The sequence below is a fragment of the Aplidium turbinatum genome, chromosome 1 (genome assembly GCF_918807975.1).
Source record: "Aplidium turbinatum chromosome 1, kaAplTurb1.1, whole genome shotgun sequence".
Taxonomy (NCBI): Eukaryota; Metazoa; Chordata; class Ascidiacea; order Aplousobranchia; family Polyclinidae; genus Aplidium; species Aplidium turbinatum.
This window is the reverse complement of record NC_137472.1, coordinates 43,863,894-43,973,913: the sequence shown is the minus strand read 5'-3', so window position 1 is coordinate 43,973,913 and position 110,020 is coordinate 43,863,894. Positions and strand designations below refer to the sequence as shown.

Genomic DNA, 110,020 nt, shown 5'->3' with positions numbered 1-110,020 from the left:
AATTTTCAAGTAGGGTACTAAGAAGCAATTTCAGTAAATTAGCAACACATTCTTAGCAATATAGCTACATATTTCACCTATAAACTGATAAACAAGATAATTAAAGTACCGGTACTACCTTAGTAAATAGTTACTGTGTACACAAAAATAAGGAAAATCGACAAACATTATTGTTTGAAATAGGAATCAATCAGCCAGTTTAACGTTATTTCCAGAAGTAGCACAGACATTGCAGCACTGAAACATAACATACCATACAGCATGTAAGATCATGCTTCTGGAGAGACACAACAATAACAAATTAACAATTTACAAAAAGGCATGCAAAGAATGTGATCCCAATAAATTCCACCCAGGGATATCTATAGAAGGGGATACGAAGGCTTTTATTACGTCTGACAATAAAAGGGCTTTTGTTTATTGTAAATAATCTGTGTTTAATTGTAAAATGACAATTGGCACCGATAGTAGTTTAATAAATCTTGTTATGATAACTTGCATTGCGCTGTTAGCATCAGGCCTGGATATTCACAGCATGCTCAATGGTTTCTTGTTAATTCAACTACTCGTGTACTTGCTTTACATCTAGCCTACTGCAAAGGCTTTGTTAAAAAAAACAGCTTACTGGTAACTTTTCAACTGTCTTTATAAACAAGTAATCTTTAAATATGCTCTACGTAACATTTGCTAACTGTCTTCTGTAGCTGACTGTACCAGCTGCACTACAAAACTTTCTACAATTTTAAAAAGAACCACATGTTTAACGCCAGTAGCGCACCCAGAAATTTTTTTAGGGGGGGGCTAATTCAGAAATGTCGGCCGAGTGATTTGCGACAATGGTACCGTAACAGTGACAATAGGGCAATGCCTATCCCTTTGATTACCATTTAAAGGCACTCACGGCTCACAACCCACCGGCTGCCGATACATCAAGATTCGTTCTCTCAATCAGATTAGAAGTTGGCCTAGTGAACCCTATGCTACTAGCACCATCAGCATCCTCATCCCTACATCCACTCTCGCAACCTTCTATAGATCTCGACTTTTTCGTCATGTATGACAAAATAGAATTAGCTTTCCGTTTGCCAACACAAATAAGTGCGAAAACAACAACTAGCACGAAAACAGTTTGAAACAAAACACTAATTTTGTAAACAGTAAATTTAATGTGGACATTTTTCCTACTTAAAAAACATTCAAAATTAGTTCGTATTTTCAATTAAAGTTTCAGACGCTTTCGTCTCTCTGCTCAAATGTCGTATAGGCCTACAGTTTTACACCATTACGGGAGCATCTGAACTTTAGAGAGTTAACCCTATTGTAGCGACACGGGGTTTAATGAGGACGCCCCACTTCAGTAGTGAAATATTTCTCAAACGGAAATATGCTGGAATTTCTTAACTTTTAGTTTTTGTTCTTTTCGAATTTTTTGAACCTACACTGGTCATTTTTTTACCTTCCTGCCCTTCACAATAAAGCATTTCGTCTCAGGTGGCTAGACATTTTCGTGCAATGCTAGGTATATATAATTTAATGTAAAACAATGAAAACTGTTAATACGGTACTACAAAAAGTGCTCAATGCCAAGCAAAGCAGAGCGAATTAAATCAAATATAGTAATAACTATGTTTAATTTAATGTAAATGCAATATAAATGTTACTGCAATTACTTTGAAATGTAAAAACGCCGAAAAATGCCTTATATTTATGAGCAAAAGTAATTTTTTGTTTAGTTTAGCATTACTTTATGCTATAATTCAAAACTTTCAATTTTGAAGCTATTTTTGGGAAAGCAGAATAAAAACCGACTTTCTGACGTCTTTTCATCTCAAACACTTTATTTCAATAAATTTGTTGGGTAAAAATTTAATTTCTATACGCACAATACACATTGCTATTATCTTGTAAAATATTTTGGCTCTGTGATTTTCATAGCTCCCGTTATTAGCGATTAATTAGCCCGGGGGCTAAAATAGCCCGTGACGTGCTTTCCGCGTACGAAAACAGCTCGTATTAAGATAGGGTTGAAAAAAGGTAGGCTACCATCAAAGACCATGCCATGGAGTGTCCTTTTTGCATAAATCAAAAATTCTCTGCTGACTCATTTAAAATTTTACGCAAAGGCAAATCCCAATTTGACACCAAAATTCAAGAAGCACTGTTAACGCTACAACCCAAATTCAAACAAACAATTATTTGCTGGAGGCGCGTCCATTCTGCTTAACATTTACTTGATATATCACGTTCCCTGCGGTGCATATTTTTTTGTAGCTATTTAGCCTACAGTATGTTGTTGCCTTTTCCTAATGTGAATTTACTTTCAAGAAGTTGAAATTTATTGCATTTTTTAATTAACTTATTTTCAGATTCCTGATGAAGGCTTTGTTACGGCCAATCTCTGTACAAATCAAACGTCATATAAAACCGTTCAAGTCTACTGAATATTACGTCATGGAAGTTGCTAGAAAATGTGCCAAAATTGCACCAGCGTTAATAAGACTTGTGTCAGACCTGTTTAAATCTGTTTGGACCTGTTTGGGCCTGTTTAAACATGAATGCATTGGTTCACTAGCTCGAACACCTGTTGAATGACTTCATAATTGTTTTTCATTATTGCGTCACAGTACTGCATACGTGAATTTGAGATATTGATATCTATTCTGGTCATTCGTAAAATGATTGCTTGAAAGTTGGCCGCTCATTTAACTGTTGGCTTAGTGCTTGCTAGCTGGACAAAAGTTCCGTCTTTTATCCAATTAATCTGTATTGTAGTGACAGTTTTTTTAGAGGTGTAGGCGTTACACCTATTTTCGATAGCCTCGGGCTAATTTTACTGGAATACACTGTTTGAATAGACGTTTCGAAAGTGTGTTTATTTTTGGGTCATTGCATGCAGACGAACGGATTTGGGAATCTTACGTTACAATTTTCCCACGAAGAGATTATGGTTTACCGCTGTGACCATAAAAAATAAAAGACGATTCTCTGGCTAGTGTTTGTACGGAAGCACAGGCAGCAAAAAAAAATAAAAGACGAGTTCTTGTTAGCTGGTAGGCCAAGAAGCACTTAGAAGCATAAAAAAATAAAAGACGAAGTTTGTAGTTGGTAGGCTAAGAAGCACTTAGAAGCAAAGAAATAATAAAAGAAGATCTTATTGGTTGGTAGTCTAAAGAAGCAAAGAAAATTAAAGACATTTCTTCTCGGTAGGCAACTGAAGAACTTTAAGCTAAAAAGTAAAGACATTTCTTCTCAGTTTGGTACAGAAGAAAAATAACTTGACATTTATTGGCAAGAAAGAAGATTAAAGGCAATCCATCTGTGCTTGAAGATTCAAGTCGAAGAATCCAAGCAAGTTTTGTGGACTTTAGGACTTCATACTCGTACAGCTACGGTATCGTGCATTTAAATTCTTTTTTGTATTTTTACGGTATTTGCAGTTAAGTTTTTTATAACTTAATTTGTGTGTTTGTGTAACTTAATTTTTTTAATTGTTAAATTTAGCCCTAACATTTAATATGTCTGCACTCGGTGGTGACAGGGACTCGACCGCCGTCGACTCGACTGAGTTTAAGCCTGATGATGTTCTTTGCGGTCGGGCAGGCCATTCTGGGGAGGGACCCATTAACGATGAGGCTAAGTCAGTTCGAGAGGCCCGGCATCTTAGACGGGATATTTTGACTCAAATTGGGAAACTTTCTGTGGCCCTAGGTTCTTTGAGTGATAAGCAGGAACTGTTAATTTTTCGATCTAACTTATCTACTTTAGAAGAGGAATTACGGCATTTCCATGCTCTTTTGAGTAAAATTGTTAACTCTGCAATCTTGGCAGAACTTCGTGATAGGGTAGATCCCGAATTTAACTCGTTGAAAAATAACTTCGAACAAAAAGAAAGTGAGTTGTCAGATAGGTTAGATGCTGACATACATCCTGAGGATAGCGCCTCAAATGTAAGCACTAGGATGTCAAGGAGCTCGTCACGAATAATTGCACAAATTAACCTACAGCTAAGACGAGAGGAGCTCCAGATACAAGCCGAGGCCGAAGCGAGAGCTGCTGAGGCTGCCGCGAGAGCTGCTGAGTTCGCACTCAAAGACGCTCAGTTGAGGGCTGAACAACGTAAAGAGGTAGTTTTAGCTGAATATCGATCAGAGGCGGGCTCCCGGCGTAGCTCTAGGAAGGGCTCTTCTAGGCATTCCAGAAGTGAACATCAATCACAGTTTAATTTACCTAACCTTTTCCAGACGCCTGTTCAATCTGTAAGTGGACCTGTACAATCCACATGTTTTCCAGCTGTTTCAGGAGGTCTCGGGGCCGCGGCTAAGGGTCTTCCGAAGGCTGTAGAGCCAAGGTCTGCAAATTACAACCGAACTCCTCCCCCAGAGCGTACAGGTCACGGGGCCGCCATTAGCAGTAATGCTTTGCCGCCTTCACAGTTTTCTGCGCCGCTAGTTTTTGATCGCCCAGCTACACGTAATTTGGGTGGTTGTGAGAGGCGTATCGCGTCTCCTGATTTTAACGTGTGTGAGGATCGTGATCGGGCTGTGCATGTGACTGAGCCCACTCAGCCCCTTAAGGGATATAGCTTGTCTTCTCCCGCTAAATCGAGTTCTCAACAGCAGGATTGCTTTTTTGAATACCAAAATAGTAGGACGTTCTTCGATAAGGCGGCCTTGATTGGTTACGATGGTAATAATATGCCATTTGTCTTCTTTAAAAATCGTGTTATGGCCTTGATGGCAGCTTCGCCCTTTAAGGGAACTCGTTTGACTTTGTTGCAAGCAGCTTGTGTTAGAACAGCTGCACAAACGATTGCTAATTTGGTTTCTGACACTCCTGGCTTGTCAGAGGAAGACAGGATAGAAATGTCGTTAGCTCGCTTGTCCCAACGTTTTGGGGTTCGTGGAGGTCTTTTCGCAGAACCAGAAATTAGAAAGTATCGCTATGGTAGCAAATTGACTTCTATCTCTTCCAGTGATTTGAAAGAGTTTAAAGATGAATTGTCGCAGTGTTTGCTTTACGCGAAAGCTTATGGTCAGCGTGATAAATTAGAAGGACGTTTTGTTTTGGATTTGGCTAAGCGACTCCCGTTTGACGCTAAGCAGCGTTATCTTGACTTTTTAGGTGATCAGTATGGTAGCACTGAGGAACCTACTTTTCAGAGTTTGTTTGATTTTGTAGTACGGGAGGAAACGCGCAAGTCGACTGATTTTAGCATTATGCTAATGGGCGATTCTGATGAGTCGCAGCATTTTAAAAAGTTTGGCAAAGGAAAATTGCCTTCATGTCCGGTTAGGCAGACGTCGGTAAAACCCCATGATAATGTGATTTCAGGGAGTTCGCAGTACTCGACTGCTGTTGGCGCACCGCGCGGCGGTGTGGCCAGACGTAGTGACATACCGGCATGTTTTTGTTGTTCGTCACGTGGTCAAGTTGAATATCATTTTTTGTCTAATTGTAAAGAATTTTTGCGCTTGACACCTAAAGATCGGAGAGATGTCATTGTGAAAGCTGGCAAATGCTTGAATTGTTTGCGCCAGCATATGGTTAGAGACTGTAATCATGCAAATAACTGTCGTAAGTGTGGACCTACCAACGATAGGAAACACTATTTTCTTCTGCATGATTTTTATGTGACGTCACGTGATTCTCTGGATTCGATCGGTAAAGATGATGCTGGTGCCAGAGTTCCTGTGCGTAATGTTAAGATTGGAAATGTTAAAGCAGCCTTTAACCGCGTTACTGCTGCTCGTGTTTTGACTCCAATGACTGGCAAATCGAAGTTGGTGTATTGTCAGCATGATCCTGGTTCGCAGTTGACCTTTGTTTCGAGTGACTTGGTGTGCGAACTTGGTCTTAAACCGTATGATAAAGCGTCGTTTAAAATGGATACTCTGGCTGGTCAGAAACCTACTTGTGCTGACCTTGTTAAACTCAACATCCAGTCGTTAGAGACTGATGAACTGTTTTGTGATATAACCTCGGTGGTTAACCCAGCTTGGGCTGACGATGTTAAAACTTTACCTCATAAACAAGATTTAAGTGGTTTCCGTCATTTTCATGACGTGAATATGTTTCATTTGAATGATTGTAGTACTGTAGATGTACTGATTGGCAACGACAACGCTTATTTGATGTGTGCAAAAGAAGAGCGTGTTGGTGACAATCGTAGTGAACCGCATGCTTTGCTCACTCCTCTCGGTTGGTTGGCTTGTGGTGGTAAGTCACCCTTAATTGAAAGCGTTGCTAAAGTGTGCAGAGTGCAGACGTCTTCAGAGTCGGATGTCATCTCTGGCTTTCAGCGTAAAATTGAGTCTCGCGATATGGAAATAGCAGACCTGAATAAAGTCATTCAGGATTTGACTTTGCAAAATGAAACCTGTGAATTGTCTCGCAATGATATTTTGGCTAGAGAACTTGTCGAACCGAATATTGAGTTGAAAGATGGTCGATTTGAGATACCTGTTCCGTTGAAGGAAGTTATTGATTTACCTAACAATTTTGTGTTGGCGTCAGATAGTGCTGCTGATTTAAAGAAGAAGGCTTTAAAACAATCTGAATTCCGAGGAACTTGTGTAAATGATGTAATGTCTTCTTGTCCTGAATTGTCTGACTTGTTAAACCCTCTGGCAGATGTCTTGGCTAGATTTCGGCTTGAAAGATTTGGTTTCATGGCTGATGTGACCAAATACTTTTTTCACATTTTGGACTCTTCAATTCGTAAGCCCAATTTTATTGAACTGCTTACGTACACAGGCAGTGCCGTTCGGATCGTGAACGAACGCCCTTTGGTACCTTTGAGTGACGACCCTAGGGATTTTACTGTCATCACCCCTGCCTCACTTTTGACCCCATACTTAGACCCATACTGTGCTGTTGGGCAACCACATGATCGTGACCAATTAAGAAGGGATTATCGGTTCAATTTGTCACTTTCTCAGCAGTTTTGGAGTAAATGGATCGATTTTTACTTGCCAGGTCTTCAGGGCCGGAAAAAATGGCTAAAAATGGCCGAGAATTTGAAGCCTGGTCAACTTGTAGTGGTAGGTTCTCTCCAAGACATTGGTAAACGTGGGAAGTATCAACTTGGGAGGGTGCATGAGGTAGTTCCACAAATTAGGAAAGGGAAGCCTGTGGTTCGTAGAGCCAAAGTTGCCGTCTGCAACTATGATGAGAGTACGGGGAAAGTGAAAGTAGACTACGTGTTGAGGGATATTTCGTGCCTCGCCCCCGTAAAGAACACCTAAGTGTTAGGGTTTGAGCTTGGTTTTGTCTGCGGTGGCCGACCCTTGTCTGAGCCCGGAACAGTCGGTTATTAGCGCAACCATTGTATTTCGCGTCGTTTTGCGTGTACCTAATACCTATGGTACCAATTTCATGTATCGTCGTGTTTATTCTTATTGCTGTTCATTCTTTGCATGCCCTTTGTATTTGCGTATTAACTTAAACGTGAGTGATTCAAAAAATTTGTGTATCGTGTGTTTTATTCATTGGCTCACGATTGTCCTTCAATTCTTTTTTAGTTATGCCATGTTAGACTGTCATAACTAGGGGCCGCTATGTTACGGCCAATCTCTGTACAAATCAAACGTCATATAAAACCGTTCAAGTCTACTGAATATTACGTCATGGAAGTTGCTAGAAAATGTGCCAAAATTGCACCAGCGTTAATAAGACTTGTGTCAGACCTGTTTAAATCTGTTTGGACCTGTTTGGGCCTGTTTAAACATGAATGCATTGGTTCACTAGCTCGAACACCTGTTGAATGACTTCATAATTGTTTTTCATTATTGCGTCACAGTACTGCATACGTGAATTTGAGATATTGATATCTATTCTGGTCATTCGTAAAATGATTGCTTGAAAGTTGGCCGCTCATTTAACTGTTGGCTTAGTGCTTGCTAGCTGGACAAAAGTTCCGTCTTTTATCCAATTAATCTGTATTGTAGTGACAGTTTTTTTAGAGGTGTAGGCGTTACACCTATTTTCGATAGCCTCGGGCTAATTTTACTGGAATACACTGTTTGAATAGACGTTTCGAAAGTGTGTTTATTTTTGGGTCATTGCATGCAGACGAACGGATTTGGGAATCTTACGTTACAATTTTCCCACGAAGAGATTATGGTTTACCGCTGTGACCAGGCTTAAAGTTAAGCCGTAAACGTTCGACTGTTAAAACTATTTGTGAATATGTAAAATATATTGCTATAATGCTCAACCCTGTTGTATTGTTGTGTCTTCTTCATATCTAACCTGTAAGCAAATGGTATAGCTTAAATGGGGAACATAGAAAAACTTCATTGGGTTTGGGGGGGGCTTGAGCCCCCTTAGCCCCATGCTGGGTGCGCTACTGTTTAACGCACTACAAACTACCACCCTGGTAGTGTCATGAAAATAAGGCAATCGCTGCAAGCCTTTATATCCCCTTCTCTAGATATCCCTGATTCCACCGAGCAAGTTATCTAACAGTTAAATAAACATTTCCTCATTCAATTCACCATCATCCTCCCATTCGAGTTCACAGCATACGCAATGTCTGTGGTAAGTTTTTCCCCAATTACCGTACTATTGTATTTCCTACCGCTCTCAAATCCTGCTTTCTACTTCTTTGGCATCCTAGTCTTCCTGGATCAAGTCCAACAAACACAATAATAATAATACTTTGAAAACGGCCAAACAAGGTACAAAAAAACTAAAGGGCTGAACTAAAATTTAAGGAACCAACTGGTTTTCAAAAAGGGCCAATAAGCCAACCCAAAATTGGAGAGCTAACTGGCTTTCAAAAGGCCTAATTTCTGAAATTGGCCCCAAAAAGGCCAACCTGGCAATCCTTCAACTCACTAGAAAAAGGTCATGCTGATGTCAGACTCGGTCAGATCAGAGCCGCGTTACCGCGTATGAAAAGAAAACAGGATGAAAAATCAGAAAGTCAAGAGTTGCCAAAACAATACGTTTTAATTTCCATATTGCTGAAGCTTTACAGAAAAATCTAGGAAATAGTTCTCAGCCTGCTCAAAAAGAGCCAACGGGCCAACAAAAATTTGGGGGCCAAACAGCTTCAAAAAGAGCCAGATTTCTGAAAGTTGACCCCAAACAGGCCAACCTGGCAACCCTGCCATAAAGCAGTCCATGCGGAACGAGAATGTGACGTCATCACAAGCAATCCATACGTCAACTTGAAAACGAAGAAAGTTTTATTTAAACAAAATCCAAAAAAATATATTAAAAATAAAATTGTTTTGCTGTGCCAAGTTTGAAGTCAATGCATACAGCCATAGCTACGCTGTTAGCCTTCAAACATCGTTACGCACCACTGAGTTGCATATCGGCAGACCCCCCCAAACTAAATGCTTTACAACTCTCGTGTTTCTCAATAAATTTCACTCAAATTTTGCAGGTGTTCATCATATAAGATAGTGAAAACGTGTGTAAAATTTAAGAAAAATTGAAGAGGTTGAATTTCTTGACTGTGTGAATTGACACGGAATGGCCCAATGGTAAATTTTCAAGTGGCTGGTGGCAGATTAAGCTTTCGTCAGATTACATTCTAATTTTGCACAATTAGTTTTAGTAGCAGGGGCGGATCCAGAGGGGGGCGATTGGGGCGATCGCCCCCCCTAAAACCCATGAAAGTAGCTTTATTCTTCATTTATATGTATACGATTTGGAAAACAACATATCGAAAGCAATGCTGAATAAGTCTTTTGCCATGTTCAAAGATTAGGTTAGGCTACAAGGTAGGCTATAATAATAACAGAGTATAAGGCTATTATTTCGTCGCAGAGTCTAATTACCGAACGAAATTACTAAAATTTAAAAAGTTTCTAAACTTTTTGCCAGCACTGTAGTGTAGAGCATAGCGATAAATCCCTTAGCTTAGATAAGTTAGTTGACAGAGCAGGTTATTGGCAAGTTTGACGGTCAAACGTGGAACTAAAACCATTGGAATTCTACCTTGAAATTGCATCTAGAAACAGCAAAGCTCAATTTTTTTCGATGAGACTTTAGCATCTTGACACCTAACATCATTGCTACCACAAAATTGCTCAAGTATCGATCCGATAGCATTGACAAAAGTCATTTTCAATGCCTACAACGGCTGGTTACGTCATATATATAGTGTAGAATCAGTGGAATCTGCTCAAGGTTCAGAGATCCAACTGTGGAAGGAGAAGTGGGAAAATAAAACTGTTCCGGCGACTGCTGCAGTCTTACCGATGACTGCGGAAGAAGCTTTACAACAGTGTGATGAAAATGTGTACACAATCGTACGCTCTCTTCTAAAAATGCTATTAACCTTGCCAGTCAACGTAGCATCAGCCGAAAGAAGCTTTTCATCTCTTCGGTCGTTGAAAACCTGGCTGAGGAACAACATCGGCGAGGAAAGACTAAATGGATTGGCCTTACTATACCAGCATCGGGACATTTTAATTGACACAGACTACGTGATAAATCGATTTGCCAACAGTAGAAACCGCAAACTTGACTTTGCGTTGTAGTCAAAATACGACACCTGTTAGTATTACCCGTACCGGCAAAGTAGCTTTTTATTTTCGATTTATTTGTGAAGTCCAGAAATAGTTGTTTCTGTTATTGTTAGTTTCTTTTTTGTCTGGTGCAACGACCGTGCATGACACGTTTTCAGGAGGACTATATCTTTTGGTCGTCATTTAATTATGTTTAGCTGCCATTCTATTGTACAAATTGTAGTGTTTCGCTGGTCCAAAATAAAAATTTACAATCGATACCTAGCCTATAGTGGCGATTCTACGGGGGGTGGAGCATAACCCAGTGTTTTGACCTGGCCCCCACTTTTGTTGCTCATTATGTTGAATGTATGCATAACCTTTCCTCATTGCTCTTTGTAACAATTCAAAACTCGTCAGAGGAATAAAACCTCGAAGTTATACAGTAAGTCTATAACAACCTCGATGTCTGTATCAGTATTGGGAAGACAGAATTACCTGTTATTATCTTTCCGAGGTCAATTTTTAAATTGCCGTGAAACAATCAAGAGTGAAACCTTCAGTCTCAACTGTAAATGCTGCTAGGTTGCTCAGGCTTCAACTTGACATGGCAAGGGCATATCAGCTTTTCATCCCTCCGTTTGTTAAACAACAGCATTGTTGAAGGTTTTTTAAGTTATAGAATTTCAATTTCTCATAATTTGTGTTCGAAATGCTCTCAGAACGCATCAAATTTGATCTAAATTTTCTAGGGGAGACCCCCGTCGTTGTTTGTGCCTGGCTGATCACTTGCCTGAATGTCAATGACATCGCCCCCTCTAAAGTAAATACCTGGATCCGCCCCTGTTTAGTAGTAATTGGCAAGTTTTCCAACCCCAAGCTAATAAAAACTTTATAGAAAGTTTTTTTTCACTCTACCTTAATCCTAATAGCCATCCGCACTTGCTGTTGTTTCTCTGGGCAAGAAACTTTACGATAATTGCCTCTACACAGCGATCGAATTCGAGTAATAGTACTAAATTTAAGTCATAAGTAGAGTAGACAACCGGAAACAGACATTGCCGTCGGCTGCAGCGTGGGTCAGGTGTACGTCGGAAGGCGTAAACCGATGCATAGCGATCAATTCCGCTTTCCCGCAATGCAGGATAAAGATATGAAAAACAAACAAACAAACAAACAAACAAACAAACAAAGCTTTGTCAGTCCTAAGATAAAGATTCAAAACCAACCAAACCATGTGAAACATCAAGAGTATAGGTATCACGTAGAGAAATGTTTGTTTTCTCAATGCTTGCAGGTGTTTTGTCAACAAGTTTTTGCGGATTAAGCCGGGGGATTATAAGGCGGCGTTGAAGTGGCTGCTTCTTTTGTTTTGTTTTCACGATGATTAAGCTATTGTCCGGTGTGTGTTTGGATTTGCAGTAGCTTACTCACTTTTCTACCGCTAAAGTTTTGCTTCAAGTTGATTTTGGTGACTCTACGGTGTAGCTTTCCTATGGATAAAAGTACCGTATTTGATGTATTAATTTTTTACCTTGTAATGCACCAGTAGGCTATGTGTAGCTATAGGCCTACTGAAATAATCTCGATTAATTGAATTATATTTATTACTAGGCTACAGTTTGCGTTTTAGTTTTGAAAGCGCTATACCACATAATGTCATTGTTTCTCACTCTTTGATTAATTGTTCAAGTATTTGCAGAAATAGAATCATTCGACCTATTCTTCCTTGTGGTGCATTTAAATGTCTAATCTTAAAATTTAAATGTGAAAGTAAGCTTATGTCATTGTCATACTCACAAAGTGTCAATATTGTCGTTGTCGACTTCATTTCCTTGAACAGTCGTCTACCAACAGCCGCGCTGGTTTAATACGACAAAAATCGACATATTTCTGTTTAAACAAACGTAATCAAACAAAACATTTTACTAAATTATTTTACAACTCTTGTAGGCTATGTCTTGATATGGCGGTGAAAACTTGATGATGTAATTGAGATGGAATGATAGAAGATTGTTTTCCATCTCATCATCCAAAGTTTCCATCTCGTTCCATCCTTGACATTTTCGATCTTCCATCCCAGAATGTGCCTTTCATTCTATCCCAGCCCATCCACTGTTTGCAGTGAATCTCTATCTGTCCCTAACCCAAGAAAAATCAGGAAAGTGAGTCTTCCCGGTGTTCCATTGTTTCTATCCAGTGATGTAACCACACCCTCGGAAGCTATAGCCTAACTACCATATAACCATTCTCTTTCGACAACAAAGAATTTCAAAACGCTTAAGAATGAGATATAGTCTAGTCCATGTGTGCAGTGGCGTAGCCAAGGGGGGGGGGGGTGGGGGTTCGCCTACAAAATTGTTGAAAATGCTGTCAGACTGTTGTTGTTGAAAATGCCCTCAAAACGCACCAAATTCAAAGTAATTTTTCAAAATTTTTTGAGGGAGCTCCCCCAGACCCCCACCGCTGGGTCGTCAAACTCCCCTTTTCAAAATTCCTGGCTACGCTACTGCATGTGTGTATTTGTGACTATTTTTCAAGGACCTCTTAAAACCGTATTTGTTAACTTAAACAGTTAGGCTACTGGTACTTTTTTTTAGTTTGAAATGGGTTTTCACACTCTCAGGGTGTAATAATTTGGTGGTATCGTTGTGTGTATTAAAATTACAATACTGTAGTGCGTTTTGTGATTGTAGTTTTAATTCCAATAAAAATGCGTCCAAACACCACTGTCATTCTGGTGGAATAATTCTACGCGATCTGCCTAATATAACAAAGAAGCTTCAAGATCAATCGGCGCTGGTTCGACTCTCGGATTGTGTGATTGAGTGTAGCAACAAATTAACGTATAAGGACCGCTCTCCATTCAGCGGGGTGTGCGACGTTTTTTTCGTAAAGAGTTGTTCGTAAAACAATTGTTCGTAAACAATTGTTCGTAAAACTAATTCTTCTATTTGCATGTCAGTTTTTGAATTTTAGAACGTCTAGTTTTTTTTATCATAAATAGCATTGCTTTTACTTCACTAAATTTTTTTTCAATACCGTTGATTGCATTTTTGAAGTTTTCCAGATTAATAAAAAAAAATAGTAATAAAAGGTTTCTGCAGACTCTTAACCTCAGTTCTGGCTTCTCGGTGTTTTGGGAATTGCTAATCATAAATAATTGTAGAATCCATGTAGAGGGATTCAACCAAACGTATAATAATCAATAAAAAATCAACCAGGTTTGGTAACTACAAAAATTTATTGGTAGAGCTTTCGCCGCCGTAAAGGCGGCTTAATCAGTACTCTTATTCAAATAGAACCTTATTTCTATTTGAATAGGAGTACTGATGAAGCCGCCTTTACGGCGGCGAAAGCTCTACCAATAAATTTTTGTAGTTACCAAACCTGGTTGATTTTTTATTAATAAAAAAAACTTGCCTTCTGGCTGTTTTCTACCACCAGGTGGCTATTTCAAACAGCTACAATTAGGTTTTAACATTTCAATGTTTTTTTAGTAGTGTTTTATTTTATTCCCAAAGTGATGATGGCTACTATGATAATGATGGCTATCCCTCGTCTTCGAGGATGATGTAAGTCGTCTTCAAGGTTACCAGTGGAGTACGTACGAATAAAATTGTATGTGAAGGTTTATAGCAGGCTTTTTTTACATTTTTTTTGTTAAGTCGGAATTTAAAAATCCTTTAAATCTACTCGGAGAGCTTCTTAGAGAGATGGCAGATTCACTTGCCAGGGATCCATTAGGTACCGCTGAATGGAGAGCAGTCCTTACTCCTTAGAATGCGTTGCTCAAGCGCACACCCCCAGAGTCAAACCAGCGGCGCTTGAAGCTTCTTTGTTCTCGAAGTTACATGCTAACCAACTGAGCTATCAGGGCAGACCTAGGTACTGTATATAACAGATGTTTCCAATACATTGCCACATGCCCAGTGTTGGGCGCGATAACTCATTTTTCAGTTAAGCGATAACGATAATCGATAAACGAAAAATGCCTAAAGCGATAACGATAAACAATAAATCAAAAAAAAGTTAAGCAATAACGATAAAATTATCGCCGATAATGTCCGATAACAATAATTTTTTTTCTTGATTAGCGCTGCCCCATGCCATGCAGCACGAACTGTTTACATAAACATGACAAATAATCGAACATAATATAGGCTACTGTAAAGGGACAAAACTTTTTATAAGTTATGCATGAATAGAATCGCAACAGCGGCAGTGGGTATCGAATCTTCAACCTCTTGATCCAGAATAAAACCACTGAGGTAACCGTCGTGCTTATAATTATACCTTTAGACACCAGTTGGATGCTTTTATCAATTGAGTTACACTGCTGCTTACGTGCAGTAGGCAAAATAATTAAATCAAATGAAAATACCATAAAAAATTCCAAACTTTGTATTTTGCTTTCTGCTTCAAGGGCTGTTTACAGCAAAGTCAGCAATAATTGAAAAAATTCCAAAAAACGCAAAATCAAACGAAATTTAGCCTATATAGGAACAACAATATCGGAGTTTTCAATGTTAAAATTAGCCATTTAATGCCAAAAACTCTCTGATAAACTTCCTGAGCTTCCGATCCTCGGATTCCACTGAGTGAGTTTGCAGCGCTTCCCCAGTTCTCTGGCTAAATTTTAAATGATTTTTCATTCAAATTCACTAGGCTATTATTTGTTACGTTTTTTGTCTCTGTGGCCTCTCCTTATAAACCGATTTCTTATTATGTTGATTAGTTATTTGTTAACTTTGATTTGCAAAATTATTATTCCGCATTCATAATATTGTTGCCCCACGAAAACTTATGGCGTTTATTATGTGACCGGCTTTTTTATGACTTGTTCATTTGGTGAACATTTTGGTGCTCTCTCACTTTGGGCAGATGCCCCCCTCCCTACTTTTTTCGCTCTGGCGAGAGCACTGAACTATAGGCCTAGGCTACTCTATTGTTCTTGCATCTTTTCTCGACGGTCATACATAGTTTATCTACTTCATGCTTACTGCATGGCTAATTTTCTTTAACTTTAAACAGGAACAACTTTTAACTTGCTACGCCCCTAATCTAAGCCTATGCAATAAAATCCCACTCTCCAGAGTCTTGATCTTGAAAAGTGCGGTAAAATGCACGATGCTGCAATCAGAGTTGCGCTTACATTTTAATTGTAAAATTCACTCACGATTGCCGATTGCAGCAAAACAACAAGAGAATTGTTGCATGCATTTCATTGCATTGCAATTTGCAACTCTAAAAATTATTGTGTTGTCAAGGCCGTCGCTGCAGGGGGGCGTGCCCCCTCCCCTGACAACGACCTGTGCACACACATTTCAGGCACTGAAAAAGAACTGGTTTCAATTTTAATTTCATTAACTAGATGGCTAGTACAAATATTACTTTTCATGGTTTTTCCACTTGTGTGTTGATTCGAAATAAAATTTATCGGCGATAATCAAATATTGCCTTTGGCGATAACGATAAACGATAACTGAAAAAATAATTGAGCGATAACGATAAGCGATAAAAATTTATCGCCGGTAAATTATCGCAGATAATGCCCATCACTGCACATGCCTTAAATATATCTTCACATATCATGGTAACAAAAATATAATATTAGCTTATTTCCATATTGCTGATCTTTTCCTTGAGGTGCTTGATTAATTAGCCTATTGATTATGTTTGCAGGCTGTATATTTTTGTTATTTTAGATAAAGCAAAAGAAAATTGAATGAGTTCATGCGTGAATATGCTTCAAGAGTTGTCATTTCTGCAAAAACCACATTATCATAGAAAACTCAGAAAACATCTCTTATTTAGTCATTTTACTACTTGACTTTCTGATCTTGTGAAACTGGGTAATTTTTTTCATTTGGGCATAGTTGACAGAACACTGTTTGTTTTTTTACAAAAAATATATCATATTTATAAGTTATCAGAATGGTCAGTTACCACTTATCTATTGGATTAGACTGGTAGTTTTTGGCTGCATTTCTTAGTAGTTAGAACGGGTGCCTCTAAATACCCATTGTCAGTGTTGTATATTTTTTAAGCAAAAATGTTATGATATTAATTCGTTTAAATTGCTTTAGCATAAAAAGAAATTAATGATACCACAACTTGCAACTGCTAAAATTTTCCTGCAACTTGAGAGAAACACTAGCCCAGGGCAACAAAAGTTGGCTGTTTTTACTTTGTAGGCCAAAAGCTCATGATATTATAAAATTATAATTATGTAATTTACAATTTTGTAAATTTAATCAATAGTACTAAGTAAATGTGGTCAGAACTTTTAATATAATTGAGGTGAGTGAACAAGTTAATATATAAAAAAGGTAGGCTAGACATTGCATATTTTTCCCCTAAGCTACTTTTTTGTTTCATTGTCTCGGTTTACTATTTCAGTAATCTTATGTTCATTCTTACAAAGTTATTACTACATTGAACCATTATCACAGGTTTGATACGGTACCTAGATTTCTGTTTGTTAAAAGTTTTGTTATCTGTGAAATACTTCATTTACTGGGTGCCATTAAATGGAGATCAGTCTTTAAAATGCATTGCTCAAATACACTCCCCCAGAACTAAGCCAGCGCTGCTTTATCTTGCATTATTTTCATGCCAAGTCAGACTCTCATCCAATTGAGCTAAGAGATTGAACAAATCTAAAAACAAAAGTCACAGAAATGTTTTACTAATTAAACTATTTATATCAACTGAAGTTACAGGTAGCCTATGCATTTGTGTTTTTCAGGTTTTGTTTAAAGTTTATTAATAGATACGGTACTACAGATAGCATATTATATTAGTATTTATCAAATTTTATAAACAATCTCATAAAATGGCTGCTGGGGCTATTGCGGTTCCCACAGTTGTGCCTTTGAGGTTACCGGTGGCTGGAACAACTAAGAATTATATTGATTCAAATACTTTGATTGAAATACATTCAGGTAAGCATAGCCGGTCTTGAAAACTTGTAACACTTTGTCATTTACTAGGCTGTGCCAAGCTTCAGCAATTACTGTTCATATAGCCTGTATTTTTTTACACAATAGCTTAAGTTATTGTGGTTTAGCCTAATGTTAAGTATATTTTTCAGTTAATTCATTTTAATTATTGATCATATTTGCTGCAGTTGTGAAGTAGTGATATGGAATAAAGCATATCTGTATTTGTGCTCAGTGACTACGGTTTACAAATGTGATGAAAAGACAGAACTTGTATGTTTTTGTGCTTTTGACTGAATGTTCTACTTTCTGCCAATTTTAAACCTAAAACTACTAATAGGTTTTGTTGTCAATCATTTAAACCAGGGGTCACCAAACTACGGCCCGCGGGCCAGAACCGACCCGCAAACTGATTTCATCCGGCCCTCCACGTGCTGCGGAAATTACAGCTGCACTACAATTCTGTACATGTGCTTCCCTTGGATTAGACTGTCTTTGGCTTTGCCTTTTTGTGTAATAGAGACTTCTTTGTTAAAAGTGTTTGTTCTTAAGTTCGTTGTTGTAAGTTCGTGTATGTTGAATTTGTACATTTTTCCACCAGGCAGCCTACATGTTAGTGTTCTGTTTTTATCATTAGGCCACCACAAATGGGGACAGCCTAGGCCAAATTTGAAAACATGTAATGTTTTTTCAAAAGCACGATGCCCTGTAGTGTATCACAGCAGGGGATAACTTTTCTAGCAACCTTTCGATTTTCATCACAACTTTGCTATTCCACCGCTGACTTTGTTATTTATTGTGCTTAATTCAAGTCAATGGAGATTCTAAATAGTTGTATATCTTTTCGCAATTTGCGTCCGGCCCGCAGCTGTTAATCTCGCAGTAATCTGGCCCTCAGAGAAAAAAGTTTGGTGACCCCTGATTTAAACAAATGTTCACCATTTAACAGAGTGAGAAATAGAAGTAGCCATGTCTATTAATAGATACAATCAATCCTATACAAGTGTATACAATATTTTACCGTAAGTGATTTTACTGGTTTATCCAAATTTTTTGACTTTTATGATGATTGAAAATAGTTTGAAGTTTGCAATCCTGCATATTTTGTGATCATCATGTATGTAAATGATCGCATTTGTCTATATTTTTGATTTGATTTTAATATAAGTATATACCGGTACTTCATTGCTTTTTTCACTGAAAGTGTTAGCATTTTTCTTTGTAATCTTAATTGAATAATTTATAATGTTGTTAATTTCTTATTTAAAAATGTAAAAGATGTAAGCAAAGTTTACTACTCTTTTAATTAGTGATTTATTGTCTAAAATAAGATTTATATTTATAGGCTAAATGAGCTGCCTTTTATAAAATACCAATAACGGTCATTAACATCACATTTTTTTTAATATGCTGTTTTGAAGCCACAAATCTGACTTTTAAATTGCTGAATAACGAGTAACGACCCTCCTTCAAAGTTCAAAACGTGGTTTTGTTGCTCTTCCAAGATCTGTCATTTTGTTTTCACTGACAACCACTAATAAATTGCAAGTATTTTGTGCTAAATCACATGTTGCCTGTGTTAGCAAAATTATGCTCTTTACTTTAATAAACAATCAAACATGTTTATGACAGATTCTTCAAATACGAAAATTTACTACACTGTGGATAACACTAGGCCTGATCCGGATAAAAAGCTTGGAGAAAACACAACTTTACTTTACAAACAGCCATTTATGCTTCGTCATGGGAAAAGACATATAAAAGCATTAGCTCGAAGCAGGTTAATTTGAAATCTTATTTTATTTTGATAATAATATCTCTGTGTTGCAAATGTATTAGAAGCTGATTATATAAATATTTGTGAAGTGCCTACTTCTCTTCTTTACCATCCAGTTTCTCTCACAATTTGAGTGCAATATACCAATAATCGACGGTGAAAATAAAATTAAACGATTGATAAGCAGACAAAAGACATTTTTTATATTGTTACGTTTCATCTTGGCAGGTTGCTCTTACAAAATCAGGTGATCTGACCATAACGATTCAGGTGGAAATGCTTGAATGTTTTGACATTAGGTTTGCAAATTGACTTGCAAGTTTTTTTTTTAAGAATTGGTGTTGGCAATAGCCTAGAAGACAACTTAATCTAGCAGTTGTTTGTAGTCTTTATAACAGAAATATCTCGGTAAGGGCAGAAATAGTTTCAGAAACTGCCAAAAAAACGCGAAATGGCCCATTTCGGTGAGTCCGATCCCTATTCGGTAATTTTTTCGATTTTTTTTTTAAATTATCGAGTACCGTAGCCTAATTATCATTGCCGTTTTAGGGTTAGGGGATAGGGTTAGAGGTTAGGAACTCACTGAATCGGACTCACCGAATCGGACTCACCGAATAGTGGGTCTGCTACTATTCGGTGAGTCCGATTCGGTGAGAGCCTTTTTCGATGAGAACCCTATTCGGTGGTTTTTTTGAATTTTTTTTTGAAAATTATCAGGTACCGTAGCCTAATTAAAACCCCTAACCCCAAAACCCCTAACCTCAAAAACCCAAACCCCCAAAAAAACCAAACCCCCCAAATTCCTAACCCCTATCCCCTAACCCTATAACGGCAATGATAATTAGGCTACGGCGCGCAATAATTTAAAAAAAACTCACCGAATAGGGCTCTCACCGAAAAAGGCTCTCACCGAAAAAGGCTCTCACCGAATAGGGAACTCACCGAATCGGACTCACTGAATCAGGCCATTCCGTTCTCTGGAGCAGTGTCGAACCGACATTTTTGATCTTCTCGCACAGGCTTTCACCACTCGGCTACGCAGTGATGATTATTTCCTTGATATTGTAACAAGTTGACTATGTATTTTTGTGAACTTTTCACTGCCTGTTTAGAAGCTTTATTTTATGTAAAAATCCAGGGATGGGAGAGAGAGCAATGTTGTGACAAAAGTATTCAACGTTGATTACGCGGAACCTAACACTTCAGCAGATTCCGAAAATGACGGTATTGATGATTCCCATAACTTCCAACAAGAACTGAGCAAACATAGCACAGTGAGTGCAACGTTGTTTATTGAAAAGTTTTAAGGCAATCATTGTCATCTTATTGAAAGATAAAGCTTTGGTAAAGAGTTTGCTTTTTTGAACCATAGACAAGCAAAATAAACTAACTTTAGCGGATTTAACATACCATAATGTATTATTGAAAGCGATACTAAACCAATGAATTTATTTTTATGTAAACAATGTAAGATGTTGCATGACATTTACCGTATACTGTATTATGATAGATTGAATCAACCAAAAGAACGGCATCAGCTTTAAGTGGGTTCAAATTTAGATCCACAGAAGCATGGGGAGAGGTATCTCCAAGAGGTTGGTTCCAGTCAGTCTAGTTTATTTTATTGTGAAGGATATTATTGCTGCGTTGTGAAGTTTAATTTCAAAACTTTTGCATATCACCAGATATTTCTTGCTTTTGATCGGTGCTTCATTTGGAAATTTCGCGTGTAAAAATCTTTTAAACCAGCAACTAATAGATTTTTTGCATTTTATTTATGCTTAAACACTTAAACAGGTTGCAAATTATCATTTACCGGTAGTTTTTCACCAACCTTCTGGCTTTAGACCTTCACATCAGTACCGACTCATTCACGCGTCCTAAAAGCGAAATAAGTCAGCAAAATCATCTTTCGTTGATGGATGTTGTCAGGTTAGTTTTCCCATGGAGACAACGTTTACTGTATTTTGTGTTGTTCAGACGATGTAATTAATGGTCATGATGACAAACGTCAATTGCAGTAGAGCTTGTTTGGCTTTGAAAACATTGTCTTATACTGTGCGTCGGAATTTATTGCACAACCATCCCATTTGCGCCTACCCCACCAACGCGTCGCTTGGTTGTCCGGGGAGTGGTAGAACTGTCAAGACCCCATACACAATGTAATATAAATCAAACAATCCTACTACCGGTAGCCTACCTAATGCGACTTTTTTTGTTATAAAGATGCGTCTACTGCGACGCTCCTAGATCGAAGAATGTGGATTGCAAATTCTGTCCCGACTGTGGAAAGCCTGTCCCTGTTGATCCCAACATGTCCTTTGCTGACCAGGGCTCTGTAAGTTGTTCACAAGGTAAACACTGAAAGAACATAACCATAGAATCGACAAGGAAGAAAACGGCAAATTAAAATTTCTTTTTCGACGATTCCATGGTCATATTCTAGTGTTCACCTACTCACAGTATTCAATATCTTATAATTAACGGCACTGTCCATCATAGTTTTTTGTTAAAACTTGAGACCAATCTTATACATCGATATTAGGAATGAATAAAATTTGTGTTCATGAACAAAATTTGTTTTTTTCAGATGGGAATGTGCACAAAATGTCGGTCCTACGTTCCGCTCCATCAATCCAAGTGCATTGTTTGTGAGGAACCATTGATTAGCTCTCGACCGCCACCGGTGGCTAGCATAAGAATGCAGGTAATGTTTTAGCCATTGGTATTGGCTTACTGAACGTTTCCTCATAAAATGAACAGGGAGTTGATGTATATTTTATTTCTTAAAAAGCAGTGCAGAAATTTTTGGTTTTCAAAAAGTAATGCAAGGAAGCTAATCTTTGTGTTCACCTAAATGAGCATCCACCGCCGGCTGTGGAATCGGCTGTGATCGAAATTTAAACTGCGACTTTCACAACATCTGACAAGAACAAACACTTATATTTTCTGCAAAAGATTTAGAACATGATAATGGAGAACAAGAAATACTATTTTGAGAAGAAATTTTAAACAAAAATGTTATTCATCGTTTTGCATCAAGCCGGAGTCAGAGACAGCCTTTTTTTTCAACGACTCCGATTCCGAACATGCCAAAATCCCTCCGACACCACAGCCCTGGTTCTGAGAATCGAACCGAATTTTTGAGTGTCGTACAAGCGCTTTTACCACTCGGCGACACAGCCGCAGTAGGTGATCACGATTTACCTAAGTTGACTTGCTAATATCTGACTGTCAGATAAACTGCTATTCATCATTTGACATATATTGTTTTATTGCCAACCCTCTTAGGATTCCATCGTATGTGGATCTTGCGGGACGAGCAATCCATCTTATTTGACTCACTGCTCTTCGTGCGAACATCGCTTTCCCATTCCTGTTCACTCTGGAACGAACGCTCCTCCTCTTCCAAAATTGAACGGCGAACTCACCCGATGCCCATCGTGCTCTAGAGTCAATAATCCTGATGCCCGCTTCTGTGATTGGTGTGGTGAAAAGGTAAGTGATTCATTGATATGCTTTTGATGAAAGTCTCTTTCCAGTTCATTTTTGTAATTGATGCACATTAGGCCTATTACTCATATTTTACACAGCGACTTCTTGAGATGGCTCTCTTCAATATGTCCCAGGTTGTTATGTACCTGGCGTCTGATTGGTCAATGCCTTATTGACGTATGGTTTTCAGCCTATTCCGGAACAAGGTCCATTGACCTGCTCGTTGTGCAAACACAATAATCCTCCGCACTCCAAGTTTTGCTCTCAGTGCGGCTCCAAGTTTGTTGCTCCCGATCGCATGGATCCCAGGAATTTAGATCTTGGTGACCAAACCAGTTCATTCCAGTTCAAGGACTTGCCTATGTGGAAAACTGTTCCGCTTCCTGTGCTACCGAAGTCGTCGCAAGAGTAAGTATAAATAGTACGTGACAAGGCAAAGTAACATGTGCATTTTACGTCTGAATGTAATTTTTCTTGGTAAAACATTGATGAAGGATAAATAGGAACATTGTCCACTGCCACTTTTTTCATCATACAGTGAAACTAATGTCACTTTTTGCTGTTTGTTGCATCTTTTGAAATCTTCTATTGTGGTTGTAGTGATAGATTTCAAACATGTTTCATTTTAGCTCCAGAGTGGTTCGCGCTGCGAAGCCAATAAGCAGCGATGTCCAGACACAGACTGTTGGGATGTTCTATCCCGGAGGCAAGAAGGTCTATCAAGAGCAGGAGATGATGCAGCAGATGAGAAATCAAGAAATGAGACAAAGGGACAAAAACCCACCTCTTACCGCTGTTAGTCCAGGAAAAGGTTTGTAGTGCTTAAGCTTATGAAGAAGAAGGCCAGAGGCCTTTTATTTTTAGCAGTAAGTGCTGAAACTGCGTACTTCAATTTTTTTCTAATAGGTGATGTCTTGCCTGAGTCGTTTATAGTTCTTCCATTTAATCTTTTCCATATTTAGGTTACTGGAGAAAACAACTTGATCACATTTGCGGCCACTTGCGAGCTTACACGAACAACAACGTTGAATTTCGATCTGTTGTTGCCGATCCCAAGTTAGGCAAGGTTTGTACTTCGATAGTTTCTGACATTCTGTTTCTATTTTACGACGAAAGTTCAGATAAAGTCTTGTTCTCGGTTGAATATTTGAGTTTTTTCATTTTTTTTAAGTGTGCACAGTGTCACTCACAAAGAGATCTCAAAATGAATGTAGAAATTCAACTTGTTCAAAGGTTTTTTTTAAAGAATTATCTCTTTTTTCAGATATTATCCACAGCTATCGATGAAAGAGAAGAAGAAATCACCCTCAGTATGACGTTTGCACTCAAAGGGCACACAGAGTTCGGCGACGGCGGAATGCAGGGACTCCAGAGAGGTTGGTTGTATATTTTTTGTAGCTTGTTTGCTTATCAGTAGTGAAAACAATTCTTGACCTAACCACTTGGATTTTTGACGTTAAAATTCAATTGTTTTGATCATAATCAATTTTTTGTGACATTTCATTACATTGTAACGGGATTCGGGATCTAATTCACATCAAGGTGCCGAAGAAAACTGAAACACTTTTTACGCAGCGTGCGTGCTCTATTATTATTTATTTCCATTTTCAGCGTTTTTAAATCTAAGCCTTCTGGAGAGAACCGTTTTCCTTTCACAAGTTTTTTCTTTTATTTTCAGCTGTTTCACTGACAGCTTAGTGAAATATTTAACAGTCCAATAGGAGACGAAACACGATTATTTGGTGGAAGATTCAACGATGTGTCACACAGTATTGTGACTCCAAAAAAATGACAATAAATAATAAGCTCAATGTAGATTTTAATTTAACTATAGCCTATAGTTTGATAAACTTTTATCGCAAATCGTGAGGATTTCAGTAGAAAAATATATAGACTTTAAGAGTTTAAGTCTTTCGGTTGATCTGCTTATTAGGCATTTACCGAAGGAAACGTTTTTTTCTGACCGGTATTTCCGTATCTTAATTTTTTTGGTTTGTTCTTTTTTATCTTTGTTTAATTTTCAGATTTGTATCGTTCGAAAAAGAAGGTTGCATTTGGTAGCGCGTTTGACCAGGAGGGAGATGAGAATGCGAAAATCGGAAAGAAAAAAAAGAAAGGCAAGAAGAAGTCGCTGCTTGCTCGAGAGGAAAAGATGAATGTGAGCGAACGATGTTCAAATCATTTCAGAAACATACCAACAACCCATACAGCAAAATCCGTCTTTTTTATATTTATCGTTTGCAGACGTTGAATCAATGTAAAAATGACGAATTTTGCTGTAATGAAGCTATTAAGTTTGAAATTGCTTTGTTGAGTTAATGATCTTTTTATATATAAAAAGCATCCTTTGCCATATTACAGCCTGAAGATCGTTTGCTGGTCAAAGAATTAGGTCCTCGTGGTGAAGGAAGACCAGGAGAGGTGAGGCAGTTGCTGAAGGAAGGAGCCGATCCGAACTGCCTCAATCCAGAACGTCGATCCGTCCTCTGCGTTGCTGTGATGAACGATAATCTTGATTGTGTCCGAGAGTTGGTGAAAGGAAAAGCGGATGTCAACAGGAGATCTGGTCCTTACCATAACACTCCTCTGCATCAGGCTGTCAAATTAGGTCCAGACGGCAAAGACATGGTCAAACTTTTACTTCGGTAAGTAAAAAAAAAAACTTGCAGTGAAATATTTTGACTTATGAACCTGCTAAGATTAAGGTTTCAATTTTTTTTTTAGTTTGGGCTTAATATTTCTACAATCAATGAACACCAGATCAATTTCGTTGCCATGTGAAAAATTTTTGCTTGGCGTTTTATCACTTTAACGTCATTTTCTTAGCAAACTGTTAGACCAAGCGACTCTTGTCTCAAGAAATGTGCAGCACCAACCGAAATGTATTGTTGATATTTACGTAATTCCTTGCTTTTTCATCAGTTATGGCGCAAAGACAGACATAAAAAATGAGCAAGGTCTGACTCCATATGATCAAGCAGTGAGATCTGACTACAACACAATCTTGGCGATATTCAATGAACCGAACGAAACGAAAAAAGATCCACCGAAAGCGAGAGTGATTAAAGTAACAACAAAAAAGAAGTTTAAAAAGAAGAAAGATAGCAGTTCTGAAAGCAGCGATGACAGCGAAAGTGACGATTTTTAATTGTTTTAGTATAGAAGTTGACTCAAATTAATATGCAGCAGCAGTTTTTCATTCTTTCGATATGCAAAAACGATCATTTTGCACACGAAATTTTGTTTTGCGTGATGAGCTATGCACAAGGCAGGTTTATGAAAATAAACTGCTGGTATTTATTGTCGCCTTTTTATCTTGAAAAATAAACTAAATGTTCAAAACCGATCCTGATGCATACGCCATTGTTGAACCTGTATCTATCCTTAGTCGATTGCATGGTAGTTTACCTAGAGTAGTCCGTATTTGCAGTACTATTTATGTAACTTATCACGACTGACTTCAGGGAGCTAGGTCAGGTTATTATCAAGTTATTATCAAAAACAGTTGTTTTCTGAAAGTTGATTTACCAATCAAAAGCCCTGTGTAATGAATCGTAATGATGGCATCTCTTTTCCTACTGTTTGTAAAAAACTACTGTAAGTGCTTGTCTGATGTACTTAAATTGGTTTCATGCTGATTGAACACTGTGTAGTGTTGCGTATACAATTTGATTGTTTATGACTCCTACCGTTCATTTTCTCCCCGCTCTGCCGTGATTTAAGTTTCTTGTTGAATGATGACATTTGCACTTTTTTTCTAGTTTCAAAACTTGCGCGCGATAATTTTTGCTTAGAAGTTGAATTTCATTTTGCATGTTTGGTTGGTTTACAGCAACATGGTCCAGTGTTTTACCATGCTAGACAGGTAGTCATTACCTGACCTAGCCCCCTGAAGAAGTTAGTCGTGTCTGGTTGACGAAACATCGGAATAAAATCAGATTATCACCTTATACAATAATTATACATCTTGTGATAGTTCAGCTTAGTTTGCACCAGAAGAACGCATCATGTTTTTTAACTAAATACCTGGTGAACAGCCCCATTCAATTTAGCATCATTTTTAGCATCACGGCTCAGTTGACTTTATTCTATTGCAAAACTTTATGATTATTTTTAAATTGTGTCGAGGTATCACAGATATTGCGGTATTTTATTTTTATCTTTGGTCATGTCAATATTAGTACATTTGTTAGCATTGATGAATACATGATACAAATCTGTCACTTCAGTTTACATTAGAACTTCCTTTTAGTCACTAGTGAATGCAATAAAACGTTTGTAGAAGTGATGTATTTGTAATAAAACATAAATTAATCCATGAACAATAGTCTTCTATGTTGTCGGATCTCTTGCAGTAACAAACAGATCGTTGATTGATTTTCAAAACAAAACTGACCGTTTTAATAATATTCAATTGACTGGTACGTGATACGTATTTGGTGCCGTATCTGAGGATCTTCGCCACTGCTCTGCACTCGATCAAATGTAATTATTTCCTGGTTTTAAGTTGCACACAAACCTTCCACCTGATCAATATGACAATTCAATCACATTTTGCTTTCCGATTGAGAGCTTCCATTTCTACACAGACAGATATAAGGCACAAGCTTTTTTAAATTAGGTTTCGAATTGCGACACCATGTCATAAACGGTGGTCAGAAGCCAGTCGCTGCCGCAGGGTACGTGATAAATCTCCATTTTGTACATGCGCCTTGAACAGCAAACACGCTTTGCACTAGGTCAGATAGTATTTTCACATCCTGAAAATTTAGGTCTATATCTTCTGTTTCGACCAAAAAGGCCAGATACATAATCCACAATTTGTTATTTATCAATCGTGCTGCAAATTTGGAAACTTTTACAGACCTCCTGAAAATATTTCGGGGACCCCCAGTTGAGAACCGCTGATCCATGAGGATCGTTCACTCAACATGCATTTCCGTCTTTGCAAAACACTGCACGAAGTTGTTTGGCAATGTCATAATTTGCATATAATACTGGAGCAACATCTGCATGGTAGTTGACAGGCCCAAAAAATGACACTTCTAAGAAAACGCACTAGCTTACTTCTAAAGCATATGCGGTGGTTTCTTCAAGTTTCGGGTTCCTTAGAAAGGTCACGGGCCCCTAAAATCATCCTGGGCTCTTGTCGAAATGTACACCATCGTTACTGCTGAATTTTTGTCTGGAGAGTTTCTATGATCGCGTTTAGGTCATTGTTCAGTCCATTTCAACCTGATCGCTGTAAATCGAGTAGGGCTACAGTGCGATTCATCATGGATACGGTAGTTCATGCTTTCCTGTTTATTGTTTTTATTTTGGATGAAACAAGGGCAAGAAAATATTTGTTAATCATTTACCTACTAAAAACTCTTGTCTCGAACGATATTCGACAAGTTGATTTGTTCTCAAGATTTGAGTGCCTTGCCGACTTTGAGTTGGCAATCATTGCCAGAGGAAACGACGCGGTACAATTGCACCTCAAAGAGGCCATTTTCATAAGTAGACAAAATCCAAAGATCAACGACCGAGCCGAAAAGGAAGAACTACGTCACCCAATCTATTAATCAACTGATTCAACAAAATTTCACAGCAATAACGCCTAACAACACCGAAACTCAACAGACAATTGCCTCAAGCCAAACAAAAGAGCCGCATTAAACAACGACTCACTGACTCAACACCATTCGTCATTGGGAACAGTGTTTCGAAAGCAAGTGCAAATCGCTATTACAACTCGCAGCATCAGGCTAAAACAGGTCGTTAATATCTACATTGTGAAGTAAACAACGATCATGGTGCTAAAAGCGAAACTCAATCTCTTAAATTTGTGAAGTTATATCCAACCTAGTCTCACGTTTTTTTTTTTGTTTTTTAAAATGAAATCTAAACGTGGCCAGTAAATCCTGGCCGGACTATGGTGTTACAAGCAATAAATTTACTGCACAAATAGGCTACCGTTCAAATATGCACAAAAATGATTTCTATCAGGCTAGCGATGACAATGCAAAGCATTTGTATATTAACCCAACTAAGAATATTTAGGCCAAAACATTCTAGCATTGCTCATTCTAAGAGTAGGGTACTTTTAGTCTAAATCAATAATAAAAGTCTGTCACATGATGCTGCAACCAAAAGGTAAAAAGTTTATTTGAGTTACATCATGGCTGATTAGCCTAGATATAAATCCAAAGCAGCTTTAAGAAAAAGCAGTGGTTAGTTCAATGGTAGGCTTCAGTTTGTTAATAACTACCTTTCCCACAAAATGCAGCACATTAACTTCTTTAACTAATGTTCACATTAGGTCTGAACTACTTGATCACTTGGGATTGCTGTTCCGTTAGGCTATTTGCATTATTGCGAGACTTGGCACAGACAGTCTATCAATATCTATTGGCCAATAGCTAATTAACCGTCTGTTAATCGATTGCATATAAGTTATAAAAGTATTTTGGGGAAGAGGAAGTGCCCCTTTTGCACCCCATTTCCTATCAGCAAATGCAACAATGTACGGTAGGCTACTTCCACAGTTTATTACAACTTTCATAAACCATTCTGAAAAAGTTTTTATTTTATTTACAGTTTGCAGTTTTTGTTTCTTGCTTCAAGCGTAAGCCTGGCGTAGCGCATAAAAATAACACGTTTTCGAAATGGCACAATAATTCATTTATTTAAAAAATTGTGTTGTCATCAAGGTAACGCAAAAGTGGCATAACGATGGCTTACAATGATACGAGCAAGTAAAAATTGTTTTCAATTGCAAAAAAATTGCACAGCGGCACAGTTATACTCTCCAATAGCTACAATTCCTAATGTCAAGGATTTTGAACCAATGAACGCTTTACTGAAGCTTTAATTACAAATTCTAACATTCACAAAAATAATTCATAAAGTGTTTTGTAGATCGGCTGTATTTCTTCTGTACTTTGTGTTATGAGCAGCAAGGTTTTCCTTCTTTCATTTGTTCTGCAAACCACACCGGAAGTTTGACACATTTTTCCAGAAACTCAACGAAACCCTTGCAAGGCTCCACGCACACCACAAATGGTAAGCAGATGATGTAAAATGCTGCAATAAGTCCAGCAACAGGCCAACCAACGATCAAGAGACCAAAAAACCAAGCAATAGACCATAGAATATTTCCCATCTTAAACGAATACTTGCTGTGCAATCACAGATCAAGCCACAAGTTTTGAGATCAGTTTGATTAATTAAAAACAAACCTGAAACACCATTTTGAAATATTTTCAAATTTTTGTTGGCCACTTAACTTCAATCAGACCAATATTTTTATGCCAACAAATAATCCCACTGTACTAAAGCTTAACCTAAATAAAATATAGTAGGCCAATTACTGCCGGAGATCAGTTGCGGAGTCAGCAACATTCGTTTCCAACACTGTAGTTTAAAAGTAGCCTATCCATCTTACGTCTGTCTGCTTTGTTAATTTAAGGTAGCAAATAGACAATATAACAGTTTAATCAGGTTTGGTTGTTAACATCCTTGCTCTTCCAACCCATATTTCTTCCAATGCATGCCTCTACAATATTTTTTTTCCAATATCTAGTCTGTCCTTAAAAAAAAACAATTTATTTCTGATCTTGAGAATATGAATAGCTTCACTGTTTTAATGTTTTCTTTATTAATCTTGATGTTTATGCTATCCGCTTTTTAGTTGTTATAATTTTGTCTTTTTGATGTTAAGTTTTAACCCAGCCTTTTCACTTACAAATTAAATGCTTGATCTTGTTTCCATGTCCTCCAGACATACCCAAAGCTGGTTACGTTACATAACGTCACCAGACAACGTTTTTGATGTTTAGGTTTAGTCCAGTTGGCGTTTGAAATTAGTTTAAAACTTCTCTAAACTTTACTGCATAAAAATATAATTTAGGCTATGGAGTTTCTTATAGCCTAGGCCTACTATGCACACAATGATTTTGTAGATTGTCTAAAATGACAAGATTCTAATACGACCGCCTTTTTGTTCACAAAGTTAATCAATAACCCAAGTTAACTCGATACATTGCTGACGTCACACACAAAGTCTCCAGGATTAGTAATTTACTGCTGACAAATAGACGATTGCGGTATGACATCACTTATGTCATTGTGAAGATCGATCATGAATAAATTGGCGATTCGGGCTTTTTATATCGGTTTGATTGGGCTGCACCAAGGCCATGTGAGTAGGCTAACTTTTTCAAGCAGCAATGAAAAAAAATACTGCTCAAAAAAAACATAGAAGAATACAAACACAACTGCGCCAAGTGCAGCGTAAATTTTTTCCAAAAATTTTAAACTCCCACCCGAGTCCGATCCCACCCAAAACCCGAGACTTCGGCTTGTAAATAACTTACTCCAAAACTCTGACTCTTGTACGCCTCTGGATCAAACTAGAAAGCCAGGCCAGGCGAATGTTTATGTAATAGTTGCAGAACATAGAAGGAGCGTCTTGCTGAGCGGCAAATATGGATCTTGAGAACACAATTAAAAGATAGGAACCGTCCTTTTTCCTTTTAGCCTATACATCAAATTGAATATCTTTGAAATTTACATTTCTATTGCACTATCTGCTCTGCTTAGTCTCCAACAGAATCTACTACTGTAACACAGGCTACAACTCACAAAACAGTGGATCAGCTTTTGACGGAATTTTGACTCTATTATCGGCACGTATGTAAGCTGTTGAGAGTCGTCAACTAGGCTACCATATTACGACTCTGCCGACAACTTGGTAGGCTATTGCTAATGTGGTTCTGCACACCGCCAGGTATGCGGTATCATAAATAACGAACTTTTTGTTGCGGAAGTTGACGCAAAAACTCCTGTTTTATCGTCCAATGGTGCAGTAGCCAGTGATAGATTTGTATCTGTTGAATACAATGTATTTGTATCTAACAATAAAGTATTATAGGATTATTATTTCTTAGTCTGAAATTTCAATTAAATTTATATTCACTTTCAAAGCTTGATCCTAGCAAGTTACTGTATAACAGGTTTGAATCACTGATACAGAGAGAGTGACAAAGAGTAGTTTCTGCTGAAGTGTTGTTGCGTATAAATTATTCTATCTACTAGTTTTCGCTGAATGTAGAGTACGGTAAGCCATTCTTTGAAATGCGTTGCTCAGCAAGCTCACACCCCGAGAGTTCATCCACCGTTGATTGATTTTGCCGTTTACAATATGTTCACGCAGTCGTAGACGCTAAGCTGTCGGCGCAGAATATTAATCATGATATGAGTCATTCAAAAACTACCTTGTTAAAACATAGCTAGTTTAGTAAAGCCATCTGGCTGTAGCCCAAAGGCCTGATTGTAAAACCCAGATTTATTGCAACTTTGGGCGAGCTTTCTTATCAACTGGTACAATACAATTGCGGTTTGTTCATACAGCACCCTACACAGTGGCGTAGCCAAGGGGGGGGTTTTGGGGGTTACAACCCCCCCTTTGGCACGCGTGTGACGTCACGATATTGAGAATGATGCTTTCTGTCTAAAAAAAAATTGCCTAATTTTAAACAAAATTGCATTAAAAGAGCGAGTTTTGCCAATACCAAACATTCAAACATCTCAGCCAGGAATTAGCAACAAGAAAACACAGAGACTTAGCTTTTTTTTCCGAAAAATGCCGAAGAAAACATGATCTTATCCTTTTGCTATGCTACCGGACAGCACCATTTTACAGGAATATTCGTATCCACATTTTTGTTGAAAATGCTCTCAGAATGCACCAAACTGAAAGTAATTTTTCAAAATTTTCTGGGGGAGGCCCTCCAGACCCCCCGTCAATGGGTGGTCAAAACCCCCCCTTTCAAAATTCCTGGCTACGCTACTGACCCTACATGCAGGTTAGCCCAAAAATGGAACAAAGTGCGTGAAACCATGCTGAACAAAACAGACTAATCTGATAATTGTGTGAAACAAAGCTCACTCAGTATGGGCTATATTTTGTTTTTCTAGCTGATGGCGTACCGGCATTCAAACACTTGCGTTAGAAAATTCACAGCTATACATCATCGTATGATATGATTAACTACAGTAGATGTTAAAAGGCTCTGAGCGTGAAATACTGTACCGATCTTTTCCTTGCAAATGCAGTAGGAAAACTAAAATTTAAAGCAATATGTTTTGTTTTGATTAAATACTATTAATACCGTACTACAAAAAGTGCTCAAGGCCAAGCAAACAGCCAAGCAGAACGATGTACCAGTGGTTAGGTTTAAACTCATGTAGAAACATTAAAGACACAGCAAGCCAATTTGTTTCGAACCTCAAGAAATGCATTTGCAACCCATCCACATTTTGAGAAGCCCTGCTACAAAGCACTGGAAGTGGGCTACTGCAATAAGTAACATTTGTTGGATCTGCCATTAGTTGTTTTTGTGAAAAACCCGTTGGTCTACTTTGCCAAAAATATAGTAAACATTTCTTATAAAAGATCAGAACAAAACTTCAGTAACCTGTCAGCATTACCTGTTAATACTACTAAGTTATTAACTGAACATCAGAAAACGTATTATTAACGTTATTCATATCTGTAGAGGATCTCAACTACTCCTTTGCAATTTACAAGTTCTGTAGCTAGACCCCTAGGCCTATTTATTTTATCGTCTAAGAACGCTGACCCTGGAAAGTGTTTACTTTTAAACTAGCAAAATGCAGCATCCAGTGCAAGCTGTGACAACAGTTCAATGATTAGCTTTTCAATTCGTGCCAAAACATGGAGATTTTCTGAAGGCCACAAATCTTCAACTAGCCTAAGTGCTATATGGTTACAAGGCATAGAGAAATCAATAATTACACCATTTCTTCTTCGTGATTTTTCGCAGGCATGAGAAAATGTTTTTAGTTAGTTTTTAATTAAAATTACATCACTTAAAGTAGGCCTACCATATTTTCATCGCCTAAAAAGAGGACGTGTTTCGCCAGCAAGTAGAGTTTTACACTTGAAATATCTTTTAGGTCCTACATCTTTTTAGATCATTACAGTATAGGCCTACGTAGAAAAAGTTACCAAAAACATCAGGAAAACAGATTGACTGAACGTTTAACTTATTTTTTCTCATTTTTAGTGCTTCCATGCTAAGACAACAAATGATTTTATATTAATTATTAATAGTCAGTAAAAAAGTGAAAAAGACCTAATTTTTAGACAGTTTCAGTCACAGCAATGATCGCAAAAATCAGCAAAATGTGACAAATCAGGCACGATCTCCAAGCCTTAACTTTTTTCAACAAGGAATGATAAGCCTTACGAAATTGTTAAGTTATTTGCAAGAAATGTGATTAAAACAGTGGGCTGCACACAGTGCTGGTCTTAGGGTTTTTCGGGCCCTGTGCGGAATATGCTTTTGCGGGCCTCAATGACAATAATCCAATTCAGTGGCGTAGCTAGGTACTTTGAAAGGGGCGGCGTGATCGCCAAAGACGACAACCAGCGGCGGGGGGTCTGGGGGACCTCCCCCAGAAAATTTTGAAAAATTAATTTGAATTTGGGACATTCTGAGAGCATGTTCAACAAAAATTTAGGTATGAATATTACTGTGAAATGGTGCTGTCCGGTGGCATAGCAAAAGGATAAGATCATGCTTTCATTGGCATTTTTCGGAAATAAAGCTATGTCTCTACAGTATGTTGAGTCTGGACTCTGGATGCAACCTATTTCGTCCCCTGAAATCGTGTAACAAAATTAAATTTCGACTTATTTCGCCCCTGAAAAGATCAAGAAATTTTGAAATGTTTGCGGCAACTCCGATCAGCGATTTCGGCTATGTCGTTTTTTTTTCTCGATCTTTTCAGGGTACGAAATATTTAGGCGACGAAATAAGTTGAATTCGTTGAGTCTCTATGTTTTATGGTTGCGAATTCCTTTGCTGAATTCACTTGTTGAATTTTTCCTTTGAAAATGACAAAATTACTGCATTTTCTGAGTAAATTGCGGGCCCCCTAATTTGCGGGCCCTGTGCGATCGCACGGTTTGCACATCCCAAAGACCGGCACTGGCTGCACCTGCACATAACCATTGCGATGCTAAAAACGGCGTGAACTAAAAAGCTGTTCCTTTCCTTGCAAAGCTGTAGGCCTATCCATGCCACGATTTCTTTTGCTGTATGTTAGGTGTTTACACATGTTGCACGTTTAAACATTCGATTTGTTTCAAGTAACAAACGAACCAAACTGAGTTGGTAATCAACAATCTGTAGTACAAGCGTTGTATCAATATAAAACGTATGTAGGTAAAAGAATAATTTTTGTGAAAGTGTGAGCATGGCCTTTAAAATGCCGTTTAACATCTTACAGTGAACCAGGCAATGAACGTTCAACAACAGTTCCATAAAATGCGCCAATTTCTTGTAGAATTTATAAATCAGCATGCAACATTGGTAGGCCTACACAAAATGCTTAAAAAACAAATAGCCTACAAGCTGTCGCTGAAACATCATCAAGCAATATAATTCCGTTGAAAATGTAAGCATGAAAACCCAAACTGTCAAAAAAGAGATTTTATAAAAAAAAAAATAGAACTGGTAAGTAGCCTACTCAAAAGCTACAAAATCATTTCTTTGACTTTATTTAAAATGCGACGTGTTCCATGGTTTGATCGTTTCAATTACGTCATGCTACAGTATATTAACCTATTGTATTCAGTTAACTTAGCATAATGATTTGGCTGCAATCTGATGTGATGTCAAGCCATGGATGATTTATTCGATCAAATCAAATCAATGTGCACCTCGTTTGCCCAAAACCTGACAAGTTTTGGTAGCTGTTGTACATTCGAATATCGGTAGACCTACCGTATAGTTAATGTAGAGTACGTACTGCGCAGTGTACGTTGATCATATAGGCCATGCTGAGCAGTGAGCACAAGGCATATGCACACAGATTTATCTATACTAACTACAGGTTTTAGGATATTTTTCTTTAAAAAAAATGAATTGTCAAATTCATCGCATGGTTTCTCCTGGTGACAATCTGCATATACGTCACTGGTGATGATGCGTTCACTGCAAACTTGATCCAATATCGCAAAAGATCAGTCGTCAAAAAGCTACTGATGTAGAAAGACAAAGAAAGTGAATCACGTCATTACAAACCACTCTAACAAACGGAGATGATGGATAAGAATAGCGTTCTGCACATTCGGCTGCATACGTTTTTATAAGAGACCATTTTGCAACATTTCCTTGATCTTGTAACTAAATTTATGTTAGGCCTGCCATATTTTCATCACCCAAAAAGAGGACATGTTTTGCAAAAAAATAAAATGCAAGTAAATTTTTTGCGTTTGAAGAATTTTTTTTACATCTTGGACTATAGGTCTATGCAATAAAAGCTTCAGTTAAAAAACAAAACAAATGTGTTTGTCAAACTCAATCCGTGACTACTTTTTTGTTCTCTTAACTTTTTTCAATGGATCAACTTTAATGGGATCATAAAATTGCTTCCATGGAATATGAATGAAATTGTTTACATTTAAGATGCCAGAAATATATTCAACTTGTCCCCCGATATACCCCAAACATACACCGATATACCTCCAGCTTTACTGCATCCTAGAAAAATGTTTTCTACGTTTGGAATATCATAGCTTATCAGCAACAGCCTATTGCAGACAATCAATTGTTCGATTTTAGAGTTCATTAAAAAATTTGGTGATTCTGCAATATTTGAACTATTTTATTCAGTGCCACCATTCAAAAAAAAGATAATGTAGGCCTATCAGTTTTAAGTCATGTGATTTTGCCTCTCCTCTGCCTTGCCGTTTCATTCTTATGCGTTTTTTTTTTTTCGATTTTTGTCTATGTATAGATGAGATCTGTAATTTCAAAATTTGAAAAGGGCTAACATGAGTGTGGCCGAAAACGTTTGTAATCTTTAGCTTATTTAGGCTACATGTTATTATGTTAAATGCCGTCTGTATGTTAGGCTTTATTTGTCTATGGCTAAAAAAATCACCTCTCTACCAAAACTGTGTTTCTATATTCATCAAACCGATTGTTAAAACATTCCAAAAGCTTTGCGATATTTTAAAGTCAACTACGTCCTAGAAAAGTCACAACGAAGTTGTAAGACAATCATAGTAGGTTGTTATTATTATCGTATTACGCTTTAACATCTACGTAATAACAAAATAAACGAAAAGGCAACATCAGCGAGTGGTAAAAGTTCTGTTTGAAGTATCACCTTCAACACACCAAGACACCGGCAATATCTTTCAGTAAAATATGATGATAATATCGCAATAAGTAAGTTTTTTTACTTAAATAAAAAGTGTTTGAAAATCTATTGCCTATCTCACAGCAATCTCAAACTTGCTTTTTGGTAGCAATTAGGGTACCGTCGCCAAAAAGAAAGTTGAGGCGAGGGTTGCAACTCTTTCTTTCAAGATATATGTGACGACTCAGTAATTTGAATCAATGATAATAATAATATCATTGCTCCAATATTTCATTGTAAAACACGTCTCAAAAAAGTCAGCTGACCCCCCAACCTCCCTTGGCTATGTTACTGCATTGTAGCCAACAGTGATTTCGGTAAATTTTCTTGAAAATTAGTAAAATGCTTTTTGCATGCATTTAACTAAACCTCACCAACATGAAGGAAAAACAATTAAAAAGATAATATTTCTGCATTGAAAGCTGTAACGATGTTACAACGTTGAACAACATATCATCAAGCGTAGGCTATTAAGGCAAGACCTAAAATCACATGGTAGACTATAACATTTTGGGTAGGCTATTTTGTGGATAGAAAAATTGAAAGAAACGCAATAGTCATTCACAATATTTTAACATCAAAAAAGGGAACTCTTCTTTTAAGAAATATTATCAAGTGCTGAATGTATGATTTTAAGAGACCAAAATGCCAAAGTCCATTATAACTGTAACACTTCTTATTTGTTCCAATTGCAAAGTTTGGTCCTATACTTCAAACTGGCATGTGCAAAACAAGTTGATTTATGATTACGATTTGATATCAATAATTGCAAATGCCGTTTGCTTTGCGTTAACATAAAAATATATTAATGCTTAGTTGAAAAGTATATTTATTCAAAATTTAGGAATAAGAACATTTTTAGGCAACCAGCATAAGCCTTTAACAGATGTTCTATTTAGTGATTACAAAAGAGCACATCAGCACAAAAACATGCAAAGTACGAAACCACTTGGAAAGCTAATTATAAAAATATAAGACTGATTAGTGATTACCAAGTCGGCTTTAATTGTCAAGGTCTTTCGCAATATCAGACTGACTAAATATATGTTGTTGTTTTTTTTGAAAAATCGGTTTTAGATTTGATTTTCAAAAATGACTTCAATATTGTTAGCACATTTCTTTTTGTGCCACCATGTTCTCCGCAAAATACTTGGGTAATTGCACTCCCTGCAAAAGAAGGTCTACCAGACCTTTACAAGGTTCAACGCAAACAGAAAATGGAAGGCAAAATATGTAAAATCCAGCAGCAAATCCAGCGATAGGCCATCCAAGGAAAAGCAATCCGATAAACCACAAAACAGCCCAGAGAAAATTTCCCATAATTGATGTTGTTGCTGAATAGATCAAAACAAAATACTAGCTTCAGAGCAAGGATTAAGCTGCAAAGTTTAACAAAATTTAATTCCTGCAAACAAACAAAAAAATTTAGGTGAATAATTTTCAGTAGTCTATTAAATGCAAGTATAAAATCTGCCTAATTCGACACCGGCTAACTCGACATTGTGCCTAACTAAACGCTTATTCTTCCTGGCTGTGTTATTGTAAATACCCCGTCTGGCTAACTGGGCATAACTCGACAATTGATTTCACATGAGCCGACAATTTTGATGCCTGATGGAACGTCATGCTGCACTTCCAATAAGGTGCTAATGGATTTGCAGCGATCTCTCACAGTTTGTTTTCACACAGTCTGTCCACTTTTACCCTTTCAAGCTGTAGGCTATGATTGCAAGTTTCAATTCGCTTGATCTGTGGAAAACCTATTTTAGCAACTTAGAAGGCTTTTGTAAATCACTATTTTAGACAAAGTTAGGAAAATTTTTAACTTAGAGAGAAAGATAGGCCTACGATAAGACATTTTTAATTTGTTCTTTTTCTTTCATTGTCGTACTTGATTCCAAGCACTGACTGCCTCTTGTATGAAAAGTTTCCAAGTTTCTCGGTCTTTTGCTGTGTGTAGGCCTATTGTAGCACTGTAGATCACTGCAGTCTCTGCAGATCAGGAAAGGCCGACCTACTGCAGTAAATTCGCTAGTGTAAGTAGATAGTTTGAGAAGTAGTTGATAAATATAGGCTAGTCTTTGTGTAATTTTGAGCTACTTTGTGTCCTGCTACTGTAGCCTACGCACAAATAATGGGCCAGATTTGGGCACTTGTGATGAGAATAAAAATAGCGTCTGGCAACACTGGTAGCAGGAAAAGATTTGTCATATAACTTGAAACTGAAAGAATCACCATTGCCATGGCGGTATGACTGACTATTAATTATTGTTATTGAATAATGGCACTCAACGCTGCATGTTTTCTTGCTAAAATGCATCAATTTGTGCGAGCTTGACCTCAGCTTTGTTACGTATCTGCCAGTACGTACTGGCAGATCACAATTTACGCGTCACAAACTCGCAACAGCAACCAGAATAGAAATGTTTGAACCTAGGACCTCTAGGTCATACAGTCACTATAACATACGGTCACTATAACATACGGCGCGAAAAACCACCTCTACGTTTACACTACCATTAATCCAGCACTGTAGCCTACAGCATTTTGCAGAAACTTTAAAGACTGAAAGGAAAAATAACAACACAAAAACACATTTTTTCCACGTAGGGGGGGCCTTCAAAAGTCGGGGGGCCCGGGGCACCTGCCCCCTCTGCCCCCCCCCTAAATCCGGGCCTGGATGTAGGCATCACGTTCCCTGGGGTGCAAATTTTTTTGTAGTTATTCATGTAGTTCCCTTTTCCGAATGTAATTTTACCTTCAAGAAGTTGAAATTTATTGCATTTTTATAAATATTTTCAGGTTCCTGATGAGGGCTTAACCCTATGTGTTGCGACACGGGGTTTTAAGAGGACGCCCCACTCTAGTAGTGAAATATTTCTCAGAAGAAAATCTGCTAGAAATAAGAAATTTCTTGACTTTTAGTTTTTGTTCTTTGCAAATTTTCTAAACCTACACTGGTAATTTTTCTACCTTCCTGCCCTTCACAAAAAGCATTACGTCTAAGGTGCCTAGACATTTTCGTGCAATGCTAGATATATATAATTTAATTTAAGTGCAATATAAATGTTATTGAAATTACTTTGAAATGTAAAAACGCCCAAAAATGCCTTATATTAATGAGCACAAGTAAATTTTTGTTTAGTTTAGCATTACGTTATGCATGGCCACCTGGAGATGCGGCCTGATTTGTCACATTTTGCAGATTTTGATTACAGCGACTGCTGGTGTTTGACTGACATTTTCTGAGATTTTTTTACTTTTTACTGTCTCCTATGAGGATGTATTGTTGACTTGGGAAAGCAATAGCAAAGAGAAAAAGTAAGTTGAAAAACGCTGAATCAGACTAAAATCTTCGAAATCAAATTTTCTTTGTTTTTCAACATGTGAGGATGTTAAAACCTATTGTGTCATCTGGGGAAAATAGTAAAGAAAGCGAAAAAATATATTTTTTAGAAATATTTATTTAAACATTCGCCCAAGTTAGCAAAATCTGGAAATTTCTGCAAAATGTGACAAATCAGGCCGTATCTTTAGGTAGCCAATAGCCATGCTTTATGTTATAATTCAAAAATTTCAATTTTGAAGCTATTTTTGGGAAAGTAGAATAAAAACCGACTTTCTCTGACGTTTTTTCATCTCAAACACTTTATTTAAATTTATTGGGTAAAAATTTAATTTCTATGCGCACAATACACATGCATGGGCGCCGATCCCGATAGGACAGTGGGGACATGTCCCCACCATCTTTTTACATGTCCTCACCATCTTTTTACATTATTTTTGTAACGTAAAAGGGAAAATATTACCCGAATGTCACAATTGTATCAGTCAGACGTTTAAAATATATTGAAAGGAGGGGACAACATTTTTGTTTTATGCGAGGAAGCCCCAACCGTAGTAGAAATGTTTTATTAGGCGGAGAAACCCTGGTGTAAATTGCAAATTGTGTTTGTTTTGGTTACGCCAGGGCCACACAGTGCAGAGTTTTAGAATTACTTAGAAAGAGTCGTACAAGCATGTAGTGCAGTAAGTTTAGCTTGTGTTACTTTTGTATAAGAAAAAAGCTATTTTTTCAGTTGTTATTAGGCCTACATTGAGGTTAAGAGCTGCTGAAACATCTTTGCCGGTTTGGCAAAAAATTGTATAGGCTATAGGCCAAATCAGCAGTTGGAAGGCTGTCAGGCAGCTTTTTTTCAATTGAAAAAACTTTTACCCTACCCAATTTTTAAAAGACTTGTCACGTTCCAAATCGTCTTCAATATGGACATGGTCAACCTCTTAAACTTCAAACACCATAGACGATCGATCGGTCAGAGTATTTTGCAGTCATTGACAGCTCGCAGCAAAATCTTACTGACTATTTCAAGTCGACCGATCTTGAGCACTACAAAATTCTACAAGAATCACTCTTTAGTGGAAAGCTACAATCACATTTGGTAGACGATTATCCTGAGTTCTTTGACACAGAGTCCCTTGCACAAAATTTTCGAATGATATTCAAGAAGATGCCATCCGCTGTTCGGCAAATGTTTCCGCAAGTGGAACTTTTGCTCATATCACCTGCCAGCTCGTGTTTAGCTGAACGGTCATTTTCAACTTTGCGACGTATCAAAACTTTGTTACGATCTACCATGACACAGAAACGGCCAAAAAATCATGCAATGGTCTGCCATGTAGGCTACACAACAAAGTTTTGTATTCGATCAACCTTCATTACCTCACTATGGACTTCGTTTTTAATTAGCCGGAGACTCGTTGCCGAGTTTGGACTTCTGCTGTCCAATGCTGACACTGACAATTAAAATGCATCGCATTAAACTTGTAGCCTAGGCTACCTACTGTATTTGTTTGTTTGTTGAACAGACCCCGATCTTTCAGCTCACTTCGCTCGTCTCCCCTTTCTTTCCTGGGTAAATGTCCCCACCAATCTTAGAGAGCGATCGGCGCCCATGCACACATGGCTATTATCTTGTAAAATATTTTGGCTCTGTGATTTTCATAGCTCCCGTTATTAGCGATTAATTAGCACGGGGCTAAGATAGCCCGTGACGTGCTTTCCGCGTGCGAAAACAGCTCGTATTAAGATAGGGTTAAGTTAGGCCAAAAACGTTCGACTGTTAAAACTATTTGTAAATATGTAAAATATAATATTATAATGCTCAGCCCTGTTGTATTGTTGTGTCGGAGGCTATTCATATCTAACCTGTAAGCAAAAGGGATAAATGGGGAACATACAAAAACTTCATTTTTGGTGGCAGGTTTGGGGGGGCTTCAGCCCCCTAAACCCCATGCTGGGTGCGCTACAGGTCAAAAGTCTCTACAAGCAGGCCCGGATTTAGGGGGGGGCAGAGGGGGCATGTGCCCCGGGCCCCCCGACTTTTGAAGGGCCCCCCTAAGTGGAAAAATTGTAACTTTGTGTTATTTTTTTCCTTTCAGCCTTTAAAGACTCTGCAAATTGGTGTGTAGTGCTGGAGTAATGCTATTGTAGACGTGGAGGTGGCTTTTCGCGCCGTAGGCGCGAAAAATTTTTTACAGGGGGGCCCCCCGATCTAAAAGTGCCCCGGGCCCCCCATCAGCTAAATCCGGCCCTGTCTACAAGTATGCAAAACTACCAGGAATAACCAATCAAGGCTTTGTCAGTCCGAGGATAAAGATTCAAAACCAAACCAATAAAAGCATTATTCATCTGCATTCATTGCCTTTAATCTACCGTTTGAAATTGCTGTAAAGTTTAGGACTGTTTAGGTAAAACCAATCATTGCTGAACAAGAAGGTAACCTTACTTACAGTCAATAAAAGAATAAAATAGCCTAACTCAAAACTCTCTTTTTTGTATATCCACGTTTAACTGGAACAAAAATGGGTTGTGTTTCCACCAGATAGCCTACAGTCATGTCGCAAGCGGCCAAGCACAAACCGTAGAAAGCTAACTATCAGGGCAAAGCCTACAGCTGAAAACTATGGCAGGGCTATACCCTTATGGTATAGCCCTGCCATAAAAACACATTGTGCTTAATTATCTTCTTCACACGGTAAGCTTTTCGTTTTTACTAAGTGAGATCTCTGTATGCTATTTCTCAGCTCTTTGTGCTTGACAATTTGTCTTTTTTTTCCTTCATCTACACACCGTAGCCTACCAGTAAAACACGCAAACACACTACCATTGTTGTATTTCTCGTAAGCAAACATGCCGATTCAATTTGTGTCAGGTTATTCTGTATAAGCTTGCGACTTTTACGTGAAGCTATGGTTACCGTCTCAGTTGATAGCTTATACTCTCTGTACTTTGTTGACATTTAATCTCGACTATCTTTAAATAACTATCACCTTGGTAGCTAAAATCTTTAAAAAAATACGTTTTTGTTTATTCATGATGACGTCATTCTTTCATTTCTTTGATGTCTCAATGGAAATAGTCCAGAAATAAACATTGGTACCACACCCTGGTATCCTTACGCAACGCAAGACCTGTTTACTCCTACGCAAAGCTTTCAAAACTAATTTGAAGCCTTTAAAATTTACTTTAAGTGCCGTCTATTGACTTATGCCAAGTACGCTACTACAATAGCTTTGGAAAATTCAATTGAGTCGTTCATCACATTTAGTCATGAGTCTCATAACATACTTTTCCGCAAATACAGACTTACTGTATACAAAGTTGTTCTTCAGCATCTGTTGAAAAGACTGTCAAGACTTGCACAATGTCGCAACGTGGCCTAAGCTACCGCTATAATGATGCAAGCATGACTCCATAATATAGCACTGACGAACTCTAATACGCTGCACAGATCTCTGGGCTCAAAGCCAAATCCCACTCACAAGTTAATACAAATCTTTTAATGATCAGCGAGCTTATGGTTCAAACTTATTATTTCATACCGGCCATTGCCATGCTTGCGTAACGCTGTTCTATAGAATGCCAAATACAGAGTAACAGTTGGAATGTCACTCAACCGTTCAATGGCAATAGCGCGGTAATAGCGTCGAGCTTAGAGAGCCTAATATTTTCACTGTTTGCGTTTAGATTTACTGCATAGACCAGAACTATAGGCTTTAACTTTATTGTATTTCCTCACGATTTACCATATAAGGATTGCTGAAGTTGTCACTCTGCATTAATAAAATATCGCGCCAAAGGTTAAAACGCTGGTTGATGAAATCATGCTACTGCTATTACGTAACGCCTGCATGACAGTTTCCTTGAGCAGCCATAAGTTGCACGCAGCATAGGCCTATAGGCTACAGCGCTGCAGAAAAATCTTTCTTGTCAGCACATTACTCAGACAACATCGATAAAATTTAGAAGCCTATAAAATTTAGAAGGATAAATTTTAAGGGGCCCGGATTTTTTCAAAACATTGTTTCCCAAATATTTAACAATGCACTGAGACAATGAAAGCTATAAATTCAGTCTTGTAACTACATTTAGATGCAACACATGTTACTTTCGGTAGTACACTACAATGTTATGCTATATGTAAGCTCATGTAATTTATAAAACAAGTTAATTTTATTGGGCCCGGATTTTTTCAAACATTGATTTCCAAATATCTAGCATTGCACTGTCATAACAAAAAGCAAGAACTTCAATCTTGTAACAAGTTTAACAACTATATTTATATGCAGTAGCCTACAATACATATTACACCTACATTCCAGTAGCCTACTAAAATTATCAGATTACGCCTTTTATGGGGCTATGCAATTTAAAAAAAATAAAATGTAGCCTAAGGGCCGGCATTATTTCAAATCACCATAGGCTATGTCAAAATGCTTAACAAATAACATTGACTATTTATCTTAGTCAACAAGAAATCAAAATCTATTCTTGTGGCAACTGTGTTTCTCTTGAGATACAATATTAAAACACTTCTACAGTAGGCTATGGCCATAATGGAAAAAGAAATAGCTAACTCAGTCATTGGATATTGGCCAATTTCTAACAGAGTTATGATGATTAAATTGTCTGCAGCACCATTTAATGTAAATATATTACAAATCTATGCACCAACCCAAGAACATACCGATGAAGAGATTGAGTTGTTTTATGAGTCAATAAAGGATGTACCGTACTTAAATATACTAAAAGTGGAGAAGTTAATATAGTAATGAGCAATTTTAATGCAATAGTGGGTGATCATCATGAATATCCAACAACTGGTCGTTACCCAGCTGCTAGAAAGCTACGTATATTACACGTTGATTTTTGGTTGATTTTAGGTAGTATGGTATCTTAGGTAGAATTCAGGTGTTATTAAGGAGTTTGTGTACACCAACAAAAATTCACTTGTTTAAAAAACATTTTTTTAGAAACATATTGTAGCTATCATTTAGTATGACTAGTGTGTAAATATGATTCTAGAAGTTTTATCAGGGCTTATTTTGTGAATATAACTCTTGCAAAAATAACACGTGTTTACCACGTATATTACACGTGTTCAAAATCCTATGATTATTTGACTAATTTTTAAGGTATATAAGGTAAAATCACACCCAGAAGAGGGCATACAAAAGAGAAAAAATGTTTACCCCAGCAGAAGGATGTTTTACCGGAATTTTTTGTATGTTGATTATATGTTGTTTCCACGTGTATTGCACGTTTCCATCTGTTGAAAAGTAACACGTGTTTTCCACGTATATTAAACGTGTTGAAGTTCTTTCGTTCATTTGGGCAATTTTTAATCTGTGTTAGGTAAAACTACCTCCCAAGGACGGTATAAACAGAAAGAATTCTCCACTCAAGTGGATTGGTGTCAACCACGCTCCTCCGCATTTTTTAGGATATAAGTTAGATTATGTGTTTTTGTAGGTGTCTTTACACGTTTTTATTACGTTATGTAAAAAGGAAACTTCATGACATTTTTTAGTCGCAAATTAATGTGATCTTTTAACGATAGTTCTTAGTGTAAATTTAAGTGGTCTCGCTTACTGATATTAAACAATTACTTACTAAGGTTTGGTACGGTAGTCACTTTAACAAGTCGAAATTCTGCCACTAAAAATGACTAGAATGAAACCGCCAACCAATCATAAGCCCCGGTTTAAGTGACGTAAAAATGGCGAAAAGAAGATGATAGAAGGCAAATTAAGTGATGGATTTTTTGTCAGCTGGTTGGCTTAGGGGTTAAGGTTAGGGCTAGAAAGTAGTCATTTCATTGACGCGGGTTCGATTCCCACCACTGCTATTTCTCTTTTTCTTCTCTAATTCCAAATAAAGTTCAAAACAAGCATTAACTCTCCGAATGAGTGCTAGAAGGGTCACAATTGGACCGTAGCCTCTTATAACAATATGTGTTATACAAATGTGTTAAATAAATACAAATGTGTTAAATTGTTGATTTCAGATACGGTACGCGGAAATTAGGTAGAATGTGGGTGTAAAAACACGTAAAATCCACCACCAAATATACCTGTAATACACGTGAAATAGTGTCGACACATATACGTGAAAATTAACGTATAATACACGACCCAAGGAACGTAGAATCTACGTGTCAGATACGAGGAAATTAGGTGTAATGCGGGTGTAAAACACGTAAAATCCACCACCTAATATACGTGTAATTCACGTGAAATAGTGTCGACACATATGCGTGTATTATACGTGAAAATTAACGTATAATACACGATCCAAGGTACATAGAATCTATGTGTCAGATACGAGGAAATTAGGTGTAATGCGGGTGTAAAACACGTAAAATCCACCACCAAATAAACGTGTAATACACGTGAAATAGTGTCGACACATATGCGTGTATTATACGTGAAAATTAACGTATAATACACGACCCAAGGTACATAGAATCTAAGTGTCAGATACGAGGAAATTAGGTGTAATGCGGGTGTAAAACACGTAAAATCCACCACCAAATATACGTGGAAAACACGTGTATTAGTGTTGTCAGATACGAGGAAATTAGGTATAATGCGGGCGTAAAACACGTAAAATCCACCACTAAATATACGTGTAATACACGTGAAATAGTGTCGACACATATGCGTGTATTATACGTGAAAATTAACGCATAATACACGACCCAAGGTACGTAGAATCTACGTGTAATACACGTGAAATTTCTAGCTGGGTATGGATTTGGCAATTTAAATGAACGTGGAAGAAGGTTGCTGGAATTTTGTAAACTTAATGATTTAGTAATAGCGAACACTCTTTTTCAACATCCTGCTAGGCGGTTGTATACATGGCAAAGTCCAGGTTATCAATTTCGGAATCAAATTGACTATGTTATGATAAACCAGAGGTTCAGAAATGCAGTAAGACAAGTTAAAACGTATCCAGGATGTGACATAATGTCTGACCACAATCCAGTTGTTATGAAAATCCAAATAAAGCTAAAAAGAGTGAAAAGAACAAATATGTCAGAACATACCGACATGAACATGCTTAAAAATGAACAATGTCGAGAGAAATTCAGTATTACAGTAAACAATAAATTTGAATTATTACAGCAAACAGAAATTCCTCAAGTAATTACACAAGAAACTATAGATAGAAGTTGGAATGAAATTAAAGAAACCTTAATTAAATGATGCAGCTACTAACATTCTACCATCAAAGAGGAAAAATATTAAACAGCCTTGGATTACTGAGAAGATACTTGACTTAATGCAACAGAGAAAGAAAAACAAATTCAATAATCACAAGAAATATAAAGCTTTAAATAAGGAAATATTCCAATTATGCAAAGATGCTAAACAAAGGTGGTGGGAAAATCAATGCACTGAAATAGAACATCTAGAAGCATCTCATAAGTCACTTGAATTACACAATAAAGTTAAACAGCTAACATGTTTGAAGAAAGTTGAACAAGCAAACAGCTGCATCATGGATAGTGGAGGAAAAATGTTATTTCAGGAAGAGGATATAAAGAGTAGATGGGAAGAGTATGTAACAGAATTATATGATGATGATAGAACATGTATGCCTGAAATTATCAATAATGAAGGAGAAGAAATATTGATATCTGAAGTTGAGAAAGCCATTCAAGATCTGAAATGTAATAAAACTGCAGGAAAGGATAACATTTATCCAGAAATGCTAAAAGCACTCAATGGCATAAGTTTAAAACGCATACACAAATTATGTAATGAAATATATATGACTGGATTTATACCTAAAGAAATGAATGAAACTGCTTTTGTCAGACTACCAAAGAAATCCAAAGCAAAGAACTGCAGTGACTTTAGAACATTAAGTTTGATCAGTCATGTACTGAAAATTTTGTTGAGAATAATTTTATTAAGAAATCGAAAATCTATTGAGAATGAGGTTAGCATGACTCAAAGTGGATTTATAACTGGTAAAGGAACACGAGAGGGTATACTTAACTTCAGAACAATTTGTGAGAGTTACAATGCAGTAAATAAAGATGTAGCCTATATGCATGTTTTATTGATTATGAGAAAGCATTTGATAGAGTTAACCATGAGAAACTGATTCATTGTTTGTCCAATATTGCTATGAATGGCAAAGACTTACGTTTTATTATCAATTTGTACTGGAATCAAAAAGCATTTATTCGCATGGAAAAAGATTTGTCTAAAGGAATTGATATCAAGCGTGGAGTACGCCAAGGATGTGTACTTTCTCCATGTCTTTTTAATTTATATACAGAAACGATTTTTCGATCCATTGATGATATGAGAGGAGTAAAAGTTGGTGGCTTGAATATAACAAATTTACGCTATGCTGATGATACTGTTCTGTTGGCTGAATCACAAGAAGATCTTCAAGAAATATTGGACAATGTTAACTCAATTGGTAAAGAATTTAATATGAAAATTAACGCTAAAAAGACCAAATCAATGATAATCTCAAAATCACCAGACACTTCAGTACTCCAAATTATAATTGACAACGAAATTATACAAAAAGTAAAATCTTTTTCATATCTTGGTCATTTAATAACTGAAGATGGGAGGTGTGACCATGAAATTCTTAGACGGATAGAAATTGCAAGAACTACATTTGGAAAAATGAAAAATATTTTAACCAATCAACGTTTAAATTTATCAACTCGTCTCAGGATACTAAAATGCTATATCTGGTCGACCCTATTATACAATTCCGAAACTTGGACAATGTCACAAAAAATGGAGAAACGGATCGATGCCTTCGAGCTCTGGACATACAGGCAAATGTTAAAAATTTCATGGAAACAAAAGATCACTAACGATGAAGTACTCTCCAAATTCAATTCAAGCAAAATGCTCTTACAAACAGTCAAAAGAAGAAAATTGAAGTATTTCGGACACACAATAAGGCAAAATTCATTACAAAGATCATTAATAGAAGGGAAGATAAACGGTAAAAGAAGTAAAGGCAGACCAAGAATGATTTGGACAACAAACATCACAAAATGGACAAAATTAACTTATGAATGTGCAGTACGCACAGCTCATGGTCGAGAACAATGGCGCATTGTATCCAACCCTCCATACGAGGAAGGAACAAAATGATGATGATAGTAGGCTATGGCTATTCATCTTTCAATATTATGCCAAATTAAAATTTTAAAAAGTAGGTACCAATTAAGGACCTAAATTTGTTAACTGCTTATCTTTGCTCTATGGACAGCAGAAAACTTCATTCTTATGACCACTGTATTTAGATAGGCTACATTGATGTAATTTCCAGTACCAATTATCATTATTAGGCTACTGGTGTTTCATATATGGCTCTACAAATAATGTTAGAAGCTTAAGTTTTTCAAACGCAGTGCATTAAGTACCGGTACTTAACATCGACAACAAAAAAACTAATTGTCTGCTTTGGCCGTCTTTAAATGTTGCAAACCCTGTGACGACTCTATTAAATACTTTAGTGCTGGAGCAACATCTATTGTAGGTTGTAGCCTATTATTGTTATACTGTATATTACACAGTTATATAAATAAAACTGGTTGGTTTGGTTTTTGAATCTTTTATCCTCGGACTGACAAAGCCTTGATAGGTTATTCCAGGTAGTTTCGCATATTTTTAGAGGCTCTTGACGCAGGGCTGCGGTTACAGAGATTGACAAAATGAAGTTTTCCGATTTTTGAAATGTTGTTGCCGGGAAATTGTTCCATTCACTGGGTGCCGCTGAATGGAGAGCAGTCCTGAAATGATTTGCTCAAGCGCATATTCCGAGAGTCGAACCAGCATCGCGTGATCTTGAGCCTGCGCGTATCCATTGAGCTAACTCTTCAAGGGCCTGGATATTTTCAAATTGTTGCCTGTTGATTAGGCTACTTTAGAGCCGTATTGTAGCCTATTCTACTGTAGTGAAAGAAAAAAAGTTTCAAGGCTTTCTTGTGATCATTTTTCTAACAATTATTATTAAAACAGTAGGCTATAGCTTAGTTTTGGTAGAGAGATAATTCTTGAGTGCCATAGACATAGGCTATGCTGATTGAAATTTATAAAAAAAATTAGAAATATTGTTAAAATTTCTTCGGTTTGGCTTGGTTTGGTTTTGAATCTTAATTCTCGGACTGACAAAGCCTTTAATTGATAAGTTATTCCTGGTAGTTTCGCATAGGCTACTTGTAGAGGCTCTTGACCCAGGGCCGCTGACCGAAATTGGCAGAGTGAAGTTTTCCGATTGTTGAAGTGTTGTTGCCGGGAAATTATTCTTTTCACTAAGTGCCGCTGAATGGAGAGCAGTTCTGAACTGCGTTGGTCAAGAGCAAACCTCGAGAGTCGAACCAGCGCCGCTTGATCTTCAGCCGGGCGCATAACCAACCACTGAGCTAACGAGGCGGACTTCTGTAGCGAAAAGCATGAAATTTTTTCTGTTCTTTTCGCAACTAAGTGTGTTAATTTTTTCATGTTAACGCGAACTGATGTATTAGGCCTATCTTGATTCAGTTTTCAGATCTTCTTTGGTTTCTATAACGCCTGCTGCCATTGCATAAAAACTTTCTATTTTCAACCAATTTTGTGGATATTTCTTTTAAGTAGGCCTACCGTAGTATACTCCTCTATAAAAAGTTTATAACCACGGTTGAGGGCTTTTGAAGAAGCTCCAATCCAGTTTGATATATCTCCAACATTAAATGATAGCAAAAGATTCGAAGCACTTTGTCCAACAATCCCATTTGCACAAAGCCTAACGTTAAAAAATGTACAAGTTGTGAAAATTGTATCTGTTAACAAACCATATTACTCCGGTTAATTAATATTTAATGCAAGTACGAGTGACACATTGTTTTCAGAAATATAAGCTGAAAAGACTGTAGGCAAGGCTGCAAACATTAGCCTTCGTATTGTAACGGTAAATAAGACAATAATTCTTACTTATCCTTACTAAGATACAGAGGTGGGCAAAGTTACTTTCAAAAGTAACTGAGTTACAGTTACAGTTACTTGGCCAAAATAGTAACTGGGTTACCGTTACAGTTACCGATTTCAAAAATGTAACTAGGTACAGTTACTAGTTACTTTCAGTTAGGCTACTCATAAATCTCAACATAAACGCTGTAATCCAAATTTAAACAAACAATTATTTGCGGGAGGCGCATCCATTCTCCTCAACATTTATTAGATGTATCACGCACCCTGTGGTGCAAATTCTTTTCTAGTTACGCAGTTGCCTTTTCCTAATGTAATTTGTTTTCCGTCTGTCTGTTTTCCACACTATTGCTTATAATCGTTGCGTGTTTCTTGATGCTTATAGTAAGTTAGTTATAGTCAGTGATGTAGGCTACGCGCATACAAAAAATATTGACGCCGTCAGCGTAAACGCAAACGTTCGAAAAACCATACGCCGTATGCGTCAACGCAACTTGTAAAAAAAGTTGGCGGCGTCAGCGTTAGCGCATACACTAGCGTAAACTAACTTTGTTTGCTAGGTGCCAAACATTCACACGGTATAAACCACTCGAAACAAACAAGTTTTATTTTGAATTTCCACGAAGAAGCACAAGCATCTGAAAGTGTTCATCTGACATTTTGCTGTGTTTTGGTTCCAATATGTCTTTGCCTATTGAAAACATTCTTTCAACTGCAGCGCAGGAAGGTATTGACGTGTTGTAGCGAAAATAATACATTAAAAAGTATGCGTTGACGCTATGCGCTAAAAAACCGCAAAAATTTTACGGCGTAGCCTCAAGCACAAACTAGCCTATCCAAAAAAATGTGTCCGCAAGCGTTAGCGTAAATAAAAAGTCTACGCCGCAAGTCTGCGGCGTATACGTACATCTCTGGTTATAGTTACTTTCAAAAAGTTTAAATTTATTACAATTTATACATATTTTCAGATTCCTGATGAGGGCTTAAGTTAAGCCGAAAACGTTTGACTGTTAAACTCCCAGCTAGAAAGCTACGTATATTACACGTTGATTTTTGGTTGATTTTAGGTAGTATGGTATCTTAGGTAGAATTCAGGTGTTATTAAGGAGTTTGTGTACACCAACACAAATTCACTTGTTTAAAAAACATTTTTTTAGAGACATATTTTAGCTATCATTTAGTATGACTAGTGTGTAAATATGATTCTAGAAGTTTTATCAGGGATTCTTTTTTGAATATAACTCTTGCAAAAATAACACGTGTTTTCCACGTATATTACACGTGTTCAAATTCCTATGATTATTTGACTAATTTTTAAGGTATATAAGGTAAAATTACACCCAGAAGAGGGCATACAAAAGAGAAGAAATGTTTACCCGAGCAGAAGGATGTTTTACCGGAATTTTTTGTATGTTGATTATATGTTGTTTCCACGTGTATTGCACGTTTCCATCTGTTGAAAAGTAACACGTGTTTTCCACGTATATTAAACGTGTTGAAGTTCTTTCGTTCATTTGGGCAATTTTTAATCTGTGTTAGGTAAAACTACCTCCCAAGGACGGTATAAACAGAAAGAATTCTCCACTCAAGTGGATTGGTGTCAACCACGCTCCTCCGCATTTTTTAGGATATAAGTTAGATTATGTGTTTTTGTAGGTATTTTTACACGTTTTTATTACGTTATGTAAAAAGGAAACTTCATGACATTTTTTAGTCGCAAATTAATGTGATCTTTTAACGATAGTTCTTAGTGTAAATTTAAGTGGTCTCGCTTACTGATATTAAACAATTACTTACTAAGGTTTGGTACGGTAGCCACTTTAACAAGTCGAAATTCTGCCACTAAAAATGACCAGAATGAAACCGCCAACCAATCATAAGCTCTGGTTTAAGTGACGTAAAAATGGCGAAAAGAAGATGATACAAAGCAAATTAAGTGATGGATTTTTTGTCAGCTGGTTGGCTTAGGGGTTTTGTCAGCTGGTTGGCTTTCATTGACGCGGGTTCGATTCCCACCACTGCTATTGCTCTTTTTCTTCTCTAATTCCAAATAAAGTTCAAAACAAGCGTTAACTCTCCGAATGAGTGCTAGAAGGGTCACAATTGGACAGTAGCCTCTTATAACAATATGTGTTAAATAAATACAAATGTGTTAAAGTGTTGATTTCAGATACGGTACGCGGAAATTAGGTAGAATGTGGGTGTAAAAACACGTAAAATCCACCACCAAATATACGTGTAATACACGTGAAATAGTGTCGACACTTATACGTGTATTATACGTGAAAATTAACGTATAATACACGACCCAAGGAAGGTAGAATCTACGTGTCAGATACGAGGAAATTAGGTGTAATGCGGGCGTAAAACACGTAAAATCCACTACCAAATATACGTGTAATGCACGTGAAATAGTGTCTACACATATGCGTGTATTATACGTGAAAATTAACGTATAATACACGACCCAAGGAACGTAGAATCTACGTGTCAGATACGAGGAAATTAGGTGTAATGCGGGTGTAAAACACGTAAAATCCACCACCAAATATACGTGTAATGCACGTGAAATAGTGTCTACACATATGCGTGTATTATACGTGAAAATTAACGTATAATACACGACCCAAGGAACGTAGAATCTACGTGTCAGATACGAGGAAATTAGGTGTAATGCGGGCGTAAAACACGTAAAATCCACCACCAAATATACGTGTAATGCACGTGAAATAGTGTCTACACATATGCGTGTATTATACGTGAAAATTAACGTATAATACACGACCCAAGGTACGTAGAATCTACGTGTCAGATACGAGGAAATTAGGTGTAATGCGGGTGTAAAACACGTAAAATCCACTACCAAATATACGTGGAAAACACGTGTATTAGTGTTGTCAGATACGAGGAAATTAGGTGTAATGCGGGCGTAAAACACGTAAAATCCACCACCAGATATACGTGTAATGCACGTGAAATAGTGTCTACACATATGCGTGTATTATACGTGAAAATTAACGTATAATACACGACCCAAGGTACGTAGAATCTACGTGTAATACACGTGAAACTTCTAGCTGGGCTACTTGTAAATAGGTAAAATATATTGTTGTAATGCTCAACCCTGTGGTATTGTTGTGTTTTGCCTGTTTTTGGTACAAAAAAGAAAACTTTCTCCCAAAACTATATTCTCTTTAAATGCTCGAAACAAAGGAAATAATTTGTTTTCCCTGCTATGACTCGAAGTTACTTAGACATCGACTTCCGATTTTGAATCGAAAAAACAATGATGTTATAAGGTTGCGAACAGTGAACGTAACACCGAGCAGTGCCGGTCTTTGGGGTGTGCAAACCGTGCGATCGCACAGGGCCCGCAAATTTGGGGGCCCGCAATTTACTCAGAAAATGCAGCAATTTTTCTTGAAGTCAGTTGCGGCTTTAAGAATTAGCAACAAGAAAACATGGAAACTCAGCTTTATTTCCGAAAATGCCAAAGAAAACATGATATTCTTTTGCTATGCCACCGGACAGCACCATTTTACAGTTAACATTCATACTTAAATTTTTGTTGAACATGCGCTCAGAATGCATTAAATTCAAAGTAATTTTTCAAGATTTTCCGGACGAGGCCCCCCAGACCTTATTCTGCTTGATGTCGCCTTCGGCAAACACGCCGTCAGGCTTCGTCCGCCGGCCATCAACCCCCCCTCCCCTTTCAAAATACTTAGCTACGCTACTGAATTGGATCATTGTCATTGGGGCCCGCAAAGCACATTCCGCACAGGGCCCGAAATACCCTAAAACCGGCACTGCACCGAGACTCCGGGTCTTAAATAGGCTACTCCAAAACTACGGCTCCTGTACACCTCTGGCAGCTATACGACAAGCATGAACTGAGCTATCAAGTGTTGCCAAACACTTTTGCTAAACATTGCATAGAAATTCACATATTGATCAATCACCAAAAGTAATTAATTTAGCCAAATCAGTTCTCAAAAAGCGCTAAAAAAGAGCCAAATCGCCAAACCATAAATATGAAGCCAAACGTCTTAAAAAATTGCCAAATTTCTGGATTTTGGCGATGAATTCGCCAATATGGCAATCTTGCTCCATAAGATCACAAAATAAGAGCGCCGCGCATGGGCAGTGCTGCTCCGATACAGCTGCGAGAAGAATGCATTATTGCGCAACGCGCAGCAAACACGCATAAAGCATGACACAAACATGTGCAGAGAAATGGACGGCAATTAGAAACAAAAATTTCAATACAAAAGTAACTTGTAACTGTAACTGTTGAAAAAGTGCTAAAATAGGAACTACCGGTAGTTACCGCGTTTCGTTACTTTTGGAAAATAGTAACGAAGTTACCGTTACAGTTACCTAAATAATAACTAGTTACAGTAACTAGTTACTTTTGTAACTAGTTACTGCCCACCTCTGCTAAGATACAGTGATGCAGTAGCCTACGGTAAGCTATGTAATTTTAAGTCTATCAGAATTCTAAACCAACAGCATTTAGTTTACAAAAAAACAGTCTTCCAAAAGTTTTTTTATTGCCTATAGGTATGTGCAATTAAAAAATCCATTATCATTAAGTCAAATGGCCTGTTTTACTTATAAAAATAATATAAATAAAATATACAGTCGGTTCGTTGTTTTTCAACGTTGGTTTCACACTATTACGAATACTTTGTTAGCCGCTACACAAGTGATCAAGAATTCACAAGCAATTCGGTGCTTGCAAATGAAACCGTAAGGGTAATTGTTTTCCACGTCACGCTTCGTTGCATAAAGCCGCGGGAAAAGTCTATTGTAACTCAACATTAATCAAAAAATGCGATTCGTAGGCTATGACTAATAGTCCAAGCTAGAAAGGTAACACTTTTTATCGTCGAGTAAAATTTAACGCTAACATCAATTTTAAAGCAATTTATATCGTCTTCGTTTGTGATGTTACTGAAAATGTTACCTCACCCCTGCACAAATTCAAAGCTTTTTCCTTCCCTATGTAAAATACATCTGGTTACGCCACTACTTGGTACAAATTATATAATAAAACATTTATTCTGTCGTACTACTACATTTCGATACAAAAAATGACAACACAAGCACGTTTTAACGTTCGCCTTTTGTCTCTTCTACCATTTTCTAGAATCTAGACCTTTGCTATGTTGGCGTGTAAATTGCTTTTTGCTGTAATGGTCAGAAATAAAAACAAATGAACTGATTTTTGACTCCATATAACTCTTGCGCCAACTAGTGCTTGTTCTTTCTGCAGTTTCAAGATTTTTGTGTGACTGACAAAAGAAAGCCCAGAGTCAGAGATTGAGTTGGCTTGAACTTCGTTGCTTGATTACGGTATGTCAGGTCAGTTCTTGCCGAAAACTTAATCAAGTTTGTGTTTAGTTCAAGTTAAACAAAGTAGTCAGAAAATTGATAAAAATGTGTGATTTTACTAAATTAGAATTTTAGTTGTTTTTGCTTTTTTTGAGATCCATGCTATTTTTCATTGGCTAAACAAACATGGATTATGAAATACAAATTGAAAATGGAATTTTATATCAATAAAAGAAAAATGTAACAAAAACTTAAATTGGAAAAAAAATCTTCAGAAAAACAGTAGCCTAGGTTATCAGGCCTCGAAATTCGTTTTTGTTGACAGCGGACAAACGTGTCCGGTCTGAGCAGCTACGGTATCTCGGCGGACAATTTAAGTCTCACGGCGGACACACCAGTTTTAGCGTCGATCGTCATGCTTAATCACTTGATAATTCTTCATTATTTGAAAGCTATAGCTACGGTTTAGAAGGCTTTTTAAAATTTCAGCAAAGGCTTTCATCAGACCAATGAGGTGCGCTTGAAGAGTCAAAGAGTAATACGCCGCATAACTGATTAATTTCCACCGAACGGAGGTCGTGTGGATTTTTGCGTCACAATGCTCTGGGCACGAGTCGGAAAACTTATACGCTAACGCCACTATTTTCTGCTGTGCAAAGTTTCACTAGGCATTTTTCTTTAGGTTTATTTTTGCGTGGTACGGTATGTGAGCGAAAGTGAATTTTCTATGGAATTTTCTATTTCTTTCTTACTGTAATTCCAAAACTTGATAAATTTTTCTTCAACTTGCTGTAATAGCCTACTCGACTCGTATAATCTAATTTTGTAACCAACCTTGCCTTATCAATATTACTCGGAGATCAAAGGCAGACATTGTGACGTAAGACTTGAACTTGTGCGTGCTCCCATCGATTCTTAGCGAAGAATTCACCTTTGTTACGCTGATTCAATGTCATCAATCGTTGAAGCAACGTAAAAATTGAAAGATTTTCAGCTTGAATGAAAGCTAAGGGATACAGTATTCACATTTTCTAGATTCACGCTAGAACGCGCGGGAAATTATATTCTCACAACAATTGTTTATGCCAGCGTGGTCCAACTACAGGCCCGCGGGCCGCATGCGGCTCGCGGATAGAATTTTTGTGGCCCGCGAGCTTTCACAGTATTGATTTAATTCGTGTTTATGTTACAGAAAGTAATTTCAATTAGAACAAGTATAGCATTAGGATAAAAAGTGACAAAAATTTAATTCAAAGTTGTAGACAGCTATATACTGTTTCAACCTATCAGGTCTCGTCAGTACAACTGGGCTTCTTAAAGGCTGATATGTACCTAGTGTTTCGGACGTTTTTGTTTCCTTTAAATATTCCATGGTTTTCATGTTATGTATCTTTTAAATTGGAACCCTAATACTGTAACATTTCATTGGTCTTCAGAAGGAAATACCATCATTTCTTCAAACAGAACAATCGGTTGAAACATAAATGTACCGAAATCAGTTATGCGACAAAAACTTCCTGTGGTATCTTGCTTTCCTTACAAACATGACAAATGTACTTGAATGATGAATGTGTTAAACCTAAATTTTCAGGGGCGAAAGCAAACTATTTCACATTAGTTGGACACATTGAAGCTTTCCAGAGGAAACCGCGCATTTTTGTTATATGCTTGAAAAACAACGATCTTTCACACTTTGATTCTTTTGCATGCACTTGTGGTACATGATTATGAAGTGGAATGCTCCCGTTTTGTGAAAGATATTAAAGGATTTATCTTGTGAATTTGAGAATAGATTTAAAGATTTTGACAGATTAAAACCCAATCTCCATTTGTATGACAATCCTATGGATGTTAATGTTTAAACACAGCTACCAGAACTTCAGCTCGAACTCTGCGAGCTTCAGTGCAACCAATTCTTGCTGTCAAGGAAAAATGAAACCTCAGAGTGCTTCTGGAAATTAGTCAGTAAGGATAGATTTCCCAAACTGAAAAATCTTGCATTAAAATTGCACTCAGTGTTTGGAAGCACATAGGCTACAGTACATGTGTGAGAGTACATTTTCTAGAATGAAGCAAGACAAGTCTAAAAACAGAAATCGAATGATAGACGAAACACTGGAAGATAGTCTCCGACTTGCTACCACTAACATTGAAATTGATGTAGAAACGATAGTATCAGAGACCTCGACCACAGGCATCTCACTGATCGAGATTTGCAATAAATTTCTATTTGCTATTGTTTAACAAAATTTTTTGATTACGCACTCACTATCATTTTATTGGAAATGGCCCGCAAGTTGTCACGTTTTTGTAAAGTGGCCCGTAAGTCAAAAGTAGTTGGACCACGCTGGTTTATGCTATGCAATGACGATTTGTATCGCTAGTTTCTGTGTTATTTCTTGGCGGACAAATATGACCGATCTAGAGGGTACTTCCTGCGGACATCATATGCTGTGACGGCGGACATGTCCGCCGTGAATTTCGAGGCCTGGGTATCAGGCCTCGAAATTCGTTTTTGTTGACGGTGGACAAACGTGTCCGGTCTGAGCAGCTATCTCGGCGGACAAATTAAGTTTCATGGCGGACACACCAGTTATAGCATCGATCGTCATGCTTAATCACTTTATCTTGAAAATTTTTTGCCATTTGAGAACTATCGCTACGATTTAGAAGGCTTTTTAAAATTTCAGCGAAGTCACCCCGAAAGGCTTTCATCAGACCAACGACGTGCGCTTGAAGATTCAAAGCGCTGTGTAGCTGCTCAATACGCCGCATAACTGATTAACCGAACGTAGGTTGTGTGGCTTCTTGCGTCACACTGCTCAAGGTACCAGGCGGAAAAACTTCTACACTAACGCTACTATTTTCTGCAAGTTTCACTAGGCTTTTTTCTTTAAGTTTATTTTTGCGTGTCATGTGAGCAAAAGTGAATTTTCCCTAGGCTTTTTCTTACAGTAATACCAAAACTTAACAAATTTTGCTGCATCTTACTGTGATAACCTACTCGTATAATCTAATTTTGTACCGGTAACCAACCTTGCCTTATCAATAGGGCAACCAAAAGTCAATAAAGTCAAAATTTTTCTGCCTTGTTCAAAGTTTATAAAACGTCCATAAACTAAACTTCAGGCTGACACGAAGAGAGGTTTCAAAGTTATTAAGTAAAAAAAAAGTCAAAATTCATGGTTAGGTCAAAATTTTTTTTACTGTAGTTTTTCTTCTCTCTATTGATATTTTATTAAAAGCTACACAGATACTGATTTTTTGTTGCAATTTCTGTTGCTATTCTGACGTAATAATCGATTTGTTGCAATTTCTGTGGTAATAATCTTGTTTCGCTCACTACTGACGATTGAATATTAGCCAACTACCCTGCTGTTGATGAGTTGGTTGCCAGGGTTAAAGCAGTGACCATTAAAAACAGGTCAAGAAGAGCTAGTTTTACTTCCATTGGCCAACCTCCACAGCCAAATGTAACTAAATGGGCCCTTGGTTGAAAGCTGCTTTCTATTATTCAAGAAGTCTACCAGAAGTAAGAAATATTGTGGAAGACTTCCATGATGGTGGTGTCTTGCTGCAGCGTGCTCAAGATGCTGTAAAAGCTCCCAATTTAGCTACCCACCTTGTAGAAAAAGAGGAGCAGTACAGTACAGCGCATTGTTCGATTCAATTCAGAAGATGGAAGACAGCCGATACACCATTCAAGAAGCTTACCAGAAAATGAGGTCCCTTAACTTTGGTGTTGATGGCTGCCGAATTGGAAAATATATTCAAGCAAGAATCTCAAGGAATGACATCAAGTGCATTGTGAAAATGGGACGAGATGATATTTCACCACATTTTTATAGCCTGCTGAGGAACTCCCAAGCAACTTCTGTATTTCTCTATTTTAGGAAAAATTTTGGTGAGCGACAGGAACTTCAAAGGCGATAATGTGAAACATTACTTGATGTTGAAGTATAATAGTGCAGGGCCTTCTCAATAATTTCGGGATATTTAAAGACACTCCATATTTATCTTTTGCAGTTTTTCGAGTGACTTTCATTATACCTGTTTGCTGTTTGTTAGATGTGGTGTCCTTGAGTCTTCCACATTTTTCTCATATTTCATTAGAAAAGAAGATATCCTTACCTAACGGTTTGATTTATAATATGCTTTGTATTTCGCATTTGGGTTGCAAACGCAGAAAGCTATTGGTCAAAATTAGGTCAAAATTTGTAACTTATAAAGTCAAAATTTCAAGTTTTTAGGTCAAAAAATTGGTTGCCCTACTTATCAATATTACTCGGAGATCAAAGCCAGACATTGTGACGTAAAACTTGAACAAAGTTGCGCTGATTAGTGTGAAAGCACCCGTACTCCCATCGATTCTTAGCGAAGAATTCACCTTTGTTACCCTGATTCAATGTCATCAATTGTTGAAGCAATGTAAAAATCGAACGTTTTTCTGCTTGAATGGAAGCTACCCAGACAACAAAATCTATCATTTTTGCATTGATTCAACGTCTGCGTCTACATTGAATTAATATAAGAATGATAGATTTTGTTGTCTGGGTGAGGGATACAATATTCACATTTTCTAGATGCACGCTAGAATGCGCGAAAATTATATTCTTACAACAATTGTTGTGCTATGCAATGACGATTTGTATCGCTAGTTCCTGTGTTATTTCTCGGCGGACAAATATGACCGATCTAGATGGTACTTCCCGCGGACATCACATGCTGTGACGGCGGACATGTCCGCCGTGAATTTCGAGGCCTGGTTATCATTAATTTCACAGCCACCACACCTAGCCTACATACGAGGCTATTATCGTATCAGTTGGCATGCAATGAGTACTGTAGTGAGTATGGTACCGGTACCATACTTACCCTCTCAACAACACCATAAGAAAGAGTTGGTTATGAAGCTGAAGTCAGTGGTCGTAACAATTGTAAAAAAACAAACAATAAAAAAGTTAAAGAAAACAACAATTTTACTTAACATAAAAAACTGGGGTAAACTGCAAGGTTAGGTACGGTATGATACACCAGTTGTATGTTACAAAGTAAGTTACGCTATAATGTTATCGTGGGTACATAATTGGAAGCTGGTATACAAGTCCCCCCTCCCCCCGTTGGTAACTGGGTGCAACCTAATTCGTACCATGAACAATTCGTACCGTCAGTTCGTACCTTGAAAAAATCAAGAGAAAAAAATAAAAAAAGCCGAAGTTGCTGACATTTTAAAAAGGTTAGGGTATCGGAGTATTGGTTAGTCGCTGATCGCAGTTTCCGCAAACATTTTAAAAGGGTTCGCGTATCGGTATCCGCAAACAAACAAACTGAAAAGATCGAGAGAAAAAAATAGAACATCGCTGATTGCAGTTTCCATTTTTTCCGCAATTTCAGCAAACATTTTTAAATTTCCGGTAATGACCCTAAGAGTTTGCCAAAGTTGCTGATCGCGGTTTCCGCAAACACTTCATAAGGGTTAGGGTTGATCGGAGTTTCCGCAAACATTTTAAAAGAGTTAGGGTTAAGGGTGTTTCAGCAAACAAACAAACTGAAAAGATCGAGAGAAAAAATAGAACAAAGCCGAAGTCGCTGATCGCAGTTTCCGCAAACATTTTAAAATTTCCGGTAATGATCCTAAGAGTTTGCCGAAGTCGCTGATTGCAGTTTCCGCAAATATTTTAAAAGGGTTATTAAGGTTAGGGTTGATCAAAGTTTCCGCAAACATTTTAAAAGGATTAGAGTTGATTGGAGTTTCCGCAAACCTTTTAAAATTTCTGGTAATGATCCTAAGAGTTTTTGTTTGTTTGGGAAAACTTTTAAAATGTTTGCGGAAACTGCGGTCAGCGACTTCGGCTTTTTTTTATTTTTTTTCTCGATCTTTTCAAGGTACGGACTGACGGTACGAATTGTTCATGGTACGAATTAGGTTACATCCTTGGTAACTCATGACAAAGACAGGACTCGACCAAACATATAGGGTGAAACTACTTTACCTTTGCTTTACTGTTCACACACTTCAATCCACATGTTTTGGTCAATTCCTCTTTGTCATGAGTTACCAAGGGGGGGACTTGTATACCAGCTCCCATAATTGAAAAAGATTAAAAAAAATCCATCCTAAGCTACAAGAGCAAAATTTGATATGGTGTAGTTTGTTGCATTTGAGATTGGTAATTCAGCCTGCACAATTGTCTGGTTTTAAACTGTTTCAAAATTTGTCATTTGACCGGCGCCGGTCTTTTAATCTAAAACACTATTTGACCGGCATGACATAACGGTACTACGACAGTTTATCGAACGACAATTCATCGAACGACAGTTTATCGAAACAACAGTTTATCGAAACAACAGTTTATCGAAACGACAGTTTATCGAAATGACAGTTTATCGAACGACAATTTATTGAACGACACAGGGCCGTAGCCAGACCGCAGAGCAAGGGGGGGCCAACTTTTTTTAAGGAGGGCCGAAAAAATTTAAATGGGCAAAATCATTATAAATGTAGCTGTTGCTCTTGAATGTTTGGATTTTGCCAGGGGGGGCGAATTTGTTTTTAGGGGAGGGCGAGGCCTCCTTGGCTCCCTGCTGGCTAGGGGCCTGGAACAACAGTTAATCAAAAACCTAACCCCTAACCTAAAACCTAACCCCCAACCCCTAACCACTAACTCCTAACCACTAACCCCTAACCTTAACCCTACCTCTTAACCCCCAACCCCTAACCCTACCCCTAACCCTTAAACTCCCAACCACTAACCCCTAATTCTAACCTTAACTCTTAACCTCTAGCCCCTTCGATGAATTGTCGTTCGATAAACTGTCGTTCGATGAACTGTCGTTTCGATAAACTGTCGTTTCGATAAACTGTCGTTTCAATGAATTGTCGTTCGATAAACTGTCTTTCGATAAACTGTCTTTCGATAAACTGTCTTTCGATAAACTGTCGTTCGATGAACTGTCGTTCGATAAATTGTCTTTCGATAAACTGTCGGGTCACGGACATAACGTATTTTTTTCTTTCACTTTCTCTTTCAAAGCAAAACGAGAGAAAAGCAAATGAAAAAAGTGCCTATATAACTTCTTAATTCAACAGTTTTTTTTTTAATTGAATCAGTGGCACGTGCGATGAGGAGTATTGTAACTTTTTACAGCCACTAAACTAACTTGTTAAGAGCAAATATGTAATGCGTCGTTCGGCAAACACTCACATCTTATAATGAACAAAAAATTACCCAGATATATTCTCAAATTCCAGTAAATTAAAAAAACTCTAACTTTATTACTCATATTTGAAAGGCAGTGGCTATTTGACCGGCGCCGGTCTTTGAATCTGAAACACTATTTGACCGGTCATGACGTCACTATATAAGCACTTTTTTCTTGTTCTCTTTCAAAGCAAAAGACGAGAAGAGTGCCTATATAAGTTCTAAATTCGACTATTATGTTCAACTGATTGGGTGACGCGTGGGATACGTCTCTGTTTGTCATAAGAGGATGTGAACGTGTTTGTCGAACGACGCAAAAATGTAATGCGTCGTTCGGCAAACACGGTCACATCCTCTTATGACGAACGGAAAATTACCCAGAGAAATTCTCAAATTCAGGAAAATTAAAAAACTCTGACTTTATTAACTCATAGTTGAAAAGACATAAAAAATTGGGCTGTAGGCTTCTGAAATTAAAAATTGACCACAAAAATGCAGCAGCCTAACGATAGTCACTTCGGGTCAAAATTTAGTTAAAGCTTAAAAAAAAAAAGCACTTCCGAGTGGCATCGAACTCATTCCCTCTGGAACACCAACCGGAGACGTATCCTACGCGCCACCCAATCAGTTGAACATAATAGTCGGATTTAGAACTTATATAGGCACTCTTCTCGTCTTTTGCTTTGAAAGAGAACAAGAAAGAAGTGCCTATATAGTGACGTCATGACCGGTCAAATAGTGTTTCAGATTCAAAGACCGGCGCCGGTCAAATAGCCACTTCCTATTTGAAAAGACATAAAAGATTGGGTTGTAGGCTGGGGTTTTTTTTGCTGAGTCTTTTCGGTCATTTGTCTGAAATGACTTGAAAAAATTCGGTCAATTTTATTTATTTTGGTCATTTTTAGTCATGTTTGGTCATATATAGTCAATTTTTTCAGACATTTTGACCGAGTTGACTATATTTTTTTCAGACATTTTGCTAAAAAATTGATAAATGACCGAAAAAAAACCCAGGTTGTAGGCTACTCAAATTAAAAATTTACCACAAAAATGCAGTAACCTAAATTGAGTATTCTGGTTAGAATTTAGTTTAAAAAAAAAATCGCTTCCCGGTAGTATCAAACTCACGTCCTTGGGAATACCAGGCAGACAAATATCACACGCGCCACTGATTCAGTTGGAAAAAACTGTAGAATTTAGAAGTTATATAAGCACTTTTTTCATTTGCTCTTCTCTCATCTTTTGCTTTGAAAGAGAGGGTGAAAGAAAAAATACGTTACGTCATGCCGGTCAAATAGTGTTTTAGATTAAAAGACCGGCGCCGGTCAAATAGCCACTGCCTTCAAAATTTAGTCAGGTTAAGTCACTTACACCATTTTCTAATTTTAACCACCACCCACAAGTCCCACATTCTTTGCTATTGTAAGGTCAGTACTTCATGTAGGGATGCGCAATACAGAATATCGAATCTTAGAGATTCGAATCTCAATGTATTCAAATCGCATTTGCAGTTTCTTTTCGGATATCAGGATTCGAAAATAAATCTGTTAAATGAACAGTGTGCGACGTTAAACAAATGTAAAGTTGATATTTTCCGTCTTGCGCGCCGACTTTTTTCATGGACTGTTTGTTCCAAGCGCCTTTTTTCTTCCTTCATATGGTTCACACAGTTATCAGAACTGCAGACACGCAGTGCGTTCCCGTACGAGTGAATAGTTCAGGCTTCAAAATTCACGGCAGACATGTCCGCCGTCACAGCATGTGATGTCCGCGGGAAGTACCATCTAGATCGGTCATATTTGTCCGCCGAGAAATAACACAGGAACTAGCGATACAAATCGTCACTGCATGGCAAGAACAATTGTTGCGAGAATATAATTTTTTGCGCATTCTAGCGCGCATCTAGAAAATGTGAATACTGTATCCCTTAACTTCTATTGAAAACTTTCGATTTTTACGTTGATTCAACGATTGATGACATTGAATCAGCGTAACAAAAACATTGTGACGCAAGAAGCCACACGACCTCGTTCGGTGTAAGTTAACCAGGTATGCAGCGTATTTAGCAGCTTCGCGGCGCTTTGACTCTTCAGTCTTCAAGTGCATGTCGTTGGTCTGATGAAAGCCTTTCAGAGTGACTTCGCTGAAATTTTAAAACGCCTTCTAAACCGTAGTTATAGTTCTTAAATGGCAAAGAATTATCAAGATGAAGTAATTAAGCATGACAATTGACGCTAAAACTGGTGTGTCCGCCATGAGACTTAATTTGTCCGCCGATATAGCTGCTCAGACCGGACACGTTTGTCCGTCGTCAACAAAAACGAATTTCGAGGCCTGATAATTTGTGTGTGCGGCCACGAATGATTCATTACATGTGCTGTACAGTACTGCGCATTGATTTACACCACGCGCTTGAGATTCGTAAACTGGTGAGCAGTAGACTGTAGAGGATTAAAGGGATACTAAAGGAAAAACCTGACTTGGCGATTGTACACGTTATTTGTGTTTAAAATACTAACCATAAAACGATTTTCAATAAAATTTTGCTCCATTGCGGTCTGATCAGCATTCCGCGCCTGCTTTTGTCAGAGCTTTCAAAACGGGAATGGGCGTGAGCAGCGAAGCGTGCTACTGTACAGTCTACGTCACTATAGACTAGCAATCAGCTGATCGAGCAATAGTTGTTGCTGCGGCGACTTAACTGTAGGCAATTATGTATGTACATCAAAACATCAGATGTGGTAACGTGGCTTTTGTTATTGCTGTCGATAGTGATGTATTCTTGAGCAGTGTTTCCACTTTTTGGTCATTTAAAAAAAATTAAAAATAAATGAAACATTGGACTTTGGGCCTTGCCAGTGCCATTAAAAACAAATTTTTTTCAGTAATTTTTTTTTTGAAATGTATTCTTGAATGCTCAGTTTACGCATTTTAATGCTTGATTCCCGTTTGAAATTTTTTGAAAAGTTTGATAAAAATCATAGATTCACAGTAACACAGGCATCAATTATTGCTTCAATATTATTTGGAAAAAATTGCCGCGTAATTTCAGAATAGATTCGAAATTCTGGATTCGAAGTTAAGTATTCTAGAATAGCCAGGTATTCTGTATTGTGCATCCCTAGCTTCATGCAAAGAACCTTTTTATATGCTACTTTTTTGTGGTTATCAAGGTTTAGGAAAACATGTCTCAATCAACAGCAAAAGCATGTGGTATTACATCACCTATAAGTATGGCTGAACCTACAAAAGAAGACAAAGTACATACACAACAACTAGCAGAAGTTATAGAACCATTTGGTGTATTCGAGGGAAAAGACGAAATGGAGCAACGTTTGGCAGTATTAGCGGAACTCAATGCACTTGTCAAGCAATTTGTAAAGAAAGTTAGCCAAGATAAGGTAAGTTTTTTTTTTGTGCAAGATGTGTATTTGAATGTTTAATATCAAATAAGCTAGCCTCACTTCTGTTCTAAGTGATAGTTAGAAAATTGTAGGCTTGAATTGTACTCATAATCGCAATAAAAGTTTATTAGTGGTACTGGAAGTGACTTTTTATGTATGTCACTGTTTTTACACTCTCTCTCTTTAATTGCCATGCCTGAACCAGGCATCGACGGCCTCAGATAAATAATTAGACCAAATTTTTTACACTGCGCAATTAAATTAAACACTTCACAATGTTTCTCTGTCAAGTCTAAACCAGATAAAAGTGTGTGCAGAGCAACATGTTTGTGAGTTTTAGTAAATCGTCAAATATATAATATTTTTGGCATAATTGCATGAAGGTATATAATCGAGTGGCGACAGTGAAATCATATAAAATAGTTTTTTAATGATCCTTTTGCTTTGAATAGTTAGTTGTAAAGTAGCCTATTCAAAGCAACTTTAATTTAATGATGCTCACAAAAGTGCTGCACAGCAATCGGACAAACTTTTTTCTTAGTATAGATCAGTGGTTCTCAACATTTTTGTCTTGGTGGACCCTTTATGGTGCATTTGAAGTGGTCTCAAACCCCTAAACATTGTATATTGCGTCTCCTTATGGAATTATACCGTATGTTATATACATAAGTTTCGAAGCAACACACTTAGAAGAATTTTCTGAATTCGCAACGCACTTGACGACTGGTGAGATTGACGAAATTATGTTATGAGCTATATGTTGGCACACAGGATCAAACATCAGTAATCTATATATATGCTCATTTGATGTTTTTCTATAAATTTTATCAAAAGTTAATGGAATACTTGCGACCGTTACAAAGAATTTTTTCCTTTTTTCATTTGTAATCAATATTATTTCGTTATAATCGCAGTCATTGCAAAACTGTGAGTGGTGATAGACTGCTGAAATCATTGATCAATAATCTGCTGTCTCAAAAGAATTAAGTTGAACATAGCCAACATAGCCTTATTAACCGTACCTGTTACTGGCGTAGACCCTATGGTCTCGCCCTCTGCTAATTCAGCAAGTTCACATAGAAGCAGTCATGCTAGAAACCTGAGATTTCTTGACTTTTACTTTTTTTTCTTGCCCCAACTTTTAATCCTGATTATGATGGTATCGGATAATTGTGAAGTTCACAATAAATCTTTTGTCACAGCCAGTTATGAAATGCAAGAAATTTGCTGATATTCAATAGCTTGATTGACAGTTTACTATAGCGTGCGGTTTCATTTTGTGTTTGTCGGCGGCGCTAAAATTCCATTCTGTACCCAGGCAGCAAAATCCGTCATTTTTACATTGATTCAATGTCGATTTTGCTGTCTGGGTAGGGAGTCGCAATCTGACGCGATATGAGTCATTCTTTGCTGGCAGACAATAATTAGGAAGGTAATTTTTTATTTGCACAAATTGCTTTGTAGTGCAAAAAGTGCATGGAATACTGTTTGCACAGAAACGGAAAAAAAAAATGATGAAATTCTGTGTTCAACGCAAGAAGACTTTCAAAATAAAATGTGAACTGAGAAATTTGACCAAGAAATGGCGAAAATAGGTCAAAAACCGAGTCTTTATCACCTTTTCTACCTAAAATACACAATCACGAATATATTTTGCGAAATAAATTGATTGAAGTGATAGATAAGGCTTTTGACCAACGGCATACTATTTTCTGTTGTTATTTGATATGCCGACGGAGTAAGTAGCAATAAGAGAGACGTAGACCTGATGGTCTCGGCCAGTAACTCTTGCCGCCAAAAGGAAGCAGTAACAGATACGGTTAAAAGATTTAAGTCATTTATATGATATTTTTAGTTCAGAAACCAAACCTTTGTGCAATGTCCTTTGCAATTTCAAACGATGCACCAGTGCGTTGCAACTTACAGTTTGAGAATCACTGTAGGCTAATACATAAACAAAGCACAAACATTTTTTTAATTTTTTTAATTTATCAATCATGCTGAAAACCCGGAAACTTTTGCGGACTCCCGGTTGAGAACCACTGGTATAGAGCTTCTAAAGTCTACGCCAGGGTTTCCCTAACTGTTTTGGACCACCATTTGTGAATCTTTTTTGTGGACCCAATTATGTTTTACCATATGGCATTTTGCAATCAACTCTTGTGAATGAGTAATTTAAAACATTTGGTTGTTTCCATTAAAGCAATTTCTTTGTCTGTGCCCTTGTAAGTTTTCAATGCATAAATCATTGTTTTTAACAGACACTTCCACAATCAGTGATTGATAGTGCTGGAGGGAAATTGTATACGTTTGGTTCTTATAGACTGGGTGTTTGTGCCAAAGGTGCTGATATTGACACATTATGTGTTGTACCAAGGCATGTCGATCGAACTGATTTTAACACAACTTTTTTCAAAATGTTGAAAGAACGTGAAGAAGTAACAGATATAAGGGTAAATATTTTTTTAAACCTGTGTTACTGTTGTAATGTAGAGTAGACTCAACAGATGTATCCTTGGGAAGTGTAGTAATTAGTAAATATCATTTGATACATGTTTCAAAAGCATTTGTAATGGCTATTTTGTGCTACAGTGTATAACAACATTAGGCTACAGTATATACCGGAATGGCCCGTTTCGGTGAGTCCGATCCCTTAACGGGAGATTTTTTCAATTTTTTTTTTTTAATTATTGGGTACCGTAGCCTAATTATCATTGCCGTTTTAGGGTTAGGGGTTAGAGGTTAGGAACTCACCAAATCGGACTCACCGAATAGTAGCAGACCCGTATATACTGTAGTTTGAGGTTTTGTAACAATGTTTGTCTTAATAAATAAGCAAGCCTTGCATTTTTAAAACAATCTGAAGATTTTTTGGGCTTGTATGTATTATTCACAATGCTTGCATCATACGCTACAATATTATTGTTAATGACAGGCTTTTATTACTAACCTAATTCCTTTATCTTTTACGAAATGTACCTTTTGTTATTCAAATTTTTTTATTAAACAGCTTCTACAAAATTTCAAAAAAAATGTTAACTCAAATAAAATAACTAAACATTGTGTGTTCTTTATGTCTTAAGAGTTAAGACTAGCGCCTAATCGAACATCTGTGTTGAAGTGTACTTTTAATATAATATTTTAGATTAGATGTAATTATACTGTATGCAAATTTCCACTCAATTCCATTGATATACAATAATGTTATTGTGTTACTTCTGAATGAATACTAACAAACTGTGTTGCAGGCAATAGAAGATGCTTATGTTCCTGTGATAAAGTTTAAATTTGATGGAATAGAGGTATAATTATATAAAAAAGTTATCAACTTATTATAGAAAAATTTTTACTTTCAATCAAATAAGATTCATACTGTATTTGTGTTTAGTTTTTAATGAAATTTTCTGCAGGCAAATATTTTGTATTGCTATTTCTTGACTTTCACAAACAATTTCACAAGCAAACCCTGCATTGTCTTTTTTGAAAATAGGTTTTTATTTTCACTCAAGGTCTTATTTCGATTTTCACTCAAGCACTCAGAGTCAGTGTTATTTTTTAATGTATGCAGTAGCTATTTTTAAATGTATTTTGATTTGTTTATACAAAGATTTTTGTCTTTAACAGATTGATACATTGTTCTCTCGGTTGGCTCTCCAAATAGTTCCAGATGACCAGGAGCTCCGGGATGACACATTGTTAAAAAACCTTGACATTCGTTGCATCAGGAGTTTGAACGGATGTCGTGTCACTGATGAAATTCTTCACCTTGTTCCAAACTTAGAAAGTTTTCGGTTGACTCTGCGAGCTATCAAACTCTGGGCTAAGAGTATGTTCAATAATTATTGTCAATATTTGCCATAGTTGTATACTTTGTATAGGCTATCGTGAAATCAAAAACTTTAAAAACTGCTCATGTTTTATCTTCACAATAATTTTTAGTGTGTAGATTGACTTTAGAATGCATTATTCAAGTGTACTTACTTGTTATTTCACTTCAAGTATTAATGCATGAATTTTAATTTAACATTATTTTTCAGGAAAAGGAATTTATAGCAATATGCTTGGTTACCTTGGCGGTGTGTCATGGGCTATGCTGGTTGCAAGAACTTGCCAATTGTATCCCAACGCTGTCGCTTCAACACTGATTCATCGATTTTTTTGGGTGTTCTCTCAATGGTAAACTGAAAATATTTTTGTCAATTTTTAGCCAATTAACTTTTTACAATCGCCATCAGAAATTCGTCATCGTCATACTTATTATTGTCAGCGCAGTTTGGTAGTTTAGCATAGCAAAAACTTTATATAAATCAATGCATATTGGTAAGTCAATATATTTTTATTTTGTGCTTTACCAATTTCCATAAAATTTCACGTTAAAACCAACATGTGGTGGTTGGACGTATTTTATGGACGTAAATTTGGAGGAATGGATGAAATGTAAAATGGATATCGACAACAGTGTAGGGGCATTCCATTTATAATCAAACACTCCTTGTAACCACTAGTCACAGATTTTGCTTATTTTGACATATTTTATACATACTAAAAAATGATGACAATAGCAAAAAAAATTTTTGAAATATCTTCATTGGGGGCCGAGATAGAGCACTTTGAATTTTCGGCCACTAGTAGGATTTTGGGAGCTGAGCACAGCCATTTTTTCATTTTGCGCCTTCATTTTTTGGCAATAGCTCTTTACCTTGAACGATTTTCATAATGAAAACATGCATTTTACCAATTTAAGACCCAAGGAATTCATTTTTGCACTTTAAATTATGCTAAGATGAACATTTCAAATGGTAATTTAGGTTTAAAGTTTTTCTTATTTTATTTTTGATACGCTAACTTTGGGGGAATATTTCGGAGCGTTGGGAAAAAGGTGCAAAAAAATTTTTTTTTTCTTTGAACAAAGCAATTGAAGTATAATACTTTTACCAAATTTGGTTGATGTAAGTTTTGCATAAACCAAAATAATCAACTTAGAAAACACCAGTAGTTTAACTAAAATTGTTATGAAGACATGGCTACAAAGTTAAAACATAGGACTTACAGCACATCAAATGCTTTTTGAACATGTTTTGCAAGTGTATTTGAGGACAGTGTATCCCTATTGCCTTAGTTCTGCTTTATTTTATTCCTTTGTCTTAAACTAGAACAGAATGACAAACTCAGTAAACTTATATGTACCGTACCATAAACATTGTAAGAGATCTTAATACAAACAACACAAACAGAAATCACTTCATCAACTTTTAAGGTTGGATGCATCAATAGCAGTTTTTTAAGTGTTTGATTAAGCCAATTTTCAGACTGGGTAATTAAGAATCAGTTTTCACAGTACACAAGTATCTGCACAAGGTCATTGAAGGTTTGTTCAATTTTCTTCAAGTCTTTTCTTTTTGATTACATAGTTGCACCCAGATATTGTTACAGGGCTAGGAGGTGAAACAACACATAAAATATGCTCAGAAGGAACACAGCAGAAATCATCCCTCGGCCAATAGAAATATTGATATGGTCCATGAGGTGCCATGAACTTGATGTTGACATCTCCTTCGTCCCTAAAAACTTCTTGCACCATGCCAAGCCACCAATATAAATCATATGTGAATGTAACATAGTCAAAGAGAGGCAGTAGTTTCAAAGAATTTGTGTATTCCAGTAAATTCTTTATCATCACTAATCCCTTTACATGCAATACTGTGAGAAGATTTTGGTTCAAAATAATGAAAAGATTGTGTGCCATGTACAGTGGAGACTTGAACATACCTTTCTATTGTGTCGAATTCTTTCAAGTTCATTGCTTTGAATGTCAAAAAACTGTATATATGCCTTTTATGTACTCTTTACAGAATTTCAGTAATGCATCAAAATCGAGAATTTGGTTTGTGTAAGGTCTTTGACAACTTGCTCTAGTGGCCAAATGTTTCACTGTGCCTCCTATTCCATCACAAGGAGACTTACCATGACTGGTGGCAAAAAAAGTCTAGGAGCAATCCATTCCAAAATCAGTTTTACAGTCGTGGCCAAAAGTTTAAGACCAGGCTTGATTTATGACGTTTTTTGTATTACGCCATAATACTGCATCAGATATTGTTTAAGTTGCACCATCTTTATTCTGGGTCGAAATCTGATGTAATCAGTCATTATTTAGCGAATATCAATTGAACATCAGCCAGTAGAGATCACTTTTCTGTATTTCTTATCTGCCCAAAATGGGCAAAATGTGCTCCCTTTTGGAGGTTCAGCGATGTCAAATTGTTGTTCTCCTCAGGGAAGGCTACACAGAACATCAAATTGGTGAGCAGCTTGGATTTAGAAAAACTTTTGTGCATCAGGCAATTGTGAAATTTAAGAAATCAGCAACTTATGTTGATGCAAAACGCAGTGGTTGTCCTTGAAAAACAACTCCTAGTCTGACATCTTCATGAAAAGGCAAGTGGTGAAGTCTCCAACATGTTCAGCCAAACAAATCAGGGCCGATTTGAATGAAGCTGGTATTCCAGTCAGCAGGAGGACTGTTAGCCGCCGTTTAGTTGTAGAATTTGGTCTGAAATCACGAAAACCAGCAAGAAAATCGAGGCTTACACTAGCGATGAAGAAGAAGGGTCTCCTGTTTGCATTGCAGCACAAAGACTGGACTTCTGCCCAATGGTTTAAAGTTTCATTTTCGGACGAATCAAATGTCCAACAGTTTGGTGTAAGAAAAAGAAATGTCCGTCGATCCTCAGGTACACAATTTGATGAAAAGTATACACGGCAAACGGTGAAACATCCACCAGGTGTGATGATATGGGGAGCCATTTCGACCAAAGGTACAGCCGGCCTCTTTTTTCTAAAACCAGGAACCACGATGAACGGCCAGAAATACTTGAACTTAATGAAAGAGAAGCTACAACTGCACAGTAATGCACATGTCGGTGCACGAGTGTACAATTTTGGTGCAAGATGGAGCCCTATGTCATGGTTTAAAGACAGTAACAGAGTTTTTTAGGGCTAAGAAAATCACTCTTCTGCAGTGGCCGGGGAACAGTCCCAATCTTAACCCTATCGAAAACTTTTGGACTTTTCTCAAAAATAATGTTGCTGAAAAACATTCCTCCAGTATTCTTCCCTACTTGAAATAATCAAATTAGTTTGGATCCGTGAAATTCCTGAAAAACTTTGCATAAATTTAATCGAAACTATGCCCAGACGAATCAAGGCCGTCATCAAAGTGAAAGGAAGACACACCAAATATAAAAAATTTGAGATTTTGATGCAAAATGCAATATATATAAATGCTTATTACTTTGTCATTATATACAGTTAGCAAGAAATAAGTGAAAAAACGACAAGAAATAGGAGGGAGAATTGATTTTCTCGAAATTTGCGGTTTGGTCTTAAACTTTTGGCCACGACTGTATGATACCGTAACAGAGGTTAAGCAGGTTTTTGTAATTTTTGTACTGAGCTGCACATCCATCAGCAAAATATTTTATTTTTTTTATTTTTTTGTTTAGTTGAAGATGTACAGTACAAAAGTTGTAATTTGTTGAAAAATTTTGTAGACAAATCATGCTGTATCATGGCACGAATCATCTGAAATAAAACACATGGATTGTTGGATCCGGCCACCCTCGGTAATGGGGACATCACCGGATTAAAACTGGACTACTACTACTAATACTACTGTTGGACAAATTTATCTTCAGAATTCTTATAATGAAATGCCACTGGATGTATTGAGCATTGACTTTGATTTCAGTGGAATGATTGCACTTCATCTTGAACAACAAACTTGTAATTTTCTGCAAAATCCAAAATAGCAATGTCCAGCTTTCAAAGTTTAGTGTTTGTTTGCGTTCTGACAGATACTTAGCTTGGCACTTAGCTATGAAAGAGTGTGCTGTAAGCTTGTCCACTGCTTGTGTTAGAATGTCTGTGAAAGATAATGAAGAGACTAAGGTTTTTAGAGTTGATCGATCAGTGGACTGCCATTGTGTATAAACAATGTCATCTTCAGATTCACCTCCTAGCTTTTCTGTTAAAAATTGGTGTAAAACTTCTCTTCCAGGACAACTTTCACATCTATGCACCATGCACATCTTATTTTCTGTGTTACATACAATCATGGACATAAAATCTTTGTAATTTTGAGTCATATTAGTAGCATTACATAGTTATATAGTAAGATAGTGTTCTGGTGTTGTGTACACACACAGACTGAGTGTGTACCACTACATGAGACGTTAATACACCATTTAGGGCACAAGTGTCACAAAATTTTGATCAGACTAGCTGTGTGATATCAGCTGACTAATAAAACATTGGTAATTTGACACATCAAAAATTCATAAAGAAACGCACGATAATATGGCGGAACCCTACAAATATTGTGACAAAGCATCAGTTATGTTTCAATTATATTCATTTTTTTGATCATATGGGTTGATATTTTCTAAGTTGAATATTTTGGTTTATGCAAAACTTACATCAACCAAATTAAGTAAAAGTATTATACTTCAATTGCTTTGTTTAAAGAAAAAAAAAATTTTTTTGCACCTCTTTCCCAACATTCCGAAATATTCCCCCAAAGTTAGCGTATCAAAAATAAAATAAGAAAAACTTTAAACCTAAATTACCATTTGAAATGTTCATCTTAGCATAATTTAAAGTGCAAAAATGAATTCCTTGGGTCTTAAATTGGTAAAATGCATGTTTTCATTATGAAAATCGTTCAAGGTAAAGAGCTATTGCCAAAAAATGAAGGCGCAAAATGAAAAAATGGCTGTGCTCAGCTCCCAAAATCCTACTAGTGGCCGAAAATTCAAAGTGCTCTATCTCGGCCCCCAATGAAGATATTTCAAAAAATTTTTTTGCTATTGTCATCATTTTTTAGTATGTATAAAATATGTCAAAATAAGCAAAATCTGTGACTAGTGGTTACAAAATTTGAAAAAATCTGATGATTATAAATGGAATGCCCCTGTAGGTAGTTGTGGTAGATAAAATCATTCAAACTCCTGGTGCTGAATAACAGAACAATAGGAACTTTTTATGTCATCCATTGGCAATTTGGCATGACAAATTGATTTTGAAATCCAAGGAACGTTTTCAAGTTTGTCTATATATAATATATACCTGTTGCGTTACTGTTGCCATTGAAGACAGGGCTGTGGAATCGGGCGAGAAATATACGATTCGGACTTCTCGGTTTATAACTGGCCGACTCCGGACACGTCAAAATCTCTCCGACTTCACTGATTAAAAGTCCTGCATACAATTAAAGTTTTACGTTTTATGTAACGCAGATTTTGTGCTGATGCATAAAAACGTAATTGCTAATCGGAGTTCGAAACCAAAATTTAGCTGGGATTGCAAATAAACATATGCAGTCTTAGTTTAAACGAGCAGTTACGCGCATCTTTTCTCTCCGCTTCTATTAAATTTTGGCGTTGGTTGCTTGCCATATTTTTTGCAACAACGCAATCGACCACTTTTCTATCTAATTTTCAACACAATAAATCTAATCGCCAATCTAGAACACTTCGGGACACTGCACGACATAAAGAACGTTAGAAAAAATACAAACTGAGATGAGCACCTAGCTTATCAAAAGCCAAATATTTACAAAACGTAACTGAATGTTATTTTTAAGGTTAATTTACCCAAGTTTTTTTTTCATATAATTTTTAAGCAAGGTTGATTTTGGTTGTTCACCAGGGAATGGCCACGTCCTGTCTTGCTGAAGCAACCGGAGGAGAACAATCAGCTCAACCTACCTGTTTGGGATCCTCGCTACAACGTCTCCGACCGCCTCCATCTCATGCCCATCATCACGCCTGCTTATCCTCAGCAAAATTCTACCTATAACGTCACTCGGTCTTCACTTACTGTCATGAAAGGGGTGAGTTTTTCTTTTAGAAACTGACTCTAGCATAAGCACTTAGGAGCTTCAACTTACATTATGCCCATCACTTCTCGTCGAAGGTTCCTGGCTGAATTTGTGTCCGAAATTCAACAAACAAAACTCAACAGGGCGGTATGTATCGAACTGTCAAGCGGCAAAGCCAACACAGCTTGAGTTTTTCATTTTGTATTAGAATTTTTTGATAGAAATTGGTTGATCAATGTGATTTTTAGGAATTCATCGACGGTTACCGCACCACCATGAATATACAATCGAATAAAGCAAACTGGTCGAAGTTGTTTGAAAAGCCAAATTTCTTCAACGAATACAGACATTTCATTGTACTTATGGCAAGTGCTGAAGATGAAGAGCATTTCAGTTTATGGTATGTTTCAGTTTATTACAATTATCCCGTGTCTGGGTCCAAAAGTACCCCCCTGGACCCCCCTATCAACGCTACTGTGCAAACATTTCAGTTTATGCTTTGACAAAGTGGGCCCAGAGAGTACTGTTGGACCTGGGATCATTTTAAGGGAGGGTGGGCTTTCCAGCGAGGCAGAAAACGAAAAATATACTGCATTTTCTGTCAGTGTTATGCTGTGTTTGTAGATCTTGGGTGGTACCTAGCTCAAATTATTCCCTCAACTCTCTTGTATGGTGGTGAGCAGTAAGGGCTACAGCTACATTTTTCTGTGTGCGTCTCCGGGAAGTGCATCATGTTCAAAAAACATCTTTACAATTCTTTTTGTTGGTTTATCGTTAAGGTGGTTTAGTATTAGCGACCAGTAGAAACTGTCTACTGCCGCTTAAGTGATAAAATCCTGTGTTTGTTTACTTTCAGGACTGGATTGGTCGAGTCAAAAATTCGTATCCTTGGCGGATTTCTGGAAAAGAATGATTATATTCTTATCGCCCATATCAATCAAACGTCATACCCCCAGCAAATAACCACCACCATCGATGGTGTAGAAAGGTCAGTGGATCTTTTTAGTTTTGTTGAAACCTTTTTTTTAACACCTTTTTTGCACAGTCAATGGATGTGTACTGTGTAGTTCGTAGCGCGTGTACAAAATATACGTTTAATGCTAATTTAATTTTTATTGCAATAATTTTTATTGCAATCAAGACATTTTTTCTTGCTGTAAAACTCTCTTTCATAGTTTTTTTCACAAACGAAAAGGTACCAGAACGAAACATTTACTAATTTTCAGGACAAACTACATCACTAGATGGTTTCTTGGCTTGCGTTTTGTCAAGGAATTGATCAGCACCAACATCAACTTAACAAACGATATACAGGTGAGGCATGACAGGGTTTCTTTGCCGAGCTATCTGTCAGTCGTTGATACTCACCATAATTATTCACCTTCTAGGCATTCACTGACACACTACTGCGACAAGCACATGGTATTAAAATGTTCAAGGACGACATGAGGGTATGTATTATTTTCAGTGTATATTTCAACGTATAACTTATCTTATAAGATTGAGAAAAATGAAAGAGTCGTAAGAAAAGAAAGTGTGAGAAATAGTCGGCCACGAAGTTTCAGGATAGGTTCCTTTGAAGAAAAATGGAGAGATAGAGTGTGTCCAATGTGCTCGTGCAGTTTATTGATGAAGCTTTGTAAACCTGACGTTTCAAACATGATATAATTCTGCGCCGCGTCTTGAAACTTTCTGCTGTTTCAGGTTGAAGCGAAATATGCCCGACGCAACGAGCTGGGGAAGTACCTACCTGAAGAAGTGTCTTCTACTATTCGTTTATCGGGTAGGCCTTCGCTTACAAAGACAAAGGTGAGCAGCACTTGTGGTGATCATCTTTCATTAAACTTAACACAAAAATACATCATTTGCTTTACCAGGCTCCGGTGAATTCGGCTGAAAACGAAGAAAATACTGGAAGCCCCAATACCGACCAGTCACGGACAGATTCTCCAGTCAATGCCAACAACACGTCAATGAACAACGTCTCCATGGTGTCTGTGGAATCGGAAGCATCACCTTCCTGTACTCCTCCTCCTCCTGTGGAGCAGAGAACAAACTCGGATGAGAGTATTCCATGTTCAGAAAAGTCTGTAACGATGTCAAGTGCATCTGAGACCCCAATGATAACCTCTCCGTCGAAACCAGGCTCACAAATTCCGACCATTCACGATTCCGTCACCAACTCGGATGGTAATGCGAAGGGAGATTATGGCATCACTAGAACAATTGTCAATTCGGAAAAGGAGACGGTCAACTCTGAGCCAATGAACCAGACCATCTCAGTGCTGGGCAGCCACATCAAGTCTGACCCATCACCGATGTCAACAATCCCAATCTTAGTTGGAGGGAGCAGCCGAGGGATCCGGCAAGCCAGAAGCCACCAGGACTTGCAGAGCATGAGCAGGCAGTCATCTATGAACATCCAGACGATCCCTGTGCTGTCGAGAGTGAGCAAAATTGGAAGCAATGACCAACCACAACGATCAATGGCTATGTTTTCCACGTCCAGTCAACCTCAGGTATTTCTGTTTCCACTTTGGATCGTGCTGAATGAAACTTTTTCTGCCACAAATTTTAGACCAGCCTCCTTCTAATGTTTCCTTCGCATTATTTGAAAGGATTCTATGAGCTTCAAAAACTTTAGATAGGATATTCCAAGCACACAATATTTAATATTATTTAAGTTTATCAGCTTCACGACTTTCTTTGTTTTTCTTGCGCAGCTGCAGAGTCACTTATCAACTCAATGGCAAAGTCGCTTACACGTATTTTCAATTAAAGATTTTGGGAGCTATTGAAGTTTTTTTAACGGTGTTTCTTGCCTTCCGTGATTGCTTTGGTTTGTCGTTTCTAGCGGTAGTTGCAACGTTCATCTGATGAAAGTGAAAGTAGTAGCAACAACAAACAGGATGATTTATTGCTTCACTGACGCTTCGCGCACCATGTCAATGCGCATCCTCAGAGCGAATAACTACAAAATAAAGTTATGTACTGCAGTGCGGTTAAAGGCAAAACAAAAAATGAAACACACATTATTTTAAAGATTGGTTGAAGATGTGTGAGCGGTTACTTTCCACGTTAAATACGTAAAAACTTTCAACATTAAACATAAATTCGAAGTAGTGGAGACCAACAGAAATTCGAGACGAAATTAAATTACAATAACGTTTTCTACTGTGTTCAAATACAAGTTTTTAAGTAATTTAACGTGGAAAGTAACCGCTCACACATCTTTGGCCAATCTTTAAAGTAATGTGTGTTTTATTTTTTTCTTGTCTTCAACCGCACTGCAATATATAAATTTGTAAATTTTATTTTTGCTTTGATCTGAGGATCTGAACAATCGCTCTGAGGATGCGCATTGTCATAGTGCGTGAAACGTCAGTGAAGCAATAAATTAACCTGTTTGTTGTTGCTTTTACTTTCATCAGATGAGCGTTGCCACTAGCGCTAGAAACGATACTTGTCCTTATGAACACCCAAAGGTTTTCAGTATTCTGCTTTGGTTTGTGATGGTTGGTTTCATGACATTCATTCTGAGAAGATGCTCGATACTTTCGTTAACAGTTGGGGAAGGGGTTAAGCGTCAAAAATTTGAAGAGCGTTGTTCCAAGATCAAAAGTGAATCAATTCTTTCGTCATTTTATCGAGTTGATGATATAACAGCATCGTGACGACAAACCATACAAATTGATACGGTATTATCTTTTAAATGGGGTAGAATGAGTTTTTGTACACACCCAATGCCTTTCTTTTGTAGGTTTCCCACATCCCAACGTTCTATCAATCCCAGCAGCCAATCCAAACGCTTCACACCAACCACGTGATGTCGAATAGCTACAATAACGTCCAACGCACCGCCGCGTACCCCCGCTACCAACCCATACCGTCCCACATGAGTGCCCCTGCTGGCCACCGACCACCCCTCGCCAACAACATGCGCAACTTCAACCCTCAATCAATGCGAGCCCATTCCGAAGTACGTGCGCTTTATACTGGTCAGAGTATAAGTGGTAGTAATAAATTTACATGTTATACTGTTATTTTTGTGCTTAACATGTGACCTCCTACAACTTTCGATTACAAAGATTAGTTTGAATTGTTGAACGGCTAAGTTTGTATCGTAAAAACAGCAATCACCTTATGATGACAATGAAATAACTCATATTTTTTATTTTTCCAGCCGATTGACATCAGAGCAAGTTCGTTGAAGCGGCCTCACTCTCCCCTGCATAACGAGGTCTCTTATATTAGCCCCAAACTTTTCAGTCCTGACCGGGGATCGAACATCGGACACGTGGTATGTTGCTGGCCTCGTCAACTTCACTCTTTGTTGTGTTTTCCTTGTTGTTTTCCTTGTGGTTTTATTTAATTGTGGTTTTAACTTTCAGAGAACAGACGCGGAGCTGGTGGATTCACCTCCATCTCACATTCGGACCGTTCCTCGTTTAAAAGACAATATTAAATTAAAAACCAAGTAAGCTGCTTAGCCGTGTCATCTATACACTTTCAAAGTGGTAGAAAGGGGTTTTGTTTCGATAAGAAGTTTTTAGTTTTTGAAACTGTTGCTAAACTAAAGTGTGCAAATTTATGAAACCATCTTTCGAATTATCTGCATAGGACAATGAGCCACCATACGTCCCGAAGATGACGTCATCACAGTCAAGGTCAGTGATAGCTTTCCTTTAGACGTAGCGGTTGTTTTGTTTAGTCGAGCGTCTAGTAAAAGAAAAACTCTCAACTTTTATTTCCAGTTAGCATAGCTCCTGTTTACAGTCGCGATGACCGTCTTCAAGACCGACACATCATCATCCATTTGGCCGCATTTTGGTGAGTTGTAAACGGCAGAAGAAAGATTCCGGTCAATCTCCTATTTCTTCCTCATTCCCGTGTTTGCCCATCATGGTACCAGTCTCTACGGGTATGTATTGTCAGTTACTGCAGCTGGCCTTATGCTGAAATGGCAGGACATTTCACGTTTTTATCTTCTGTGCCATGAATTTTGTTATTTTCATTTTATTTGCCCCTAAAAAAATCAAGAAAAAAAGTCGCCCGAAAATTTGAGCTTGAAAGCTTGCCTGTCGCAAGTCTGAAATGTGTCCGCGCTGTTCAAAGTTCGAAACACTGAAGTTTGAAGTTTCAAGAAGCATGAAATTTCCTGACAGCTGTCAAGACATCCAAAGTATATTCAAACCATGTCGGACGAACAGAAAAGAACTCATTTGTACCGTACCTGATTAACTCGACACATTGAAATACTGCACTTTTTCTCTATCATTATAGACCAATATTAAAATCCCCCTTAGAATTCTGTAGTGTACATCTACTGCACCAATTCATCTATTCAAAATACTTGATCAAATAAATAATATAGGAATGTTTTACACGGAATTACGGTAGTGGGAGATGACATGTAAAGCTGGTTATCTAGACACAAATTTCCTTTACGTTTGAACTGTTCCACTTACTATTCCACTGACAATACATTACGTATACAGTAGTAGTATCAATTTTGAAACACTTTGCTTGTTTTACGTGTAGGCCTACTTCATTTTATGCGACATTCTCTTAATGCTGCTGTAATGCGTGGTTCTGTGAAAATGTTTTTTTGAAACATTTGCTTGATGCTTTACTGCCTAACAGGCGGCTATTGCAATTGCCCCAATAACTCGTTGGTAATTATTTAGTTCAGTTAATTCTAACATGCAACCAATTTGTCAAACAAACATTAATAGGACGTGCTCAGCATCTTTTCTGACACACGCAAAGTTTCTTCAGTGTAAAAATGAAATTATTGCAACAAACGCAATCTTAAGTGTGGTGTGGAGTCTGAAATTGAATCCTTTCTGTAGAAACAAAAGACTCCCTGATATGACGACTTGAAAACGTGAACCGTTGTATAAACGTAAAGCCTTTAAAGTCAATGTTTCTACAGCAGAGCCTGTCGAAGCAACATAAAATTAACAGTATGTAATGAAATTTTACTCGTATCTTCTCATCGGTACAGTTTAGCATTTTTGCCAACCTGGGTAGACTCTATTCTTGCATACGCGATGTACAGTTTTGTTTCTCTGGTGGCGATTTGGCTGCTAAACTTGTATGTCGTGGTCTGTTGCATTTTTGCAAATGTACTGAACTATACCAATTGCCACCTAACACAATGTTACAAGGAGACGTTCGCTAGACACCAAACATTGATGCACAGTTTTTACAGACGTTCGCTTGACCATATTGGTTCCTTTTTCACAGTTTGCTTATTGCCTGTGCGAGCTTTCAACGATGATGTATCATGAAATTCGACTGTTACCCAGACAGGAAAATCCGTCATGTGTACATTGATTCATCGTATGTAGACGTTGAATCAAAAATGACGGACTTTGCTGTCTGGGTAGTCAACCAAAGACCAAATTTTCTCCAAACATTATTTCAACCCCAGTTCCCGTTAACGTATTCCCGTTAACCAGTCTCTCTTTTTTTTCAAATCGTCAATTTGTTTTCACGTTTTTCTGTTATTGCCGATTGTGTACGTTTTTAAACACTTCTGTTCATAAAGATGTTTAGAAAAATCATTAAAAAATGGCGGGGTAAAGATTTGTTTGATGTGGTGAGGCAGAAAGCACATTCAGAAACCGAACAGCATTCCAATGTAGGCGAAGGTCTCCATGACTTACAAATACTTAGTCGCATCTCTTACGTGCTATTTCTAAGATAATGTCGTCTATGTTGCATTGACAGTGTTGTTGTGAGGAATCAAAAATTAAAATGTCCCGAGATTTTAATGGCTGTAATCTGTATCGTAACCAAGAAACATAGTTTCTATTAAGATATTTTGTATTAAAGAAATAGAGAGTAGCCTAAGCAGTAGATTGATAAATCTAAGTGTAGCCTATTGTAGGGCTTTCGCCAGAAAATCTAACTATTACTGTATGGCCACAAATAGGCTACAAACTTTTTCTTCTATTATAACGTAACATGAAGGTTGTTATAACCGCTCCAGAGTGCATCATGCAGTTGAATCCCAATAATGTTTAATATTCGCATTACACGCATAACCGATGAGAAAAAGGATTTTGTTCTAAAAGAAATTTACGGTACACAAAATTGTTTTCTAAAATTTGTTCCGGGATTCAGGTCTAGTATCAAGTGAAATCAATAAACTTGAAAAATTGTGGTTCGAGAACAGAAAGATTGTTTTCTAATTTTTTTCTTTGCCGTGGTTTAAAAGCAACTGTGAATATCACTGAGACTCAAATAGCTAGGCTACAAAAGTAAAGCTGAATGATGAAAGAAACCTTCCAACAAAAGATTGTTATTGGGACGTCTCAGGCAAAACATCAAGCAAACTCTGCGTAAGTCGGATTGGAAAGACGTTTTCAATGGCATGAGGGTTAAAACCGGGCACAAAGAGTTGGGTGATGACATTTAAAAATACAGAAATTAGGCTAAAGTCAAGCTCAAAAATATAACTAGAGATAACTATAAAATGTTTTGTCGATAAGTGTTTTTGAGCAAACTGCAAAACTTTTTTCCTACTGCATGCTAAGATAAAAAATTCTGGGGCTACCCTATCTAAAAATTTGATTGCTCAATCTTGCTGTCAAACAGCTAATGCTGGTTTTACAGCGACAACTATACATCGTAAATGCTCAACAACTTTTTTTCTGTGATGATGTTTATGAAGAACTTGGTTTACAAGTGGTATAACAAAATAAAGTTCTGTGAAATAGGCAGGTTGCTCTTTTATTGTTTAAGCTACAGTACCTAAACCATTTTTTTTTGCTTTTTTTTAGCAAAACATAATGAAAAGCTAATCAAAAAATAAAGAGCCCAAAATGTAGATACCAAACTCATGTTCAGCAAACAAACGTTTCGAAAACTATACTGTCTTCATCTTCAGTGGTATAAATATAAACATTTATACCACTGAAGATGAAGACAGTATAGTTTTCAAGTTTGAGTTTGGTATCTAGATTTTAGGCTCTTTATTTTTTGATTAGATTAACCAGGTGTTCCAACCATTTTGCTCCTAAGAATGAAAAGCCTTTTTGTCATGCTATTGTAAATGCCTGGTCTTAATTTAAACGCGCCTAATTTGTAGTCAGCGTTTCTTTATACAGTAATCGCAAACAACTCAAGGGAGTTGTGCCCACTACGAGATCCAGTCAGTGCCGGATTAACCAAGTGCGGGGCCTGTAGCAGATTGATTTGATGTACAGATAATACCCGGAAAGTAATTGAATATTTTATAGATTTGATCTACATTCTACAACAACAAAAAAATAACAAAAGTCTAATGTTATGTTTTACTTGCAAGGAGAAATATAAAACTTCAACAATATTATTCAAAGGTCTTTTCGACGCATTTTGATCTCTGCAAATTTGGAAATTATTTCAGATGAGTTCAGTGACTTCAGAATGTCATTTTCAATATTCAAAAGAGTTACATAGTGTAGCCGCTCTTGCCCTATCGTGTTTCGCAGATAGTTTTTAATCAACTTCAATTTTGAAAATGATCTTAGTTACCATCCCACATAGATAAATGCGCAACAAATTGTCAATGTTAGGAAACATGGTGTCAATATTGTTTTCTTTAATCAAAGTGAAGAGGAGCAATAATCAATAGCAATGTGCTTTACGAATTCTGAAAACTGAGGTAGGCCTAGTTCATCTTTCAATCCGTCTTCCAAATCCTGGGAATATGCTTCTAAAAGTCTGTTAGCACTTTCTTGGATCTGCGCAGGTGTTAGGTCATGCAGATTTCGCAAAAAACTAAACCGTGTGTTCAATTGGGTGCATGCCTTGCGACGTTGCTCCAGCGCAGATTGTAAGCTGTCCAATACTGTAAGGAAAACTTCCACCCGGAATCTGTCTTTAGGTGATTGATTATCCATTGCATCTGAAACTGAACGGCCGTTGCCTACATCCTCATTGCGCCTTAGATTTCGGACAATTCTTCTTGTGCATGTTGGTCGGTAATGCGGCACTTCAGTCAGCTTCTGAGCCTCTGACTCAAACTTAGCGAATTGTTCTCTTAAAGTCTGTAGAGATCCTGCCAAAGAGGCACACAATGCTGAAGCAATGTTGAGATTTTGCTGCTTTGCTTGAAAAGAGGCTTGAGTTGCTTGGAAGCAATTGGGTAAGCTATTCCAAAAAACCACTAAGATTCCAACTTTGAGCAACTCCATTTTCTCGAGGAGTCCATTTGCCTGCTATCGACATCCTGCCTTTTGCACTTGGTCATTTGCAAGTTTCTCCAGTTTCCTCCTTTATGAAAGGAAAATGCTCTTTAATAACCTTAATGGCATCAGCTCTGGCGGACCATCGTGTTGCAGAGAGCCTTTTTAGCACTCCACCACCAGAGCACTCCAGAACGGACCACCGGTGTGTTGAAGCAGCAAAGAATACATAGATATTTTCAACGAAGTCAAAGAACTGAACTGTTTCTGGGCACGATTGTGCAGCACATAAACTAAAAAAATTCAACGAATGAGCATAGTATGGAACATATTCTGCAACAGCACCAATTTTTTTTTTAACAAGTGCCTATAGCCTACTCCGTTATATTTCCCGCTTATGTTCGACGCGTTATCATAACTCTGTCCACGGCAATCGGCAAGATTGATACCCTTCTCACTGGTGTACAGTACCAGGCTGTCGAAAATCTGCTGAGCAGTAGCCTAGCCTATGGCCCTCCATTGGCAGAAATGCCAGAAACCTTTCCACAGGCCCTGTAGGCTTGACATATCTTACCGTGAAGTAATGTACGGAGGGGAAGAACAAGTGTGAGTAATGTCCGGGGTTGAATCTAGTGATATGGAAAAGTATTTAGCTTCTTTCAGTTCACTAACAATTATATCTTCAGCTGCTTTTCCCATTATGTTGACTACCTCTTCGCAAAAGTAGGAAGTGTGCCCTTTTCCACGATTCGCATGCATCTTGATGTGTTGGCACAAAAATGGATCTACAGTTGCAATAAGCTCTAACAGTCCCAAATAGTTTCCGTTGTTAGGAGACCCTACTGTTTCATCTGTTCCTCTGAAGACCAACCCTCTTTCACACAAGAACTTTATGACATTTATAATCCCCTCCAGTAGGGAACCCAAAGGACAAGACGTTGGAACTAGTAATTTAATCCTACAATTATAATGTTCTCCTATGCCATTCCAGTTTGCAAGCCAAAAATTACTTGCCATGTTCGACATTTTTTTGCCAAAAAAAAATGTTTTGCTCGTCAAGCGCGGGGTCTTGTGAAGCGCGGGGCCCGTAGCAGCTGCTACATCTGCTACTATAGTTAATCCGGCGCTGGATCCAGTAGTCTTAAACTATAAGTCACTGACCCCAGGTTTCCGAAATTGAAACCTATGAGCAAACAGCCTTCCTGCTGGCACCACATGTATTTTTTGAAACAATACAAGATCAGTTCAGATGTGGAATTCTGAATAAATTTACCATAGTAACCTACAATGTCACTGCCCCATTTTGCAAATCACAGCATTTTCAATATAAGAAAGGTTTAATACCAACATAAAATGATAAATTATTATACTTCGGTAAATAAATGCAAATATCAGATGTACAGTAGTAGAATATGGTAGGCCAAGGTCTATAGCACAAAAGCCTATCACATATGCCCGATATAGAAGGAATTGCAAAATAGCGCACAGTCCTCGAACTACAATATATAAATCCAAATAAAAACATAAACACTACGTCCTTGCTAGATTGTGTAAACTTGCAAGAAAAAATCAGCTTAGTTATCATTGCATAACTCATAGAGAAAAACACAGCGACTTAAACCGCGACCATTCAACACCGAGCTCAGTGCTCAACTTTCAAGAAAACCTTTTAACTTTTCAATTTTCCAGACTCCAGTCACACAAAGTAGCCACACACCCCTTGATCTCTTACACCACCAGGGTTGACACAACATTGAAATTGCGATGAGCGATGAAAAACCAAAGCTCAAGTAGCCTAGCACGTTAGGAACAAGCTCGTTCGCAAAGAACAAGTGCTTGCAAGATAATCCTATAAATTCGATGAGCAGTTTGGTGGTGAATACCAGTTTGTGAAGTGCGTAAAACGAGTTGTAGAACCATTTCAAAAAAAAAGATAAGACTAAAGTTTTTCAGATGTCAAATTACCATAAAAACTTTTGAGCAAGACTGAACATTAAAAAAAATTAACCATTGCTGCTTGTCAATTACTAAAAAAGTCTATACACACAGTGCAATAAACGAATAACTCATTTTTGATAAAATTAGTACACATTGCGAATTTCACGACGTTGTTAGACCCATGACTTCGATTTAAGTTATTTTCTTTATCTGAACGGTTTTTTAGCAGTGGACTGGTAATCTCTTCTTGCGTTGATCTTTTTGCTCCTTTTCTTCTGCGAAGGAGCAGTGTTTGGCCTGGATGATTGGCTGGAATAACATCTCTGATATTCGCTCAACCATTCAGAAGAATCCGTTACTTTTTTCTGTAAAACATATCTTTTTTAATATGCCTGAATGCTCCAATTTCATCTCACCCACGTTCCTCATTAAAGCAAATGTTTGCAAATGCTGAAGACTATATACAAAACATAAAAGTTTCGATAAAATCTTGCTGCTACTTACAGAATGCGCGGGAGCTGATAATGCGGACTGAGCTCGACGTTCAAGCTTTTGTTTGTGTTTTACTTTTTCCAAGCTGGTGTGGGCTAAGCGCTTCAACACTCCTGGGTAAACCTGACAATGTGAAAAAACAAAGCTGAATGAAACATGAATCACGGTTTGAGCAGGAGCAGTGCGACGGTCAGATCAAGAAGATCTGGTTCTACTGTGGAGAATGCGTTTGAGCAACGAATTTCAAAGGCAGCTCTCCATTTACAGGCATGTACATTTACATGGATGAAGATATACAAACAGAAAATGAAATTTTAATGGAAAACATAAATTTTTCTGTGTCAATCTCTGAGACCGAGGCCGACCTGACCAAACGTTTTTTTCTTTTTTTGCAAGGTTTGAGTAAATATAAAATTAACTAAATGTTAAGCGTTAGGGTTAAGCGACTAAGCGTAAAGGGTTATTCACTGCAACTTACAGAATTTTTTGATGCCAAAACATTGAAAGTTTTCTTTCGGCCAGTTTCAACTTGTTTGTCTGCCCATCCGTAACTGAGGAAGGGTGGTCGTTCTTTCATCTTCTCCTTCATCTCACTTTTCTTGGATAAATTGTTTGATTTCAAGTCACATTCTTCTGCTACGTCAGGTTTGTTTTCATCCGCTGGAAAGCGTGATCACGTGAGAATTACAATAAAGTTCGAATTCAAAATCAAAATAATAATAAACGTAAACAAGACTTTAATCAATTAACTGGAAATCACTAAATCTGATCTTCTTGTTCATCTTTCGGCATGGTTCGAATCAGTGGCCTACAGATAAGAAAACTTAGAGGTATATACTAAAAATAAAAAACGAAACATAAGAGCTACATTTGTGTAACCATGAAAGTTAGAAGCCAAATGAAATACCAAGCTGTGTTGCAATTAACAAACACATGATGCCAAACATTCTGACAAGCTCTTGAATTTGCAAGTAATTGTCTTAATACACATTCCTGATGCACATTGAACAACAGTAATAATGCATGGATCTTTAATAATCATCATTGATAGGAAAATACATTAACATAACTTATAAAGGGGTCCACGTCTTTTAGGCGCTGGTCTAATAGGCGCGCACACTGTGGCGTCTGGATATTTAGGTGCGGAGCACTGTGGCGCCCGGTCATTTAGGTGCTATTCCTAGTAAAGTCTGTAGATTGTATCAGCTTGGCAGGTAGGGGCGTAGGACAATGCTTTTCACACAAAATATTATATTGAACAGGAAAAAAATTTGTTTTGTTAATGCGTGTGCGTTGTTGGTCATGGCTTCAGTGAGTGAAGTTGCTGAGTGGCAGCGCTGAGCAATAGTGTATTCAGGTAGGCTATTTTTCAACATAAATGCTTTTCTTGACTAGGTCAATAGTAAACCAGTGCTTGTTTGTTAAATGACTTTCAAAATGTTTAAAAGCGCACAACTTTGATTAATTAATGCTATAGTGTGTACAAACTTGAGATGTCCAAAGCGGTTAAGCTATAGCCTGAAAAACTGTAGCCTACATTAAAAACTATTAGATAGATTTTCCTATTAGTTTACATGTAATGTTTTAGTTTACATGTAATAAAATTTTAACCACCCGCTTCAATATAGGCCACGGTGTGATTAGTGTAGTTATTATTTGACTCTTTCGCAAGCACCGAGGTCAAGACGTTTAATTTAAATAGTATATACCAGACATTTTTCACACAAATCTGTTGTATTTACGCCGTAAAAACATCTCATGTGATCGACATAGACGCTCAATCTTGACATCAAATGAAAGCATCTTCAGCTATCCGAAGATGCAAAGCTTTGCAATAAAATTTAAAACATTCAATGTACATCTAGCAACTTTCCACACGGTATTTTTTCTAATTTCTAAAAAAATTAAAAATTGGCAGAAAAGTGTAGCCTACTTCATTATAATCCTTACTACCCAAGCATGATACAATAATATGAAAATATATGTAGTTTAATCGAATGCCAAAACAATTCTGCACATGAGAAAAATTTTATCTGCCATCATTTACATTTTTTTTGCTTGAAATAGGCTACCTTTCAACCTTGGACGTAGGGATACTTCCTTGGTCATCATGGCAAAAATCCCAAGACGTGTGTATACGTCCGTGGTCGCGAAAGAGTTAACTAAAAATGAACTCAATAATGTTCGGAAGCTTGAATGATTTATTGATAAAGCTTTCACCAACGCAAACCTGGACTAACAACAAATAAAACAGTAATAAATCAATAAAACAACAATATATGTTTCTGTTCAATATAACATTTTGTGTGAAAAGCATTGCCGGTTTAAGCAGCTTCACTCACGGAAGTCAGGATATAATTTTCTGGCAAGCTGATACAATCTACAGACTTTACTAAGAATAGCACCTAAATGACCGGGCGCCACAGTGCTCCGCACCTAAATATCCAGACGCCACAGTGTGCGCGCCTATTAGACCAGCGCCTAACTGTCAGCGCCTAAAAGACTTGCTCCCTTATAAAGCTTGCATGATTGGTCTGTAATTGACATCCATGAAACTCATTTGATAATTTTACCTTCTTCTCCACACTGAGGTAATGGAGATGTATTTAATTGGCAACTTTGATTGTCTTCTTGAGAACATTCTTCAACCATGTTTTCACATGGTTTGTTTTCTTCTTTCACAATCCTGAACATATTTTGACATGTCAAGCAATTGTGTTTTTTGCTAAAACTTCTACATGGTTTTGCAATTAAATTTTTACTTATTCAGAGCAAGATATTTTCATATGCTAATAGCCCCATGGGTAAACACATTCCATCCAGACTCCATTCTTTAATAACTTTTGATATGGACATTCTATAAGATGTTTGTTCTTGAAGAAATGAAATAACCTGTTTAAAGTTAGAACATGACATTCTACTGTGACGTTTGCGCACACTACTGCCACCGTCTCCTAGTCCCAAGCAAATAGGCATGATTGCTCAATCATCAACTCATACGGCCAACAATTCTATATATGATACTAAGTGATTTGAACAAAGCAGACTGTACCTAATTTGAGTGATAATTTACAGTGTTGTTGATCGAGTGCTTGGTAAAAAATAAACATATATGATGAAGTCCATAAAAATGTAAAATATATTATAAATAGGAAGCATTGATGGAAACTTTTATGGTGAAATTTATGCCATTTTTACCTTTGCTGATAGAATATTTCAAATTTAAAAAAATCTTGTTACAAACTAATAATAACTTAAATGGATATATACAATTATACATTACTAACTTCATATTTTAGAGTAGGCTATTGAATTTAGATAAGTACCAGTATTGTAAGTTTAGATTTATCAGTGGGCATGCATCAAATTCTCGAAAGTTCTAATAAAGTTTATATTATATGGCTTGTATTAAAACAAGATTGGAAAAATTAATTAAAAAATTTGCAGAAAATATTCAAATTAAAAAAAATCTGATATAGCTACATGGGGAATAGGGATGTCATTACTTTTAAAAATCTGTTAAACATCGCATAACTCTCATACATAGAACTTTTCAGAGACATTTGATAAGTTAGTATAGAAAAATACAAAGCATAACCTATCTTTTTTTCTTTCTTTTTTCATTTGGGCAACATTTGCATAACCTATCCGCCCCGATAGCTCAGTTGGTTAGCGCGTGACTTCTGGAACGAAGAAGCATCAAGATCAAGCGCCGCTGGTTCGACTCTCGGGGTGAGCGCTTGAGCAACGCACGTTAAGGACTGCTCTCCATTCAGCGGCATTTAATGGATGGAATAATTCCCCGGCAACAAGACTTCAACAATCGGAAACTTCACTCTGTCAATCTCGGTGACCGGGCCTGCGTCAGTGATTCAAAGCCTCTACAAGTATGCGAAACTGCCAGGATTAAGCTCTTCAAGAAGCTTTCCCAGTCCGAGGATAAAGATTCAATCAATCAATCAATCTATCATAACTGAATTGAAATTGTACAAAGAAAGGAACACAAAAACATTCCTTATACACTATAGGCTATATATAATTATACCCAGCAACTTCAGAGCAATTAGAATCTTTATCACAACTGTCCACAACCATTGCATCAGAATCCCACTGCAAAAATGTGTGAAAGTTTTCTTTTTTTCTTCTATTTACTATATATGATCTTTGTTCTTCATAAATTGTTAGAAACTTTTCCTTATCAGGTGATGAATAGCATTGTTGATATTCAGATTTTTGGCAATGCAATTTCATAATAATAGTTAGATAATTTTTACTAATGTAACATCCAAAACCTGATAAAAAGACAAAATAAAATTGATTAAACTTTTTAAGCAACTGCAAAAAACTGGCCACTCAGCTATTCCTTTTTTCTAAACAAATCTTTAACCAAATCAAAATTCATTTAGTTTCAAAAAATTAGTAGTAAAAACTAAACTAAGTACCGTACTAAACAAATATCTCCAGTATGATAGTTCAATTGAACCTCTGTTTCATACTGGTAGTAGTTGGAGCACAACATAGATTAAAGCACAACATAAAACAAGGTTCTACGCAATGGAATAGCCAGCCCAAAATTTTGAGGGGGGCCACATATTTTGACTTTAAGCAGTTAGTAATAATTTAGTGTGCATGTTAAAAGATAAGTTTATTACAGCTTTCATCGTCATAAAATATACTTTTTCAAACCTTTTTTATCTAAACTTTATTTTTTTAAAGATAAACTAAAAATTTTTTTATTTATTGCCGTCAAAGACTTTAATAAAGCACACACAAGTCTAAGTCAGAGAACATTACATCGCTGAGCATAGCTTAACCATGCTTTGACTCATTTTTTGCGGCAAAAAGTCCTCTCAGCCTCAACAGTTGTCGTGGGTAACGCCATAATGACTTGGATTACAAATGCCATCCAATTGTACTTGTTTAGGTGTTTCTGAGTGAACTGCAGTATTAAAAACTAATATACGTAACGAGCTAGCTAAACGTTTGAAATTCAAAATTGCATAGGACTTCTAAATCTTAACCAAGCTACAGTAAAACTGACAAGAAATCAAAACAATATTTTTTCAATGACAAAAATTACGGGTTAGGCTAGTCAAGTAGTAAAACTACTGGTACCCATAGGTGTTGATTTTTTCTTAGAAGAGAGAAATTCTGGGTGGGCGAGAGTTTTCAAACAGTTTTCATTGAATGTGTATTTTCGCAAATTGTAACGAACACTTCGTAAGTGTCATGAAAACAGGGTGGACGAAACATATTTTGCCCACCCTCGTTTCACGGTAGAGGCATTCCATTATAATTCAACAAATTTAAGAAAGAAATGTAACCACTAGGTTTCAAAAGGTGTTGGTTTTGATATATTTTGTTGTGTTCAAAATTTGAACTTGGGCAAAAAAAAAATTTTGAAAATTGGACAAGTGGTTTTTGAGATATCGCGTTTTGAAATTTTGTTGCCGTCACTAGGTGGCGCTGTTGATGTTCCCAATGTTTTTTGATTTTAGGGTTATACTTGGGGTAGAAAGTTGGTTGAAGTGTCTATTCCACCATTTTTCATAATGCAGAATTCAAAAATGGTCTCAATTTTAGTCTAAAAGCATTAGCTAAGGAGTTATGGGGCATTTAAAAAAATTTGGGGGACCAAATGCCAACCCTCAAATTGTCATGTGGGTAACGAGATATCCCGAAAAAAAATTCTGTTCTTGAAAGTTTCTTGCATATACATCATGATAGTATAATATTTTTTTATGAGACTTTTGTCCTTTTTGCACAATGCAACCTTATATCAAAGATCTATTAATGCAATATTTGAATGATGCTTGCTTATGACGTCACAATAAAAAATTACAGATTTCCCCAAAAAACTTTTTTTCATTGTTAAAATTGCTCGGGAAAACAATTAATTTGACTGCAATTTTGAAACAAGGGCTGGTTTTCCTGAGCAATTTTCACTATGAAAAAAGTTTTTTGGGAAAATCTGTAATTTGTTATTGTGACATCATAAGCATGCATTATTCAAATATTGCATTAATAGATCATATAACTTCTCATGCAAGTCTTTGCTAAAAGGTTGCATTGTGCAAAAAGGACAAAAGTCTCATAAATAAACAGTATATTATCATGAAGTATACGCAAGAAACTTTAAAGAACAAAAAAAAATTTTGGGATATCTTGTTACCCACATGACAATTTGGGGGTTGGCATTTGGTCCCCCAATTTTTTTTAAATGCCACACAACTCTTTAGCTAATTCTTGTAGACTAAAATTGACATCATTTTTGAATTCTGCCTCATGAAAAATGGTGGAATAGACACTTCAACCGACTTTCTACCTCAAATATAACCCTAAAATCAAAAAACATTGGGAACATCAACAGCGCCACCTAGTGACAGCCGCAAAACTTTAGAACGCGATATCTCGAAAACCGCTTGTCCAATTTTCAAAATTTTTTTTTTGCCGAGATGCATTTTTCGCACACTATGACATATGCTTTAGTCATCAAAATTGAAGACTTAGTGGTTATTTGGATTTGTTGAATTATAATGGAATACCTCGGTAGGGACCCACCTGGCCCACCCTATTTCGACGCCTATGCTGGTACCTATAGATGACCTGCGATGTAGGTTATTGAACAGGCAGGGAATGGGATGGAATGGAAGACAGATTTAGGGATGGAAGATGGAAAATATCAAGGATGGAAAGATGGGATGGAAGACAATCTTTGATGGGATGGAAGACAATCTTTCATCATTCCATCCGAATTTCATCATTAACTTTCTAATACTTTATTAAGACATGCAAAATATTACGTTGCTTGCTGACATAATTCGATTTTCGGTTCGTATTAAACCAGTGGTTCTCAAACTTTTTTTTGTTGCGACGCCTCTGGAAAAGTTTTCTGGACTTGCGACGCACCAGCAAATAAAAGTTAATGAGGAACTATGAGGTTTGTTGATACTGTTAATGATACTGTTAACGGTTAATGAGGTTTGTTGATACAACAACAAAAAGCAATGCATATTATTTAATGTGACGTGTGGGCTTGTTTGTTTTTACAAAGTTCATTAAATCTTGGGAGAATTTTTGAAATTGCCACCCGCATTTTTCTTTCAGTGTTTATTGGTGATCGAAATTTGCTTTTTATCACCGCCAAGGCAGAAAATCCTACTTCATATAAATATGACGTGACATATGGGATAATAATTCGTAGTGCTTTCTTCACCAAAGCTGGATAATCGCCATTCATTGTAATCCAGAAATTTGCCGGATTTCCTGAATTAAACATCCTTTTCAGGGAATTGTCACAAGAAAGGTCAATGTAGGCTTCTTTTTCTTGTGCAGTAAAAGACAGTGGAGTAGGTTGGACGAAAGGATCACGAATCCATTCGTAGTTTGATAAATTTTTCGGGAAGTATTTTGCAAATTTCGACTCGAGCTTGGACAAATGTTGCCCAAATATGCTTCACAAATTTGAAGGCAGCGTCATACTTTTCTTTTCAAGCAAATTGGACAAGAAAGTGAAGCATCGAAAGCTTCCAGACAGGTTTGCTATATCTTCCTTCCACAATAGCAGCTTTTTAACGAATGCTGCAATTTTATCTGAAATGTCATTTTTATTCGGCCCTTGCATAGAAATGTTCAGTTTGGCGAAGATATCACACAAGTAAAGTAAGCCAATTTCAATAAGAAATTGTTCTGAGCTAAACGATCTGCAAGTGGATTATTTTCTTGCTGCAAAAAAGCCTGAAGTTCATCCACCAATTCGTAGAAGCCTTCAAGGAACTTTCTAAGCGAAAGCCACTTGGATGAAAATTAAAAGAGCAAACTCCGATGCGCTGCATTCATTTCTCCACAAAGTTTTTTGAAAACTCTTGACTTCAGTGGGCGTGTTTTAATGAAGTTAACAACTTTGATGACAACTGAAACTGCTAATCAAAGGATTAACCCCATCTTTATAAGATAAACTGAATTCAGCTACGAAACGAAACTCTTCTGCGACGCCCTTGGAAAATTGAAACGACGCACCAGGGCGTCGCGACGCACAGTTTGAGAACTACTGTATTAAACCAACGGGACTGTTGCCTGATGCGTATTTGTCAAACCTACTGTCGTTAGACAGAATTGACCAATCAGAAAGCAATAAACGATTCACACTTCTCCCAAGACGAGGAAACTTCTTGACGTTTGACAGCACTCCATCATACGACACTTGTGTTCTATGTTTGGAGATTCTCGTGGGTTTCGTTTCGAGAAGGCAGTTAAACAAAATAGATTTTTGTACATTTCGAAACAAAAATCTACAATGGCAAAGTTGATAGAAAACAGAAGGAAACAAAAATGTCTCAAAAGTAAACGTTTGAAAGTATTTGCAACCTGAACAAAAGTAATGTTGTTTCTCAAGTATTTTCGTTATATACTTTTTATCTTCTCCAACGTAGACTACTACGGTACTGGTCTGTACTACTATAATACAGTTTTTTTAACTTTGCTATGTGCTGTTTCTTTCTGTATTTATAGAATCAATCTACGCTTCTAGTTCTAACACCAAACGGTAGGTCGTCATCGTCGTGTGAGCCTCTGGGGCCGAGGGTCTATCCTTTTACCACCCCAGATTCACGATGTTCCTGGACTACACTGGAAGGCTACTATAGAGCAGCCAGTCTTTGGTTTCATCATCCATGACACGCAGACCTTCCACTCCGTTAGGTGGCTTGAAGATGGAGCAGTCATTGATGATGTGGTCTGCGGTCTGTTCCTCGGCACCACATTCACAGGAGGAGGAAGAGGCCATTCCCCATTGGTGCATGGTTGAGCGGAAAAGCCCGACGCCCGTACGGAGACGGCGCACCCTTGCCTGTTTTGGTAGTGCTAGACCGATGGGGCGTGTGTCGGCGTCGGGGATGAACGAATAGAGTCTGGTGGCGGTTGACTTCCATTCAGAACTCCATTTATGGTCCGCCCAAGCAGCCGCAGAGATGTCTTGTACATCAGCTTCGATAAGAAGTTGAGCGGCTGGCACGAATGGGTGTCTTGATTTCAGTCGACGGGGGTGCTCGTTTGGGAGAGCAGAGATCTTGTGGTGGAGAAGGTGGTTAGGCTCCAGTGCCCGTCGACCGAGGGACAGAGTGGCTTCTTCGCGACGAAGCTCAGCGGGTTGGATGCCAGCGAGAATGGGGAGATTGTCCAATGGTGTGGGACGCAGGCATCCGGTCACTGTGCGCAGGGCGCTGTTTATGGCAGTGTCGATGTTATGGCAGTGAGCACTGCGGCACCAAACAGGTGCACAGTACTCTGCTGAACAGTAGACAAGGGCTAAGGCTGCTATACGCAAAGTGTCAGCCCTCACCCCCTAGCTAGAGCCTGTCAGGTGCTTGAGTAGCGCAGCGCGGGATGTGAGTTTCTTGCGCAGTGACGTCAAATGGTGGCGGTATGTGAGCGATCTGTCCAGTGTCACCCCAAGATATCTTGGTTCGGGGCAGAAGGACAGAGATTTTCCGTTGTTCTGGACGTGTAGCTCACGATCAGCTCCCCGATTATGAAGGTGGAAAGCTGCTGCCACAGTTTTGGTTTCGCTGAGTTTCAGTCACCAGTTCTGGAGATAGGCTGAGAGAGTTTTCATGTCCTGGCTCAAGGTGTCTTCTAAATTTTCCCACGACTTTGCGAAGTGGAGAATTGCCAGGTCGTCCGCATAAGCATATCTTGCGGAGACCGTAGTTGGCAGGTCGTGGGTGTAGATGTTGAAAAGAAGTGGAGCCAGGACCGATCCCTGTGGGACGCCGTTTTTCAGGCGTCTCAGTCTGCTTCGCCGTGAGCTACCGGTGGTGAGGGTGAAGCTTCGGTTCCTGACAAGTTCCATAATCATATGAACCATATGTTGGTCAGAAAGCAGGCGAAGCAGCTTGCAAGTAAGGCCGCGATGCCATACGGTGTCATAGGCAGCTGTGAGATCTAGAAAAACAGCGCCGACCTTCTTTTTTGCCTCAAAGCAATCCTCGATGTCTTGGGTTAAGAGTGTGACCTGATCTACGGTGGATTTTCCGCGCCGAAACCCAGCTTGCTCTTTTGGAAGGAGCGGGTCGATGATTGGGTTGACGCGTGCGTAGATCAGTCTTTCGAGGATCTTGAAAAGAACACAGAGGAGGGATATTGGACGATAACTCCTTGGGTCCTCTGGTGGCTTGTGAGGCTTAGGGATCGCAACTACTAAAACTCTTCTCCAGATTTTTTGGATTGTGAGGTGGTGCAGACAGGAAGAGAGGAATCTACGTAACCAGGACTTTAGGGCATGGCCAGCATGGAGCACAAGCTCAGGGCAGATCTTATCGGGCCCTGGAGACTTGTGTGGTTTCACTAGGCGGAGGGCGGTGGCGAATTCCTCTGGGGTGAAGTCTCCAGAGATTGCTTCCTCTTGTGGTGTTTCCATTCGCCAAAGGGCAGATACTTCCTTGGCAACAAGACGGGATGCCTTGCGATCCTTTGTCTTGTAGACCCCGTTTTGCACTAGCTGGGAAGCGATGGCATTAGCACTTAGCAGAAACGGGGCACTGACGAGGAGAGTTTGCTGAGCGCCCAGTGAGGTTGTTGACGATGCTCCATGCTTTGCGACTTGAGTGTGAGAAGTCGATAGTTTGGACAGCTTCGTTCCATCGCTCAAGCTTCTTTGTGTCCAGCCGCTCAAGTAGTCTGGTGGCGGCGGTGTTAGAAGCAGCGCCACTTGTGGCGCTTAAGTAGGAGCGATAGAGAGCTTCACACTCAGAGTCCCAGCATGGTGTATAGCTGGTTCGATGGCCACGTGGTATTGTGGCCTTTGCCGCAGTTATTATGGCATTGCAGAAGTCTTGGTATGCCTCGTCTGCGTTGCATGTTTCAGGCGATGGTAACTTTGCAGCAGACTCATTGGTCAGGAGGCTGTATTGATTCCAATCGGCTTTTTTGAAGTTCCATCGCTTCACCGGTGAACTCGGGACAGGAGCCACAAGTTTTGGGGCGATGACGAGGGACGGCCGGTGTTGGGACCGCCGGAACTTCTCAAGCACACGTCTGTTTGGAAGAGAGCTGTCGACACTCGCGAAGGCCAAGTCAGGGTTTGTCCCTGTTCCCCAGCGGCCGGAGTGGAAACTGGCTGGTTCCTTTGGGTGGAATAGGAGGGCAAGATGGTTTGTAGAGGCCCAGTCAGCCAGCAATTCTCCGTCGCTGCTTGTGTTGTTGTAGCCCCAGTCGATGTGCTGGCAGTTGAAGTCGCCAGCGTAGAGACTGGGAGAGGGGAACGTTGGAAGGGATGATGGCAACATTCGCAAGGGTGGGGGCTTGTAGATGTTGACAATGTTGTAGTCTGAAATACATATGCACACCCACTCAATCTCGGCATCAGTTGGAGATTGGTCGACAAACGTCCACTTCAGGCTCTCATGCACAAACGTGGCAATGCCGTGCTTCCTGCTTAAGGTAGACCCGGCTGGCGGCTAGCGTGTAGTTGGGAATAGCTAGCCTATCTGCAGAAGTGCAGTGGGTCTCCTGGAGGAGGATGACGAGTGCCCGGTTGGTATGGGCAAGCTGCTCCACAACTTTGGTCTTGCTTGTTGTGTAGCCTTCTATGTTGAGCTGCAGAATGGTGGGGCGTCTGAACTTATCAATTGCCCCTTGCAGCTGTGCCATCCGGATGGAAGCTCTTTGTTGACAAATTTCGTTTCTCATCTGGTTGAAGGCAGATGGTACTCACAGGATGGGGCACGAGAAGCCATTTGTCGTCCACGGTAGGTAATCCTTAGGAACATACTGCTGTTAAATTTTTAGCTTAAATTTAGCTTATGGTTTTTAGGTTTATTTGTGGCATATTCAACGCGGAGATCACAAAATGTGAAGATGGAAGAGATTTCTGAGATGGAATGGAAGATTTCTAAGATGGAATGGAGATGGAACGGAAGAAAATCTCAGGATGGAAGATGGAAAAAAACGTCTTCCATTCCATACCCTGTGAACAGCAGGGACGTGCAGTCAGGGGAGGCAGGTGAGGCACTGCCTCACCTGCCAACATCTGGCAAAGCAAAATTTATATCAAAGATAATATGGTTATCACAGAATAAATATTATTTGTTAAAAAGTAGTAAATATTGCACGTTTTTAGGTGCTTTAATTTGTGTGAATTGCTGTAGTCGTGCCACCTTTCCCCCAAATTTTACGTTTCTACACCCAAACTGTGCTTTAATTTTTTCTGTTTCTGTGGCGATATTCATATCGAGCGTTCACATGGTCAAAATCGTTGAAATACGCGAGGAGAGGCAACGCCAAGCTGTGCCTCACTTCAGATCAGAAAACTTCCATACACTGCATTATGTGTGCCTTTTTTTTTCGCAAAGTCGCCCAGAAATCTTCATGAACGATTTAGCTACGATTTGAGGCACGTCTTAAATGTGACGTCACAGGTATGAAACCTTTTTCGTCACGCTGAAATGCCCGCATAGTACGTGGTATGTGACTTCTTGCAGTGTAAAGGATTGTTTCTTATAAAATTTAACTAAAAAATTGAGGAAGATTTAGTATCGAATCTGAGAGATTTTTAAAAAATAAACTTTCAATCCAAAGTTGAAGTCATAAATAAAGGAAGACCAGTTCTAAAATTATAAGGTTTGCATCAGACGACTGAACAAAAAAAAATAACTTGCAACTAAAGAGATTGCTACTCAAAAAAGAAGTGGCTGTGTGGCTATGCTTTAAAAATTGTCTTTTCTGCTTTCCCTGTCTCTTGTTTTCAATATCTAGTCATAATATTAGGACCAAAGAAGGGTCTATACAACAAAGTCACAAATGTTTTAGTCCAAAAGGATAAGCACATGGATTTTATTTTTAATAAATGTGAAAGCATGCTGCTAATTTTTTTGATTAGTATGATACCATTTTTGTTGTTAAAATTTTTTATTGTATATAGGGGAAAGTGGGGCTTTAACGATCACAGGGCTATAACGTTCATTTATTTTATTTTATATTTCCGCCCCATTAAAATTATGTGACACCTAAAAACATCTTACACATTTTTTCCTATTGTATTAAACATCATTATAAAGCATGTTGAGCTACCAATTACTCACCACCAACCACTCTGTGCTTCCTTGATTCTACATATACAATATTTTTAAGAAAAAACGGCTCGCAAAACTTTTCATGTGCTATTTTTATTTACAATTTTTTATACAATTTTGTTTGAATATTATAATTGTTTGTATATGTATGGTAGAGTAACTGTACCAAATACATATCAAAGCAAAATTATTGACTGAGATTATCTCTGTTATGAATTATAGTGTATTAAAGTTTATTGTTTCAATATTGTACTACAGGGGCTTTAGCGATCACTTTGAATTATGGTTCGTTTTTACCAAAAAGGGAAATGTAAGGGTAGAAAAAGTGGATTTAATGTAAATATGAGAAGAAATTACAGTAAAGGAACATTACATGGAAAAAGGCTTGAAATGGCAATGGAAGCATGCCATAGTGGTAGCATAAGAAATGCAGCAAAAATGTATGATGTTCCATACTCAGTGCTACAAAGCAGAGTAAAGAATAAGTTGAAACAGGAAAATCCAGGACACCCTACAGCATTAACAGCAGAAGAAGAAGCTGAGATTGAAGAATGCATTTTAGTGTTATCAGATTGGGGGTATGGACTCACACAACTTGAGACATGTCAAGTAGTTGGCTCCTATGTTGCAGAATTATCCAACAAAACAGACAGAATTACGCCTTTCAAGGGAGGAGTGCCAGGGCAGCAAAGGTTTCAAGGTTTCATGAGGAGACATCCAGCTATAAGCAAAAGGAAAGGAGAGCAGTTATCAAAGGCACGAGTGCGCAACCTGTCGACTGCTGTTGATGCACCCATCATGCACCCAGTAAATTATTATTGAACATTTTAATGTAACAAACAAACACTAGTCCTCTGGTCTGACTATGTTCAATTGTTCAATGGTGTGGATATTATTTAGGTGGGCACATTGTGTTGATAAAGTCACATGTTCTACACAATACTGTTGCAACTTTAGTTCGATTATCGCACATTTTTTTAAAAACATAATAGTGATCGTTAAAGCCCCAGTTCATAGGGGCTATACCAATCACCAAAAAGATTTTTAAAAACCATTGTAACAAGCCTGTTTAACTACTGGGGCTATAATGATCATTGAAAACATTTTAAAAAAGGTTGTCCTGATCTCACACAAAATTTTTTTTTAGCCTGAGACCTATACATTTCTTGATATTGAAGAAAACACGAGAGCATGATCGTTAAAGCCCCACTTTCCCCTAAGTCACTTGAAAAAATTAGTGCCTCACCATCTAGGAACCTCACCGCACGTTACTGGTGAACAGGTGTAGGCCTAATGAAGACCAACTTAATGACTGACCATCTGCTTGCTCGTACATGCTACACATTTAATCATTGACAGTAAAAATGTTAGAAATTTAGGGGGGCATGGCCCCTTTGGCTACGCCTATGGTTGTACACATAGAGTATACCCCTTTAGCATTAACAACAGTAGGCTAAGTTCCTTTCCCTAAGCCACCTTTGCTACATTAATCTTCATCTTTTCTTTATGGGGTACGGTACCGGTACTACACTATAAACTAGCAATGAGCAAAGTTTTAGAGGTAAGCTACCGTATTCCTAGATCTTCAAATTGAGAATCAATCAATCATTTTATTTTTCGTCATTAACGCATCCGAGATGAAAAAGATACTAAGTACAAAAATTGATATAGACCTACCAGCACGTTAATGAACGGGAAAAGGTGGCAAAACCTTGCAAACTGACTAGTAACAGTTAAGATGAATCAATTTATTACTATTTAAGCAAAGTTTTCGTGTTACGTGCTTTTGTACGCGATTATCAAAGGCGGAAAAGGCATGCTAAATATTAGTCTCTTCTCTTTCTTGCAAGTTTAAATTTTAATACTCAAACGTTCAGAACTCAAAGCAAACAAACGTAAAGTTAAGCAAGAAAAAATGACTGTAAAATAACAGCTTTTTGTACATGTTAATAATCTTAAATGCAGCTGTTACAAGTGTACGACTAGATGTCGCTGCAGAACTGCATAATGTCTTTCTTTCCTCACACTCAATTCAGTTTATTTTTCTTTGTTGGAAAACAACAGCAATGATTCAGTGACAAATAGTGTACGGAAACAAAACCAACCAAAGGAAAAGGTGGTAAAACCACAGAAGTTTAAAACGTGCATGCGATGCAGATTTAAACGTTTTGTAGATGAAAGTAAGCTAAGCAAGGCCACCAAACCTAACAGTTTAAAATAGATGAATTAGTTGATAGAACCAGTTGGCTCCACAAACCTAACGCAACTAAGGCTACTGCAAAGCGTGTTTGCGTTGGTCAATAAACTGATACTGTTTAAGGCTCAAATACAAAATAGAGATTTATCATATTTTATCACTCTGCAAAAGCCATTGAGAAAATCAACAACATCGCTCTGAATAAGCAAAGTGTTGAATATGTAGGCTAACACCATTTAAAACCCCTCAAGAGCACTTTGTTCTCCGATTCCGTGATCTATAACAGAAAGGGCTACAAATTTTGTTCCTCTTCGACTCGTTTAATTCTGTGACGGACTGTTTGAAAGCCCTGACAAGCCTGTCCGCCCAGATAGCTCAGTTGGTTAGTGCGCGACTTTGTGAATGCAGAAACTTCAAGATCAAGCGGCGCTGGTTCGAGTCTCGGGGTGTGCGCTTGAGCAACGCATTCTTAAGACTGCTCTCCATTCAACGGCACCTAGTGGATGGAGTAATTCTCTTAAGGTTATGGCTGAGTTGGACATGACTGATCGTTGTGAAGAAGATCAACTAAAACTTGTTTTATAGGAAGAGGGGCCATGTTGAAGGTGGACCTCAGGCTTATGGAAAAATAACCTCATTGCCACATTTTAGGGCCTCTTTAAACAGATTTCCATTAGAGAAAAGCAATTTCTTGTGATTATCCAAGGAGCTGGGGGCTTCGCCCCCAGACCCAGACCCCCAACGCTTTCCCATCTTCTCTAGTGTGCGATCCACACAGCTACACTACAAATAACACACAATAAGTTACATGTTTTCCTTTTTTATTTCTTTGTTTGTGTCAGACAAAAATCCAAGTCGTGTTACATTCTACCTGAAAAGTGTTTCGGTGCTCGTAGGCTACTGGTTGTTTAATTTTCGTGGTTGCATATAAAATATTCACCGGACCGCAAAAATATTCAAATTGTCAAAATGGATCTTAGCTAACATTAGTTGAGTAGCCCTGTTGTAGGATACAAACATCTGACTCGCATGGCGTTCCAATCAAATCAGCGCTTTGTAGCCTATTTTTCACCTTAGTTACATTCTTGCGTTTTTTCTCAGAATAAATTGCGTGGCGTTTATGAATATTTTGGTGAGTCTATTACTGTAGTCAAGGATGCCAGCGCTAGGTTTTTCCACCTAGATCTGGGTTTTTTTTTACCACATCTGGGTTTTAAGTTGTTACTTTTCAAATTTGGGTAAATCTAGGTATTTTTGGTTTGTAACTTTTCTTTGATTCAAAAAGTTGCTGATACACCCAGATACAGCTCAACATAAAATTCCAAAACTTGCACAAACATGATGGCTTTCTCGAGAACAGGTCATCAGCAGCATATTAGAGCAGTGCTGGGAAGCACTGTTTTTTTTATTTTCAGTCTCAATGTAGACTGACAAGGTTGATGGTGCAAAACGAATTTATGATGCACTTGTTAATCGTGGAACAAAGCATATGCTCGTTTTTTTGCAATACCGTATGTTCTTAAAAAGGTAAATAGTGTCAAACTGGAATTCCATTGTGAGCATTTTCGTCTGCACAAGTTGTATTTTATGGTTCCTTCAGAATATAGAAATATTTTGAGTCTCTTAATCAGAGAAGCACTTAATCATCATGCACAAAAAATTAGAAGAAATAGATCCAAGCAATCCGCCCCGATAGCTCAATTGGTTAGCGCGTCACTTCTGGAACGAAGAAGCTTCAAGATCAAGCGGCGCTGGTTCGACTCTCGGGGTGTGCGCTTGAGCAACGCACGTTAAGGACTGCTCTCCATTCAGCGGCATCTAATGGATGGAATAGTTCCCTGGCAACAAAACTTCAACAATCGGAAACTTCACTCTGTCAATCTCGGTGACCGGGCCTGCGTCAGTGATTCAAAGCCTCTACAAGTATGCGAAACTGCCAGGATTAAGCTCTGCAAGAACCTTTCCCAGTCCGAGGATAAAGATTCAATCAATCAATCAATCAATGCTGAAAATTATAGGAACATGTCAGTTGTGCACCTTGGTGGACAAACAATGGCCCTGTTGCTGTTAGAACAGGAATCTCCATTTGTTTTTGTATATACAGTAGTTATATGCCATAACAACTACCAACATAAGCATGTAGGCTATATTTGTATAGCCTAATTATTATACACGTGTTACTATTTGCAGCTTTTTGAGGCTTTTGTGTAATGATATAAAGTGGTGTTAAAAGCATATGCAGGTACTTTTAACCGCTTTACTACATCTTTTCTGGACCAAGGGTTTTTTTTGAACACACGATCTAAGTTTGTTAGAAATTTGTCGCTGGCATCCCTGACTGTAGTGCCATTTAAACGACCATTTATTAGGTTTTAATGAACTAAGAAACGAAGTAGGCCTACATCTGCAAAACACAAGCCATAAATATAAAACGAACAAAGTAAGTCAGTCTCACATGATAAGAACTTAAAGCAACAGAAAGTCCCTTTAACTGAACACTGCAAGAAAAGCTCTTATGAAAACAGGCTTGCTGAGATTGAGTGAGCCAAGAGGCACGAACAGAGAAAACAATCAAGGTAAAGCGCGCCAAGCAGAGAAACCATAACGTACAAACATACATAAAATAAACATAACTTTACAACACTCTTCACCTTAGTTACATTCTTGCGTTTTTTCTCAGAATAAATTGCGTGGCGTTTATGAATATTTTGGTGAGTCTACTACCGTAGTGCAGGGGTTCTTAACCGGGGGTAAATTTACCCCCTGGGGGTAAATTTCATCTACCGAGGGGGTAAATTTACAGAATCATAAATTAAGGCTTTCAGACAAAATTAGATCTGTGGAATAGAAGAGTTCAAAAAGGAATTTACGCAAATTTTCCAACATTTGATGATTGGAAAGTCAGTAGAAGTCGCAACAAAATTTCTGACCTCGAAGTCGAAATATGCCAGCACCTTAATGCCGCCTTAAAAAAGAACTTTGACGGTTACTTCGAAGGTGAAAGTTTTAACAGTAGGCTACTGCTCTTTGGATAACTCATCCCTTTGAAGCCAAGTTAGAAAGTATTGCTGAAGATGATCTTTGCAGAGATGAATTGATTGATCTTCAATGTTCAACAACGCTTTGTTCCAAACTCTTATCGTGAAATGGTGACTTTTCCAAGTTTTGGTGTGGATTAGTCGAAGAGTTTCCTACGCTGACTATGTGACTAAGCGTGCATTTGAAGTTATTATACCTTTTCCAACTACTTATCTATGTGAAGCAGGGTTCTCTTCATTGTTGACTATTGAAACAAAACATCGATCTCGCTTAGTTCCCAAAGACGACATGCGAGTAGCTCTTTCAACGACTGTTTCAAGACATTATTTTTTTCACATGACCCCGTCAAGAACAATCGTGTCTTAGGCAAATAAACAGCTTGTTTTTGATATTTGCCAAGGAAATCCAGACAAAAAGGATGTTTTTCGTTTTTTCTCATGGTTGACTGGACACGATGACATCACAAGGGGCCACCAAAACGGTGGGGGTAAATTTTACTTTTTTCATTCGGCAAGGGGTAAATGAGACAAAAAAGGTTAAGAACCCCTGCTGTAGTGCAATCGATTCGAATATTTAACTTCGACATATTTTACCTGTTTTTGACTTATCCTGTCTTTTGTTAAAAAATACAATACCATGTGACGCTGCATGAAGAGCAGTCCTGAAATGCGTAGCTCAAGCGCTAACTCCGAGAGCCGAACCAGCGTCGCTTGATCTTGATCACATTTATTCAAGGAGGGGAACAAGGCAAGTGTGTATTAGGTTGCTTGCAATGAGTCGCTTTCCACTTATGCGTTATTTGTTTCTTTAAGTTTACAGTATTTTCGCTTTCTTTGAGTTTGTTTTGTTGGTTGTTGATGAAATACGTATCTTACTTTTCTTCGGATTTGGAAAGTCTCTTAGTGAAGTTTCCGCTTGCTGAAGCATAGGAGTGTTGTGTTTTGGTTTTATTTATTGTCGCTCCACAACAGCTAAAGTTTTTTATAGCGACATGGCTCATTTTTAATTTATATCAGGTTTAAGAAGTTATCTCATTATTACCCGACTCATTCTCCTCACTGCGCAATGCAGAATAGAACACAATCGGTACCGTTTTTAAAGTCTTCGGTTTGACCCGACCTGGAATCGATCTCAGATCTATCAGCACCAGAGCCAAAGGCGAAACCACTCAGCCACTGAGCTGGTTAGGAGTGTTGTGGGCTGCCAGTTATGCCATTCATTACGCAGGCTACGTTTGATTGGAGAGCTATCCTTGTAATGCGGCCCTCAAGTGCATGCTTCGAGAGTTCAACCAGCATTGCTTGTTCTTGCTGTTTTTTCGTTTGCAAAGTCGAACGTTAATGCAACTTCTTGGCATCCGTTGATACTTGATAGTATGCTTTTGCTCTGCTGAGGTAAGCAACTTGGCTTTGCGTCGTTCTTTTGTTTGTATCGGATCCACAATGACAGAAAATTGAATCACGATAGACCATATTCTATCATTTACGATACTACGTGATAAATTTGCATTTGCGCACTTGGGCCAGAACTCCATCTTAGACTTTCATTTTTGCATCAAGAATTAAGTTGTGGAATCTCACAGTCATCACAAGTTACCTTTAAGTTTCAAAATACAAGTTCATAAAGGTTTTCCGGAAGATGTAAATTACATTTTTCATTAAGCGCTAAATTTCGCTGACCAATTGCCTCTAGAAAATTGTAGTTTTTTTTTTAATAGCCTACAGAATCTAACAGGGCTTTTTTCTTGATTAGAACTTTTGCCAAGGGTCAAGTGAAGAATTTATGTTAATTTCTCCATGATTTTTACTGCAATAAAATTTGGAAGTGTTTTGCCTAGCCAGGTTGGCTTACGTCAAGGTGTTTTTTTTTTAGTGTCGGCCAGACGCTCCCGCTACTCGGCCATGCATCAATGTGGCTTGAGTTCAAAGACTACTGGAAAATCTGAGTGTGTTCACTCGCTAATTTAATTATTATAATAAACAACAGGTTTTTCAAATAAGACATAAATAGACTATTAATTATGGTTGGTATGTTTTAATTTTTAGCAATTGCGCATCGCACTCTCAGAACAGGTTACCTTCCATGGCCATCTAGCGGGTCAATAGTTTGGTCTGGTTCCTAATCTTTGTTTTTGGACTGATACATACCTGTAGACAGTTTGAACCACTGACGCAGCGCCGGTGCCGAGATTAACAGAGTGAAGTTTCTATAGTTGTTGAAGTGTTGTTATCTGTAAGCTCTTCTATCCACTGGGTGGCGCTAAATGGCAAGCAGTTCTGAAATGCCTTGTTCAAGCGCACACTCCGAAAGCTGAACTTCCGCCGCTTGATCTTGAGTCGGGCAGTTAATCACTTAGCTAAGCAATATCACAAGTTGGCCTATTTTACAAAGAGAAGCCTCTCATAGCCTTCCGTCAACTTCGAAAAGTCAATCATACAAAGCAGAACAATAAAATTATTCAATAAGAAATTCTCAAGAGGAATTTGAACTCCATAATTAACGAAACAATCTTCCAACTTACAAGGTCACAATATTATTTACTACTCATTTGCCAAGAAAACTTACTGAAAGTCAGTAACTCATACAAGATTGTTTGCTTTCTAACAGCCTTTTAGTGTAGTCTAGGCAAACACCTACATTTTGGAGTAACAAAACGAACAAACCTTCTCCTGCAACGACGTAAAAAGGAGCCCAATTTTACTGAGGTAGGGCCTACGCTATAATAAAAACTATCAATGCACACACAACTTCAACAAAGCACAAAGTTAATGACTCAACAGCACAAATAACTTCTTCGTTTTGATTTATTGAACACTTGGAACTGAGGGGAGCCTATCATTTGAGCATCAGGGCCGAATTTATATTGCAATAAAGCATAGTCTTTATCATTTTTTGAAAAGAGATAACTTCAAATATCAAATGTTACAATATTTTTGACAACAAATCCGCCCCGTTAGCTCTGTGGTTAAGCGTCTGACTCAAGATCAAGTGGCGCTGGTTCGGCTCTTGGGGTGTGCGCTTGAGTAACGCATTTTAGGACTGTTCTCCATTCAGTGGCACCTAGTGGATGGAATACTCCACAGATAACACC

General features: G+C 37.7%; 3 protein-coding genes across 4 annotated transcripts; 2 read left to right on the top strand and 1 right to left on the bottom strand.

Moving 5' to 3' along the window:
* Positions 1 to 17,301: 17,301 nt before the first annotated feature.
* LOC145773095 (double zinc ribbon and ankyrin repeat-containing protein 1-like) lies at positions 17,302 to 26,989 on the top strand. Its single transcript, XM_082584780.1, has 15 exons — positions 17,302 to 17,410; positions 19,040 to 19,187; positions 20,323 to 20,458; positions 20,695 to 20,779; positions 21,032 to 21,116; positions 21,411 to 21,522; positions 21,775 to 21,891; positions 22,476 to 22,682; positions 22,870 to 23,087; positions 23,309 to 23,490; positions 23,642 to 23,745; positions 23,944 to 24,055; positions 24,704 to 24,837; positions 25,041 to 25,324; positions 25,602 to 26,989. The coding sequence occupies exons 1-15, from the start codon at positions 17,302 to 17,304 to the stop codon at positions 25,825 to 25,827; spliced, it is 2,259 nt and encodes a 752-aa protein (XP_082440906.1). The 3' UTR covers positions 25,828 to 26,989.
* Positions 26,990 to 56,508: 29,519 nt separating this feature from the next.
* On the top strand, positions 56,509 to 83,644 carry LOC145780518 (poly(A) polymerase beta-like). 2 transcript variants are annotated; one of them, XM_082592150.1, is made up of 18 exons: positions 56,509 to 56,564; positions 66,910 to 67,137; positions 69,402 to 69,593; positions 70,389 to 70,442; positions 70,765 to 70,966; positions 71,178 to 71,316; positions 76,846 to 77,029; positions 77,266 to 77,417; positions 77,874 to 78,005; positions 78,244 to 78,331; positions 78,406 to 78,468; positions 78,722 to 78,826; positions 78,895 to 79,536; positions 80,778 to 80,996; positions 81,201 to 81,317; positions 81,409 to 81,494; positions 81,638 to 81,684; positions 81,794 to 83,644. In XM_082592150.1, the coding sequence occupies exons 2-17, from the start codon at positions 66,922 to 66,924 to the stop codon at positions 81,666 to 81,668; spliced, it is 2,622 nt and encodes an 873-aa protein (XP_082448276.1). In that variant the 5' UTR covers positions 56,509 to 56,564; positions 66,910 to 66,921; the 3' UTR covers positions 81,669 to 81,684; positions 81,794 to 83,644. The 2 variants fall into 2 exon arrangements, with proteins under 2 accessions (XP_082448276.1, XP_082448268.1); XM_082592142.1 differs by having other exon boundaries at positions 81,772 to 83,644.
* A 3,850-nt stretch (positions 83,645 to 87,494) lies between these two features.
* On the bottom strand, positions 87,495 to 92,909 carry LOC145776427 (centriole, cilia and spindle-associated protein-like). Its single transcript, XM_082587817.1, has 5 exons — positions 92,669 to 92,909; positions 91,197 to 91,309; positions 89,102 to 89,283; positions 88,636 to 88,746; positions 87,495 to 88,496 (listed from the first exon to the last, which is right to left on the bottom strand). Exons 1-5 carry the CDS (start codon positions 92,872 to 92,874, stop codon positions 88,338 to 88,340), a joined length of 771 nt encoding a protein of 256 aa, XP_082443943.1. The 5' UTR covers positions 92,875 to 92,909; the 3' UTR covers positions 87,495 to 88,337.
* Positions 92,910 to 110,020: the final 17,111 nt, after the last annotated feature.

Bases quoted from the DNA above. Each gene is read 5' to 3' on its own strand.
- LOC145773095 (XM_082584780.1), top strand. From the start codon at position 17,302: ATGGCTGCTGGGGCTATTGCGGTTCCCACAGTTGTGCCTTTGAGGTTA. The intron at 17,411-19,039 runs GTAAGCATAGCC...TGTTTATGACAG, and splicing joins TTTGATTGAAATACATTCAG to ATTCTTCAAATACGAAAATT. The intron at 24,056-24,703 runs GTTGGTTGTATA...TTTAATTTTCAG, and splicing joins AATGCAGGGACTCCAGAGAG to ATTTGTATCGTTCGAAAAAG.
- LOC145780518 (XM_082592150.1), top strand. From the start codon at position 66,922: ATGTCTCAATCAACAGCAAAAGCATGTGGTATTACATCACCTATAAGT. The intron at 69,594-70,388 runs GTAAATATTTTT...ACTGTGTTGCAG, and splicing joins AAGAAGTAACAGATATAAGG to GCAATAGAAGATGCTTATGT. The intron at 78,332-78,405 runs GTGAGGCATGAC...TTCACCTTCTAG, and splicing joins ACTTAACAAACGATATACAG to GCATTCACTGACACACTACT.
- LOC145776427 (XM_082587817.1), bottom strand. From the start codon at position 92,874: ATGAAATTGCATTGCCAAAAATCTGAATATCAACAATGCTATTCATCA. The intron at 91,310-92,668 runs GTATAATTATAT...AAATATGTTCAG, and splicing joins AATTGCTCTGAAGTTGCTGG to GATTGTGAAAGAAGAAAACA. The intron at 88,747-89,101 runs GTAAGTTGCAGT...TCACATTGTCAG, and splicing joins TTTTGGCATCAAAAAATTCT to GTTTACCCAGGAGTGTTGAA.